This window comes from Siphateles boraxobius, unplaced genomic scaffold (assembly GCF_051911475.1).
Source record: "Siphateles boraxobius isolate OS27281-9 unplaced genomic scaffold, OSU_SipBor_1 6, whole genome shotgun sequence".
Classification (NCBI taxonomy): Eukaryota; Metazoa; Chordata; class Actinopteri; order Cypriniformes; family Leuciscidae; genus Siphateles; species Siphateles boraxobius.
This window is the reverse complement of record NW_027509186.1, coordinates 3,720,890-3,865,068: the sequence shown is the minus strand read 5'-3', so window position 1 is coordinate 3,865,068 and position 144,179 is coordinate 3,720,890. Positions and strand designations below refer to the sequence as shown.

At 43.4% G+C, this 144,179-nt stretch overlaps 1 protein-coding gene, 28 non-coding genes and 1 pseudogene across 29 annotated transcripts; 1 reads left to right on the top strand and 29 right to left on the bottom strand.

Moving 5' to 3' along the window:
* Nucleotides 1-9,133: 9,133 nt before the first annotated feature.
* On the bottom strand, nt 9,134-9,206 carry trnav-cac (transfer RNA valine (anticodon CAC)). The gene has a single exon. It is a non-coding gene; the product is annotated as a tRNA-Val (tRNA).
* A 744-nt stretch (nt 9,207-9,950) lies between these two features.
* Nucleotides 9,951-10,023, bottom strand: trnav-cac (transfer RNA valine (anticodon CAC)). Its single transcript has one exon. It is a non-coding gene; the product is annotated as a tRNA-Val (tRNA).
* Nucleotides 10,024-24,748: 14,725 nt separating this feature from the next.
* trnav-cac (transfer RNA valine (anticodon CAC)) lies at nt 24,749-24,821 on the bottom strand. The gene has a single exon. It is a non-coding gene; the product is annotated as a tRNA-Val (tRNA).
* A 474-nt stretch (nt 24,822-25,295) lies between these two features.
* Nucleotides 25,296-25,368, bottom strand: trnav-uac (transfer RNA valine (anticodon UAC)). Its single transcript has one exon. It is a non-coding gene; the product is annotated as a tRNA-Val (tRNA).
* Nucleotides 25,369-27,943: 2,575 nt separating this feature from the next.
* Nucleotides 27,944-28,016, bottom strand: trnav-aac (transfer RNA valine (anticodon AAC)). Its single transcript has one exon. It is a non-coding gene; the product is annotated as a tRNA-Val (tRNA).
* A 1,009-nt stretch (nt 28,017-29,025) lies between these two features.
* Nucleotides 29,026-29,098, bottom strand: trnav-cac (transfer RNA valine (anticodon CAC)). Its single transcript has one exon. It is a non-coding gene; the product is annotated as a tRNA-Val (tRNA).
* Nucleotides 29,099-30,299: 1,201 nt separating this feature from the next.
* On the bottom strand, nt 30,300-30,372 carry trnav-aac (transfer RNA valine (anticodon AAC)). The gene has a single exon. It is a non-coding gene; the product is annotated as a tRNA-Val (tRNA).
* Nucleotides 30,373-38,240: 7,868 nt separating this feature from the next.
* Nucleotides 38,241-39,548, top strand: LOC143716462 (uncharacterized protein F54H12.2-like). The gene has a single exon (XM_077209030.1). The coding sequence runs from the start codon at nt 38,241-38,243 to the stop codon at nt 39,546-39,548; it is 1,308 nt and encodes a 435-aa protein (XP_077065145.1).
* An 11,253-nt stretch (nt 39,549-50,801) lies between these two features.
* trnav-uac (transfer RNA valine (anticodon UAC)) lies at nt 50,802-50,874 on the bottom strand. The gene has a single exon. It is a non-coding gene; the product is annotated as a tRNA-Val (tRNA).
* A 669-nt stretch (nt 50,875-51,543) lies between these two features.
* trnav-aac (transfer RNA valine (anticodon AAC)) lies at nt 51,544-51,616 on the bottom strand. The gene has a single exon. It is a non-coding gene; the product is annotated as a tRNA-Val (tRNA).
* A 435-nt stretch (nt 51,617-52,051) lies between these two features.
* On the bottom strand, nt 52,052-52,124 carry trnav-uac (transfer RNA valine (anticodon UAC)). Its single transcript has one exon. It is a non-coding gene; the product is annotated as a tRNA-Val (tRNA).
* Nucleotides 52,125-52,794: 670 nt separating this feature from the next.
* trnav-aac (transfer RNA valine (anticodon AAC)) lies at nt 52,795-52,867 on the bottom strand. Its single transcript has one exon. It is a non-coding gene; the product is annotated as a tRNA-Val (tRNA).
* A 2,902-nt stretch (nt 52,868-55,769) lies between these two features.
* On the bottom strand, nt 55,770-55,842 carry trnav-uac (transfer RNA valine (anticodon UAC)). The gene has a single exon. It is a non-coding gene; the product is annotated as a tRNA-Val (tRNA).
* Nucleotides 55,843-56,512: 670 nt separating this feature from the next.
* Nucleotides 56,513-56,585, bottom strand: trnav-aac (transfer RNA valine (anticodon AAC)). The gene has a single exon. It is a non-coding gene; the product is annotated as a tRNA-Val (tRNA).
* A 435-nt stretch (nt 56,586-57,020) lies between these two features.
* Nucleotides 57,021-57,093, bottom strand: trnav-uac (transfer RNA valine (anticodon UAC)). The gene has a single exon. It is a non-coding gene; the product is annotated as a tRNA-Val (tRNA).
* A 337-nt stretch (nt 57,094-57,430) lies between these two features.
* On the bottom strand, nt 57,431-57,503 carry trnav-uac (transfer RNA valine (anticodon UAC)). Its single transcript has one exon. It is a non-coding gene; the product is annotated as a tRNA-Val (tRNA).
* Nucleotides 57,504-58,173: 670 nt separating this feature from the next.
* On the bottom strand, nt 58,174-58,246 carry trnav-aac (transfer RNA valine (anticodon AAC)). Its single transcript has one exon. It is a non-coding gene; the product is annotated as a tRNA-Val (tRNA).
* Nucleotides 58,247-63,344: 5,098 nt separating this feature from the next.
* Nucleotides 63,345-63,417, bottom strand: trnav-cac (transfer RNA valine (anticodon CAC)). Its single transcript has one exon. It is a non-coding gene; the product is annotated as a tRNA-Val (tRNA).
* A 123-nt stretch (nt 63,418-63,540) lies between these two features.
* Nucleotides 63,541-63,613, bottom strand: trnav-aac (transfer RNA valine (anticodon AAC)). Its single transcript has one exon. It is a non-coding gene; the product is annotated as a tRNA-Val (tRNA).
* A 214-nt stretch (nt 63,614-63,827) lies between these two features.
* Nucleotides 63,828-63,900, bottom strand: trnav-uac (transfer RNA valine (anticodon UAC)). The gene has a single exon. It is a non-coding gene; the product is annotated as a tRNA-Val (tRNA).
* Nucleotides 63,901-64,360: 460 nt separating this feature from the next.
* Nucleotides 64,361-64,433, bottom strand: trnav-aac (transfer RNA valine (anticodon AAC)). Its single transcript has one exon. It is a non-coding gene; the product is annotated as a tRNA-Val (tRNA).
* Nucleotides 64,434-66,099: 1,666 nt separating this feature from the next.
* trnav-uac (transfer RNA valine (anticodon UAC)) lies at nt 66,100-66,172 on the bottom strand. Its single transcript has one exon. It is a non-coding gene; the product is annotated as a tRNA-Val (tRNA).
* A 266-nt stretch (nt 66,173-66,438) lies between these two features.
* trnav-cac (transfer RNA valine (anticodon CAC)) lies at nt 66,439-66,511 on the bottom strand. The gene has a single exon. It is a non-coding gene; the product is annotated as a tRNA-Val (tRNA).
* A 948-nt stretch (nt 66,512-67,459) lies between these two features.
* On the bottom strand, nt 67,460-67,532 carry trnav-cac (transfer RNA valine (anticodon CAC)). Its single transcript has one exon. It is a non-coding gene; the product is annotated as a tRNA-Val (tRNA).
* Nucleotides 67,533-68,200: 668 nt separating this feature from the next.
* Nucleotides 68,201-68,273, bottom strand: trnav-uac (transfer RNA valine (anticodon UAC)). Its single transcript has one exon. It is a non-coding gene; the product is annotated as a tRNA-Val (tRNA).
* A 267-nt stretch (nt 68,274-68,540) lies between these two features.
* Nucleotides 68,541-68,613, bottom strand: trnav-cac (transfer RNA valine (anticodon CAC)). Its single transcript has one exon. It is a non-coding gene; the product is annotated as a tRNA-Val (tRNA).
* A 940-nt stretch (nt 68,614-69,553) lies between these two features.
* On the bottom strand, nt 69,554-69,626 carry trnav-uac (transfer RNA valine (anticodon UAC)). Its single transcript has one exon. It is a non-coding gene; the product is annotated as a tRNA-Val (tRNA).
* A 266-nt stretch (nt 69,627-69,892) lies between these two features.
* Nucleotides 69,893-69,965, bottom strand: trnav-cac (transfer RNA valine (anticodon CAC)). Its single transcript has one exon. It is a non-coding gene; the product is annotated as a tRNA-Val (tRNA).
* A 123-nt stretch (nt 69,966-70,088) lies between these two features.
* On the bottom strand, nt 70,089-70,161 carry trnav-aac (transfer RNA valine (anticodon AAC)). The gene has a single exon. It is a non-coding gene; the product is annotated as a tRNA-Val (tRNA).
* A 10,113-nt stretch (nt 70,162-80,274) lies between these two features.
* LOC143716461 (FGGY carbohydrate kinase domain-containing protein-like) lies at nt 80,275-128,972 on the bottom strand (annotated as a pseudogene).
* Nucleotides 128,973-144,179: the final 15,207 nt, after the last annotated feature.

Here is a 144,179-nt window from a genome sequence, read left to right as displayed (position 1 = left end):
GTCTTCAACAAAAATGGAAGGAGCTAAAAGAAGAAGAAGAAGAAGAAGAGTGAGAATAAGAGGGGGGGGCTCAAAGAGGAGATGAAGGAGGTAGAGGAAGAGGAGAAGGAGGTAGAGGAAGAGGTGAAGGAGGTAGATGAAGAGGAGAAGGAGGTAGAGGAAGAGGAGAAGGAGGTAGAGGAAGAGGTGAAGGAGGTAGAGGGACCATGGACTGACACCGATGGAAGCTGGACAAAGAGTTCAACCAAATCTCTGGTTGATACTGTAACTGAATAGTTACAGTATTCTTGTTGCTTTTACAGCAGTTTTTCTTCAGAGTCAAACTGTATGTACTTCATGCAGTAATTTTAATTTGTCTACAGATTTTATTTTTTTCATTGATTTCATTGTTGGTTGATTACTTTAACTGATTATGGTAAGAAATACTGTAAATAAATACTTGAAATATGAGTCTGCAGAAATCAGTGTTGTGCAGTGCTTGGTAAGTTTATAGTAGGCCTATTTGTGTACATTCTCCCTATATCTCAAACTAATCATGAAGAATGTTGTTTGTGTGTCACAATTTTTTTTTTCATCTAAATTATCCCTTACATAACAATGTCTGGCCAAAAATCTAGCACATGCTATTTCCTAAAAATAGTATTTTTACAAAACAGTTTTTTATTTATCACAACAGTGTGAAACTGGTTACAATAGTGTCTGATCATTGAGGACTGTGTTGGTTAAATGAAAACTAATAGCATTTTCACAAATATGTGTATATCTTTTGACTGAAGTGTGTATGTTTTGACAGAAGTGTGTCATTTTCCAAACAATCTAGAAATTATGCCAATTGAGTGTGGTGTTTGGATAATTGTGATTACATTTTGAAAAAAAGAACCCGGTTTTCAAAATTGCGTGTAAACAATTGAAAAAAACTGTAAATATATACTAACTCTTGTAAGGAACTCAGCTTTTTGGAAATATTAATAATCAATAATATCTTGTTATTATTAATTATAAATATTTGGGTCAGTTAATTGGATTAACTTGATGTGGCTGAATTAATATTACAATCAATTAATCAGTTCTTCCAACGAACTCTTTTGATTATTAATTTATTCTAATAAAGGGTATCTTCCATGGCCACCGAAGAATAATTATTTCTTCGCCTGTACTTGTACTTTGAGCCAGTAGCAAAAACCGTGATCGTAAAGTGACTTGTATTGCAAGCAAAACAGAACCAAATACATATTATGTACAAGTTTTATTAACTAAATATAGATATTTATATGAATATAAATAAACTAAACAACATACACACATGAATACATAAATAGGTTAGTGATAGGATGAAGTTGGAAACCGGAAGAGGGTCTATGAGAAGAACCATCAGAATTTCATTTTACACATTTCATTGAATTGAATACTTGCATTTGTAATGGGAACAATTCTTGAAGTTGTTGAAAATTGAAGTCGTTGATGGTTCCGGCAGTGTCAAGTGGAAGTTGGTTGAGCGTTCTCTTTCTCCAGGACCGCATGGCTGGTTTGGGCAAGGCCTGGGACTCTGTTGAGGCCACGCCGAGCACCCAGGAGAAGTGAGGAAGTCGGAAGGATGGGTGATTGGAGTCGTTGTTGGTTGGAGTCTTTGTTGGTTGGAGTCTTTGTTCCAAAACTCCTGAGATTGTCCTTGGTTCTTTGTGAGAGAGTCTTCTCTCTTTTCCATGAGGCCGGATCTGGTTGGAATCGAGGCCTGCTGGGCCCTGGGGCCCCCGTGGAGGGGGAGGGGGCTCCCCAGTCTCACCAGAACAGTGTTGCGGCTGGATGAAAAACTAAGAGAGGCAGGTCACATGTGGACTGTCTCTAATAAGGCCTGGAGAAGATCCTCCCCTAAGGGTTGAACTCGACCAATCAGAAAGGGGACATGTCTGAGAGGGAAAGTGGCTCTTAGTTGATTTATGGATCTTTGTCCCTAGGAAGATTATACCTTCATTAATGCTAAAATAGCTATAACACATCCACACTGCATTCTAGAAGAAGGTGATGTACATCAAAGTGTGAGTCATTAAATGAGGATTAGTTAGGTAGGAGGCACTATACAGGTGAGGTTACATTGATCGTTAGTTTGTTGTATACCAGGATACATACCATAATATATACCTAATAGTACACGAGACAGTAAACCATTTACACTGTTTCTTTCACAGTTTTATGCATGTTCATTTATAGATCAGTTAGTCTATGATTAATGCAGCAAAGTCTGTTTTAAAGAGGGTTTCTGTTTCATAGTCTCTCTCTTGAGTATGTGGCCACATTCCTCGGAGGTCGTAAAATCTCCTTGTCATGCCCTGTAACATGACACTGTTTCTGCCCTTGTGTTTGTTCATTTGGGCTGTGTGAGGAGTTTCATAAACCTTTGTATATAATGAATAATTAGTATGTGTCTGATTGGTCCATACCCTACAGATCCCCCCTCTCGATCGTTGTTGTCCCCCCTCAAGGACAACCACGAGCGAAGTTGGAAGTGCAGAGAGATCGGACACACACTTGTCATAGAAGGCTGGAAGGCCATGGTGGCCTCTGGTTGCTCGTGTCTTCTGGAGCGGTGGTCGTTCCACGGCTGGTGATGTGGACAGTAGCCAAGTCCAGGTCTCTGCAGCAGGTGTTGAGGCAGCAGGTGTTGGGACATTCTGAAGTTCATTAGTTTTGGGGCAGGTGTTTCCTTGTGGTTGCAGGAAGTGGTTAGGCCTCTATGTAGCATAGAGAGGTTTTCAAGCTGACATGGTGCTGGTGGCCGGAGGTCAGAAGGTGGTTGTTAGCCTCTCAGTCACGAGAGGTCTGAAGGATTGAAGTGTTGTTCTGTCCTTATGGTGGTTCCGACGCAAGCTTGCCTAAGCTGGGGTGGGCAAGGAGTCGGAAGCTTGTACCTTACAGGACTCCTCGGGTGAGTCCTGTGCAGGGAGCTATTTTGCGTGTGTCAGCGGCTCCAGTAACTCTGAGGCAGGTGCGTCCAGCTGTCCTTGCGGAGCCTCAGATTGACACCTGTGTGAAGGGTATGGAAGAGGATGCTGTCGTTGACAGCCGTGGTCTTCCTGTGGTGTTTGCAGGGTGCTGTCCTCCATGGCTTCTCCAAGGGGCTTGGCTGGTACCTGGGTTGTTGCCATGGTGACAGTTCTGTGCTGGTCCTGGGCATGCTCAGTCTAGCTGCATTGAATCTGGTTCGAACCTCAGTGTCTAGCTGGTCTGTAAGGCTTTGGGCACAGGTCCGCTCCTTGTGGGACGCTGTGATCTATTATGTGAGGTTGTTTACCTTCTGTTTTATACCCATAAGGTGGGGTAAGGAGATGAGAATCTTGATCACCCCGGTGTGGCTGTAACTCTGGCTTGGGGCATGGGTCGTTTGTCCTCTTCTCTCATGGTGCAGTTCCGTTGGCTCCGGTGCCGTCGGATGTCAGCAGCCATGGGTGGAACAGTGTTCCTCGCGATGGCTTGTCAGTCTTTTCGTTCTCCTAACCGGTTAAGGTCAGGTTAAGCAGAGGATCTGCAACATTTTGGCACACCTGTGGTGAGAGACTAATGCATGACCCTAGAAAGTTCAGAGCCACGGTTTAATGGGTTCGCTAGATATGTAGCATAAAGCTAGGTATTTCATGTGTAGCTAGCTAGTGAAGTGTGTATTGTATCCTTATCATCTTAGCTGTGAATGTTAGGAGGCTAAGACTTGTGTGGTTCCGAGAGTATTTCCTGGAAAGGGCATAGCCGAGATGAAATAAATGACTTAAGATGGTTCTTATGACTAAAATATTTCTCTGGACTTAACTGGTGGTTCACTACGGCTTGACGAAGTGAAGAATAGGAGGAAAAAGGACAGCTTTCCTATTCAAATTATGCTTATTATCAATCCTCGGGACTATAGTTATGCCCTAGTAATCGTTGAAGTTACTTGTGTTGCAGGGTCATAAAAATTAGTGCACTTGTTGAAAATAAACAAAATCACAAATAAAGGTGTCTCTGGTTCCTTTCTGGGCCCTATGGGAAATGGAACCACATTTGAACAAGAGAAGAAATGGAAATAAATCATATACATGACAGTATAGACAAGTGAATAGCTGACTGCTATTATTATCGAAGTAAAATAAAAATAAAAAGGACTTAAGTAAGTGATAAAAACAGCCGGAATGATCTGAAATTGAGAGTAATCAATAGCACTAGTGACTAACCTTTAGATTTGCCTGGACCAAAACTCCATAGTGGGTCACAGCTGTTGCGTGTTTAAGACCACACCGTGTGTGTCCCTCCAAAGGTTTAGTCAACATGCTGATGAAAATTCTCATAACTATAAGAATTCTTCTCTAGCTACACAGCTTACATGTAATTAAACTTGGGTTTAATTGACAGGGCATCTGCAAATTTAGCCTACAGCGCTCAGCAAGGACTATGCCTAAACTAGTGAAGGTGAAATTCAGCTGAGAAGAATTGAAAGTAAGGAAAGAGAAAAATTAGAAACCCTAAATGGGGTTAAAGAAAGTATTTTAGAATACTTTGCGCTGTATACATAAAAGCTGTAATTAAGGCTTCAAGTAAATGATGCTAACCGCTAACTGTAGAAGTTATTATGTAGCTTAGCCTAAGCTGGATGGATGCTAGGTTAGCTTAGCTTAGCCTAAACTGGATGGACACTAGGTTAAGTTAGCTTAGCCACCTAGGCTGGTTTGTTTACAAGATGACGTCACGAGTTAGCACTTCCTGTGACAAGTCGTTGTCATGGGAACCAGTGCATGTAAGAACAATTCAACAGTCCATGAAGAATGTCCGCACATTTTAAATGAGTTATGCATGTTTAAACGGGTTAAAAGGGGGCGCCTATACTTTAAATCTTTCAAGAACTTGATGTTAGATTCAGTAAAATGCAAATGTGGTTTGGCATTTGCAAATTTTACTCATGGAACTCTTCTCTTTACTGTACGCAACTTATTCTATTTGTTTACAGAGTAAGGAAATAGATTTGCTGTAAGTCAAAGCTTGTCTAAGCCTATATAGTTACGTCCATCTCGTGCATAAATACTGACTTTTCAGCGAGTAAACAGTTTTGATCGCTAGGTAGCTCTCTGCTTGTAGATGCAGCCAAAATTTAGGTGAATTTACCTAACAATAATTTGTAAGGTCTTTACTTTGTAGAAAGGGGAGCATCACCCAAGTCTACGTGTATATAACACTGTACTGAGATTCCTTCGTCAGAAACAGATTAAGCAATACTGCAATTTGGATTCCTTCAACCAAAGCAGACTAATAAATACCGGTACAGTTTGCATGCCGCTGAGATGAGATTCCTTTGTCAAACAGACTTACGCTTTAATGCTGAAATTACCGATACCAGTTAAGACCCCTTTTTTTTTATTTTTTATTATTATTATTTTAAGTAGAGATGTCAATTCCAGCTATCGTTTTATCTGCATTTAGACAAGCCAGCAGCTAGTGATCAAAATGTGTATCGCATATCATGTCCCGTTTGGATCGGAATGATCAAATAAGCACTTTTTTAGGATAACAGTAGTTACGAAGGGGCTATAGGTCATGCTAGTTTTCCTGTAACCCTTCATTGTCATGGAAACTAATGTGTAGCAGTGCCAATTCAACCAGCATGTAGCAAATGTTTGTTTCAAAAGAGTCGTGCATAGTCTGTTGGCAGGTGAGGCTTACACGTCCATTCAAGATTTCCTTTATATCAGTAAAATTCTACTTTTACTAATGCAGAGTCTTGCTGCTCTTTGAGCACACATTTTCATCTACTTTAAAAGTTTTATGTCCTATGTTGACCAGGGACTTTTTAGCAGAGTCTTGCATTGTTTTCATGCTGTGTGCCTTCTGGCTTTGCAGTTCAGAATCAATGGGGTCTTAGGAACCTTTTCTGGGGAGGCCTTCTGTGTTAGAGGCCTTCTGCATCAGGTCACGCATCGTTGAGTGGGCATTGCGTGGGGGCAGGTGAAAATATGGTGACTAACTGGTTTTGGAGGAAAAGTTTCTTGAAGCTGGTGTCCTCCTCCGTCACAGGTTCGTTGTAAGTTCCACAGAAAACTCGTTCGGAGTCGGTGGTGGTAGCACAGGCCCTTCTAGGTCTGTCCTGCTTGGTGTTTGGGCAGGGCCCAGCTGGGCTAGATGTGTCTAGATCAGATGGAGTCTGTCTCGGTGTGCCACACCGGCTGCAGGTGCAGACTGCAGGTGAAAATCAATGTCTCGTGGATTGGCAGGGATGTCTCTGACCTTTCACTTGAGATTGTTGAGTGTCACTTCATGTGCCATTTCAGGGATTGTCTGAGTTACCTTTTCCTCCTGCAGCTGCAGGGGCTCTCAGGACACTGTCTGGTGAAGTGTTAAGCCGAGGGCTTTGGCTCCTCCCCCCCTTTGTGCAGGGCTGGGGAAGCTTACGCTGCTAATGTGAAGGTCAGCAGGGTCCATCTTTCTTGTGTGGTCCATTTGCAGTGGGTTGGACTGTTGCAGCTCTCTTTGGACCACATGGAGTGCGTCAATAATGTTACAGCATCGCTAAGTCAGTGTTCGGACTTCCGCTGCACATTGATGGCTTTAGCTCTCTTTGAGTTCAACCATTTCTTTAAGTTCTTTGAGTGAAACAGTTCTTTACCCGTCGGTTTGCAGGTGCTCAGAGCTGTCGTCCGCCTGAAAACTGATGATCTCTTTCAGTTGCTCTGCTCTGTCAGGGTCCTTGCATCTGTCCTGTGCCTTCTCCCGTTGAGCAGGGTTCGTTCTCTGTGGAGTCCTGTGGCTGGCAGCGTTAGTTCATTTACCTCCTGTTTGAGGCCTGCGGGAGCATGGCCAAGGAGAAGATAATGCTGGTCAGCTCTTGGTGGCTCAGGCTGGGTGTCAGACGTCTGCTTTCATTGTTGCCTAACTGTTCCTTCCTCTGCCGTGGCAGGTCGTTGCCTGCTTCAGGCTGAAGGATGTCCATGACACTGCTCTGCCGGGTCTTCAGGTGGTCCTGGTGGCAGAGCTGGGTGTCTGAGGCCTACTGGAACACTTGTGGGAACACGAGAGAGAAATGGCAAAGGCAAATGCAAGTTTCTACAGAGGTGGTGAGCTATCTGTGTGGGAGAATGGCTATGTGGAGCAGCTAAAATTTAGTGTTGGTGAGCACACACAACAAAAAAAAAAAAGTTTTGAGTATCTTAGTTGACGTGCTTTAAGCAGCATCGACTGATGACTGGGCTCTTACATGTCATAACCTATTACTCAAAAATGCTGATGGTTCTTCTCACATGTTGTGCTACGAGAGTAACAGATAGAGCAAAACCAAAATAAAACAATGGGATGAAACCAGAAAAGAAGAGGAAGAAAGGAGTGTTTTACCTATTTAGGTTTAGCTAGGAGACATAGGTAAACAGGAGTCACTTATGGGTTATGCTGCTGTTAGACTAAGCTACCAGGGACACATCAGACATCTCAAGGTCCAAAAGAAGAAGAAGAAACAATGGGAAGTGTTTCCAGTTCTGTCTGGGGCCTACTGTGCGTTTGTGTTTAGCCGTACTTCATGTACTTAGCTTGGTGCTAAGGAGTGAGGATGGGTAAAACACAGACAGGAAGTAGGATATTAATGACGTGTGTAACTCGCTATGGAAACAACAGTCGCTAGATATTGTAATCCTATAGAGAGAGAGAAGATGAGGATAGTGACTAGTGATCTAAAATAAGGTAAAGGTAAAGTTAGAACGTCCTTATAGCTCTAAGAAAACTAAAAGGAAAGGGAAGCGTATCAAGTAATTTAATTAAATTTCAAATTTAGTTAAGCCCTTCTTTTTTTCTTTAGCTGAATATAAGAATTCAGGCTGAAACAAACGTAAATAACTAAATTGAAATAAAATAAAAATAAATAAAAAAAATGTATGTAAACATTGTGTGTTCTCATAGCTCTGGTAACTAGAGGGGAACTTGACTAAGCAAATTGATTTAATTAAATTCCCAATTTAATTAAATTCAATTTAACTGAATAGGACTATTCAGGCTCAACAGGTGTAAATACACAAAATAAAATAGGGGTAGATTTAAGTAAAAATAAAAGAAACACAAATAAAAACCCAAAGTATCTGGGTTTCAATCTGAAAGTGAAACCAAGAGGAAGGGGTCGAGAGAGAGAAAGAGAGAGAGAAGAGGGTGGTTTAACCCTCTTATGAGACGTGCTTCGTGAAGCTCTGACACCAGGGTGAATCATTCATCTCAAATCATTCGGAGTGTATCACTGCTAAGGTCACGTGATTTTATTAAACTGGGCTTCGTTACGCGTCATAGCTGTTTCGAAATTGTTTTAAATTTCAACGGTTCGTGAACCATTGTGTATCTGGTCTCTATGTGATCTCGTATCACTTTATAGATTCGTACACATTTAATGACGCATTTGATAAAGGGTCTGATTGACTTTCAAGTCAAGCTTTCATAAAACGAGCCCTACGGTTTACTAAGATATTATGCCTTGAAAGACACCTCATATTAAACGATATTAGGTAGCTCGCGGATTGCCATTACCTGATTACACCTTTTGATAAAACCTTTGCGATTGGTTTGTAAAAGGTGTTTCGTTGATTTGAGTTTCCGCTACGCTTTCACGTGTTGGGCGAATGTGATGACCACTACACTACAGAAACCTAATGTTGAGAGGGATGTGCTTTTTAGAAGATGGCTCCTTCCCATAATCTGCCCTGCAAGCAGTGTGACAGTCTGTAAATTCCACAACAACAGAACAGAGGTTATTCGGCATGGCAATCTGCCTACAGCTCCTTGGTACGATGGCCTTCACAAGGGTTATGTAGCGAATTGCAGCATTTATATTTAACATGCCTCCACTTGTTTCCACCCAGTTTTGAACTGAGGACCTGTCGCGTGTAAAGCGAACGTGATAACCACTACACTACGGAAACTTGATGTGGATGTCAGTCCCACCTCTTCTAGGGTACGCTTGTTCAAAAACGACTGAAACTATAGACTGCCCAGTGTTTTAAACATGGCAAAAAGCTGCTAATTTTGTTGGCAGACCAAACATTTTTTATTACTGTACAGGAAACCTCAACGGTCATTTGTTTTATTTTTGACAGAAAATGTGCCTGCATCCCTGCAAGTGTACTGACCTGATCAAGCGAAAACCACACACAGTTTCCGCCCAGTTTCGAACTGGGGACCTTTCGAGTGTGAGGCGAACGTGATAACCACTACACTACGGAAACACACCTTCAGGTTGCAGACATAAATCTTTAGGTGCACGCTTATTAAAAGGCATATAAAGGAAAGGAGCGCTGCTACTAGCGTGGCAAAAAGTTTAAATTTTCTGTCAGAATCCAACCACTGTTTCTGCTCGGTTTCGAACAGAGGACCTTTTGCGTGTTAGGCGAACGTGATGAACACTACACTACAGAAACCTATTGATGAGGTACATGTGCTTTTTAGAAGATGGCTCCTTCCCATAATCTACTCTGCAAGCAGTGTGACAGTCTGTGAATTCCACAAACAACAGAACAGAGGTCATTCGGCATGGCAGTCTGCCTACAGCTCCTGGGTACGATGGCCTTCACCTGTCTTAAAAGTAAGGGTTTTGTATCGAATTGCAGCATTTATATTTAACATGCCTCCACTTGTTTCCACCCAGTTTTGAACTGAAGACCTTTGCGTGTAAAGCGAACGTGATAACCACTGCACTACAGAAACTTGATTTGGACGTCAGTCCCACTGCTTCTAGCGTACGCTTGTTCAAAAGCGACTGAAACTATAGACTGCCCAGTGTTTTTAACATGGCAAAATGCTGCTAATTTTGTTGGCAGACCGAACATTTTATATTACTGTACAGGAAACCTCAATGGTCATTTGTTTTATTTTTGTCCTTTTCTAAAGAGATTAAACCACAAACATCCCTGCAAGTGTACTGACCTGCTCAACAGAAAATCGCATACGAAATTTTTGCAAAAACCACCCACAGTTTCCGCCCAGTTTCGAACTGGGGACCTTTCGCGTGTGAGGCGAACGTGATAACCACTTCACTACGGAAACACATCTTCAGGATGCAGACATAAATCTTTAGGTGCACGCTTATTAAAAAGCATATAAAGCAGTGGTCTCAAACTCAATTCCTGGAGGGCCAGAGCTCTGCACAGTTTTGCTCCAACCCTAATCAAGCACACCTGATTCAGCTAATCAAGGTCTTCAGGATTGCTAGAAACTTCCTTGCAGGTGTGAGTTTGAGCTGGTTGGAGCTAAACTGTGCAGAGCTGTGGCCCTCCAGGAATTGAGTTTGAGACCACTGATATAAAGGAAATGAGCGCTTCACCCACCTAGTGTGGCAAACAGTTTACATTTTCTGTCAGAATCCAACCACTGTTTCTGCTCGGTTTCGAACCTAGGACCTTTCGCCCTTTAGGCCACCGGGTTAGGGAAGGGGACCCCCGCGCGTCGCCCCCTAGGTGATTTTTCGGGGACCGGCCGACGGTGCCGACGAAATCCGGCCCCCTCGCCCGCGATCCGGGCATCGGCCACAGGGGGGCGACTCGCCGACCGCCCTCAGTCGATTCGACACGCGCCGAACAGGTTGCGGGCGGGCGTCCACGGAGCGCACGCGCGTCCCCCTGACCGCCCTTTCGCGAAATTCCCTGACCGCACCCACCGACCACGGAGCGCCCGTCCGTCCCACCTGTGACCTGCGAACAGCCCCCTGGCCACGCCCACTGACACGAACAGCCTATTCGTCCCACCGACCGCCTGTGTGACCACGAACGGCCTTTTCGCCCACGGCCAACCTGGGTGACGGCCCCTGGCCCCGCCCACTGACACGAACAGCCTATTCGTCCCCCTAACCGCCTGTGTGACCACGAACGGCCATTTCGCCCACGGCAAACCTAAGTGACGGCCCCTGGCCACGCCCACTGACACGAACAGCCTATTCGTCCCCCTAACCGCCTGTGTGACCACGAACAGCCTATTCATCCCACTGACCACCTATGTGACCACGAACGGCCTATTCATCCCACCGACCGCCCAGTGACCACGGACAGCCTATTCGTCCCACTGACAGCCTATGTGACCACGAACGGCCCGTCCGTCCACGGCCAATCTAAGTGACGGCCCGTCGCCCCGCCCAGTGACTACGGACAGCCTATTCGTCCCACTGACAGCCTGTTTGACCACGAACGGCCCGTCTGTCCACGGCTAATCTAAGTGACGGCCCGTGTCCCTGCCCAGTGACCACGGACAGCCTATTCGTCCCACTGACAGCCTATTTGACCACGAACGGCCCGTCTGTCCACGGCCAATCTAAGTGACGGCCCGTGGCCCCGCCCAGTGACCACGGACAGCCTATTCGTCCCACTGACAGCCTGTTTGACCACGAACGGCCCGTCTGTCCACGGCCAATTTAAGTGACGGCCCGTGGCCCCGCCCAGTGACCACGGACAGCCTATTCGTCCCACTGACCGCCTGTGTGGCCACGAATGGCCTATGTGTCCCATCAGAAGAACTATACATTATTAGACTTAAAATGGCATGTCCATGGACAGCCTATTTGAACTCTGTCAAATAAGTTACAGGTCGGCAAAGTAAGGGCCCACCTGTAACTTATTTGACAGGGTCCAAATAGTTGGATCATATTTCATAATTACAGTGGTTTTTTTTAGGTGAAACCTACTGTACACCACACAGGGGCCACAATACAACACACTGATGTACATTAAAGCTATCAATTATGCATAATTAGCCTAAAAATGGACTGTCCACGAACAGCCTATTTGGACCCTGTCAAATAAGTTGCAGGTGGGCAAAGTAAGGAACCACCTGTAACTTATTTGACGGGGTCCAAATAGGCTGAGCGTGGTCAATGCATTAATAGGTCATATTTCATAATTACAGTGGTTTTATTAGGTGAAACCTAATGTACACCACACAGGGGCCACAATACTACACACTGATGTACATTAAAGCTATCAATTATGCATAATTAGCCTAAAAATGGACTGTCCACGAACAGCCTATTTGGACCCTGTCAAATAAGTTGCAGGTGGGCAAAGTAAGGGCCCACCTGTAACTTATTTGACGGGGTCCAAATAGGCTGTCCGTGGTCAATGCATTAATAGGTCATATTTCATAATTACAGTGGTTTTATTAGGTGAAACCTACTGTACACCACACTGGGGACACAATACAACACACTGATGTACATTAAAGCTATTAATTATGCATAATTAGCCTAAATATGGACTGTCCACAGACAGCCTATTTGGACCCTGTCAAATAAGTTACAGGTGGGCAAATTAAGGGCCCACTGTAGCCTAAAAATGGACTGTCCACGAATAGCCTAATTGGACCCTGTCAAATAAGTTACAGGTGGGCAAATTAAGGGCCCACTGTAGCCTACAAATGGACTGTCCACAGACAGCCTATTTGGACCCTGTCAAATAAGTTACAGGTGGGCAAATTAAGGGCCCACTGTAGCCTAAAAATGGACGGTCCACAGACAGCCTATTTGGACCCTGTCAAATAAGTTACAAGTGGGCAAAGTATACCTGTAACTTATTTGACGGGGTCCAAATAGGCTGTACGTGGTCAATGCATTAATAGGTCATATTTCATAATTACAGTGGTTTTATTAGGTGAAACCTGCTGTACAACACACTGGGGACACAATACGACACACCTATGTACATTAAAGCTATTAATTATGCATAATTAGCCTAAATATGGACTGTCCACGAACAGCCTATTTGGACCCTGTCAAATAAGTTACAGGTGGGATCTTTTTTATATTTTGTTGTCATGATTGATAAAAATGCATAAAAATGATTAAATATCAATTTTAAGTTCATCTTTGGGCCCCCCTGAGCAATTAGCAGCCTTCAGAACCCCGAAATTCCACTGTCCACGAACAGCCTAAATTTTTGAATGGGATAAGTTGCAGGTGGGACGTCCAGATCTCAGCCTCTGGACACAATTTGGAGCTGAAACCTGCGCTCCTGTGCTGAAACCTGAAACAGGGCCCACCTGTAACTTATTTGACGGGGTCCAAATAGGCTGTCCGTGGTCAATGCATTAATAGGTCATATCTCATAATTACAATGGTTTTATGTCGTCAAACCTACTGTAAACCACACTGGGGACACAATACAGCACACTGATGTACATTAAAGCTATTAATTATGCATAATTAGCCTAAATATGGACTGTCCATGAACAGCCTATTTGGACCCTGTCGAATAAGCTACAGGTGGGATGCTGTTTTTAACTTAGACATTTTCAGCGGATGAATCCCCGTAATGATTAGGCGATTTTATCACATGTGGTGAAGTCCCACCTGCAACTTATTTGACGGGGTCCAAATAGGCTGTCCGTGGTCAATGCATTAACAGGTCATATTTCATAATTACAGTGGTTTTATGAGGTGAAACCTACTGTACACCACACAGGGGACACAATACAACACACTGATGTACATTAAAGCTAATAATTATGCATAATTAGCCTAAAAATGGACTGTCCACGGACAGCATTTAGGGCACCCGTCAAATAGGTTACAGATGGAATGCTGTTTTTAACTGTAACGAACTTAACGGGGTACTACGGACCCCAGTCTTTGCGGACCGTCTGAGGGGACCCTGAGGGGCCACAGATTTCAAATCGGAGCCATTCGGAGCTATTGGGACCGTTGCGTGGGGATGTCCACCAAACGCCTATGAAAATGAATGGGATAAGTTGCACGTGTCAGTGGCTCCCGCGCGGCCCCCGGGGTCCGAGGGGCCCCAAACTCTACAAAAAGTTGCGTCACGTGGCCCTCTGCGACAGACAGAGCGGGCTAGGTCGAGACATGCCAAGTTTATTTTTAGCTATTTTTTATGCACCTCTCTGTCTCCCATTGATCTCTATGGGAGCATGTGTCTGCAAGGGTTAATTCAGCAGTTAGGATTAGACGGCCTACTTGTTCCAACTTATGTGCAACTTATTCCATGGGGCTGTTGGTGGCCAATTAGCGTGAAAAAAGGTCAGAGGGACGCGGAACTCTAGAACCCGTCCCCGGGGCCCGTGACGAGACCCACGTGTCGGTTTCGGGCCGATCGGGCGTTTCCTTCGAACCGTTTTGCTGAAACACATACTTAGAACCCATCTAGAACCACCAAACTCGTGATCTAGACCCGGGGGCCCCCGGACTACCGCCGTGCCGAATTTGGGGCCGCTGCGACCTTTCGACCCCTTTTGGCCCCTGTTTATTTGACGTCCCACGTGCAACTTATTCCCTGGGGCTGTTGGTGGCCAATTAGCGCGAAAAAAGGTCAGAGGGACGCGGAACTCTAGAACCCGTCCCAGGGGCCCGTGACGGGACGCATACGTCAGTTTCGGGCCGATCGGACCTTTCTGAAACACGTCCACCAAACACCTGTGGAAATGAATGGGATAAGTCACACGTGTCAGTGGCCCCTGTACGGCCCCCGGAGGTCCCACGGGCCCCAAACACTGCGTGCCGGGGCCCCTCGGGCCCCCGAACGACATAGCAGGTGGACGAGTCTCTAGAGCTCAGGGCTAATTTTTTCTCCACATTTGTTCAAGTTTCTCTTCAAATGCCACTTGCACTCATAGTCAGCTCATAGACTGGCATTCCCTCTTGAAGGGTCAAACTGAAAACACACTCGGAACCGATCTAGAACCACCAAACCCGGGATCTACAACCGGGGGCCCCCGAACACCCACCGCGTCGAGTTTGGGGCCGCTGCGACCTTTCGACCCCTTTTGGCCCCTGTTTTTTTGACGTCCCACGTGCAACTTATTCCATGGGGCTGTTGGTGGCCAATTAGCGCGAAAAAAGGTCAGAGGGACGCGGAACTCTAGAACCCGTCCCAGGGGCCCGTGACGGGACGTACGTGTCAGTTTCGGGCCGATCGGACCTTTCTGTCCACCCTTCACCGAGCACATGGTCCAATTAATGGCAGCCCTCTTGCACACACAGAAAGAAATATGCTCAGTAGAACCAAAGCGAGGAGATTTTTGCACAAAAAAATTATACACTTGGAACCGATCTAGAACCCTGCGATCCGGGATCTAGAACCGGGGGCCCCTCGACTACCAGGGCGGCGAATTTGGAGGCGGTGCGACCTTTCGAGCCCTGTATTTCCGGCCGCCCACGTGCAACTTGTTCAGTTCAAACTTCACAGGCGCTTCCAGGTCAAGGGGTTTTTTTTGGCCAAACGAGCAGCTTTGGACGCGGAACTCTAGAACCCGTCCCAGGGGCCCGTGACGGGACGCATACGTCAGTTTCGGGCCGATCGGGCGTTTCCTTCGAACCGTTTTGCTGAAACACATACTTGGAACCGATCTAGAACCACCAAACCCGTGATCTAGAATCGGACCACCGTCCACCAAGTACCTGTGAAATCGCATTGAATAAGTTGCACGTGTCACTGAACCTCGTTCGGCCCCTGGAGGTGCTAGGGGCCCGAAACTTCTTGGAAAGCTGCGTCACTCGGCCCCGGAAAGCACACAGAGAGGGGAACGTCTAGTCACACAAAAAAAATACTTGTTGCCCAATGTCCACAGAACACCTATGAAAATCAATGGGATAAGTTGTACGTGGGACGCTTTGCCGTTTGGCCCCCGGGGGCCCTGGCGGCCCCAAACTTAATCTGCCTACTGTCACTGGGGCCCAGAAAGACCCTGGGGGATGTAGAAAGCTGAACCATGTGTGGATCAGGCCGAACCACCGAAACGCACACTTGGGAACCACGTAGAACCTTGAAACTAAGGATCTCGCCCCGGGGCCCGCTGGGCTACCCTCACGCCAAATTTCGAGGCCCTGTGACTTTTCGGCTCAGAGTTAGAGACACAGTGAATTGAGACAAAAAACAGGTGGTTAGGGGTCAAAATAGGCACTTTGTGGTACTGAGGATGACTATGGTGAAGTTTAGGTGGTTAGGGGACCCCACAGGCACTTCGTGGCAATGGAGAAGAAAGTAGGTGGTTAGGGGTCAAAATAGGCACTTCGTGGTACTGAGGAAGACTATGGTGAAGTTTAGGTGGTTAGGGGACCCCATAGGCACTTCGTGGCAATGAAGAAGAAAATAGGTGGTTAGGGGTCAAAATAGGCACTTCGTGGTACTGAGGAAGACTATGGAGAAGTTTAGGTGGTTAGGGGACCCCATAGGCACTTCGTGGCAATGAAGAAGAAAATAGGTGGTTAGGGGTCAAAATTGGCACTTCGTGGTACTGAGGAAGACTATGGTGAAGTTTAGGTGGTTAGGGGACCCCATAGGCACTTCGTGGCAATGAAGAAGAAAATAGGTGGTTAGGGGTCCAAATAGGCACTTCGTGGTACTGAGGAAGACTATGGTGAAGTTTAGGTGGTTAGGGGACCCCATAGGCACTTCGTGGCAATGAAGAAGAAAATAGGTGGTTAGGGGTCAAAATAGGCACTTTGTGGTACTGAGGAGGACTATGGTGAAGAGTAGGTAGTTGGTGTACCCCAAAAGCACTTGGTGGACTCCCACGTGGTGCAATGGCACCCCCAGAGGCGTCCACAGAGAGCCTATGGTAATATATGCTAATCTTGGCCTCTTTATATGCGATTTTGGAAAAGTGACACGGCACCACTGAATAAGCAGCTTGTGTCGTCCATTTCGAGCACGCGGACCTCGAAGTGTCGGTGCTGACAATGGCAACTTAAATGAATGGGGAAAAGCAAACGTGATAACCACTACACTACGGAAACTTGATTTGGACGGCACCCACCTAGTGTCATTCGGCATTGCAGTCTGCCTACAGCTCCTTGGTACGATGGCCTTCACCTGTCTCAAAAGTAAGGGTTTTGTAGCATTTATATTTAAAATGCATCCACTTGTTTCCGCCCAGTTTTGAACTGAGCACCTTTCGGGTGTAAAGCGAACGTGATAACCACTACACTACGGAAACTTGTTTTGGACGTCAGTCCCACCTCTTCTAGGGTACGCTTGTTCAAAAGCGACTGAAACTATAAACTGCCCAGTGTTTTTAACATGGCAAAAAGCTGCTAATAGGCGGCGAGCTACATAGGCCTACCGTGCACCCCCCCCCACCTCCCAACAAAACCATACTTTTCTGAAAGGTCTGGATGTGTAGAATATGAATCTGAATGTTAACATTGAAAATGTTGGGTTGCACTACCTGTTTTAGGCCTGTGAATAGGGAAACCCTAAAAAACGATTGTAAGCGATTTTAACACGTCGAGATTGTCCTAGTCAATCAGAACAGCTTTTAGGGGACCCAATACACACTCAAACTTAACATATGATGACTTAGGTCAAATATCTACCATGCTGCTTATTGGTAGGTGTCTAAAATGAACATAGGTAAGGCTTTATGTTGATATAATGAGCCCATTTCATGCATAGGCCACGACCTAGATTCGCCTATCATACACCCAACCCCCTCCCCTGACAAAATCATGCTTTTCTGAAAGGTCTGGATGTGTAGAATATGAATCTGAATGTTAACATTGACATTTTTGGGATACACTACCTGTTTTAGCCCTGAATATGGAAACCCTAAAAAACGATTTTAAGCTATTTTAACACGTCGAGATTGGCCTAGTCAATCAGAACAGCTTTTAGGTTACCCAATACTCTTACTACACTACATTGATAGTTACTTTAAATAGTTGTTTTTAATTATTTTTTATTTAATATAGTTAAGGCCTTGTATGGATATAATCGATCAAGGTCCATTTCCATAGTATCAGTTAATATGCTAACGTGCTAACATTCCAACCCTCATTACCCTTTCCATCAAAGGTGTGTGGCTCACAAGTCATTTCATTGACAAATCAGAAACCTGTCTGGGTTGTTCATCCAATGACAAAATAAGATATTTGTTGAATTTTCATTAATAGTTTCCTCTGTGTCAGACAGGTATATAAAGACCGTCCTGAAAGACTGTTCTTACTCACACAGACAGATTCTCCAAGTCTGCATCCTCTGCCTATACAGCAAGAAATTTGTTTCACTGAATTGCTCGATGTTTGATATTTTAGTTTACAATTTAATATAATTGACCCGTCTTACTACACTACATTGATGCTTACTTTAAATATTTGTTTTTAATTATTTTAAATGACATTTGATAGATTAATAGATATATACTTTATTCATCCCAAAGGGAAATTTTAGACGTCCAGTAGCTTATACATACACACACACACACACACACACACACACACACACACACACACACACACACACACACACACACACACACACACACACACACACACACACACACACACACACACACACATATCTCATACACATAGATAATCTAGTCGGTTATATAGTTGGTTTCTTCAACATAGCTGAACTGCTCAGTTATGTCTGAGTCAAGACATGAGTCAGTGGGCCAAGTGACTGCAGGTCCTTCAAGGCATAGGGGATGTCATGGGACAAAACCAAAGTCCAGATGCATTGTGCATGTCCCTGGTCTTGTATATGGACCACTCGTGCAATTATGGGCAAACGCAGATTCTGATGCAAGATTAGCCAGAATGAAAGAAATACGTGACAAGAGATTAGCTGAACCACTGGAATCTGCTCACAGAATGACTGTAACCTGTGAACTTACACCAGACACCCTTACAGAAGGTGATGGATATCACAGAGAATGCTACCAAAGATTCACCATGAATCTCAAAAGACTCGACCAGAAGCCTGAACTATTAGCAGCAAGTTCAAGGCAAAGTCAGAGGGCCTCAACTGGTGACAAGGTGCTCTTCACACCTGACTGTATATTCTGCAACTCAATTACACGGAAGAAGGTAAAAAATAAAGGGATATGGACGACTGAGGGGTTAAGAGAGTTTGAGTGTGATGGGTAGAGAACAGTCCTCAAAGTTGCAGAACAAAAATTTGATGAAAATTTGCTTCACAGAATTAGAGGAAAGGATCTATTTGCTACAGAAGCTAAATACCACAAATCCTGTAGAGTCCATTATACACAAAATTTAGAAAAATGGAGAAGTGCAAGCACAGAAAACAAGGCCAAACAAATCCAACTAGTAGAAGCTCACGGTGAGGCATTTGGTGCTGTATCTCGAGTAATTGACAAGGAAATCATCGGCAGCAACAAAATGATGAAATTGACTGATCTGACCAAAATCTACATAGCTCATCTGGAATGCACAAACTTCCCCAATCCCAAATTGCGTGGGGAAAAGCTCAAAGCTAAGCTAGAAACACATGGACAATACAAGGAAAATGTGGCATTCTGCAAGCTAAACAAAAAAGGCCGTTTCTCGACATACATTGTGTACAACTCACAAAGTGACATTACAAACCTAGTGCAGTGTGCATATGAACTTGGTTCCAAAGACATGATCCAGGAGACTGGCCATTATCTACATGAGGAGATTCTGGAAAGCTTTGCAAAAGCTGATGAGTTGAGATGGCCACCCTCTGCCCATGATCTTGTAAGCATGAACATTGTAATTCCATCTAATTTGGAGACATTTCTGTGTCATGTGATATGTGGCAAACCAAAATCACAAAGCTCCAAAATGAACAGGCTTGTAAATTCAATAGGGCAAGACATATGTCGCGCCACAACAAATGGAGAATGGAAACTTCCAAAGCATATGCTTATATGCATGACACTTAGACACCTTTTCAGGAGTGAAAAATGAATTACCCTATTTAATCGATTGGGCCATTCAGAGAATTATACATTCTCCCTTGAACTGGAAACTGCACTTGCTGAGGCTGTGGCTGAGACATCCAGTCTTTTGTCTACACAAATCATTAGATCACCAGGAGCCCCTTCCATTTTCCACTCAGAATTTGATAATTTTGATCAGTTGCTCAACAACTTAACTGGAATGGATTCAATTCACACTGCACATGGCATTATGTTACAGGACATAGAAGGCAAGCCGGAGAATCATGGCGGAGTCCGTATCGATATTCCATCCACTTCCAGGAAAACAAAACGACGTTCTTTTGAGCAGGGGTCAGCTGAAGCTCTTCCTGACTGCTATATTACACAACGGAAAAGTCCTCAAATAACCATACACCAAAGAGTAATTCCTGATGGTGAGAGGGCTCTTCAAGATGCTACCATGAAGCACTTTCTGTGGGTCTTGATCCGTACAGCATGCAGCAAATCAGATCAACAATTTCCAGGATGGACAGGTTTCATCACAATGTCAGGACGAACCCCTGAAAGTCTGACAACTATTGATTATTACCCTGTTATTCCAAGCCCAATTACAGACTACAAGACAGTAAAAGAATGCCTTCGATATGCTGAGGAGGCAACAGCAGAAATCCAACAACAGTATGTTGTTACAACATTCGACTTGGGGGTATGCATGAAAGCATATCCCCTGATTTGGAATGATCAATCTAGGTATGATAAACACATAATATTGATTGGTACATTTCATCTGGCTTGCGCATATCTGAAGATGGTGGGCAAGAAAATGGATGGATCGGGTCTCTCTGATATCTTGTTGGAAGCTGGGCTGATTGCATTAGGTTCTCTTCAAGGTGTCCTTACTGGTAAACATTATGACAGATCACTACACTGTCATAAGACAGTATTGGAATGTCTTGAAAGACTTCTCCTATCACAATACCTCACAAGTATTGGAGAGAAAGAAGTATTCTCTCAATTACCAGAGGGATCAAAGGGGATACTAGATGAACTGCTGAAAGCTCGTTCTAAAGAAGCCTTAGATGCAACAAGGAATGATGTTCCACTGCAGAAGTACATCGAAGGATATCAACAGTTTCGAGAGAGTGTAAAAGCTGGACATCTAGGGAAGACAGCACAGCTGTGGACATCTTACATGGACCACATCTGGTTGGTACTGTCTCTCATCCATGCAGTGAAACATAATGATTTTCCCCTTTATGCTCAGTGTTTGCACCTTATGGCAGACCTGTTTTTCAGCTTTGGAGGCCAGAATTATGCCAGATATCTCTCTTACTTCTCCATATTCATTGCGAACATTGAAGTGTCACATCCTGGAGCCACAGAGTTGTTGAAAAGAGGGGCTATTAGCGTTGCACGTTCCTTCATTCCAGGTAACCGCTGCGCCGTAGATAAAACTATGGAGGAGACCTTCATGCGACATGCTAAATCTCATGGGGGTGCTGGTGGAAATGCTTTTGGTGTGTCAGGAATTCTGACAAATTATGATGCCTACCAACGTTGGGTACGAACAACCCATGCTAGATCTCAGTATGTTAATGCAACCCTCAGTATGGCTGACATGCTGTCTGGAACAGCTGCAGAAACCAAGCATAATGAGCTTCGTCCAGCTGAGATGTTGAGGAGTGAAAAGTTGGTGAGAAAAACAATTGAGGCAGTGGAGAGCTTCCTTAACCCTTTTGAGTTGGGAAGCACTGACAACTTGTTTATTCTTTCTTCTGATGCTGCAGTATCTGCTGAGGTCCAAAGAGATGTTTTGAGAGCTGAACAAGCAGGCAAGGTTGCCAAGGATATTTTTATTGCGACACGCCTGGAAAAAGGTTGTGACTTCTTTGAGCCTATCAAGCGCCTTGGCCTCAAAACCTTCACGGACATGAACAAAAAGAGCAAAGTTACAACAACAACACACAAAGTAATACAGTATCAGCAGCAAGGGAACATTGCTTTCCAGTTGTTCATGAAGTCCCAACAGCAAGGTCTACAATTGGACATGAGGGAACTACTCACGTACCCCTTGACTCCTGTGCCGTACAGTATAGGCACTGCTGATGGTTTCTTGTCCAAAACAGATAAGTCAAAGTCATTTGCTTACCTGGTAAAAGACATCAATGATGCTGCCCTACCATCCACAGATCAAACTCTTGTAATTATTGATGGAAATGCCTACTTTTACTTCTTGAAGGAGGTACCAGGCAGCTTCAAACAGATATGCAGTAAGGTGTTTGACATGATGCCAAAGACAGGCAATGTTGTGTTCAGCACAGATAGTTACTTCCCCAATTCTGTGAAAACAATGGAAAGACAGAGGAGGGGTTGTGGTCAAAAGCTTATCATAAAAGGTGAAAATACCAAAAGGCCAGCAGATTGGAAACAGTTCCTCGCCAATGATGAAAACAAGCAACAATTTATTGCACTACTCATCCGCCTTTGGAGTGAAGACTCATATGCCAGGAAGCTACATGGGAGACAAGTGATCATAACCTGTGAAGGAACAGCATATCTGCTAACGTCTGAAGATGGCAGCTCAACATGCAGAACAGAAGTCCTGAGCCTTAAGTCTACCCAAGAAGAGACAGATTCTAGAGTCATTCTCTACTGTGACTTTGCCAGAGACAACAACTACAGCAATGTTGTCGTTAAGAGTCCTGATACTGACATATTTTTCATCTTGTTACACTATGCTCTGGCAATGTCAGACTTAAATATTATGTTTCACACTGGCACAGGAAACAAGAAAAGGCTCATTGATGTGAGTGAAATGTCTCGTAGTTACTCTCAGCAACATTTGACAGAACTAATGGCACTTCACGCCTTCAGTGGTTGTGATACCACTAGTGCATTCAAGGGGTTAGGCAAAGTCAGGCCATTGAAAACCCTCTCTAGGATGCCAAAGTTTGGAGAAACTCTTGCCAGGCTGGGAGACACATGGGATGTACCGAGGGATCTCTTTGATCTCCTCAATGAGTTCACCTGTGCTCTGTTTAGTAGACCACGAGTACGAAGTGTTGATGAGTTGCGTTTCTTGCGAACGAGTGAGCTGTGCTCCAAAGATGACAAGCATCTAGCCCACTCAAGAAATGTGGACCTGGCTACACTCCCCCCATGTGGGAGGAGTTTAGAGCAACACATCAGCAGGGTTAACTACCAGGTTGGAATATGGAAGGTGGCCCATATTGCCAACCCTGACATCCCTGATGCTTGCAATGGACACGGTTGGACACTGGTTGACCAAAAGATTGAGCGTCTGTGGTATGAGGGATGTGTTCTCCCACAGCAATTGGCAGATATCATTGAATCTGTGAGTGGCAGGGATGAGGAAGATGAATCAGATGATGATAGCGTAACAGATGAACAGTACTTATCTGATGATGACAACTCTGAGTCAGACCAGGATTGAAAAACAGTTTGAGTGTCATGTTACACCTGACATATGCATGAAATATACATGTATTTTATTGATTGGTAAAACATATTACCCTAATAGTAGGTCATTATACCTACTATTTGTTCAGTGTTTCTTTGGGAAAGGGAAGCTATGTATGCTGTAGTTCTCTTACAGCATGTGTGTGTGTGTGTGTGTGTGTGTGTGTGTGTGTGTGTGTGTGTGTGTGTGTGTGTGTGTGTGTGTGTGTGTGTGTGTGTGTGTGCGCATGATGTATATAGGTCTTGTGTGTTAATGTGTGTTCTTGTGCATTTGTGTGTGTGTGCGCATTCAGTATATAGTTATTTTCAATGCTGTATGTAGTTCTTGTATATAATTATTGTGCGTTTGTGTGTCTGTGTGCATGCTTGCATGCTGTATATAGTTCTTTTCCATGCTGATTTTAGCTTTTGTATATAGGCCTAGTTATTTTGTGTGTCTGTGTGCATGCTGTATATAGTTATTTTCCATGCTGATTGTAGTTTTTGTAAATAGTTATTTTGTGTGTCTGTGTGCATGCTGTATATAGTTCTTTTGAATTTGTGTGTGTGTGCATGCTGTATATAGTTAATTTCAATGCTATATGTAGTTCTTGTATATAGTTATTGTGCGTTTGTGTGTCTGTGTGCATGCTGTATATAGTTCTTTTCCATGCTGTATGTAGTTATTGCATATAGTTATTGTGTGTGTCTGTGTGCATGCTGTATACAGTTCTTGTGAATTTGTGTGTGTGTGTGCATGCTGTATATAGTTATTTTCCATGCTGTATGTAGTTCTAGTATATAGTTATTGTGCGTTTGTGTGTCTGGGTGCATGCTTGCATGCTGTATATAGTTCTTTTCCATGCTGTTTGTAGTTTTTGTATATAGTTAGTGTGTGTCTGTGTGCATGGGAAATCCGGAAATTACAAAGGTAAACAACAGCACGACACACGTAGATGGTGCACGTGTCAGCAACGTCTTTGTTATTAAACATTGTGAAGTGCTGTTCCAATCCCATCTATACCTATCTGAGCTCATGTGGTCTCACACACTCACTCACTTAGCACCTGAGATCAATTAAGTCTGTGAGTCTTTAGTCCTTAGTCCTCAGGGCTCACTTTGGGATTGGCCCTTCGTGTGTGTGTGCATGCTGTATATAGGAAATGGGCTCATTAAATCAACATAAGGCCTTAACTATATTAATTTTAGTCACTTACCAGGAAGATCACTTACCTTTGATCTAAGTCATCATATGTTAAGCTTGAGTGTGTAATGGGTCACCTAAAAGCAGTTCTGATTGACTAGGCCAATTTCGACTTGTTAAAATCGCTTAAAATCGTTTTTTAGGGTTTCCCTATTCACAGGCCTAAAACAGGTAGTGCAACCCAAAATTTTCAATGTTAACATTCAGATTCATATTCTACACATCCAGACCTTTCAGAAAAGTATGGTTTTGTTGGGAGGTGGGGGGGGTGCACGGTAGGCTTATGTAGCTCGCCGCCTATAATTTTGTTGGCAGACCGAACATTTTATATTACTGTACAGGAAACTTCAATGGTTATTTGTTTTATTTTTGTCCTTTTCTAAAGAGATTAAACCACAAACATCCCTGCAAGTGTACTGACCTGCTCAACAGAAAATCGCATACGAAAGTTTTGCAAAAATCACCCACAGTTTCCGCCCAGTTTCGAACTGGGGACCTTTCGCGTGTGAGGCGAACGTGATAACCACTACACTACAGAAATCTATTGATGAGGACATGTGCTTTTTAGAAGATGGCTCCTTCCCATAATCTGCTCTGCAAGCAGTGTGACAGTCTGTGAATTCCACAAACAACAGAACAGAGGTCATTCGGCATGGAAGTCTGCCTACAACTCCTTGGTACGATGGCCTTCACATGTCTCAAGAGTAAGGGTTTTGTAGCGAATTGCAGCATTTATATTTAAAATGCATCCACTTGTTTCCGCCCAGTTTAGAACTGAGGACCTTTCGCGTGTAAAGCAAACGTGATAACCACTACAGTACGGAAACTTGATTTGCACGTTAGTCCCACCTCTTCTATAATCTGCTCTGCAAGCAGTGTGACAGTCTGTAAATTCCACAAACAACAGAACAGAGGTCATTCTGCATGGCAGTCTGCCTACAGCTCCTTGGTACGATGGCCTTCACCTGTCTCAAAAGTAAGGGTTTTGTAGCATTATATTTAAAATGCATCCACTTGTTTCCGCCCAGTTTTGAACTGAGGACCTTTTGCGTGTAAAGCAAACGTGATAACCACTACACTACGGAAACTTGATTTGGACAGCACCCACCTAGTGTGATTCGTCATGGCAGTCTGCCTACAGCTCCTTGGTACGATGGCCTTCACCTGTCTCAAAAGCAAGGGTTTTGTAGCGAATTGGAGCATTACATTTAAAATGCCTCCACTTGTTTCCAACCAATTTTGAACTGAGGACCTTTCGCGTGTAAAGCAAACGAGATAACCACTACACTACGGAAACTTGGTTTGGACCTCATTCCCACCACTTCTAGTGTACGCTTGTTCAAAAGCGACTGAAACTAGACTGCCCAGTGTTTTTAACATGGCAAAAAGCTGCTAATTTTGTTGGCCGAACATTTTATATTACTGTACAGGAAACCTCAATGGTCATTTGTTTTATTTTTGTCCTTTTCTAAAGAGATTAAACAACAAACATCCCTGCAAGTGTACTGACCTGCTCAACAGAAAATCGCATACGAATTTTTTGCAAAAATCACCCACAGTTTCCGCCCAGTTTCAAACTGGGGACTTTTCGCGTGTGAGGCGAACGTGATAACCACTACACTACAAACACGTCTTCAGGTTGCAGACATAAATCTTTAGGTGCACGCTTATTAAAAAGCATATAAAGGAAATGAGCGCTGCACCCACCTAACGTGCCAAAGAGTTTAAATTTTCTGTCAGAATCCAACCACTGTTTCTAGTCGGTTTTGAACCGAGGACCTTTCGCGTGTTAGGCGAATGTGATGACCACTACACTACAGAAACCTATTGTTGAGAGGGATGTGCTTTTTAGAAGATGGCTCCTTCCCATTATCTGCCCTGCAAGCAGTGTGACAGTCTGTAAATTCCACAAACAACAGAACAAAGGTCATTCGGCACCCACCTAGTGTCATTCGGCATGGCAGTCTGCCTACAGCTCCTTGATACGATGGCCTTCACCTGTCTTAAAAGTAAGGGTTTTGTAGCGAATTGCAGCATTTGTATTTAACATGCCTCCACTTGTTTCCACCCAATTTTGTACTGAGGACCTTTCACGTGTAAAGCAAACGTGATAACCACTACACTACGGAAACTTGGTTTGGATCTCATTCCAACCTCTTCTAGCGTACGCTTGTTCAAAAGCGACTGAAACTATAGACTGCCCAGTGTTTTTAAGATGGCAAAAAGCTGCTAATTTTGTTGGCAGACCGAACATTTTATATTACTGTACAGGAAACCTCAATGGTCATTTGTTTTCTTTTTGTCCTTTTCTAAAGAGATTAAACCACAAACATCCCTGCAAGTATACTGACCTGCTCAACAGAAAATCGCATACGAAATTTTTGTAAAAACCACCCTTAGTTTCCGCCCAGTTTTGAACTGGGGACCTTTCGGGTGTGAGGCGAACGTGATAACCACTACACTATGGAAACAAGTCTTCAGGTTGCAGACATAAATCTTTAGGTGCACCCTTATTAAAAAGCATATAAAGGAAATGAGCGCTGCACCCACCTAGTGTGGCAAACAGTTAAAATATTCTGTCAGAATCCAACCACTGCTTCTGCTCGGTTTCGAACCGAGGACCTTTCGCGTGTTAGGCGAACGTGATGAACACTACACTACAGAAACCTATTGATGAGGTACATGTGCTTTTTAGAAGATGGCTCCTTCCCATAATCTACTCTGCAAGCAGTGTGACAGTCTGTGAATTCCACAAACAACAGAACAGAGGTCATTCGGCATGGCAGTCTGCCTACAGCTCCTGGGTACGATGGCGTTCACCTGTCTTAAATGTAAGGGTTTTGTATCGAATTGCAGGATTTATATTTAACATGCCTCCACTTGTTTCCGCCCAGTTTTGAACTGAAGACCTTTCGTGTGTAAAGCGAACGTGATATCATGGCATGTGCTTTTTAGAAGATGGCTCCATCCCATAATCTGCTCTGCAAGCAGTGTGACAGTCTGTGAATTCCACAAACAACAGAACAGAGGTCATTCGGCATGGCAGTCTGCCTACAGCTCCTTGGTACGATGGCCTTCACCTCTCTCAAAAGCAAGGGTTTTGTAGCGAATTGGAGCATTACATTTAAAATGCCTCCACTTGTTTCCGCCAAGTTTTGAACTGAGGACCTTTCGCGTGTAAAGCAAACGTGATAACCACTACACTACGGAAACTTGATTTAGACGTCAGTCCCACCACTTCTAGGGTACGCTTGTTCAAAAGCGACTGAAACTATAGACTGCCCGGTGTTTTTAACTTGGCAAAAAGCTGCTAATTTTGTTGGCAGACCGAACATTTTATATTACTTCACAGGAAACCTCAATGGTCATTTGTTTTATTTTTGTCCTTTTTTAAAGAGATTAAACTACAAACATCCCTGCAAGTGTACTGACCTGCTCAACAGAAAATCGCATACGAAATTTTTGCAAAAAACACCCACAGTTTCCACCGGGGACCTTTCGCGTGTGAGGCAAACGTGATAACCACTACACTATGGAAACAAGTCTTCAGGTTGCAGACATAAATCTTTAGGTGCACCCTTATTAAAAAGCATATAAAGGAAATGAGCGCTGCACCCACCTAGTGTGGCAAACAGTTAAAATTTTCTGTCAGAATCCAACCACTGTTTCTGCTCGGTTTCGAACCGAGGACCTTTCGCGTGTTAGGCGAACGTGATGAACACTACACTACAGAAACCTATTGATGAGGTGCATGTGATTTTTAGAAGATGGCTCCTTCCCATAATCTGCCCTGCAAGCAGTGTGACAGTCTGCCCAGTGTTTTTAACATGGCAAAAAGCTGCTAATTTTGTTGGCCGAACATTTTATATTACTGTACAGGAAACCTCAATGGTCATTTGTTTTATTTTTGTCCTTTTCTAAAGAGATTAAACAACAAACATCCAAGTCTTCAGGTTGCAGACATAAATCTTTAGGTGCACCCTTATTAAAAAGCATATAAAGGAAATGAGCGCTGCACCCACCTAGTGTGGCATAAAGTTAAAATTTTCTGTCAGAATCCAACCACTGTTTCTGCTCTGCAAGCAGTGTGACAGTCTGCCCAGTGTTTTTAACATGGCAAAAAGCTGCTAATTTTGTTAGGCGAATGTGATGACCACTACACTACAGAAACCTATTGTTGAGAGGGATGTGCTTTTTAGAAGATGGCTCCTTCCCATTATCTGCCCTGCAAGCAGTGTGACAGTCTGTAAATTCCACAAACAACAGAACAAAGGTCATTCGGCACCCACCTAGTGTCATTCGGCATGGCAGTCTGCCTACAGCTCCTTGATACGATGGCCTTCACCTGTCTTAAAAGTAAGGTTTTTGTAGCAAATTGCAGCATTTGTATTTAACATGCCTCCACTTGTTTCCACCCAATTTTGTACTGAGGACCTTTCACGTGTAAAGCAAACGTGATTACCACTACACTACGGAAACTTGGTTTGGATCTCATTCCAACCTCTTCTAGCGTACGCTTGTTCAAAAGCGACTGAAACTATAGACTGCCCAGTGTTTTTAAGATGGCAAAAAGCTGCTAATTTTGTTGGCAGACCGAACATTTTATATTACTGTACAGGAAACCTCAATGGTCATTTGTTTTCTTTTTGTCCTTTTCTAAAGAGATTAAACCACAAACATCCCTGCAAGTGTACTGACCTGCTCAACAGAAAATCGCATACGAAATTTTTGCAAAAACCACCCTTAGTTTCCGCCCAGTTTCGAACTGGGGACCTTTCGCGTGTGAGGCGAACGTGATAAGCACTACACTACGGAAACACGTCTTCATGTTGCAGACATAAATCTTTAGGTGCACGCTTATTAAAAAGCATATAAAGGAAATGAGCGCTGCTACCACCTAGCGTGGCAAACAGTTTAAATATTCTGTCAGAATCCAACCACTGTTTCTGCTCGGTTTCGAACAGAGGACCTTTCTCGTGTTAGGCAAACATGATGAACACTACACTACAGAAACCTATTGATGAGGCACATGTGCTTTTTAGAAGATGGGTCCTTCCCATAATCTACTCTGCAAGCAGTGTGACAGTCTGTGAATTCCACAAACAACAGAACAGAGGTCATTCGGCATGGCAGTCTGCCAACAGCTCCTGGGTACGATGGCCTTCACCTGTCTTAAAAGTAAGGGTTTTGTATCGAATTGCAGCATTTATATTTAACATGCCTCCACTTGTTTCCGCCCAGTTTTGAACTGAAGACCTTTGCGTGTAAAGCGAACGTGATATCATGGCATGTGCTTTTTAGAAGATGGCTCCTTCCCATAATCTGCTCTGCAAGCAGTGTGACAGTCTGTGAATTCCACAAACAACAGAACAGAGGTCATTCGGCATGGCAGTCTGCCTACAGCTCCTTGGTACGATGGCCTTCACCTGTCTCAAAAGTAAGGGTTTTGTAGCGAATTGCAGCATTTATATTTAAAATGCATCCACTTGTTTCCACCCAGTTTTGAACTGAGGACCTTTCACGTGTAAAGCAAACGTGGTAACCACTACACTTCAGAAACTTGATTTGGACGTCAGTCCCACCGCTTTTAGGGTACGCTTTTTCAAAAGCGACTGAAACTATAGACTGCCCAGTGTTTTTAACATGGCAAAAAGCTGCTAATTTTGTTGGCAGACCGAACATTTTATATTACTGTACAGGAAACCTCAATGGTCATTTGTTTTATTTTTGTCCTTTTCTAAGAGATTAAACCACAAACATCCCTGCAAGTGTACTGACCTGCTCAACAGAAAATCGCATACGAATTTTTTGCAAAAATCACCCACAGTTTCCGCCCAGTTTCGAACTGGGGACTTATCGCGTGTGAGGCAAACGTGATAACCACTACACTACAAACACGTCTTCAGGTTGCAGACATTAATCTTTAGGTGCACGCTTATTAAAAAGCATATAAAGGAAATGAGCGCTGCACACACCTAGCGTGGAAAAGAGTTAAAGTTTTCTGTCAGAATCCAACCACTGTTTCTGCTCGGTTTCGAACCGAGGACCTTTCGCGTGTTAGGCGAATGTGATGACCACTACACTACAGAAACCTATTGATGAGGTGCATGTGCTTTTTAGAAGATGGCTCCTTCCCATAATCTGCTCTGCAAGCAGTGTGACAGTCTGTGAATTCCACAAACAACAGAACAGAGGTCATTCGGCACCCACCTAGTGTCATTCGGCATGGCAGTCTGCCTACAGCTCCTTGGTACGATGGCCTTCACCTGTCTCAAAAGTAAGGGTTTTGTAGCGAATTGCAGCATTTATATTTAAAACGCATCCACTTGTTTCCGCCCAGTTTTGAACTGAGGACCTTTCGCGTGTAAAGCAAACGTGATAACCACTTAACTTCCGAAACTTGATTTGGACGTCAGTCCCACCGCTTCTGGGGTACGCTTGTTCAAAAGCGACTGAAACTATAGACTGCCCAGTGTTTTAAAAATGGCAAAAAGCTGCTAATTTTGTTTGCAGACCAAACATTTTTTATTACTGTACAGGAAACCTCAACGGTCATTTGTTTTATTTTTGTCCTTTTCTAAAGAGATTAAACCACAAACATCCCTTCAAGTGTACTGACCTGCTCAACAGAAAATCGCATACGAAATTTTTGCAAAAACCACCCACTGTTTCCACCCAGTTTCAAACTTGGGACCTTTTCGCGTGTGAGGCGAACGTGATAACCTCTGCACTACGGAAACACGTCTTCAGGTGGCAGACATAAATCTTTAGGTGCACGCTTGTTAACCCTCTGGGGTCCAAAGTGTTTTTGGGGTTCTGGAGGTGTTCTGACATGCTCTAACATTTGAGCTTTTTTCAGTTATTTATAAACATGTTAATGGCAAAGGTGTAAATTCACTCTATATAGCACAAACAGGGCTACCATAATATGTTAGCAAGATGTATGTACATGTTTGTATTTTTGAGAGAATATTGTTTATGCATGGTTATTGAAAAAACTAAAACTTAAAGTCTCTGAAATAAGGCCACAAAACACATACTAAATATGTGTCCACAAGACTTTTGACTAATTGATGTTCTCGCCTAGGATTTTTGCTTCAAAATGATCTGAAAATCATCCTTCCAAATCATTCACATAAAACAATACATTGATTTAAATTTAGTAAAACACTTTTTGTTTGGAAAGGCAATATGCGAAATGGGCGTGACTCATGTATAATGGTCTGATTCACACCTGTGAAGACAAAAGACCTGCTTAATGAGCCGCATAATGAGCTTTCCACAGGTGTGTCACTGAGCCACAAGAAAGAATATAAGGACACAAGAAAAGAAATGTGTATATATACTACAAAATTGGTTCACAGTTGGAAACATCTATAAAAAATAGTATTTTTCCACTTGTATTTTTGCTTGCAAATTGTATAATATCCAAGGTGAACATTTCTAGTAATTGTGTAGTTAATTCTCATACTGTATTTTCAGAAAGTTTTGAATATGTATCCTCTCCCCAAATTTGTCACTAATAAAACACAATACAAATAATTTGAAGAGAAGGCTTATATTGACCTTTTAAGATTTTGTTTACATCTACCTTGTAAATATATTATTTGCTATTTTATTAAAAAGGTTACAATTACAGCAACAATTAAAATAACAATATTTCAAGTGTAATATTTCTTTGTAAAAACTAAAGTGTACATTTTATCATACATATTTCAAATTTAAGGATTCATTAGTTTGAATAAAGCCTACATTGGAACAAACACTATAATAGCATCCTAGTTGATGACTTTATTTTTGACAAAACAAACATAGCCTAATATATTTAACATTTGAGCAGAAATTGGTGAACAAAAGCTTATTCAATGTGGCAGTAGTCTATAGTTTAGGCTACAGTAAACAGTTAATAATCTATTTAAAACTAGTCAACAAAATGTTGTCTTTCATATTTCTTCTGTAACATAGGCATATTGTTTGTTGTTTTTATGATAGCCTATATTAGGGCATATAAATATTAATTTGCAGTTTAATACGTTGCTAATACAAAGACATTTTAACGTTATTTCAACCTATTTCAGTCGATTTTCACTCATCTCAGTATAGCAATAGGGTTTGGTAAAAACTGTTCAGTTCATTCATTCACACACGCGATTCATATTTAAACAGTCTTTTTGCAGTTTACATACACTATGATATCGCGATTAGAACAATAATAAAAAAACTTACTTCTCAGATGGATATTTCATATTTCTTTGTAAAAACTAAATTATACATTTTATCATACATATTTCATAGTTAAGGATTCATTAGTTTGAATAAAGCCTACATTGGAACAAACACTATAATAGCATCCTACTTGATGACTTTATTTTTGACAAAACAAACATAGCGTAATATATAACATTTGAGCAGAAATTGGTGAACAAAAGCTTATTCAATGTGGCAGTAGCATATTTTACATTAAACAGTTAATAATCTATCCAAAACTAGTCAACAAAATGTTGTCTTTCATATTTCGTCTGTAACATAGGCATATCGTTTGTTGTTTTTATGAGCCTATATTAGGGCATAAATTTTAATTTGCAGTTTAATACGTTGCTAATACAAAGACATTTTAACGTTATTTCAACATATTTCAGTCGATTTTCACTCATCTAAGTATAGCAATAGGGTTTGGTAAAAACTGTTCAGTTCATTCATTCACACACAGACGCGATTAATATTTAAACAGTCTTTTTGCGGTTTACATACACTATGATATCGCGATTAGAACAATAATAATAAAGAACTTACTTATCAGATGTATCCGTTGCTCCTCGGAATGAAAAAAAAACAGCACATGTTCTGAGGTAAATGTCCCAGGATTACTCCTCACACAGCCTCGCAAGAAGAAATAGTAGGCTACATTAATCTGATGATTACATTTGTTGTGTTATCGCGTTTATGAGGGGCGTTGACACTTTGCATGTGTTGCTTCAGATCATTTGCGTTTGAATACCGCGCGCTCTCCGTGGGCGTGTCAGATTAGCAGAATAATGAGCTAAGAGAACGATAATGAGATCGGCTGACACCTCTCTCTTTTTTAATAGATTACATAAACAGAGAATATTTATTTTAGTTTTGAATTAGATATTTTAAAAGTACAAACTTAAATGATTATAAAGATATATTGCTCGTGCTTGTGTGAATAGTATTCGCTGAGCTTTGTTTAAGTTTAGAGACGTGCACCAGAAAAAAATTTAACGGAGACAGAGAGGCAGAAAGCACACCCTGTTTATTTTCTTCATTTTACAAAAGCACACGGTTTTGATGTTAATGTGAGTGTACACAAAAAAAGAAGACCCTCTATAGTTTATAATCATGTATTGATTTTATTTATATGACGTAAAATGACGGAGTATTTTAAGTCTATGTTGCTGCTATGTGGAAAAAAAACGACCCAAGAGAGTTAAAAAGCGTATAAAGGAAATGAGCGCTACACTCACCTAGCGTGGCAAACAGGATACATTTTCTGTCAGACCCCAACCACTGTTTCTGCTCGATTTCAAACCGAGGACCTTTCGCGAGTTAGGCGAATGTGATGAGCACTACACTACAGAAACCTATTGATGAGATGGATGTGCTTTTTAGAAGATGGCTCCTTCCCATAATCTGCCCTGCAAGCAGTGTGAGTAGTTATAACCATTCGGCTTATGTCAAAATGATTTATGACCCTATGATTGACAGGTGGGCAGGGCTAACCTTTGACCTTCCGGAGGGTGTTCCGGAGGTCCTTTGATGTAGGGATTAACCTTTGACCTTCCGGAGGGGTTGTTCCGGAGGTCGCTTAATTTAGGGATTAACCTTTGACCTATCGATCGATCAAGTTGACAGTTGTCTTTACCCTATTGACCTTTGTATGATATGTGAAGTGGCCAGTTGTCTTTGCCAGTTGTCTTTGCCCCATTGATTTTGACCTATTGACCCCGGGGGGAAATAACTTCTTGGTGTGGGAAATCCCCTCCGTGTCGGGGTGAGAAAATAATTTTTCTAATGTCGCATATAGATTAGAATAGATTAGAATTACAAAAGTAAAATCATCTTACCGTTTCACTATGGTGAAGAATTGGATTAAAGTTGACAGTCTCCGCACTGTGTGTGTGTGCGTCTGTCTGTGAGTGTGTGCGTGTCATCCGATATCCTGGCATTCCTGAGCACGCTATATAAATAGGGACTGTGTGTTGTAGCCAGACCAGAAAGAGAACCATGAGCTACATGAGCATGGATGGTTCATCCTCCCCTAAAACCCCAGAGATGGCGCTGACCAGCAAGATGATGGAAAGTCTGACTATGGCACCGAGAAAGGCCATTGGACACGTCCGTTTGACAAACTTTCTCCATGAAACTTCGGAATGGACTCAAGCTGAATATATGATGTGTAGTAACCGTGTATTCGGGTACAAATTTCATAAACCCTCACGAATTGTTATACTCTACACCGCCGACGGCGTGGGTGAGTTTCAGCCTGGGGAAGATCCGTGTGTTGTATTTCCTGAAAAAGACTGGACTCTATTTTACACGTTTGTCTGGAAGGATCTGCACGACATCGGCGAAGAGCCTTTGTACACTGCCGAGTGGGACGGTGTAAGCCCAAACACCCGGTACCGTGTGGTAGGTGACCATACTAAAAAGAAGCCGAATGATTCTGTCTACATATTCTGCTGTAAAGACAAGACAAAGCTAGACAGCACTCGATCAGGAGTTATCCGGCCTAACGAGCATCACGATCTGTACGAAATGCAATTTGTGTTCAATTGGTGCGATCTGAATCTCCTGACTAGTGTTTTTTCAGCCATCAACAAAATGTTCAAATGGTGTGACCTGCACGACGGATACAACAAAATCAAAGTGCTGCTGTTCCACCCCGAGAGATGCGCGCGCAGCAGTTCGTTTACTAAGCCATCCACGCCCATTCACTACAGTCATCCTAAAGCTCGACTGTCAGACCCTCCCAAGCGTCTTTATAAACCGTGGTTAAAATTCTAGAACGTTCCGCCCTCTTCTACAACCTCATAAATTCCAGCGACCAGACCCTCCCGAGCAAACACATATAAACCATGGCTGAAGACGGAGGTCCAGAACCCACACACGTGTGCAGCTGCGGTATCTCTTTCGGCAACATTCTCGACCCTGACGATAGCGTGACCGACCATATTCTGACCGACGACGCCGGACCATCGGGTCTCCACAAAGACTGGCCCCCGGCCAAAACTACCAGACGTCGCATAGCCTTGGCACCGTGCTTTGAAAACGACTGGGCTCAGACTAAAACTACCAAACGTCGCTTAGACTGGGATTTGGAGATCGAGTGCGACTGCGCTTGCACTAAACCTTCACCACCATCCAACAAAAAGCTTGGATCTCACAACCTGACTTACGAGTCCGACGGACGCAACGACCCCGATGCTAAACCCAATTTAGATGCTACAGACGGATGTTTCAGCGACGTTGGATTCAAAATCATAAAAGCAGCGGTCGTGGTGCTGTTGCAACATCTCATTGGTGATAAGCTCAAGGAGGAATGTGAGGGGTGTGCGATTGATCATCCTAGCCAGCTGCAGCATTCCTGCCTGTTTGACCCTCCCAACTACTTCTTCGACACACACTTTGATGAACTGTCAGGCAAGCTGTTTAAACCCAATTTTCATACCATCATTACTATTATCCTCAACCGGTGTGGGTTAAAATCTCGACCCCACCGTATTCAAGGAACAGTCGGGGGTATTCTGCATGAATTAAAAGACGAACCATTCATCACAGCCAAGCTAGAAGAAATCAGGGGGAGACTTCTGGACAAACCCTGCAAGGAGATCATCTACGACGTCGTTGATCTCTGGGAAGGTCTCTCCATCGTGAATGGGGAGTGACCAAACCTCCTCCGACATGGGCGTTGTGGGGAGTATAACACACTTTATAGCATCCATGTTTAAAGATCATTACAAAGACCAGATCATCGGTCTTATGAACAAGATTATTGAGGACGCATCCGATTCCCCGTTTGAAATTTTACGTGATGATGACGACAGTACACGTGAGACCAATCTCAAGAAAATGATGATAAATGTAAGAGGTCTGGGTCGTAACAATACATGGTGCTCTATGATCTCCGCATGTCTTGACGATGACGAACAAGTATTCTATGTGATAAAACAGGTTCTCGATTGGCTGTACGGTTCACAGTCTGACATCGGTGTCTATGATACGTTATCCATGTTCACGTTTGTAGTTGATGTATGTATCCATTTGGTCAAAAAGTCAAAGGGGTTAGACACTGATGATGAGGAGATGGTCGAACGTCGTCAATTGATTAACAACGTCGACCAAATTATTGAACTGTTTACCGATTATGTCCTAAACAGAAACATGTTTGTGTTCCGCGACTTTTTATTCTGGCTAGATTGTGATTAGACCGTTGTATTATATCCGTTTTACTTAGACTGTAACGTCATTATATCCATTTTTTTACTATGTTGTATTATATTCATTTTAACCTTGAGTGTGCATGTAGCATGATTATATCCATTTTTACTTAATGTTTGTTGTATTATATTCATTTTTTTTACCTAGCGTGTACAGACATGTCATTATAACCATTTTTACTTAGCCTGTATATTCTGTAACGTCATTATATCCATATTTTTTTAATAAAAGATTGATTCAAATCATCCGTACCTCTCATTCTTTCACAGCGGGTGAAACATCATCATCATCATGTCCGAGCTCATGAAAAAGGCTTATTATACACCGTCCAACCCAGGTTCTTTAGGGGGTAAAAAACGATTAAAAGATGCCGTCTTAAAAGATAGCGGAGTCCGCCTAAGCGATAAACAGGTTTCAGAATGGCTGGCTGGTGAGGATGCTTACACATTACACAAAACAGCGCCGATAAAATACAAACGAAATAGGGTGGTTGTATACGGAATCGATACTCAGTTCCAGGCTGATCTGGTCGACATGACCGCTTATGCCAAGGATAATGACGGTCATAAATATCTGCTGACCTGCGTGGACGTTTTCACCAAACACGCGTGGACCAGGGTGTTGAAGAATAAGAGCGGGGTTGAGGTTACCAAAGCGTTCGAGTCTATACTCGAAGAGGGGCGTGTCCCACAGAAATTGCAGACGGATAAGGGGAAGGAATTTTTTAACAAACATTTTCAAAATCTCATGAAAAAGCATGACATTAATCATTTCGCTACCGCTACCGATTTGAAAGCCAGCGTCGTTGAACGATTTAATAGAACGTTAAAAAGTCGCATGTGGAGATTTTTAACGGCTACCAATTCACGACGATACATAGATGTTTTACAGGACATTATTCAAGGGTACAATACCAGTTATCATCGCAGTATCAGAATGAGACCCGTGGACGTCAGCAGAGTCAATGAGGGTCAAGTGTTTCAAAACTTGTATGGGGATGTAAAGAAGAATAAGACCGAGAAACCCGTATTAAAGTTCAAAGTCGGCGACGTCGTCAGGATTTCTAAAGTGAGAGGTCCGTTTGCCAAAGGTTATGAGCAGAACTACACAGAAGTGTTTTTCACTGTATCCTCATGTATCCCGCGCCAACCCCCGGTCTACAGACTCAGCGATTATGACGGCGAAGTCCTTGAAGGGGTTTTTTATGAAAAAGAGCTGCAAAAAATAATTGTGAGTAAAAACAAATCTTTTAAGGTCTTCTCAAATGTATTGATGCGTTCCCACGACAATGATGCTAAAGCTCAAGGCGGATCTGGTCTGATGGTCATGGCACGTAAGAGAACGTCCAAACCTCCCGGTGTGAGAAGGCGTGGTCAATCGGGGGTGAAAAGGAAGAAAACAACACATGTATCAAACAAACGCTCACTCGTACGTAGAAAGCGTAAGAAGACTGTTAGGCGAAACGCGTCGGTCAAGAGAGGGGTAAAAACCATATTCTAACATGGCGTTACTGCATCGTATGTCGGGAGAGTGCATCAAGTCCGAGCTGGACTTATTTACGGTACCTCTGACACAGACCATCATCGAGAAAAACAGCTATTTAGAAGTAGCTCCGTTATCGGCCCTTTCGCCCTCTGCCCCGATAGAGTTTTTTATCGCGGGAAACGGGGATGATTATATGGATCTCAATAACACCATGCTCTATCTACGGGTGAAAATCACGCAGCCTGACGGAGACGATATCCCGCATCCGGCTAGGGTTGGACTCATTAACTACCCGGGCGCTACAATATTTTCGCAAGTCGACATAACCCTGGGTGATCGCCTGATATCTCAAAGCTCAAGCACCTATCCTTATCGCTGTATCATAGAGAGTCTGCTCAACTACGGTAAGGATACGTTGGAATCTCTGTTCTCCACATCGTTGTTTCACAAAGATTCGGCGGGTCAGATGGATGTGCATGACCCCCCTGGCAATAACGCGGGACTGACAAAGAGGGCGACCTATACCAGCCGGAGCAGGGAGGTGGAACTGTTTACCCCCATACACGCCGATATATTCTTCCAGGAGAAACTTTTACTGAATGGGGTGGATGTTAAGTTGCGATTTATTCGAGCAAAAGATGAATTCTGCCTGATGAGGGGCGACGACATTGCTTACAAATTAAATATAACGGCGGCATCCCTATTTGTCAAGAAAGTGTCTGTATCACCCCCGGTGAGACTGGCTCACGCACAGGCGTTACTGTCAACAACGGCCAAGTACGCCGTCGACAGGGTCTGTCTAAAAACGTTCTCAATCCCTACTGGGTCTCGTGTTCTGAATCAAGAAAATCTGTTTTTAGGAACATTGCCAAAGTCTATCATCATCACCATGGTCGACAACGATGCATTCACCGGATCCTACACAAAAAATCCATTTGCGTTCAAACATTACAATCTGGAGTTCTTAGCCGTCTACGTCGATTCTCAGCAATTCCCCGCTAAACCTCTACAACCTAATTTCGAAGCCGGTGTGGCGGCGCGTGAATTTGATCAGCTTTCGATGGCGACCGGTAGACACCTTAAAGACCGCGCACTCTGTATCGACAGTAACGATTTCATAAACGGATACACGCTTTATGCGTTTAACCTCACCCCGGATGAAGAGTGTGGCCAGCACATTTCGCTCATCAAGTCCGGAAATATCAGAGTCGAAGCTCGTTTCAGACAACCGCTGCCAAATACCGTTAACTTAATCATTTACGCCGTTTTTGATTCTCTCATTGAAGTGTCTAACCGCAGACAGGTGCTGATCGATTACTATTGAGAGATGAACCCGCTTCAACTCACAGCTATCGTGGATAAAATGACGTGCAGAACACATTTTCTTGGGGTTCTACCGAGCGATCAACTACCCAAAAAACCTGTGAGGACCTTACCTGCGATGGGGATCATTAACACCGACCCCGCTCGGCTACCCGGTGAGCATTGGATAGCCGTTTATTTACCCGAAGAGGGGCCCGCTTGTTTTTTCGACAGCTTTGGCAATCCACCCAACAGCACCCGCTTCCCAACCAGCATCGATCACTTTCTAGCGACCAACCACCCCCAAGTATTATATTCCGACAGACAAGTCCAGGATTATTCATCCAATACCTGTGGGGAGCACTGTTTGTTTTTTCTATATCATTTAACTAAAGGTTGTGACTATGACCGTGTGTTGAAACTATACACCGACGATTATATTAAAAATGATAAAATGGTATCCCTATTTGTGAAGAGATTAAGACCGCATGTGTGTAATGATAAAATGTCATCCTGTGTGCAAACGTGTTTGATCTATAAATAAAAAATCTTAAAACATTTTATTTTTTATCGTCTTTATTTAATCGTAAGATACATTCGTTAAAATTCCAACCATTGCCTCCGATCACCGGTCGATATTTTAAACACAGAGTCTTTCGGAGTCCTGTAGCATGAATATTTCCGTGCCTTTTTATAAGGTCTAACATCGGGTGTGGTGGCGGGGGTGGCGGGTTTACTCTTTAGAGACTTAATCACGCTCCTGACCTGTTGATTCGGCACTGTAGAAAAAGGAATGTTTAACTCGCCAAAAGCCTGTAGAAACTCCGTCCATCCCAGAGGTCTCCGGTCATCCCGAACCTTTTGGGGGGCCGTCACATTTTTTAACAAATCAACCATGTGTGAACCTGGTACGACTTTACCCTTGAACACAAACTCCCCCGATTCGTTCCACCCGCTTAGTCCTTTAGCTTTAGACATCTTGTTTAATATGTATCTACTGTTTTTCACGCTTCTCGAAGGGACATTCTTCAGCACTTCGTCCTCCACAGCCCCCTCAGCAACACCGTCTTCAACATTAGCAGTGCGGGGAGCGGCTGGCGTTTGCGCATCTTTAGGCTCAGGGTCACTATGGGGTAACGAGAGGGTTAAAACCCCGCTCTCACGATCCCCTTGTCTAACGATGGTCAAAAACCTGCTTAGGGTATTGGTGTAAAGTTTGGCTTTTTCGTACGGATTCAAATCGGTGCAATGTAAAATATTTCTTATGGCACCGTCCAAATCGTTTTCCACAGTCTGTTGAATGTTCTCGCGTACATTCTCAGTTTTCATCTTATCCAGCTGATGCTGCGGGACTAAATACATCTTCTCAGCGTACTCCATCCTATCGATTGGCTATCAAGCTTGTCAGGAACGGGACGGCGACGCTTAATAAAGGTAAAAGGAAGCCGCCCTTTTGGTTGATGACTCGTTTCTTGGCCGCTATGCCAATTTTTTTATCGGCCACAAATTTGATTTCCGCTTTTCTCTTTTTCAGTTTTTGGTACTGCTGGCGATTGACCGGGATCGTGCCGTAGAGGATGTTTAGCGCCAATTCGCACAGCGATAAAATGAATTCGTCGGACACCGATTGTAAAATAACACGTCGTTGTTTAGGAGACGCTTTATGTAGCAGTTTTAACACCGGCAGATGTTTACAAAGTCTTGCGGACATGACGATTTATCACGTTCTTCTTTTTTTCGGGATATAAACCACTTGACGGTCGGACAGCAATCCTGTTCTGAGACGGTACTGCTCCGGAGTTTTAGCTTTATAGTCTATCAATAGGTATCCGAAAGATCGGTTGACCGCGTCGTGATAACATTCCATAAAGTATTTTGTGTTTCCCGGGTACATTTGTCGTCCTAGCATCGCTACCTGATTGACGTCCCTGGGGTTTTTAAACAAAATCATGTAATTGGCGTTTAAGCTGATGGTTCGACTGGACTTACCCTGTGCAAATAAATTTTGCACTATATAGATGCTGCTGAGATTCCGATGGTGACAATATTGCGTAAATACGCGCTGGAGTTCCAGGTTGGCGCTAGCTTGCTGCATCAAATCATCCACGATGAGAAGATTTGTTTTATGAGTAAATCATCGTCATTCAGACTCTCGGGTATTCCATGCACAAATTTAATGTCGTACAATTTCAGTACATCGTCGTACAAAGGCTGCCAGCAATCATACAACCATACAATGTTTTCAATTTTCTTGGAGATTATAGTCAAACCCTTTTCCAACAAAAGTTTTACAAAATAAGACTTTCCAGAATTGGACGGCCCACTTATAACACAACTAAATGGATGTTGAAGTCTGAAATCAAAATCGGAAACAACCTGAGACCCTCTGTGCATCACCTGATCAGTAGCCATAAGGAAGAGTGGTGAAATCGGGCAAAAGTCTGCGTTTATTATACACCACCTTGAACTTTTTAACGACTGATTTGTTGTGCAATGTGAGAGTCTTTTTATTCCTCACAATATTTTCGGTGTGAGCCAGGATGTGTTTGGCGCTATCCTGCGACGTCACATAACCGTCAACCAGACCAATCAGGGACTCCAGACAGATGGCTCGGGAGTTTTTTGCATTCAATGTTATACCCTTAGCTTTCATGCACGTCTTACCTTTGGCCGTCTTGTACCCATAAGATTTAGGCCCGCTCGTGCAAAAACACGTTATGAAGTCGCCGTCGTCTAGCTCGCTCGTCAGCTCCCCCAAATGATCCCCTAGAGGCGGTTCCCAGTCCCCCTCCCTAGACACAAAGACGACGGAGTCCGTATCTGAGTAAAGAAGCCGGTCGCCGAGTCTGTCCATCAATTCGTACAATTCCAGTCGTGCATGAGCCGTTGTAAACGCTCCTAGAAACACGTTAACGTCGTGCGCCTTACAAACATCGTCTTTGTCAGGTTTATGCTGAACGAGAGCTACGTCGTCCGAGACGAATGTGAAATAGGACAGTGTGTCGGTATTACCAAAAACGATTCTGGTGAAATCTTCGGGGTCGTTCACCAGAGTCGTTTGAGGCAGGTTCTGTCTTAACGAGAACCAACCCCAAAGCGAATTGAGAATCAATTTCGTGATTGCCCTCTGGGCGGCGTTGTACTTGATCTTTTCGGGGTCGAGTTGAACCCCCTCTTTTTCAAAATACTCAGGGATGTAAGTCTCTTTCTCAGCCTCCGTGACCACATTCGACGGATACCCTGACGCTTGTTGTTTCAAACGCAGAAACGTTTTGACATAATCGCCAAACAATGCGTCTGACCGCTGAGGAAAATGCCAAACCTCGTCTATCTTGGCTACCACATAACCCTTCTCGACGGCTTTTAAAAGCTCGATGCTGACCCAACAGCCCGACAGCGATCTTTCCTGATCCGTGTGGGTACAGGTTGAGGTCTGGTTTTGCTCGTGAGCGCAAGTTCTACATAACGGGAACATGAGTTTTCCTTCGCATCTGTAAGGGAGAACCGGGTGCAGTAATTTGCGGGGAGGGTACACGGTCGCTTTGATAAGGCCGAAATAATTTTCAATCGGTTCAAAATCTTTGAAAATGATTTGTGGATGATCGATCGGATTGCTTTTCCTAGCCTGGCAAAAGGGGTAGAGGCTGGTGAAATCAAGATACCTTATTTTTTCATCTTCGGTCACCTTGTGATAGAGTTTATAAGCGTTAGTTCGACCACCAAACAGAGTGTCTCGCGGTTTCAATCTCTCGGGGGCCGAATAATTGTCCATAAATTCTATCACGGAGGGATCGGTCTTTTTCATTTTGCTCCATTCGCATTCCCAAAGAACCTCGATTTGCAAACCGTCTTCTGCAGAATTTCGACCTTATCGTCAAACTGTCTCCTGAGAACCCCGTAAGGTACTCGCGACAAGGGGTGTGTCTGATGGGGTTCAAAGCGACAGCAGTGTCCATGGTGTACACAACCATTGTATTCTAAGCCAAACCTCAACCCGTTCTGTTCGTAGTAACCGTCTAAAAAGTACTTACCGAAGGATACTTCGCCATGGTTCAAGGCGTGGTGTAGGTCGACGTTTCGAGTCTTTTTGACATACTCCAGCCATTCTATTGAACCAGATGAATAGCATTTGCTCTGTCGGATGTACGCTTTGTTATGCGTGAGAGCCAGCGTATTTTTCTTAAGGAAATGTGTTTTGAAGATCCCCATCGCACAACTAGCGATCGTCGTAAAACTGAAAGGGTCAAGTTTGGTGCATTCGATGAACGGCTGGCGATATTTCATACAACCTTCGCGTAATAACACAACGTCGTTAACGCCGTACTCGTACAGTTCTTTCTTAAAGTCAAAGAACTTACCCTCAACCGTGCTGTACCAGGCATCGAACTTTTGTTGGTCTTTATCCGACATGTTATCGTAGTTGCAAAACTTTTTGTCGGGGTAAGGTCCGAAATACTTCGCATTTTCCACTCTGTTGAAAAGATGTGGAAAGTAGCCTTTTTCAGTCGTCGTCAAGTCTAACGCAGCTGGCATTTTGGCTAGGGCAAACGGGGAAAAATGAATAACTGTCGAGGTATCGCTGCGCAAACGTTTCATCATACATAAGGATTAATTTACATCCCTGCATGATAACCTCGATGGCAATCCCAGCTTTGCAGAAATACTCCAGAATGAGAAAGGAGTCAAATCTGGAGGCGTAATGAGCAATGAAGCAGCAGCCTTCATATCGCGGCTGTCTGAAGCGCTTGATTAGCTTAGCTATACAGCCTGTACCGCGAGCTACAAATTTCTCCCCTTGGAACGTGATCGCGCAAACAAAATTAGCCACGTGCCTCCCATTTTCATAACGCGTTTCAAAATCGTAGAAAATGTATTTTTCGCAAAACTCCTTAGGCGCTAGGGGCTGTATGAAGCATTGGTGTTCTCCCTCGTCCACCAGAATTTCGCGACAATGGTCGCATTTGTCCGGAGCGCATACGTGTTTGGTTTTCTTGTTTCCCGGTTTAACCTGGTAGCGTCTGTTGCATAGTTTACAGTATTTTATAAGATCACAGGCGGGGTTTTCGTGACCCGGAGGTGGTTTTTTTTTATGCATTTCGAAGCAATAGCTCGATTTACAGTAACGCATGCAATCTAGACAGTGTATGGTCGTTTTAGGGTAGGTGTAACATTCTGAGTCGAAGCATACGTTACAGACGTGTTTGCATCGATGGTCTCTGCGACTGGTGTAACTTTTGTAACAAAATTCGCATACGTATTCCGAACCGATGAACCCTGTCAAACTCGTTATCATGTAGTAATGATCGTTATGGTGATAGAGGAACACCGTTTTCGGATGGGGTTCATCACAAGTTTTGTACGTTTCTAAGACAGCTGCGTTAGATCTGTGAAATACGACAATTTTAATGCCTAGAGCTCGTTCAAATGAGGCTATGTCGCTAAAAGCGATTGGATCTTGGATTGAGAAGCCTGCACTGTTTTGGATGGTGGTAGCCAGATTTTCTAACTCGGTCTCGGGTGTTGTGGGTTAAGAAAACGGGCGAGACAAATGGAGAAGCACAAATTATTCAAAATATTTGTGGGGCAAAATAAACTGGTTTTTTTTCTTTTGATCACCTCACCAATGGCCAGATCCATAAGTTTACGTCGTTGACCCCCACCTCCTTGCCTGTTCATAACAACGGTAGCTTCTATCTCAACGGCCTGGTCCGATAATAACTGATCGTTGCTCTGTAAAACTTTTTCAATTTGGTCGTAAAGCAAATTGGGGTCATAATTATTTCCATCGGTTAAAACAGCGCTGATGGGTATTTGTAGACTGGAGGCTGACACGGTCAAATTAATCACGGGTACATCCCCACCAAAATCTCTAGCAAAAGTAACAATCCCGCTCAGTGTGTCGTGTAAGTAACGATGATAATCGGCCAGATCTGCAGAGTTGATGACTCTCAGATTCATGCTCCTTCTCAACGATACGCTATTGAAACGAGGTCGTGGTAAAACGTGATATCCGTTAACGAACCCACCCCGGCGAATCAACGCATCAATGTCGAGGGGACTTAATCGCTCATGTGTAGGAGGATTACCTTCGCGGAAAGTATTATCATCGTCGGTAGGATGTTCTACACTATCGTCGTCAGGATCTGGGGGTGGTTCGGCGGTATTTAACCCTGCACCGTGTTGTATGGGTGGGTCATAGAGATTCATATTTGGATTTACGGCTAATTCAAAAAGATCCAAATCAGCAGATTGGTGTGACGATTCTACATTAAGATACTGTTCTAAAGAATCTGGAAGCATACTTATCGTTTCAAGCTCATCCGGAGACAGTTCTGTGTCAGATTGGTCTGATTGACGAGCGTCTGTAAAGAAGTATTTTGATCCATCCATTTTTGAAATTCAGACTAACATCACAGAGTATAAAACAATCACAGAGTATAAAACGTGAGATATTACAAAATCATAGAGCATAGATAAAATAGCATAGTGTATACATGTAATATAATAAGAGTATATAAAAGGAATATAAATCAAAGAGTATAAAATCAAAGAGTGTATATAACAATCAATACATGATCTAACGTGGTACAAAATGGATCGTGAGTAAACTATTAATTGTAGCAGACATCTCATCTATGAGGGTATGGAGAAGACGAAGCCTGAGCAGCATTTCACTATGGTGTTGCGTTGACATATGCTCGTTTATATCAGAATCCTCATCCATGATTAATCGGATAATATGGATGCGGTGAAATATTTCATCGCTCACATTCTGAAAAAAACGATCCTGAACATCGAATCTGCTATGTATCTCTGGCTGAAAGGATCGTAGCTCGTTACGTAAGGCATCTATTCTGCTATGGTTTTCTTCCTGCCTTGCAGAATTTGCATCAATTTTCCTGTTTATATCCGCATTCGCCTCACGAAACTCACTGCGAAATGCATCTATTGAATTAATGAGCTGGCGAATCAGAGGCTTATCGTTGGATGGTTCATCGACTGGTTGAGGGGTCAGCGCTACTTCTTCAACATCGATCTCTTCCGACGATTGGTGAAAATGAAATGGCGTCTGACCGGCGTTCGACGCTTCGCCACGCTCGCTCGTCCAAGAGCTCTGATCCCAAGCGTGGAGTTGAGCCACACCCCAGTCAGTCACATCGTCATCATCATCATCATGGATTCTATCCGAACCTGCTGTATGGAAATATAACAATCAATCATAATGGTATGACAAATTTGAGTTTAAATTTTAATACATGTAGATAGCCTCACCATTAAATAGCTCAGGACTAAATGGGGGTACAGAATAATTCGTTTTTCTAGTCTTTTTCTTTGGTTGGTCTAAAGCTGTGGGGGTAGGAACTATTTGATCTCCGACTATGTCTCGCCTATCTGTTACGACGATGGTGTCTTGTTCATTCTCGTCTTCAGTAAGGTCGACCACCGGGAATCCAGGCTGTGTGACGAATTGGATGAAATCTATAAAATAAATAAAACGTTAGATTTCCTTAAACGTAAAACATTACGTTGAAGGTGGATCTTGTTCTTACCATTGGCAGTGCTGTCTCCATCAAACCCATGCGTAGCCACTACGAATTAAAAATAAGTAAAACTTAAAATAAATTAAAATTAATAAATAAAGACGCATAAAAATTGGTACATTTAATTTATAAAGAATAGAAAATAAGTTCTCACATGAATTAATGGCATCAAAGGCGTTCCGCTCGACGTTTGAATCTGAGGGGGAAAAACATATTATGATTTGAAGCCGCCTGGTGGGGCCGTTTTATATGGTTGATGACGCGCACACACACACACACACACACACACACACACACACACACACACACACACCTATAATTTATGAATCATACAACTTGGAAAATTTAAATACATCACATCAGCATTTAAATAGCTAGATTAAAACAATTTGCTCTAAACAAAATCATCTCCAACCATAGGATGACCTATCACAGTAAGGAGTGCATTGTATATCATTTCAGGGCACTAGGGGGGGCTATTTGCCTGTGAACTGGATGTTGTTTGAACTCCGGGACTGGTGGGGGCGCTATTTGCCTGTGAACTGGATGTTGTTTGAACTCCGGGACTGGTGGGGGCGCTATTTGCCTGTGAACTGGATGTTGTTTGAACTCCGGGACTGGTGGGGGCGCTATTTGCCTGTGAACTGGATGTTGTTTGAACTCCGGGCCTGTGGGGGCGCTATTTGTCTGTGAACTGGATGTTGTTTGAACTCCGGGCCTGTGGGGGCGCTATTTGTCTGTGAACTGGATGTTGTTTGAACTCATGGGCAACCATATCCATTCCATACCTGAATGTGACGCTTCAGAAAGTGTTTAAAACGATGATTATTTGGTAAAATATATACCAGTATACCGTCAGAAGCATCAGCAATGTTTTTCTGAAACATATACAGACAAAAGCAAAATGATATAGCGCCCATAACAATGTGTGAGATCCGTTAGCAGCGTAGCACGAGATGCTAACCAACACACATGTTCTATCACCATGCCGCATGGTTAGCTATCCGAAAGATCGGTTTACTAAATTATAACGCTGTATATATCACCGTCTTTTCACATTAAAAGATAGCGCTGCATTATAACACACAAATAGCATTCGTAGAAGAGTGAAGTATGTTGCGGTAAGCCGACGGCTGATCCATGATTTTCATAATAAAAGCTTTTTCACATAAAAAGTTTCACATAAGCAGTACATCCGATGATAATCCATATTAATACACATAAGCATGGATATGCAGACTGATTTGGTTTAAAATCACCAATGGTCCATATTTTAAAAATCAAACTTTATGATAAATGAATGTGATGTTGCATATTATTAAAAATCATATCTACTGTTTTTCACCCTAGGTGAAAACAATATTTAAATCACCGTAGCATAACCCCATAAGCATGGGTATGCAGACTGGTGTGATTTAAAAAACAAAACAAAAAAAACACCAATGTTCCATATTTTTAAATTTCAAACTTTTATGAATATAATCTTACTTATTTAAAAATCATATCTACTATTTTTCACCATGTGAAAACAATATTTAAATCACCGTAGCATAACCCCATAAGCATGGAAATAAAGACTGATGAGATTTTTTAAAATGTACATATGCAGACTGATATTTTTAAAATCATAGTTTATGATACTTAATATCTGTACCCAGATATTTTTAAAAATCATACTTTATTAATATAATTTTACATATTTAAAAATTCACATCTATTGTTTCACACCCTATGTGAAAAAACAATCTTTAAAACACCATAGCATAAAAGAATTACAAAGAGAAAATACTCACTGTTTTGCATGTTGATGAGTTGAGCTGTGCAGTCTTGAAGTTTGGACAAGATATGGTTTGCCAGGGTTCGAGCCGTCATCTATATATATATATATATACATTCTGAGATGCAGTGAAAATGTATGGGAAAGATATAACTATGTGTGTCCGCTAGATGGCGCGTGTGTTCTATGAATGGTACAGGCGAGTTCACAGAGAGGTCGTTCTCAGAGATCTATCCAACATTTGTCGCCGTATTTCACGGATAGAAGGTCAAAACTGTCACAAAAGAGACACTCCTCTCTTGAGATACGATTTTTTTTAATTGGAAAGCGTATCGGTAGGGTGAAGTGGCACGTACAGCGGTACCGGCTCCTTTGAGTCTTTTCTATACAGTTGTTGTTTTTCAGGATATGCTCGCGACCATAAATTAGTATGAATCGTGAAAACAACAGGTGCTAAAGACGGTCCATGGATACATCTCCCAGTGTTGCAAGCACACACACACTTAGCGCTTTGAGTGTCAACTTTAATCCAATTCTTCAGTACTCTGAAACGGTAAGCTGATTTTTATTTTTGTCATCGGTTCGTAAACTGCATGAAATACGTTATGATTTTATTTCTGATCATCCGTTCATACTGTATAGCTTCTTCAACAGTCTAAATGGAAGATGATTTTTATTTTTGGACTGCTATAATTGGAATATTATTTATTTACAATGAATGATGCAAGCATTTTATTTATATACTTTTAAATGAACAATGTTGTTCAACTTTAGTTACTGGGAGATATTTTCTCACTTTCACCCCCCAGCAGGGGGTGCAGGAATAGGGTGGTGTCTCACTCACAGACAGACGCACACACTTAGCGCGGAGACCATTGCTGTCATGCGCTGGTGTTTGAGAGACTGAGGGGAGGGAGGGTGTCATGAAACACACACGCACACACACACACACACACACACACACACACACACATTCCTCCACCACTCTGAATCACAGAGTGTCAAAACACAGAGTTTTTAAAAACTTTAAACTTATTTAATCTGAAATGACTGCTTCAGTAGATTTTTAGTAAGATATTTATTTTTGTTTTGAAAAGATTTTTTATAATCATTTATATACTTTTTAAAAGATCAATGTGTTCAACTTTAGTTAGTGTGAAAATTGTAAATGACTAAATGTAAATTTTATAAATATTTCATTCATATACTTTCAAAGGAGCAGCATGCTTTTCAACTTTAGTGTGAGAGTATTAGAAAAACCTTTTCTCACTATCCCCATTTATATAGCGTGCTCAGGAATGCCAGGATATCGGATGACACGCACACACTCACAGACAGACGCACACACACACAGTGCGGAGACTGTCAACTTTAATCCAATTCTTCACCATAGTGAAACGGTAAGATGATTTTACATTTGTAATTCTAATCTATTCTAATCTATATGCGACATTAGAAAAATAATTTTCTCACCCCGACACGGAGGGGATTTCCCACACCAAGAAGTTATTTCCCCCCGGGGTCAATAGGTCAAAATCAATGGGGCAAAGACAACTGGCAAAGACAACTGGCAACTTCATATATCATACAAAGGTCAATAGGGTAAAGACAACTGTCAACTTGATCGATCGATAGGTCAAAGGTTAATCCCTAAATTAAGCGACCTCCGGAACAACCCCTCCGGAAGGTCAAAGGTTAATCCCTACATCAAAGGACCTCCGGAACACCCTCCGGAAGGTCAAAGGTTAGCCCCGCCCACCTGTCAATCATAGGGTCATAAATCATTTTGACATAAGCCGAATGGTTATAACTACTAGTGTGACAGTCTGTAAATTCCACAAACAACAGAACAGAGGTCATTCGGCATGGCAGTCTGCCTACAGCTCCTTGGTACGATGGCCTTCACCTGTCTCAAAAGTAAGGGTTTTGTAGCATTTATATTTAAAATGCATCCACTTGTTTCCGCCCAGTTTTGAACTGAGGACATTTTGCGTGTAAAGCAAACGTGATAACCACTACACTACGGAAACTTGATTTGGACGGTACCCACCTAGTGTCATTCGGCATGGCAGTCTGCCTACAGCTCCTTGGTACGATGGCCTTCACCTGTCTTAAAAGTAAGGGTTTTGTAGCGAATTGCAGCATTTATATTTAACATGCCTCCACTTGTTTCCACCCAATTTTGAACTGAGGACCTTTCGCGTGTAAAGCGAACGTGATAACCACTACACTACGGAAACTTGGTTTGGATCTCATTCCCACCTCTTCTAGCGTACGCTTGTTAAAAGCGACTGAAACTATAGACTGCCCAGTGTTTTTAACATGGCAAAAAGCTGCTAATTTTGTTGGCAGACCGAACATTTTATATTACTGTACAGGAAACCTCAATGTTCATTTGTTTTATTTTTGTCCTTTTCTAAAGAGATTAAACAACAAACATCCCTTCAAGTGTACTGACCTGGTCAACAGAAAATCGCATACGAAATATTTGCAAAAATCACCCACAGTTTCCACCCAGTTTCGAACTGGGGACTTTTCGCGTGTGAGGCGAACGTGATAACCACTACATTACAAACACGTCTTCAGGTTGCAGACATAAATCTTTAGGTGCACGCTTATTAAAAAGCATATAAAGGAAATAAGCGCTGCACCCACCTCGCGTGCCAAAGGGTTTACATTTTATGTCAGAATCCAACCACTGTTTCTGCTCGGTTTCGAACCGAGGACCTTTCGCGTGTTAGGCGAATGTGATGACCACTACACTACAGAAACCTATTGTTGAGAGGGATGTGCTTTTTAAAAGATGGCTCCTTCCCATAATCTGCCCTGCAAGCAGTGTGAAAGTCTGTAAATTCCACAAACAACAGAACAGAGGTCATTTGGCACCCACCCAGTGTCATTCGGCATGGCAGTCTGCCTACAGCTCCTTGATACGATGGCCTTCACCTGTCTTAAAAGTAAGGGTTTTGTAACGAATTGCAGCATTTATATTTAACATGCCTCCACTTGTTTCCACCCAATTTTGAACTGAGGACCTTTCGCGTGTAAAGCGAACGTGATAACCACTACACTACGGAAACTTGATTTGGACGGCACCCACCTAGTGTCTTTCGGCATGGCAGTCTGCCTACAGCTCCTTGGTACGATGGCCTTCACCTGTCTCAAAAGTAAGGGTTTTGTAGCATTTATATTTAAAATGAATCCACTTGTTTCCGCCCAGTTTTGAACTGAGGACCTTTTGCGTGTAAAGCAAACGTGATAACCACTACACTACGGAAACTTGATTTGGACGGCACCCACCTAGTGTCATTCGGCATGGCAGTCTGCCTACAGCTCCTTGGTACGATGGCCTTCACCTGTCTTAAAAGTAAGGGTTTTGTAGCGAATTGCAGCATTTATATTTAACATGCCTCCACTTGTTTCCACCCAATTTTGAACTGAGGACTTTTCGCGTGTAAAGCGAACGTGATAACCACTACACTACGGAAACTTGGTTTGGATCTCATTCCCACCTCTTCTAGCGTACGCTTGTTCAAAAGCGACTGAAACTATAGACTGCCCAGTGTTTTTAACATGGCAAAAAGCTGCTAATTTTGTTGGCAGACCGAACATTTTATATTACTGTACAGGAAACCTCAATGGTCATTTGTTTTATTTTTGTCCTTTTCTAAAGAGATTAAACAACAAACATCCCTGCAAGTGTACTGACCTGCTCAACAGAAAATCGCATACGAAATTTTTGCAAAAATCACCCACAGTTTCCGCCCAATTATGAACTGGGGACTTTTCGCGTGTGAGGCGAACGTGATAACCACTACACTACAAACACGTCTTCAGGTTGCAGACATAAATCTTTAGGTGCACGCTTATTAAAAAGCATATAAAGGAAATGAGCGATGCACCCACCTAGCGTGCCAAAGAGTTTACATTTTCTGTCAGAATCCAACCACTGTTTCTGCTCGGTTTCGAACCGAAGACCTTTCGCGTGTTAGGCGAATGTGATGACCACTACACTACAGAAACCTATTATTGAGACGGATGTGCTTTTTAGAAGATGGCTCCTTCCCATAATCTGCCCTGCAGGCAGTGTGACAGTCTATAAATTCCACAAACAACAGAACAGAGGTCATTCGGCACCCACCTAGTGTCATTCGGCATGGCAGTCTGCCTACAGCTCCTTGGTACGATGGCCTTCACCTGTCTCAAAAGTAAGGGTTTTGTAGCGAATTGCAGCATTTATATTTAAAATGCATCCACTTGTTTCCGCCCAGTTTTGAACTGAGGACCTTTCGCGTGTAAAGCAAACGTGATAACCACTACACTTCCGAAACTTGATTTGGACGTCAGTCCCACCGCTTCTAGGGTACGCTTGTTCAAAAGCGACTGAAACTATAGACTGCCCAGTGTTTTTAACATGGCAAAAAGCTGCTAATTTTGTTGGCAGACCGAACATTTTATATTACTGTACAGGAAACCTCAATGGTCATTTGTTTTATATTTTTAAAATCATAGTTTATGATACTTAATATCTGTACCCAGATATTTTTAAAAATCATACTTTATTAATATAATTTTACATATTTAAAAATTCACATCTATTGTTTCACACCCTATGTGAAAAAACAATCTTTAAAACACCATAGCATAAAAGAATTACAAAGAGAAAATACTCACTGTTTTGCATGTTGATGAGTTGAGCTGTGCAGTCTTGAAGTTTGGACAAGATATGGTTTGCCAGGGTTCGAGCCGTCATCTATATATATATATATATACATTCTGAGATACAGTGAAAATGTATGGGAAAGATATAACTATGTGTGTCCGCTAGATGGCGCGTGTGTTCTATGAATGGTACAGGCGAGTTCACAGAGAGGTCGTTCTCAGAGATCTATCCAACATTTGTCGCCGTATTTCACGGATAGAAGGTCAAAACTGTCACAAAAGAGACACTCCTCTCTTGAGATACGATTTTTTTTAATTGGAAAGCGTATCGGTAGGGTGAAGTGGCACGTACAGCGGTACCGGCTCCTTTGAGTCTTTTCTATACAGTTGTTGTTTTTCAGGATATGCTCGCGACCATAAATTAGTATGAATCGTGAAAACAACAGGTGCTAAAGACGGTCCATGGATACATCTCCCAGTGTTGCAACACACACACACTTAGCGCTTTGAGTGTCAACTTTAATCCAATTCTTCAGTACTCTGAAACGGTAAGCTGATTTTTATTTTTGTCATCGGTTCGTAAACTGCATGAAACACGTTATGATTTTATTTCTGATCATCCGTTCATACTGTATAGCTTCTTCAACAGTCTAAATGGAAGATGATTTTTATTTTTGGACTGCTATAATTGGAATATTATTTATTTACAATGAATGATGCAAGCATTTTATTTATATACTTTTAAATGAACAATGTTGTTCAACTTTAGTTACTGGGAGATATTTTCTCACTTTCACCCCCCAGCAGGGGGTGCAGGAATAGGGTGGTGTCTCACTCACAGACAGACGCACACACTTAGCGCGGAGACCATTGCTGTCATGCGCTGGTGTTTGAGAGACTGAGGGGAGGGAGGGTGTCATGAAACACACACGCACACACACACACACACACACACACACACACACACACACACACACACACACACACACACACACACACACACACACACACACACACACATTCCTCCACCACTCTGAATCACAGAGTGTCAAAACACAGAGTGTTTAAAAACTTTAAACTTATTTAATCTGAAATGACTGCTTCAGTAGATTTTTAGTAAGATATTTATTTTTGTTTTGAAAAGATTTTTTATAATCATTTATATACTTTTTAAAAGATCAATGTGTTCAACTTTAGTTAGTGTGAAAATTGTAAATGACTAAATGTAAATTTTATAAATATTTCATTCATATACTTTTAAAGGAGCAGCATGCTTTTCAACTTTAGTGTGAGAGTATTAGAAAAACCTTTTCTCACTATCCCCATTTATATAGCGTGCTCAGGAATGCCAGGATATCGGATGACACGCACACACTCACAGACAGACGCACACACACACAGTGCGGAGACTGTCAACTTTAATCCAATTCTTCACCATAGTGAAACGGTAAGATGATTTTACTTTTGTAATTCTAATCTATTCTAATCTATATGCGACATTAGAAAAATTATTTTCTCACCCCGACACGGAGGGGATTTCCCACACCAAGAAGTTATTTCCCCCCGGGGTCAATAGGTCAAAATCAATGGGGCAAAGACAACTGGCAAAGACAACTGGCAACTCCATATATCATACAAAGGTCAATAGGGTAAAGACAACTGTCAACTTGATCGATCGATAGGTCAAAGGTTAATCCCTAAATTAAGCGACCTCCGGAACAACCCCTCCGGAAGGTCAAAGGTTAATCCCTACATCAAAGGACCTCCGGAACACCCTCCGGAAGGTCAAAGGTTAGCCCCGCCCACCTGTCAATCATAGGGTCATAAATCATTTTGACATAAGCGGAATGGTTATAACTACTAGTGTGACAGTCTGTAAATTCCACAAACAACAGAACAGAGGTCATTCGGCATGGCAGTCTGCCTACAGCTCCTTGGTACGATGGCCTTCACCTGTCTCAAAAGTAAGGGTTTTGTATCGAATTGCAGCATTTATATTTAACATGCCTCCACTTGTTTCCACCCAGTTTTGAACTGAAGACCTTTGCGTGTAAAGCGAACGTGATATCATGGCATGTGCTTTTTAGAAGATGGCTCCTTCCCATAATCTGCTCTGCAAGCAGTGTGACAGTCTGTGAATTCCACAAACAACAGAACAGAGGTCATTCGGCATGGCAGTCTGCCTACAGCTCCTTGGTACGATGGCCTTCACCTGTCTCAAAAGTAAGGGTTTTGTAGCATTTATATTTAAAATGCATCCACTTGTTTCCGCCCAGTTTTGAACTGAGGACATTTTGCGTGTAAAGCAAACGTGATAACCACTACACTACGGAAACTTGATTTGGACGGTACCCACCTAGTGTCATTCGGCATGGAAGTCTGCCTACAGCTCCTTGGTACGATTGCCTTCACCTGTCTTAAAAGTAAGGGTTTTGTAGCGAATTGCAGCATTTATATTTAACATGCCTCCACTTGTTTCCACCCAATTTTGAACTGAGGACCTTTCGCGTGTAAAGCGAACGTGATAACCACTACACTACTGAAACTTGGTTTGGATCTCATTCCCACCTCTTCTAGCGTACGCTTGTTCAAAAGCGACTGAAACTATAGACTGCCCAGTGTTTTTAACATGGCAAAAAGCTGCTAATTTTGTTGGCAGACCGAACATTTTATATTACTGTACAGGAAACCTCAATGTTCATTTGTTTTATTTTTGTCCTTTTCTAAAGAGATTAAACAACAAACATCCCTTCAAGTGTACTGACCTGCTCAACAGAAAATCGCATACGAAATATTTGCAAAAATCACCCACAGTTTCCGCCCAGTTTCGAACTGGGGACTTTTCGCGTGTGAGGCGAACGTGATAACCACTACATAACAAACACGTCTTCAGGTTGCAGACATAAATCTTTAGGTGCACGCTTATTAAAAAGCATATAAAGGAAATAAGCGCTGCACCCACCTAGCGTGCCAAAGAGTTTACATTTTATGTCAGAATCCAACCACTGTTTCTGCTCGGTTTCGAACCGAGGACCTTTCGCGTGTTAGGCGAATGTGATGACCACTACACTACAGAAACCTATTGTTGCGAGGGATGTGCTTTTTAGAAGATGGCTCCTTCCCATAATCTGCCCTGCAAGCAGTGTGAAAGTCTGTAAATTCCACAAACAACAGAACAGAGGTCATTCGGCACCCACCTAGTGTCATTCGGCATGGCAGTCTGCCTACAGCTCCTTGATACGATGGCCTTCACCTGTCTTAAAAGTAAGGGTTTTGTAACGAATTGCAGCATTTATATTTAACATGCCTCCACTTGTTTCCACCCAATTTTGAACTGAGGACCTTTCGCGTGTAAAGCGAACGTGATAACCACTACACTACGGAAACTTGATTTGGACGGCACCCACCTAGTGTCTTTCGGCATGGCAGTCTGCCTACAGCTCCTTGGTACGATGGCCTTCACCTGTCTCAAAAGTAAGGGTTTTGTAGCATTTATATTTAAAATGCATCCACTTGTTTCCGCCCAGTTTTGAACTGAGGACCTTTTGCATGTAAAGCAAACGTGATAACCACTACACTACGGAAACTTGATTTGGACGGCACCCACCTAGTGTCATTCGGCATGGCAGTCTGCCTACAGCTCCTTGGTACGATGGCCTTCACCTGTCTTAAATGTAAGGGTTTTGAAGCGAATTGCAGCATTTATATTTAACATGCCTCCACTTGTTTCCACCCAATTTTGAACTGAGGACCTTTCGCGTGTAAAGCGAACGTGATAACCACTACACTACGGAAACTTGATTTGGACGGCACCCACCTAGTGTCTTTCGGCATGGCAGTCTGCCTACAGCTCCTTGGTACGATGGCCTTCACCTGTCTCAAAAGTAAGGGTTTTGTAGCATTTATATTTAAAATGAATCCACTTGTTTCCGCCCAGTTTTGAACTGAGGACCTTTTGCGTGTAAAGCAAACGTGATAACCACTACACTACGGAAACTTGATTTGGACGGCACCCACCTAGTGTCATTCGGCATGGCAGTCTGCCTACAGCTCCTTGGTACGATGGCCTTCACCTGTCTTAAAAGTAAGGGTTTTGTAGCGAATTGCAGCATTTATATTTAACATGCCTCCACTTGTTTCCACCCAATTTTGAACTGAGGACTTTTCGCGTGTAAAGCGAACGTGATAACCACTACACTACGGAAACTTGGTTTGGATCTCATTCCCACCTCTTCTAGCGTACGCTTGTTCAAAAGCGACTGAAACTATAGACTGCCCAGTGTTTTTAACATGGCAAAAAGCTGCTAATTTTGTTGGCAGACCGAACATTTTATATTACTGTACAGGAAACCTCAATGGTCATTTGTTTTATTTTTGTCCTTTTCTAAAGAGATTAAACAACAAACATCCCTGCAAGTGTACTGACCTGCTCAACAGAAAATCGCATACGAAATTTTTGCAAAAATCACCCACAGTTTCCGCCCAGTTATGAACTGGGGACTTTTCGCGTGTGAGGCGAACGTGATAACCACTACACTACAAACACGTCTTCAGGTTGCAGACATAAATCTTTAGGTGCACGCTTATTAAAAAGCATATAAAGGAAATGAGCGCTGCACCCACCTAGCGTGCCAAAGAGTTTACATTTTCTGTCAGAATCCAACCACTGTTTCTGCTCGGTTTCGAACCGAAGACCTTTCGCGTGTTAGGCGAATGTGATGACCACTACACTACAGAAACCTATTATTGAGACGGATGTGCTTTTTAGAAGATGGCTCCTTCCCATAATCTGCCCTGCAGGCAGTGTGACAGTCTGTAAATTCCACAAACAACAGAACAGAGGTCATTCGGCACCCACCTAGTGTCATTCGGCATGGCAGTCTGCCTACAGCTCCTTGGTACGATGGCCTTCACCTGTCTCAAAAGTAAGGGTTTTGTAGCGAATTGCAGCATTTATATTTAAAATGCATCCACTTGTTTCCGCCCAGTTTTGAACTGAGGACCTTTCGCGTGTAAAGCAAACGTGATAACCACTACACTTCCGAAACTTGATTTGGACGTCAGTCCCACCGCTTCTAGGGTACACTTGTTCAAAAGCGACTGAAACTATAGACTGCCCAGCAGTGTTGTATAAAGTACTAGAAAGCAATACTTGAGTAAAAGTACAAGTATCGTACTAGAAAAAGACTTTGGTAGAAGTGAAAGTTCCCTTTTAGAATATTACTTAATTAAAAGTCTTAAAGTATCTGATATATACTGTACTTAAGTATCAAAAGTAATTTTCTGATATTTAATGTACTTAAGTATTTGAAGTAAAAGTAAATTTTTTTTTTTTGATATATATATAAAAAAAAGCAAGCGGTTAGAACTTTGATTGTGACATTTATTGTGGCTTTCTTACAGTAAAGCATATTCAGGGTTCCCATATCTTCTTAATCTCACTTATCAAATCAAAATCAGTCTTTTCCAGGACTTTTCAGGCACAATCTCTTAAGTTCAAAGAACAAACAGCATATTTTTAGAGCTGACAAAGAAAAAAACAAACATGAACTTGTATGAACTTCAGGTAAAAATGAAAAATAAATAACTTATTTCTTTCAACAACAAAAAAAACCTGCTGGTAGGGAGAACATTTTGGTCATGTGGTATTGGCATTTGTAGGGCTCCATCACACGCTCGCTCACTCACTCACTCACTCACACACACACAACCTATGTCCAGCAGCTACTAATACGCCAGTCATTAGTTGAAACTGAAAAGGTGTCTGTTCATCTTCAAAAGAAGCTGGTTTTCAAAGTTGCCAGAATTCAGTCTTACTCTTCTTGGACTGAAGACAAGTCCTGCGATGCTAAATAGCCTTTCACAGGCCGCTGAGGCAGGTAGAGGAGTGTTCAGCTTCACAGAAAGCTTGCACACTGCTGGGAAGGACTTCAGCAAGGCCATGTGATCTGCTGAACAGGCCATGTACCCATCCAGCTGTTTGGTGCCATCTTGTATTTGAGACGACTGCAGGGCAGAGAAAAAGTCATCCTCATCAGACGAAGTGGACCTGCTGGCATCGCCTATCTGCAGTGAGGGCTCTTCCAGATGCTGCCTGATGTAGTCAATTCCTGAAATAGTGTGGATAAAAATATAAATTATACAACTAATGCAACTGTCTAATCTGCCATGGCATGACCCCAACACAAACTTTTAATTTAAGGTTTGCTATTTTAGTTTCATGTACCATCCATGCACCTATAATTCAAGGTTTCTTTATTAGTACCAAGGGTAAATTTGTTGTGCAGCAATCAGAATCTTGATTTGTGAATTGCCAGTATGACAAATTGTGAAAATATACACCTAATGTTGCTCTATCCCCATGATATCTTACCCGTTTTGATTGTGGCTTCATCCTTTGTCCACATCGTTCGGAATTTCGGAAGCAGAATCGCAGCAGCGATCAACTCTGGTTCTCCTGACATGTGGCCAAAACGGTTCATGATTCCCACCTGCAAGGCAGGTTATTTATAGCAGATTTCAGCAACAAGGCAATTCAAAATGTACTTTACATAAAACATTTAAGCATTGAGACAAAGTGGCAAAGAAACTTAAATTAATAAAAATGAATCATTGAAGAGATAAGACAATAGAAAATAAATACAATAGTAAAAGTTACCTGTAGAGCATCCACCAGAGGCTTGCAGTACTTCAGTGGCAACTTGACTCTGTCAAGTTTGACAGTGAGCAGGTTGATGGTTGGAAGTAGCCACCCCATCATGACATTTGCTTCTGCTTGCAAGATGTTGGTAGCCTGGGCGACAGGGCTCATGGCAGCGGCATACTCTGCGAGAAAGGCAAGTTCAGCTGGATTAAACCTGTTGAAAACAAAACACAACAACATTGTTTTTATAACACTGTAACCATTTCATTGGATTCATCAAAATAACTGCTGGAAGAGTAATTCAGTAAAATTGAAGTGGAAGTTGGGATAGAATGTGATGTAAAGTTTTTAGTGTCCACGAAAGAATGGGACAAAGAAAGACATTCCAGATGTTCGATTATGATGAAATAAAACACATAATTCCTACTTACATTGGAAGCTTTAAGTCAGTGCAGATGACTCTGATGGTCCCCTCTCCCTTTTCTTTAATTATTCTCAGCAGTCTTTCCACTGCCAGGAACAGGGAGTTCCACCTGGTGGAATTCGGACGCAGCAGCTGGAGGGAGCAAGCATCTTCAACAGTTTCGGCTGCAAGGGTGGATTTTCCACATTTGTTCCAAAGTGCACTACACTTGCCAAATGTTGAACGGTACAGTTTCTTGTATGCCTCATTGGATGTTGTTGCTTTCATGGCATCAACAGTAGCTATTAGGTTGAGGAGGTGACAAGCACAGCGCTGGTGCTTTGGGAGCTGGAATTCTAAACCATCATCTTCAGTCAGAAGTGCTGACACATCAACACACTCCACTTCTTCATCCCCTTCTTGATCTTCTTCTTCCTCTCCTGGTTGAGATGCACTGCCATGATCACCATCACTTCCAATGGCATTATTGTTCTCATCTTCACCAAAAATGTTGAACGCTTTTATGAAGTTAGAGGCATTGTCTGTTGTTGTTCGCACAATCTTCCCTCGAATTTCAAATTCAGAGTGGATGTCATTAAGGGCACTTGCCAACACATCAAATGTGTGCGAACCTCTCAGCTGTTTACAGGCTAGAGCTGCTGAGCATCTTTTGAGACTGTCGGGGTCAATCCAATGGGCAGTAACACCAATGAAGCTCCGCCTTCTGACAGACCAGCAGTCGGTGGTGGTGGCGATATGGTCAACTCCTCTCATGGCCTCAGTCACAGCCCTCTTCATTCCCCTGAAGGCATCATCAATCATGGAGCGCAGAGTCAGCCGTGACATAATTTTTGCATTAGGCTGCAGTTCCTTCACAAAATCTTTAAATGGTTGTTCTTCAACAACATGGAATGGCCGGAGTCCTTGGACCACATAAGTCACTATAGCTTTGTCAATGGACATCTGAGACACAGTCCTGGTGTTCACCAATGTGCTCTGCTTGATGCTGGAGGTGGTGGTGGGAGACTCAGGAGCCCTTTTTCTCTTTGTTGATGTAAGCTCTTCATACTTTTTGAGGTGGTGTACATGCTTTCTCTGTTTCAGAGGAAGAGACATTTAATGAGCAACTTTAGCTACAAGATTTAAAAGTCACACAACACAAACAATTGTCATTTGACTGTTAAACATTATCTAACTGCAAGTAAGTTAATGAAACTATTTCCATCAGTGATGCAAATTACTAGGAACTAGATCTAATTTGCATCACTGATGGGAATATGGTTTCATTTATAAAAACGTGTTAACTTAAATGTCACCATATTATCTGTTTTACTAAATTAGAATTATAAACACTCAGACTGCCACCCTTACTAGGCAATAACACTATTAACTGGTACAACCTGCCGTTGTTTGTGTTTTGTAGCCTATACTGTACTTGTGTTATCGTTTAGCTCCCACTGCATGTACCTTAAGTTAGCTGCTTTACTAAGAAAGAAAAAAGCACTGTGACTTTGATCAACAATGCAAGCCTACATTCACAATTTATAACATTAGCCCAACATTATGCAATAACCACTGAGTTTTGAGTTCATTAACATAAAAGGAAATCTCAAGTTTGACTAAACATATTATGCTTTTGAAGACGTGAATAGCCTTTAACACTTTCTAACCTCCCACTGATTAACGTAGCAGTTTTCAAAAAATATTTCTCAATCTAACATTAGCCTACCTGAGGAAATATTCGGCCCGGCAGTTAACGTTATGATATACCAGTTAAGTGTGTTTCAGTATTATGGACATATCTTTGAGAGTTCTCTGTTGAATTAAATTCAGGGGAAAATCAGTGGTGTAACGTTGACGTTAGTTAAACATGTGCGCCATATCAGCTAATTAGCAACGTTAACAAGCAGACGTTAGCCTGGCCATCACGTTAGCCAGATATCTCTGATACGGCTTATGATAACTAATGTTGAATCACATTGACATTGTGTCTTTACTGTATAACTATTAATTTAACCTACCTCGATGTGCTTCTTCAGGTTGGACGGGGAGTTTTTGAATGCCAAAATTTCAGTTTTCTTCGGTAGGCATAAGAGGCACTTCATCCGGTAGGAAGAATCTTTCGTTCCAATGTACAAAAACATTTCTTGCAAATACGGCCACGGGTGTATAACGTTATCTTCACCACTATCGTCGGGGTGGTCGTCTACGATAAGAACGGCAGGTCCTTCAGGTGCTTCCATGGCGGTATACACAGTTGTGCTTCCTCCTCTTTTGGAAATGGCAACAAACAAGCATTTCGCGCTGAAAAACAGCGTGCGTAGCGTGCGTGATGCAATCTAGCTCAGTGATTCGCCAAACCTCCCTTATTGCAGTCGCACACATTTCTTCTGATTTTATTTTGTAGTAACGAGTAACGAAGATGCATTGTGGAAATATATCGGAGTAAAAGTATACATTTTATCTAGGAAATGTAGTGGAGTAAAAGTGAAAGTTGACATAAATTTAAATAGCGAAGTAAAGTACAGATACGTGAAATTTCTACTTAAGTATAGTAACGAAGTATTTGTACTCCGTTACATTACAACACTGCTGCCCAGTGTTTTTAACATGGCAAAAAGCTGCTAATTTTGTTGGCAGACCGAACATTTTATATTACTGTACAGGAAACCTCAATGGTCATTTGTTTTATTTTTGTCATTTTCTAAGAGATTAAACCACAAACATCCCTGCAAGTGTACTGACCTGCTCAACAGAAAATCGCATACGAAATTTTTGCAAAAATCACCCATAGTTTCCGCCCAGTTTCGAACTGGGGACCTTTCGCGTGTGAGGCAAACGTGATAACCACTACACTACGGAAACAAGTCTTTAAGTTGCAGACATAAATCTTTAGGTGCACGCTTATTAAAAAACATATAAAGGAAATGAGCGCTGCACCCTCCTAGTGTGGCAAACAGTTTAAATTTTCTGTCAGAATCCAACCACTGTTTCTGCTCGGTTTCGAACCGAGGACCTTTCGCGTGTTAGGCGAACGTGATGACCACTAAACTACAGAAACCTATTGATGAGGTGCATGTGCTTTTTAGAAGATGGCTCCTTCCCATAATCTGCTCTGCAAGCAGTGTGACAGTCTGTAAATTCCACAAACAACAGAACAGAGGTCATTCGGCATTGCAGTCTGCCTACAGCTCCTTGGTACGATGGCCTTCACCTGTCTCAAAAGTAAGGGTTTTGTAGCGAATTGCAGCATTTATATTTAACATGCATCCACTTGTTTCCGCCCAGTTTTGAACTGAGGACCTTTCGCGTGTAAAGCGAACGTGATAACCACTACACTACGGAAACTTGGTTTGGATCTCATTCCTACCTCTTCTAGCGTACGCTTGTTCAAAAGCGACTGAAACTATAGTCTGCCCAGTGTTTTTAACATGGCAAAAAGCTGCTAATTTCGTTGGCAGACCGAACATTTTATATTACTGTACAGGAAACCTCAATGGTCATTTGTTTTATTTTTGTCCTTTTCTAAAGAGATTAAACAACAAACATCCCTGCAAGTGCACTGACCTGCTCAACAGAAAATCGCATACGAAATTTTTGCAAAAATCACCCACAGTTTCCGCCCAGTTTCGAACTGGGGACTTTTCGCGTGTGAGGCGAACGTGATAACCACTACATAACAAACACGTCTTCAGGTTGCAGACATAAATCTTTAGGTGCACGCTTATTAAAAAGCATATAAAGGAAATAAGCGCTGCACCCACCTAGCGTGCCAAAGAGTTTACATTTTCTGTCAGAATCCAACCACTGTTTCTGCTCGGTTTCGAACCGAGGACCTTTCGCGTGTTAGGCGAATGTGATGACCACTACACTACAGAAACCTATTGTTGAGAGGGATGTGCTTTTTAGAAGATGGCTCCTTCCCATAATCTGCCCTGCAAGCAGTGTGACAGTCTGTAAATTCCACAAACAACAGAACAGAGGTCATTCGGCACCCACCTAGTGGGTGCTTCTCATTTCTTATTTGTGCATCCTCGTTTCCTTTCCTCGCTTCCTTTCCTAGCGTCTCAGCTCCACCCCCTGTAGGTTTTGAGGGAAGTACGCAAGGAAAGAAAATGAGGACGGAGGAATCGAATGAAAGCTTTTTTTATTCATTGGAATACTTGATCACTCGCGCGTCACTTCATAGCGTCATCAGCAGCGCTCAAAGGATCTGCCCTTATGTTGTTGAAGTTTGTTTATTTAAGAAATTCATAATAAATGATAATAAAGCAAGATACCCTGTTGAAATATGTGTAATGTGTGGTTTATATAAACTGCAAAGGTAAAGTATACATTAAAACAGATTGTGATCGATGTGAAGGGGGAGGAGAATGTATACGCGCGTCACGTTTAGTCGATAAATCTCTTCCGCATAGGATACACCTGTGTATCCTCGCTCATGACTCCTCTGGAAGCCTCCTCACTCCTCGATCCTCGCCTCCTCGCGGTGCAATTAGAGAACTGAGATGTCCTTCAAGATGGCTGCGCTCGATCGGTTTCCGGGTCATAGGATGGAGGACAGAGGAACGAGGAGACGAGGAGGGATATTGCGAAGCACCCAGTGTCATTCGGCATGGCAGTCTGCCTACAGCTCCTTGATACGATGGCCTTCACCTGTCTTAAAAGTAAGGGTTTTGTAGCGAATTGCAGCATTTATATTTAACATGCCTCCACTTGTTTCCACCCAATTTTGAACTGAGGACCTTTCGCGTGTAAAGCGAACGTGATAACCACTACACTACGGAAACTTGGTCTGGATCTCATTCCCACCTCTTCTAGCGTACGCTTGTTCAAAAGCGACTGAAACTATAGACTGCCCAGTGTTTTTAACATGGCAAAAAGCTGCTAATTTTGTTGGCAGACCGAACATTTTACATTACTGTACAGGAAACCTCAATGGTCATTTGTTTTATTTTTGTCCTTTTCTAAAGAGATTAAACCACAAACATCCCTGCAAGTGTACTGACCTGCTCAACAGAAAATCGCATACGAAATTTTTGCAAAAATTACCCACAGTTTCCGCCCAGTTTCAAACTGGGGACGTTTCGCGTGGGAGGGGAACGTGATAACCACTACACTACAAACACGTCTTCAGGTTGCAGACCTAAATCTTTAGGCGCACGCTTATTAAAAAGCATATAAAGGAAATGAGCGCTGCACCCACCTAGTGTGGCAAAGAGTTTACATTTTCTGTCAGAATCCAACCACTGTTTCTGCTCGGTTTCGAACAGAGGACCTTTCGCGTGTTAGGAGAATTTGATGACCACTAAACTACAGAAACCTATTTGTGCTTTTTAGAAGATGGCTCGTTCCCATAATCTGCCCTGCAAGCAGTGTGACAGTCTGTAAATTCCACAAACAACAGAACAGAGGTCATTCGGCACCCACCTAGTGTCATTCGGCATGGCAGTCTGCCTACAGCTCCTTGTTACGATGGCCTTCACCTGTCTTAAAAGTAAGGGTTTTGAAGTGAATTGCAGCATTTATATTTAACATGCCTCCACTTGTTTCCACCCAATTTTGAACTGAGGACCTTTCGCTTGTAAAGCGAACGTGATAACCACTACACTACGGAAACTTGGTTTGGATCTCATTCCCACCTCTTCTAGCGCACGCTTGTTCAAAAGCGACTGAAACTATAGACTGCCCAGTGTTTTTAACATGGCAAAAAGCTGCTAATTTTGTTGGCAGACCGAACATTTTATATTACTTCACAGGAAACCTCAATGGTCATTTGTTTTATTTTTGTCCTTTTCTAAAGAGATTAAACCACAAACATCCCTGCAAGTGTACTGACCTGCTCAACAGAAAATCGCATACGAAATTTTTGCAAAAAACACCCACAGTTTCCGCCCAGTTTCGAACTGGGGACCTTTCGCGTGTGAGGCAAACGTGATAACCACTACACTACAAAAACAAGTCCTCAGTTTGCAGACATAAATCTTTAGTTGCACGCTTATTAAAAAGCATATAATGGAAATGAGCGCTGCTACCACCTAGTGTGGCAAACAGTTTAAATTTTCTGTCAGAATCCAACCACTGTTTCTACTCGGTTTCGAACCGAGGACCTTTCGCGTGTTAGGCGAACGTGATGACCACTACACTACAAAACCTATTGATTCGGTGCATATGCTTTTTAGAAGATGGCTCCTTCCCATAATCTGCTCTGCAAGCAGTGTGACAGTCTGTAAATTCCACAAACAACAGAACAGAGGTCATTCTGCATGGCAGTCTGCCTACAGCTCCTTGGTACGATGGCCTTCACCTGTCTCAAAAGTAAGGGTTTTGTAGCATTTATATTTAAAATGCATCCACTTGTTTAAGCCCAGTTTTGAACTGAGGACCTTTTGCGTGTAAAGCAAACGTGATAACCACTACACTACGGAAACTTGATTTGGACGGCACCCACCTAGTGTCATTCGGCATGGCAGTCTGCCTACAGCTCCTTGGTACGATGGCCTTCACCTGTCTTAAAAGTAAGGGTTTTGTAGCGAATTGCAGCATTTATATTTAACATGCCTCCACTTGTTTCCACCCAATTTTGAACTGAGGACCTTTCGCGTGTAAAGCGAACGTGATAACCACTACACTACAGAAAATTGGTTTGGATCTCATTCCCACCTCTTCTAGCGTACGCTTGTTCAAAAGCGACTGAAACTATAGACTGCCCAGTGTTTTTAACATGGCAAAAAGCTGCTAATTTTGTTGGCAGAACGAACATTTTATATTACTGTACAGGAAAGCTCAATGGTCATTTGTTTTATTTTTGTCCTTTTCTAAAGAGATTAAACAACAAACATCCCTGCAAGTGTACTGACCTGCTCAACAGAAAATCGCATACGAAATTTTTGCGAAAACCACACACAGTTTCCGCCCAGTTTCGAACTGGGGACCTTTCGCGTGTGAGGCGAACGTGATAACCACTACACTACGGAAACACATCTTCAGGTTGCAGACATAAATCTTTAGGTGCACGCTTATTAAAAAGCATATAAAGGAAAGGAGCGCTGCTACCACCTAGCGTGGCAAAAAGTTTAAATTTTCTGTCAGAATCCAACCACTGTTTCTGCTCGGTTTCGAACAGAGGACCTTTTGCGTGTTAGGCGAACGTGATGAACACTACACTACAGAAACCTATTGATGAGGTACATGTGCTTTTTAGAAGATGGCTCCTTCCCATAATCTACTCTGCAAGCAGTGTGACAGTCTGTGAATTCCACAAACAACAGAACAGAGGTCATTCGGCATGGCAGTCTGCCTACAGCTCCTGGGTACGATGGCCTTCACCTGTCTTAAAAGTAAGGGTTTTGTATCGAATTGCAGCATTTATATTTAACATGCCTCCACTTGTTTCCGCCCAGTTTTGAACTGAAGACCTTTGCGTGTAAAGCGAACGTGATATCATGGCATATGCTTTTTAGAAGATGGCTCCTTCCCATAATCTGCTCATCAAGCAGTGTGACAGTCTGTGAATTCCACAAACAACAGAACAGAGGTCATTCGGCATGGCAGTCTGCCTACAGCTCCTTGGTACGATGGCCTTCACCTGTCTCAAAAGCAAGGGTTTTGTAGCGAATTGGAGCATTACATTTAAAATGCCTCCACTTGTTTCCACCCAGTTTTGAACTGAGGACCTTTCGCGTGTAAAGCAAACGTGATAACCACTACACTACGGAAACTTGATTTGGTCTTCAGTCCCACCACTTCTAGGGTACGCTTGTTCAAAAGCCACTGAAACTATAGACTGCCCAGTGTTTTTAACATGGCAAAATGCTGCTAATTTTGTTGGCAGACCGAACATTTTATATTACTGTACAGGAAACCTCAAATTGTCATTTGTTTTATTTTTGTCCTTTTCTAAAGAGATTAAACCATAAACATCCCTGCAAGTGTACTGACCTGCTCAACAGAAAATCGCATACGAAATTTTTGCAAAAACCACCCACAGTTTCCACCCAGTTTCGAACTGGGGACCTTTCGCGTGTGAGGCGAACGTGATGACCACTACACTACAGAAACCTATTAATGGAGCATGTGCTTTTTAGAACATCCCTCCTTCCCATAATCTGCTCTGCAAGCAGTGTGACAGTTTGTAAATTCCACAAACAACAGAACAGAGGTTATTCGGCATGGCAATCTGCCTACAGCTCCTTGGTACGATGGCCTTCACAAGGGTTTTGTAGCGATTTGCAGCATTTATATTTAACATGCCTCCACTTGTTTCCACCCAGTTTTGAACTGAGGACCTGTCGCGTGTAAAGCGAACGTGATAACCACTACACTACGGAAACACGTCTTCAGGTGGCAGACATAATTCTTTAGCTGCACGCTTATTAAAAAGCATATAAAGGAAATGAGCGCTGCTACCACCTAGCGTGGCAAACAGTTTAAATTTTCTGTCAGAATCCAACCACTGTTTCTGCTCGGTTTCGAACAGAGGACCTTTCGCGTGTTAGGCGAACGTGATGAACACTACACTACAGAAACCTATTGATGACGCACATGTGCTTTTTAGAAGATGGCTCCTTCCCATAATCTACTCTGCAAGCAGTGTGACAGTCTGTGAATTCCACAAACAACAGAACAGAGGTCATTCGGCATGGCAGTCTGCCTACAGCTCCTGGGTACGATGGCCTTCACCTGTCTTAAAAGTAAGGGTTTTGTATCGAATTGCAGCATTTATATTTAACATGCCTCCACTTGTTTCCACCCAGTTTTGAACTGAAGACCTTTGCGTGTAAAGCGAATGTGATATCATGGCATGTGCTTTTTAGAAGATGGCTCCTTCCCATAATCTACTCTGCAAGCAGTGTGACAGTCTGTGAATTCCACAAACAACAGAACAGAGGTCATTCGGCATGGCAGTCTGCCTACAGCTCCTTGGTACGATGGCCTTCACCTGTCTCAAAAGCAAGGGTTTTATAGCGAATTGGAGCATTACATTTAAAATGCCTCCACTTGTTTCAGCCCAGTTTTGAACTGAGGGCCTTTCGCTTGTAAAGCAAACGTGATAACCACTACACTACGGAAACTTGATTTGGACGTCAGTCCCACCGCTTCTAGGGTACGCTTGTTCAAAAGCGACTGAAACTATAGATTGCCCAGTGTTTTTAACATGGCAAAATGCTGCTAATTTTGTTGGCAGACCAAACATTTTATATTACTGTACAGGAAACCTCAATGGTCATTTGTTTTATTTTTGTCCTTTTCTAAAGAGATTAAACCACAAACATCCCTGCAAGTGTACTGACCTGCTCAACAGAAAATCGCATACGAAATTTTTGCAAAAACCACCCACAGTTTCCGCCCAGTTTCGAACTGGGGACCTTTCGCGTGTGAGGCGAACGTGATAACCACTACACTACGGAAACACGTCTTCAGGTTGCAGACATAAATATTTAGGTGCACGCTTATTAAAAAGCATATAAAAGAAATGAGTGCTGCACCCACCTAGCGTGGCAAACAGTTTAAATTTTCTGTCAGAATCCAACCACTGTTTCTGCTCGGTTTCGAACCGAGGACCTTTCGCGTGTTAGGCGAACGTGATGACCACTACACTACAGAAACCTATTGATGAGAGACATGTGCTTTTTAGAAGATGGCTCCTTCCCATAATCTGCTCTGCAGGCAGTGTGACAGTCTGTAAATTCCACAAACAACAGAACAGAGGTCATTCTGCATGGCAGTCTGCCTACAGCTCCTTGGTACGATGGCCTTCACCTGTCTCAAAAGTCATACCGATCTTTATGGGAGCTCCCTGGGCACAGCGCTATGGAGGGCCAGGATCGGAGTTGGGCTTGCACGATTGGAAGGCGCAGACGGAATATCTGGCCGGATTACAGGGACTGAGTGCATCATAGAAAGTACAGTTTGTGTTGGGGTCTTTGGAAGCAGAAGCCAAAAGAGAAGTTCTTGCTGCATCAGAAGCCACACGGGCTACCGCGAAAACTATCTTCGATTTCCTGTCCGGATTATATGGAGACTCTAACCCGGTGGCCACTCTTCGTGCCCAGTTCTTTAACTATCAACAGGGGCCTAAGCAGACTCTTCGGGCATACTCCTTGAAATTGTGGGAGCAGTTTGGCCGGCTGTTGGGTGAACTTCGTCGGGGTCGAGTCGAGGGCGGATCGATGGTGAGAGAGAGGTCGTATTCGGAGAAGGGGCGAGCTCCTGTGCGCCGCCCCCTACGTCCTGTGGGCCCCCGGTTCCAGTGGGATGACCAGGGAAGGCCCATCTGTATTAATTGTGGAGACCCGGGACACATCAGTCGTCAGTGTGGGCTCCGTCGGGGTTCTCAAGGGGGTTTTTAGTCCCACCGGCTACTGTGGGTCAAGTGGCCGGGACCCCTTTGTGTGACCCTCCTTCTGTTCCTGTTTTACGAGACGACAGGGTTGGGCGCTGTCCCACCGTGGAGGTTCAAGCTAACGGAGTCACTATAGATTGTCTGGTCGATACAGGTTCTCAAGTTACGTTATTTTCGGAGAGCCTGGCCCAGGAGTTGGTTGCAGATCATCGGCTCCAAGCAGTGGACGCTTCTAGTCTGACTTTACGGGGGCAAATGGTCTGGACATCCCTTACACTGGGTACATCGTGGTAGACTTTCTGGTCCAAGGGGTTCCCGTCCAACAGAAAGGGGTCGTTATCGTCCGAGATCATTACTTGGGCATTCATCGAGCACTCCTAGGGATGAACGTTATACTGGATTGCTCGGAGGAATTGTTTCTGGGACGGCCAGCTCGGACTTCTCTGTCATCGGCGAAGCAGGACAGGGACCGGATTCTGGCCGATTGCCGAAGAGTGCACGTGGCTAGTCAAGTGAAGGAGAGAGAAGGCATCGGTCGAGTAGCCTGTCGGTACGCTTTGTCTGTCCCAGCCCAGAGCGAGACCGTGCTTTGGGTCCGAGTACCTGCAGGACCCTGTGGGACGGGTACCTGTGTCCTGGTAGAGCCCCATGAGGACTGTCAACCCATTGAAGTGGCTCACGGGCTGACGGCCATCCACCGTGGGCGAGTCTCAGTAAAGGTGCGGAATGCCAATCCCTACTCCGTGCTCCTTCGTCGACACCAACGTCTGGTTCGAGTTTCCTCGGTACGCTCTGCCCAGGTTCACAAGCATCAGTACGTCTGCTTCAGGCAGGTGAGCTCTGCGGTGGTGGAAGTCGCCGTCCGCCCAGTTGAGGCAGAACCAGGCTCTGTGGGAGGAGGGGTGCCGACCCATTTGATGGGAGAGTCCCTGAAGGGTGAAAATCTGGAGGAGGAACAGGTGTTACAGCTCCAGGAGCTCTTGAGAAAATGGCAACATGTGTTCTCGACCCACGAAGAAGACTATGGCTGCACAGGGGTAGTGAGGCATCAAATACCTACCGGTGAGGCGATGCCTAGCCAAGAGCGGTATCGTCCGGTGCCACCCACCCTCTATGCCGAGGTCCGCGCCCTGTTGAAAGGGATGCTGGAGGGAGGAATTGTTCGAGAGAGCAGTAGTCCCAGGGCGGCGCCAATTGTTCTGGTTCAGAAGAAAACGGGAGCTTGGAGGTTCTGCGTTGACTACCGCAAACTCAACAGTGTAACGAAGAAAGATACATTCCCGTTGCCACGGATTGAAGACTCACTCACCTGTCTCACACAAGCGGCGTGGTACTCCACATTGGACCTGGCGAGTGGATACTGGCAGGTGCAGGTAGACGACCGAGATAGAGAGAAGACAGCCTTCACCACCCCGTTTGGGTTATTTGAATGGGACCAGATGCGGTTCGGCCTGTGCAATGCTCCTGCGACCTTTCAGCGCTTGATGCAGCACTGTCTAGGGGGACAACTGGTCGACTCAACGCCGGTATACCTGGACGATGCGATCGTGTTCTCCCCTGACTTCCGCACTCACCTGCACCATCTAGGTGGGAGGAGGACCACCTAGGGAGGAGGAGGAACACAGGAAGTGTTCAGGGCCATGGAGAAATATGGGCTAAAGCTTAGGCCAGACAAATGCCAGTTATTGCGGAAGAAGGTACAGTTCTTGGGACATTGTGTCAGTGCTGCAGGGATATCCCCCGACCCGGAGAAGGTGGCGGCTGTCCAAGGGTGGGAGCCACCCCGGGCAGTGAGACAGGTGCGGTCGTTCCTGGGGTTCGTGGGATTTTGTCGACGCTTTATAAAAGGATTATCTGGGCTTGCTTGGCCATTGAACCAACTCCTTGCTGGTTCCGGACGTGCCCGTGGCAAAGGCTCCCCGTCAGTGCATTGGGATTCCACCTGTGAGACCACCTTCCAGAACCTCAAGCAGGAACTTCTGAGGGCCCCTATCTTGGCCTACGCAGACTTCACCCAGCCGTTCCTTCTGTACACTGACGCCAGCAATGCAGGTTTGGGAGCCGTGTTGGCCCAAGAGCACCAAGGAGTGGAGAGAGTGATTGCATACGCAAGTCAAAGTTTACATCCCGCAGAGCGGAACGCGGCAAATTACAGTTCCTTCAAAATCGAACTACTGGCAATGAAGTGGGCCATGACGGAGAAGTTCAAAGATTACCTGTTGGGAGCCAAGGTGACGGTGATTACGGATAATAATCCATTAGTACACTTGCAGACCGCCAAGTTGGGGGCAGTAGAACAGCGTTGGGTGGCACAACTAGCAAATTATGATTAACAGCTTAAATACCGACCCGGCAGAGAACACGTAAATGCGGACGCCCTGTCCAGACTCCCAGTCATCCGGAGGGACAACCAAACACCCCTTTGTACCCCTGGCCCTGAAGACGAGTTGCTGATGGCAATGGTGGAAGCTCCCGGGACCCTGAGGGCTGTTCCGTCTAGTTGGGGGTGGGACCCCGGGCGGTGGAGAAGGCTGCAGCTGGGAGATGCAGACCTGTGTCAGGTTACGTTGTACCTTAGACAGGGATACATGCCGAGAGCAGAGGAAAGCGGGCTCAGACGGTGGGAGTACAACATCTCCTAAGGCAGTGGAAGAGGCTGCGACTTAGAGAAGGGGTAATCTGCCGTTCGATGCAAGATCCCCGAACACAGGAGACAGTACACCAGGTGGTGGTACCGGAGGGCCAAGTCTCGAGCTATTGACTGCATTCCACACCCATACTGGCCATCAGGGCCAAGAGAAGACGCTGTCTCTGCTGAGGAGGTATTTCTACTGGCCTAGGATGGAAAAGAAAGTTGAGGAGTTCGTTCAGAGTTGTCCACTGTGTACGTTGTTCAAACGCAGGAAGGAAGTCCGAGCCCCATTGGTCCCCCTGTGGCCCAAAGCACCTCTGCACATCATAGGAATCGATTTCCTGACTTTAGGTCGGCCGACGGATCGATTTCAAAATATCCTGGTGATGACTGACCTATTAACTAAATACGCCTAGGCCATCCCCACTGTAGATCAGACGACAGTTACCACAGCCAGCGCCCTTTGGAGGGCAGTGATACAACCTTTTGGCTCCCCAGAGACCCTACACTCAGACCAAGGTTCAAATTTTGAGTCTCGAGTGATCCAAGAGCTGAGCCACCTTTATGGGTGCCGGAAGACCCATACGACCTCATACCATCCTCAGGGTAACGGGGGTGCGAAAGGTTGAACCAGACCCTGTTGGGGTTATTGGGGACCCTAGAGAGTGAACAACAGGGCCAATGGGCCGAGAGTCTCCCCTCTCTGTTGCAAGCCTATAACAATAGTGTGCACAGTATCACCGGGTATGCTCCTTCCTACCTTATGTTTGGGCGCCATCTCCGCTTACCTGTGGACTTGCTCCTGGGGACCGAGGCTGCAGAAAGAGGGTATAGTACCACTGACTGGGTGAATCGGCACCACCACCAACTGCTCGATGCCTACCGACGAGTCTGTAGCATTTATAGAGTCATCTGAGTGCAGCAGCCGCCAAGAACAAGCGGCTATACGACGGACTGCCCGAGAGGCCCCTTTGTTACCAGGGGAGCGAGTGCTGGTAAGGGACAACCGGCGCTCAGGGAAGGGGAAGCTCCGCGATCGCTGGGAGTCGACGCCATATGTGGTGGAACGACGACAAGGGCCTGATGCTCCAGTTTACTCGGTACGACCCGAGGGGAAACCAGGACCGATACGGGTGCTCCATCGAAACTTGCTCCGTCCATGTCCGAACTATTCGCAGCTAGCGGCCGAGGCCCCAAGTGCGCCACCCGCCCCAGAGGTACTCATGGTAGGGTGGTCTGTGGTCCCGAGGGACCCTGAAGTTGAAGCAAGAGTGGCTCCGCCCTCGCCACTCCGACGGTCTCAGCGGGACACCCGAGGACAGCCTCCTGAGAGGTATGGCGAATGGAATTGAAGAACACCGGTTCTCGGGACTAGAACCGATTGGCGGGGGGGATGTCACGGGTGACAAAAACGCGTAGTGAGCGGAACCCTCTTGGTGAGTCACGAGTTTCTCGAGGGAACGATTTGTTTGCGACACATCCCACTCCAGTTCCAGGTGTGGCAGAAACATTGCCCGGCCTGATTAGCGCTAATGCACTGCAGGTGCAAGAGAGAGAGGAGCGGCGTTCACACAGGTGTCCGGCTTCACAAGCCAAAGATAAAAGGGCTATCCAGAGAGGTTTCGGGGAACGGGACGTGGATGAGGTCTGTTTTGTTTTTGGAGCAGTTTGGGGCTCAAGCTTTACTCGGGGAAGTTGTCTGGATGTGGGGAAGAGAGAAAGATAAGTGAATTGATTTCATCTTATGAACATTCGAAAAGCTTGAAGAGGATGCAGTGAATGTAAATCTGACTGTTGGGGAAGCTATGTGTTTCAGAGTGTGTTGAGGAGGAACTGAGGATTAAATATCCCCCACGGGAGTGTAACGAATGGATTGAGGCCTCTGATCAGCCCTATCGTGTGAGTGAATTGCAGTGTTTTTGCCTTATTTATATACATTGATTCATGGCTGTGGATTTGAAGTGAACACGAGTGTGGTGTGCTTTTACTGAGAAGCGGCCCCAACCCCTGCTTACACGTTTGTGAAAAGTTATTATATCTGCTCTCCATCAGAAGCCCAGAGTGATACAGCTGAGTTTGGAAGTATGCAGTATCGCTGGTGAAGTAAGCTTTTAAATCACTGTCTCACTACTTTGCACTGACGAACAGTATCCTATGTTGAGAAGAATCCTTTACCTTCCTACTTACCATCTGAGTCTGGAAGTATGCAGTATCGCTCGTGAAGTAATTTTTTTAAATCATTGTTTCACTACTGTGTACTGACGAAAGTATTCTATACTGAGAAGAATCCTTACCTTCCTACTTAACGTCTGAGTCTGGAAGTATGCAGCATCGCTGGTGAAGTAAGCTTTTAAACCACTGTCTCACTACTGTGCACCGACGAAAGTGTTCTATACTTTGAAAAATCCTTATCTTCCTACTTACGGTCTGAGTCTAGAAGTATGCAGCATCGCTGGTGAAGAAAGCTTTTAAGTCACTGTTTCACTACTGTGCACTGCTGAAAGTATCTTATACTGAGAAGAATCCTTACCTTCCTACTTACTGTCTGAGTCTAGAAGTATGCAGCATGGCTGGTGAAGTAAGCTTTTAAACCACCGTCTCCCACCACTGTGCACTGACGAAAGTTTCATGTACTGAGAAGAATTCTTATCTTCCTACTTACCGTCTGAGTCTAGAAGTATGCAGCATTGCTGGTGAAGTAAGCTTTTAAATCACTGTCTCACTACTGTGCACTGACGACAGTATCCTATACTGAGAAGAATCCTTACCTTCCTACTTACCGCCTGAGTCTAGAAGTATGCAGCATCGCTGGTGAAGTAAGCTTTTAAAATCATTGTTTCACTACTGTGCACTGACGAAAGTATTCTATACTGAGAAAAATCCTTATCTTCCTACTTACTGTCTGAGTCTAGAAGTATGCAGCATTGCTGGTGAAGTAAGCTTTTAAACCACCGTCTCCCACTACTGTGCACTGACGAAAGTATCTTGTACTGAGAAGAATTCTTACCTTCCTACTTACCGTCTGAGTCTAGAAGTATGCAGTATTGCTGGTGAAGTAAGCTTTTAAATCACTGTCTCACTACTGTGCACTGACAAAAGTATCCTATACTGAGAAGAATTCTTACCTTCCTACTTACCGCCTGAGTCTAGAAGTATGCAGCATCGCTGGTGAAGTAAGCTTTTCAATCACTGTCTCACTACTGTGCACTGACGAAAGTATCCTATACTGAGAAGAATCCTTACCTTCCTACTTACCGTCTGAGTCTGGAAGTATGCAGCATCGCTGGTGAAGTAAGCCTTTGAATCATTGTCCCACTACTGTGCACTGACGAAAGGATTCTGTATTGAGAAGAACTCTTACCTTCTTACTTACCGTTTGAGTCCTGAAGTGAGCCGTATCCTTGGTGAAGTTGTCACAAGGTGACGAACTAGAGACGGAACTACACAGCCCACGGGGGGATGTTTCCGCCCGGAGCGGTTTCAACTGAACACCAAGCCGGCCTCAGATGCGTCGCTACCATAGGAACAGCAGCCGCTGATGGCAAAGTGACAGAAGGTGCGGCGCATTAAGTGACTGTGTGACGATTGGGACATGTCGCTTTTAGGAACAGACAAAAGCAAAACTTTGAGAGACTGAGTGGGTTGGGTGGGATTGCTGCGGCGTTCAAACTTTTCTTCTTGCTGAGAGAGAGTGAGAGATTTCTGTGGGACAAACCGGCTGGCGAGATCGATCCGTGGGAAGGGAATCCGCTACGAAGAACTGGGTGACGGAGAACAGAGAGGCAGAGGGCGAAGTCATCTATGAAGTATTATCGAGTCCACTTACTGGGGTGAAGATAAGTACCAACCTTCTACTGGCTGTATTATATGTGGGTTATACACGAAAAGATTATATATGAGGAGAAATGACATAAAGTCCAGATGTCTGAATGAGAAGACAGCTGTTAGGATTTGTGATTGCAGTCGCTGAATTCTTCCGTCTAATTACCCCCGCTGTCCAGAGCGAGGAGGTTGGCCGTGACCTTAAATTTCACGGAGTGGATGAGAGTGACGTGAGTTAATGCTGTGTCCCACTGTGTGTGGTTGAAGTGGAGTTATTGAATGCTTACTGTACAGAATTCTGTCACATGTCCATCGGTCTTGCCTTGTGTTACAGTCGGGAGTTTTCTGAGGAAGAGATTAAGTGAAAACGGACTTTAAGCCTGCTGTATTCTGATTCATCATTGATGCTGTTCTGGAGAACGGGGAAAATCCAGTTACCTGCTGTTCTGAGTGTTGAATATCCAAAGCCTGTTGTATTCTGATTCATCATTGATGCTGTTCTGGAGAACGGGGAAAATCCAGTTACCTGCTGTTCTGAGTGTTGAATATCCAAAGCCTGTTGTATTCTGATTCATCATTGATGCTGTTCTGGAGGACGGGGAAAATCCAGTTACCTGCTGTTCTGAGTGCGTCCCATCTGAAGCCCGCTGCATTTGTCTCATCGTTGCTGTTGTGGAGAACGGAGGAAACCTCAGGTACCCGTTGTTCTGAGTGTTGTGTATCTAAATCCTGTTGTACTCTGCTTCATTATTGATGCTGTTCTGGGGGACGGAGAAAATCCAGTTACCTGCTGTTCGGAGTGTGTTCCATCTGAGGCCGGTGCATTCTCGTCTCATCCTCGCTGTTCTTGGGAGTGGGAATAAACCCAGTTACCTGCTGCCCAGTCGACGCCCTTCACAGCCCCAAGCCTTCTGCACCGACATATTGGGAAGACCAAACGTACGTGGAGTACCTACTTGCTGTCCAGTCGATGCTCCTTCACAGCCGTAAGCTTTCTGCACCTGTTGAACTAAGAAGAACCAACTGTATTGAGAGGATTTACCTGCTGCCAGTCGACGCTCCTTCACAGCCCTAAGCCTACTGCACCGACGTATTGGGAAGACCAAACGTACGTGGAGTACCTACTTGCTGTCCAGTCGACGCTCCTTCACAGCCGTAAGCTTCCTACACCTGTTGTACTGAGAAGAACCAACCGTACTGAGAGTAAGCCTTTGGCACCTGAGAGACTGAGAAGAGTCAACCGTACTGAGAGTAAGCCTTTGGCACCTGAGAGACTGAGAAGAGTCAACCGTACTGAGAGTAAGCCTTTGGCACCTGAGAGAATCAGAAGAGTCAACCGTACTGAGAGTAAGCCTTTGGCACCTGAGAGACTGAGAAGAGTTCACCGTACGGAGAATAAGCCTTTGGCACCTGAGAGACTGAGAAGAGTCAACCGTACTGAGAGTAAGCCTTTGGCACCTGAGAAACTGAGAAGAGTCAACCGTACTGAGAGTAAGCCTTTGGCACCTGAGAAACTGAGAAGAGTCAACCGTACTGAGAGTAAGCCTTTGGCACCTGAGAGACTGAGAAGAGTCAACCGTACTGAGAGTAAGCCTTTGGCACCTGAGAGACTGAGAAGAGTCAACCGTACTGAGAGTAAGCCTTTGGCACCTGAATGTATCGAATAGAATCGAATGTAGTTCTTTAATGAGAACTAGTAATGTAGCTAGTTTTATTTAAGTTACTTATAAGCCATAAGCAATCGTCGATTAAAAGAGTATTTGGGGATTGCAGTTTGCTGTTTGACTTATCAATTTGTGTCGATAAAGTATAATAGGGTGAATCATGTATATAGTGCTTGCATAGTGCATATACTTGTAGCTGTTATGTATCTTTGGAAGTCCTTGAAATTAATAGGTTTCAAAGCGCAGCGCAGCGTTCCGCGTCCTGTCTAAAAGGTGCTTCAGTCCTAGGCGCGCGCAAGTACACGAACCCCAACCCCCCCTGTTTGTAGATAGATAGATAGCCTATATATACACACACACAAACATATACACAAAAAAAGTGTACATGCAGACCCGCTAACAACATGTCTATAATTAACTAAGAATGTGAATTATAAAAAACATGAATTATAGAAAGCATGAAAGGCCCAGTTCCTCATTAAGGCCATTTGGTTCTACTGTGTTAAGAGTAAAAATCCAGAAAGCGTCCCATTGTAGTAGGGACTTCACTATGTCACCTCCTCGCTGGGAGGGTAGAATTTTTTCAATACCCAAAAATTGTAAGGACGCACTGGAACCATGATTAGCTTGTACATAATGCCTCGCAATTTCATAGTCCATATTTCTGTTACGAATTGCTGCTTTGTGTTCTGCAGCCAGTAGCACCTCAAAGCAGTACATGAGATCCACGGGGAGGAGTCGGATCAAGATCCAAGGGGTGGAGATGGGTAGGATTAGGGTTGGGTTTAGGGATTAGGGGTGTGTTTAGGGATCAGGGGGCGGAGTTGGCTAGGTTTAGGTGTATGTAAGGTGGGAGGAGTGGATCCGACTCCTCCCCGTGGATTTCATGTTCCGCAGTGAGAACCATCTCCCGGCAGCCCTGAAACACACACACACATCCCTCAGAGCACTGACCCGTGGTGTTGGTCATGTCATGTCAGATACCTGAGTGTAGAGACCTGCACTTCTGCGAGACTACCCCGGGACCCAGCGCAACCGAGTGCGGCGCGGGACAATATTTGATGGGTGAATGCGGGTGCGGGCGGCAAGATATTATTGTGTGCGGGTTGCGGGAAAATAAAATTATTTGTGGGAAATATAGAACAAAATAAAATAACTAGAAACAAATAAACCGTTATTTATCTAATGCACAACCAACAAGGATAACTAAAATAAAAACGATTTACAGGCACATGGTCGGAAGCTAACTCTCGCGTGGTTCATAGGCGCAGAACAGCCAAGCCTACCACACAGAGGCAAAATGTCTGCACCGCATGACACACGCCATGTACTTTGCATTCCAGCTTCCAGCGCACCATCGGAGAGGGCTTTCAGTATTTGCGGTCGCATACTGGAGCAGAGACGGATTAATCTGAAGCCCTCATCAGTGAACGACATGCTATTCCTGCATGGGCACATTAAGTAGTCATACAGTTTTTTTTTTATTGTTTTAGTTAATTCAGTTTTTTTTTTTATTTAGCTAAATATTTAAAATTGGTATATTTTGTTATTGAGGAATAAGGATAGTTTTTGTTTAATGTTTTGAAGCAATTGCTAAAAGCAAAGGCGGCATTCTTAAGCAGTATTAGGCCCTATATATAGGCTACTTTTGAACATGAAAGAAATCCAGGTTTATTATTATAATATAATTTATTAGGCTATACTATAATCATTATGGTATATTTTTATTTATGTACATTTCTTACTTTTTTACTGTATTTATTTGTTCTAAGTTCCTTGTTCATGTTCATCCATTGAATTAAACGCAAATAAAACGAAACATTTGTTTATTTTCCGTTTATTTTTTATTTTATTTTTTATATTCAACAGGGGAGCAAGTGAAAAAAATCACAGAGTAGCAGGCAGTACTTATACGTTTACCCGCGGGATTTTGCGGGCGGGAGCGGGACGAAACTTGATTGTTGGGGTCAGCAGCGGGAGAAAACAACATATATTTTTGCAGGAACGGGATAAAATCCGTCCCGCGCAGGTCTCTACCATGTCAGATAAATGAGTGAGTGTGTGTGTGAGTGAGCATTGACCCGTGGTGTTGGTCATGTCATGTCAGATATATGAGCGTGTGTGTGAGTGAGCACTGACCCGTGGTGTTGGCGTGTGTCTGTACGAACAGCGCGTTCTTGCTCAGCCCCCCGCACAGGAAGAGGGTTGTGATGTCATATCCTGCCTCTTTCATGGCATCTAGGATGTGTCTGGTGCCAAGCTTCATACAACAGAGACACACAATCACATTAACACTGTAATACTGAACACTTAGTTAGTGTGTGAGTGAGAGTGTGTTTGTGTGTGTGTATGTGAGAGAGAGTGTGTGTGTGTGTGGTGTGTGTCTTACAGCGATGGCCTGAAGAGTTGCTAGATACAGCAGAGCTAAATCATCCAGTGTCTGTGATAAAGTGAGTCCCACAACCTGCACACACCAGCAGTGACATCATCAATCAACTCTCCACCACTGCAAACATTAGTTATAAAAGCTAAAACTATCTGATGTGTCTTTTTTCTTAATGGTTAAAAATAAGAAATTATATTAAACGTAAAGAAAATCTTTCTTTCTAGAACGTAAAGAAAAAAGTACTTTCTAGGGCTATTAACATTATTTTCATGACATTAAGCAAATGTCCCTGTTAAATCCACATTTATGTCCTCTGAAATAAAGGAAAAAAGCCCAAAAATATAATTAAAAAAAAAGATTGTCATTACTATAAATGTTAATTTGGAGTTCATTCTCAATATTCTCATTCTAGCAGCACCATAGCAACTGCCTACCAACTACACTAACAACCCTAGCAACCACCCACAACATCCGAACAACTGCCTGGTGCCAAATTTTGCCGCAGTAAGCACCACTCACATATTCTGCAGAAAATGTACGTCCAGTTATCAGTTTTATTAATAAATAATAAAAAATTAAATTAAATTAAAGGCAGTACAATGAAAACTATTATATTTTTTCATCAGCACTGTAACAAGCACAGCGTTCCTCACCGATCCCCGTGATGTCTAGTCGGCCAGAGGAGAGCGGTTGCCGTGGAAATCAGGCCAGATGTGCAGGCCGGCCGTCAGCTGCTCCAGCTGTGCTGCGTCTCCAGACATGTGCTCCAGATGGAGGTTCAGGCAGGAGTAAACGTGTTTCCCACTGCAGAGAAAAGCTCAGCGATCAGACTGAGTGAGAACAGAAACGCATCAGAGCGACTGATGCTCACCTCTTCTCCGCCTGCTCTTTCAGCTGCCTGGAAGCGGCGTGTCCGTTCACCACATGGTCCACCTGAAAGCACATGACATCGCTCTAATTAAGATATTCATATATTTTCATGTAAACCATCTGTATATATAGCGTATTATGTGTTTATTGTAACGTTTGTCACAATGTCCTGTAGTACAGTGATGACTGTCTGGAACCAAGCAGCCAAACTACCAACCAACCAATAAACTAAAAAAACAACAGCCAACCAATCAACTACACCAATCAATCAGACCAAACAACCAATTTAAAATATCAACCAAACAACCAACCTAACGACCAACAAAACCAACCAATCAATCAAACTACCAAGGAAACAACCAACCAAGAACCAAGAAAATAACCAAACAAACAACCAACCAACCAAGAAACCAACTAATAAACCAAACAACCAAGAAAACCACCAACCAAGTAAAAAAACGACCAATCAACCAACAAACCAATAAAGACAACAACCAATCAACCAACCACCCACCAACCAAGAAAACAACCAACCAACTAATAAACCAAACCAAGAAAATAACCACCCAACTAATCAACCAATCAACTAAACCAACCAATAAAAACAATCCATCAATCAACCAAACCAAGTAGAAAACTAACCAATCATCCAAGAACAATACAACCAATCAACCAAAAAAACAATCGAATCAATCAACCGATCAATAAACCGAGAAAAAAAAACAACCAACCAAATCAACCAACCAACCCAAGAAAAACAACAAAAACCAAACAACCACTCCTTTCAAGAACAAAACAACCAATCAATCAACCAATAAACCAAGAAAAAAACCCAACCAACCAATCAAATTAATCAACCAACCCAAGAAAAAACCAACAACCAATCGAATCAATAAACCAAGAAAAAACAACAACCAACCAATCAAATCAATCAACCAACCAACAAACCCAAGAAAAAAACTCACGAATCAATCAACCAAACAAACAATCAACCAAGAAAAAAACCCAACCAACTAATCAAAATCTACCAACCAACCAATAAACCAAGAAAATAACAAAACAACCAACCAATCGAATCAATTAACCAACCAATAAAAAAACAACCAACTACCCAACCAATCAAATCAATTAACTAATCAACCCAAGAAAAAAACAACCAACCAAGTAGAAAAAACAAACAAACCACCAATCATCCAAGAAAAATCAACCAATAAAACAAACAACCAACCAATCAAAACAATCATAAATCAATCAAGAAAAAAACCCAACCAAGTTACCAATCAAATCGATCAATCAACCAACCAATCAATCAATTAATCAACCAAGACATCATGGCTCTGTTTCAAACCCAAATAAACTGTCTTTCTGTCAACATTCTCAAGCAGCGTCTTAACACAAAGCACAACCTCATAAATGACTGAAGCTCTGAGCATCAAACAAACACAGATCGCACAGGAGACTCGACTCACAAAGGAGTCGAACAAGGATAAAAACACAGTGAACGCACAACTATTCATAGTTTTCACTGGAGTTGGCTATCGTTTTTTTTTTTTTTCGGTGCCAAATCAATACTTTTAAAACGGTACCGCTGCCTAAACGGTGCCTGAACCGATACTTTAAAAAAAGAGCCTCAAAACGATGGTGAATGACATTAAAGAACGGCTTTTTTATTGAAAAATAAATAAATAAATAATCTTAAAAATTAACAATATATAGATTTTTTTAAAGTATACTGAAACATTTAAAAAGTACTAAATACAAAACACAACAAATTTTCATAATAAATTCACAATAAAACCCAAGCCACCTAACCCAACTACAATAATTTAACACTAAATAGCAGTTACATTTCTAATAACAGCAAAGTAGTGTGTATTCTTGGTGTGCCACAAACTAGCTTCTCTTTTGCAGAAATATTAACACATTTCTTGTCTTCTCTGGCCAAATATGACACCTCTCCTGACTCCTGACTAATTTATTAGATGTATGTAGGTCTGTTATTGTAGGGACATCAACTTTACATTTTCACACTAAACATGTTGCGGAACAAAACGTGATAGTGATTGGTTGCGTGACGGGCGAGTCAGTCCTTGGCTGATATTTTTTATTCTTAAATACATGTAAGTGAATGTGTTTTGTCTTTTAAGAAACCTTTATAATGGTCATGACTCATGTTAGTTGATCTAACGCATAATGTTCGCCATGTTAGTACGCACCGCAGTTCAGAGAATTGCATCTGTCAGATTTAGGCCTATAGCGCGTCAATTCATCCACTTCTCCCAAAATACATGAAAGTGGCCAATGAAGTGTGAGAAGAATAGAGTAAATTTTATAGTTACCTACACAATATGCATCTAAACACGTCTTCAATTTATAATTGAAAGGATTGTTATTGCTGCTTCCATGGACATCGTTGTGTATTTTACAAACAATAAATGTATTGTTTGCTAGTAGGTAGTCTATTTATGTGTCTAATCACACCGGCGTGAACGATCGTACGTGTTAAAGGGTTAACTAGCGATCACGTGCGGTGATGATGCTTCTTACGTCCGTTTCGGAGAACCAGAGGGAAGTATTTCAACCGACAGCTGAGGCATAAATCCGAGTACATGTCGGTTACTTATGGCTCGTTTCCGAGCGGTGCGGTACGGTACAGTACAGTATGGTACGCAACTATTTCCGTTTCCACTGCCAAAAGCCATACCACTTTTTCAGTACCCTTCCGTTGGGGTACTTAGCACAGTGGTACGGTACCTAAAGGGTGGAGCTAGACTCACTGCAGAATGTTGATTGGTTGACAGAGAATAGTCACTTGCACGTGCTAAAAGGGGAATGACAACATAAGAAGCACCATTTTTTAATATACAGTTGAAATATATTACTGTCATTGTGTCTCAAAATGTCATTTTAAGAGTTTTTCAGGTGAGAATGTAGTTGTTTAAAGCTGAAATCTGTGGTTTATTTATAAAGATTTATGAAAATTTGATCTAGGTTGTGAGATCCATTCCAGGCGATCACAGGGCGTTCGGCGCTCATGTACCCTGCCTGGAACAGCCTTTCCTCGGCTAGTCGTTCTGATGTTTGCCGCTGACGTCTCTGTAGTGGTTTAATATGAGATATAATTCGTCTTGTGTAGACCTAACGGGCGATCTTTGGTCTCGTGAATCTATCATTTGTTCCCTGGCCAATGGTTGAGGGCTAAGTGAAGTTCCAAAACTTTATATATTTAGGCTATTTAACTTTACTGTTGTAACGTTAGACTAGAGCGCTGACTTTTGACTGAATGGTTTGCTTTATTTCTTATTGTATAGCTTCTTGTACCTTTTACTTATACTTTTATAATGGCTATTATTGATAAAACTGAAGTTTAACAAAAAGAGACAGAGTTGAGTTTTGTCATTTTTAATTTTATTACAGTGAAGATGAGCACTGTAATGTTGTTTAATGCAACATTTGTTGTTTAGTACAAATGCACATATTGCCTGGACCATATTAATAATTGTAATATTTTTAGAATTTAAATGAAAAGAGGCAGGGTTGTTTTATATTTCGTTTTGTTATGAATAGGCTAACGTTATGCATGCAGTGAATATAACCAATACGCATTGCCTGAACCCCATTTGTGTGGCTATGATGTTTAAGATTTCTTTAACCCTCTGGGGTCGACAAACGCGCCGGCACGTTTTGCTCGATTTTTTTCACATACAGTAGCAGGAAAATAGACTTAAAATACTCTGTCATTTTTGGTCATACACACTTAAGAAATATAAAAAAATAAACTGTTGAATGTCTATTTTTTTATGTGTCCACTTACAATCGAAATAAAACATTGTGCTTTTGTAAAATAAAGAAAATAAACAGGGTGTGCTTTCTGTCTCTCCATCTCGGTTAACCTTTTTTCTGGAGCACGTCTCTAAACTTAAACAAAACTCAGCGAATACTATTCACCCAAGCATGAGCAATATATCTTTATAATCATTTAAGTTTGTACTTTTAAAATATCTAATTCAAAACTAAAATAAATATTCTCTGTTTATGTAATCTATAAAAAAGAGAGGGGTGTCAGCCGATCTCATTATCGTTCTCTCAGCTCATTAGTCTGCTAATCTGACACGCCCACGGAGAGCGCGCGGTATTCAAACGCAAATGATCTGAAGCGACACATGCAAACGTGTCAACGTCCCTCATAAACGCGATAACACAACAAATTTAATCATCAGATTAATGTACCTTTTCGGCTTGTGAGGCTGTGACTGTGAGGAGTAATCCTGGGACATTTACCTCAGAACATGTACTGGTTTATTTTCATTTTAAAGAGCGACCGATCTAGCCGAGAATTGTGAGTAGCTACCCTAAGTTTTTTATTCTTGTGCTTTGTTCTAATGTCTGTAAATGCAAAAAGACTTTAAATTTGAATCACGTTTCTGTGTGTGAATGAATTAACGGCACAGATGGGCGCTGTTGTTTATGTTTAGCCTACTATGTTACAGATGAAATATGAAAGATAACTATGGGATCAAATTCCCGCCAAATATATTGCGGCCACGGATCAAAATATAATAAGCGTGAATCAAAAATGGGATCAAATTCCCGCCAAATGTATTGCGGCCACGGATCAAAATATAATAAGCGTGATTCAAAAAATAACAAGCATGAATAAAAACTTTAAACACATTAAAAAATATTTTTCACAAAAAGTTTATTTTAAACTTTACAAGGACTTTTAAGCAGTAAAGCTATCTGAACTCTGGACATATACAAATAATTAAATTCCTCCTTTTTTGAGGTAGCCTACATTTTAATGCGCACACTGGTAATTGGTGTTAGACAATGGCTCATGATTATCCTAAAGCAGCTCTAAAACATCATGCAGTTTTGAAACACTACATTTCTTTGCTAAAATTAAGTTAAAAACGACCATTTTACCCGTCTGAAGAATTTAGGACTTTGACCTTTCAATGCTACACACAGCCTTTATATTATTTAGTTCCATTACAGACAAGGCATACAGTGCAAAAAGTACAAGACGAATACAAAGGCATTTGTGGTACAGTTCAGAGTATGTAAAACAAAGAACAATAACTAAAATTTAAAATAAACCTGTAGCCTTTGTAAAAGGAAAAAAGATGCACAGCCTACCTGGTGATCCGTTACAGTTAAATACGCCGTCCTGAAATATTTTCTTAATTGTTGTTGTTAAGCGATCATATAGCCTAGGTAGCCTGGTAAATTAATTCTAGACTAGATAGATGTACCATTTGACTAAAGATTAATTAAAATGATAGTGTACAGAGGAGATTACAGAAACCAGGTGGATTTGATATGCAGTGATTTATTATAGTTATTGTGTTCATTTGCATAGCTACATAATTGCATATTACTCTAGGATTAATGTTTTAAATATAGCTTAAATTTTTAATACAGCAACATGAAAATTATTGAAAAGATCAGGGATAGGTAACGTTTCTGGAGTGCCGCTGTCCTGCAGAATTTAGCATCAACTCCGATAAAAACCTAGCTAGCAGTATTAATAATCCTAAAGATGATGATTAGCTGGTTCAGGTGTGTTTGATTAGGGTTGGAGGAGCTAAACTCTGCATCCAGGAGGACCGACATTGCCCTTCCATGTCATAGATTAAATATGAAAGTAAAGCGGCCAGTAGGTGGTGGCAAGTTACTGTCTTTATAAGTGAGTCATTCATTCAAACTTCTCGTTCAAATCAGGTATTCTTTAATGAAACACTGTTGTGTGGCTCGCAGGTGATCGACGCTCACAGTGCAAGGTCCAGAAGTAAGGCCAGGGCTTTAAAGATGAACTGAACTGAAATTTGAAAAAATGTGATATAACAGATGTATTTTATTTATTCTCATTGGTACAATTATTTAAATGGCAGAATTTGTTGAAAGGGATAAAAGGGTATTTTGAAAATGTTGTTGTTGTTACACGGGCGCGCCATGTTGGATTTCAACATTCAACTACGTCACTGGAATGGTAGGCTACTCCGATGCTAACCAACACTATCAGAGCTAGCTTCTCTCTACCCCATGCCTTGTCAACAAAATTATTCTAGTCGTGATTTCTAGTGTTTAATCCTAGGTACGAGAGACAGATGTGTTGAAAACATCAATGAGTACATGAAGCGTCTGACATCAAATGTTTTATTTAGCTACAAGTCCAACGCATACTAGAATCCTTGATGTTCAGCTGAGGGGAAAAGATGTAACGTTAACGTTAGTTCACTGCACAGGATGGGAACGGAATCTTATTCATCCTTCCCAAATGCCCCCTCGCCCAAAGAGTGAACTGCCGGTACACTGTTAAGCTTAACAGTCTGAGAAAAGGATATAAGTTAGCCTAGCCTAGCGCAGTCGCCAATTCGTAAAATACACTGTTACATACCAGCTACTTATGGGGCGCTCCAGCGTCTCAGCTCGGATATCCCTTAGAGATAGCATAGCCTCCTCCAACATGTCTCTCTCACCGCACAGCATCCGAAATGAACGGTGCATGGTGATGCATTTTCGCCGATCAATAAATGTTCCAGGTTGACCTCTCTTCAACAGATCGACTCCGGTGCAGTGTCCATGCTCCGGCAGCGCCCGCGCCCACACACTTCCCCCCAAACGATCCTGTACTGTATGTGGAGCCTGAAACTGGTCGTTCTCCATGTGGTGGTAGTCAGATACAACTGGCATGTCCCTCACATACTCAAATGCGTAACTCATGCCATTAAAATTACTCATTTTCGTGTGTGTATATAGGACTTGCAGCTGTTGCCTATATACCTTCGCGGGTCCTACCATGCCAGTGACGTCATCGAAATTGCCAGCGTAACAAACGCAATTTTTGTGCTGCTTAAAAAAAGCTATATTGATATTTTTAGTTACAATTTTTAATGTAAATTACTTTTAATTGTCATAAACAACATGTTATCAACGTTGATTTTTTTCAGTTCAGTTCATCTTTAAAGGTTAATATGATGGATCGTCAGACAGGCACAACTGTCAACTAACGACACAACAGGTCGTCGTCGTTAAAGTGACGAATTTAACGATAACGGATCGCCAGGTAGACGTAACAGGTCGAGTTCCAGGCACACATACAGTTTAACGGTGTCCTGCCACGGAAAGATTTTTGCCAGCTGAGCTGATGGTTATCTTCACCTGTAGCTACGAGAGAACATCAGTACAGTAGCGCGAGTCGCATTGGAGTGACGTCAACTCCCCTCTTCGTTTGATTGGCTAGAGGAGGAGCTGTCAATCTAGAACCAGTGGACCAATGGTGACGCTTAAGCCCGCCCTAATTTACATTAAACTCGAACTGCAACATTTGGAAGAGCAAGCCCAGAACATGGAAAGATGAGCGAAGAGGAAAACAGCACAAGCGTACCAAAAAATAAATTATGAGCAGAAAATGAAAGAGAGCGCAAAGTACAGAGTTATAAAACCAAGGAAAACATCATTTTAAAGAAAGCATGAAAAATATTTTTTAATGTGTTTAAATTTTTTTTTTCCATGCTTGTTATTTTTTGATTCACGCTTAATATATTTTGATCCGTGGCCGCAATACATTTGGCGGTAATTTGATCCCATAGATAACATTTCGTAGTTTTGGATAGATTATAAAGATTTTATTCTAAAATATCAAATAAGCTTTTGTCATCCAGTTTCTGCTCATATTTTAAATATATAGTAGGCTATGTTCTGTCAAAAATAAACTCATCAACTAAGTTGTTATTATAGTGTTTGTTCCAATGTAAGCTATATAAAAACTAATGAATCCTTAACTTTAAAATATGTATTATAATACTGTAGGATAATACTGAGGAATACTGTAGTAAGTTTTTTTCATTCTCAAGTGAATCGCGTTTCTGTGTGTGAATGAATGAACAGCAGAGATGCGCTGTTTACCACAACTCGCAAAAAGACAGTTTAAATTTGAATCGCGTTTCTGTGTGTGAATGAATGATCCGCTTTTAGCAAACTATATTGCTATACTGAGATGAGTAAAAATCGACTGAAATATGTTGAAATAAAATGTATTTGTATAAGCAACGTATTAAACTGCAAATTAACATTTATATTTCTAATATAAACGAAAGACCTATGTTACAGACATATGAAAGACAACATTTCGTTGACTAGTTTTGGATAGATTATACATTTTTACTGTAAAATCTTTGCCATCTCAAATAAGCTTTTGTTTGCCAATTTTGCTCATATGTTAAATAGCCTATAGCAGGGGTTCTTAACCTTTTTGATGTCGGGGCCCAAATTTTACAGTACAAAGTGGCCCAGGGCCCATTCAAATATTAGCACTGTATTGGTTTATTGATCTCACCATTGGTTTGATTTGTATTCAATAACTAAATGAAATCCACTTGCAGTTTAACAGGTTATTGTGTATGTAAACCTGCACATAGGCTACAACAAGATGCAAAACACACAACAATTCATGGAACAAATCAATCTGCATCAAGAACAAATTTAAAGGCTCAAGTCAGGCATATTAGCCTAACTAGTGCTGCACGATTAATCGTATCGCAATCGCGATGTCAAGCCAATGCGATTATATGAAGCAAAATGCTGCTATTTTATATGAAATAAACAAATAGGGCTATTAACGCAATTAACGCAGCATCTGTTATTTTTGTCATCCTTTGGCTAGTGTGTCACGCCCGGCTTTGCCGTGTGGGGTGTGCTCACTCCACCATGGATAGTATTATGTTTGGGCCGTTTCTCTCCTCCCAGTCTGAAGGGGGAGCTGTTTGTTTTAGGTCCATCCGACAACAGCTGATTGGAGGGACTATTTAAAAACATCTCCTGTCGGTTGTTTGGTCTGCTCTGTGCTGCGCGGCTCGGCATTGCTCGGGTCTCCATGCTGGTGGCAGCAGCATCATCCCACTTCTTTTTGCTTTGTATGCATTACACATAGTCTACACTTTACTGATCTGCAACACACTTTTGATTAGTTTTATTTCGTTTCTCATTTACTGACTTGTTACATTTATTGATCTAAATTATGATTTCATCGTATAAATTAATGTTTAATAAATTATGTTTGCTTTAACTTAACAAACGGTGTGGTCTCCCCTATGTCATTGCTACTGTGAGCCAGGTAGTCGTGACATATGGGGGCTCGTCTAGCCATTTGGATCCCGAATTGTAAGTAGACTACTATAATTCGCAATATTGTGTAGGCTGGGTTGCGTGGGTAGTGCTACGTCATTGGTTCACATTTTGTGAATGACACGTACCGGTGATCAGCTGATAGTAGTCTAATCAGCTGGCACGCGTGCGTTGTGATTGTTTGTTGGGGAGTTCCGCATCGGGTGTTCAGTTAATGAATTTAATGTTACTTTATTAGGTTGATCGCTAAAAGTTAGTTCTTTGGTTGTGAAAAAAGTTGGGAGTAGGTTATTTGCGCAGTTTAGAGCAATTTTTGCCAACCATAGTTTGTTTGTTGAGTTTGAGTGGCGAAGTGTGTTTGTATGTCTACTTGTGTTGCAGGATGACAGTTTACGGAGCCTGTTTTATCCCCAATTAGTGCGCTTATGCGTTGTGGGTTTAGGTTGCTGGTCACTGAAGTCTGAACGAGGGCACCGCCGTGGAGCACCGGCTGAATTGACTTTTGTCGGGACAGTACGATTCCATCGGTATTGGTGAGTAAATGAGCCTTGTTCTTGGACTTAGTGTGAAGATAGGTTAGAATAGTAGGGGGGAAAATGTTTAGGGGGAAACTCCGTTGTTGTCCTGTAACATGAGCTGCATTCCGCTTCACCCGATGTAATTTGTGTGGTTGGAATTGTTTAGTAACCCGAAAGACGTTGAGGTTTAGTTTTGATTATTTGACTGGATTTATTGCTGTTGGCTGTTTATAGACCATAGCCTGGTTTGATTGTGATGGGTGACTCGTAATTTAAGTTGTAATAATGAGTACACTTGAGGCGTTTTTGGTTGCTCCTTCAGTGGTCTTGCTTGCGGCGTTGAAAATGAAACAATTGCATAGTGTGGCTAAGCACTATAAAATTGATGTAACATTGCCGAGGGGAGCTAAGAAGCATGAGCTGTTTGACTTTATTCGTGCGTGTTTGATTGACAATAACGTGTTACCTGACGAGAAATTGCCGGAGCGCTATGGTCAGGGAGAGTCGAGTTCAGATAGTGAGCCCACTCCGAGTTTGTTTGTGGACCCACAGCCAAAATCCAGTATATTAACATTTGAACAGCAAGTCGAAATGTTAAAACTACAACATGATTTGCAAGAAGAAAAAAAAATATTGGAATTGGAACAAGAATTAGCAAGGAAAAAATTAGATGATGAGTTGTCTCAAAGAAGGCTTGATAACGAAATGGACCTTAAAAGGTTAGAAGCTGCACAGAAAGACAAGGATCGTGAGTTGGAATGGGAAAGGGTTAAAAATTTAGAGCAGGAACGTGAGATTGAGCGTACTAGGCTGCAATTAGTAGCTGAAGGTAAACTTGGCAAATCGCAGCAATCTGGTCTGGCCGGTATGATCAAGTTCCTGCCTAAATTTAATGAGCACGATCCAGATGTGTTTTTTTCGTTATTTGAGAATATTGCTACTGAGCAAAAATGGAGTGATGAGGATAAAATTGTATTGTTACAAACTACGTTAATTGGCCGTGCTCAGAAGGCATTTGTGGCATTACCGTCTTCTGAAAAGAGGGTCTATCGATCCGTTAAGACAGCTGTCTTAAAGTGTTATGAGTTAATTCCCGAGGCTTATAGACAGCGTTTTCGATCATGGAAAAAGTAAGACAAGCAGACTTACGCTGAATGGGCTGGTGAATTAACCAGTTTTTTTCATCGTTGGCTTACAGCTGAAGAGGTTGATTCTTTTGATGAGTTGTGTGATATTATAATATTGGAACAGCTTAAGAACACATTGCCTGATCGCATAGCTACTTATATTAGCGAACATCACGTGAAAACAGCAGCAGATGCTGCTGTTCTTGCTGATAATTTTTCTCTCATAGACAAGACTCCAGCTCGTGATTTTTGTCCGCGTCCTAACATTAATTACAGAGAACGTCGCTATAGTCGTGTTAATACGGACACATCTGTGTTTTCAAATTCAAGTGCACGTGGTAAACCATCAGATTTCGATATTAAAACCGACTGTAATTACTGTTTTGGGAAAAATCATTGGAAAAAAAATTGCCCAGTGTTATTGGAGCGAAATCGGGGGAAGGTTGATGGAGGAAAAATTGGTCTCTGTACCTCATCTGTTCCCGGTGTGCGCTCAGGGAGTAAAGATAAGAAAATTCCAGAAAAGACATTGGATCGTGCACAATGTACTGCGTCAGTTGATAAAGGTAATGTACAGAGTGATGAGTTTGAATTTTCTGCATCTATGATAACGGATTATGCACCGTTTGTTACGGAGGGTTTTGTGGCATTGGTTGGAGACGCACGTCGCGTTCCAGTGAAAATTCTGCGTGATACGGGTGCATCAGAAAGTTTCATTTGTCAATCTGTCTTGCCTTTCTCGTCTGAATCTGATACAGGAAATTGTGTTTTAATACAGGGAATTGGTCTTCAGTCATTTCCAGTGCCGCTGCACAAAATTCAATTGTTTTCTGGTTTTGTGAATGGGGATGTAACCATTGCGGTGCGTCCTTCTTTACCTATAGAGGGAGTTGATCTGATTGTGGGTAATAATTTTGCTCATGATCGTGTTTTTCCTGATCAGGTCTCACCACCTCCTGTGGTTAAGATTGGAGCTTCTTTATTGGATGAGTCAGATAGTTGTCAAAAAGATTTTCCAGATGTTTTTACAGCGTGCGCTGTGACGCGCGCTATGGCGAATAAGCAGGATGTAAACTCGTCTGATGTATCCAAGTACACGTCTGCTCAGGTATTTATTCCGCAGTTACCAGTACCTTTGTCTCGTTTTGACTTTGCTGAGGCTCAAAAGAGTGATCCAAGCTTAAAGAAATACTTTGAGTTGGCTGTAGATGACAATTTAGATCGCTGTTATCTTGTGAAGGATGGTTTGTTGCTAAGAAGGTGGTCACCTACTGTGGGAAATGATGTGAGAGATCAAATTTTGCAGGTGGTGATGCCTGAAAAGTTTCGTGATGTGGCACTAAAAACAGCTCATGGGGAAACAGCGGGTCATTTTGGGGTAAGGAAAACATATAATCAACTGTTACAACATTGCTACTGGCCACGGATAAAGAAGGACGTTTCACGGTTTGTTCAAACTTGCCATGTCTGTCAGGTGGCAGGTAAGCAAAATGCTGTCATTAAGCCTGCGCCTTTACAGCCCATTCCATCTGTTGGTAAGCCTTTCGAGCATGTGATCATTGATTGTGTGGGCCCCTTACCCCAGTCAAAATCAGGCTGTGTTTATTTGTTTACCATCATGTGCCAAACGACTCGCTATCCTGCTGCGTATGCTCTGAGGACCATTACGACAAGGTCTGTGGTGAAATCATTGTCGCAGTTTATTTCAATATTTGGACTTCCTAAAGTCATTCAAAGTGATCGTGGTTCAAATTTTACATCAAAAACGTTCGCAGCAGCCTTGAAACAGCTGCGTATCCAGCATAACTTGAGTAGCGCGTACCATGCGCAAAGTCAGGGGGTTTTGGAGCGATTCCACGCCACTCTTAAGTCTCTTTTGCGTGCATATTGCATAGAGATGAAACGGGAGTGGGAGGATGGATTACCATGGCTTTTGTTGGCGGCTAGAGCTGTTGTGCAAGAAAGCACAGGTTTTAGTCCCAATGAACTGGTATTTGGTCACAAGGTTCGTACCCCATTGTCTGTGTTGTCAAGTGATCTGGATTCAGATGAACCACCAAAGAGTTTGCCCAGTTATGTGTATGGTTTCCGCCGCAGGTTACTTTTGGCATGTAAAATGGCAACCGAAAATTTGACTGATGCCCAAAGAAAAATGAAGCAAAATTATGACCGTAAAGCAGAAGCTCGTGTCTTTAGTCCAGGGGATCAGGTTGTGGCATTGTTGCCTATACCTGGTTCTCCTTTTGGGGCAAAGTATTCAGGGCCTTACAGTGTGGTTCGTCAAGTGTCAGAGACTAATTATGTGGTTGCTACGCCTGACCGTAGGCGGGCGACACAGTTATGTCATATCAATTTACTTAAGCCATATTATGTATCGTCACGGTCACCTAGTTGTAAGGGTGAATCGTCTGTCTTAGTTGTGGCAAGCACGTCGGTAGCCTCTCCAGAGTTAGAGGATGATGTGCAGGGCCCTGACGATTCCATGCTGCATGCTCGTCTAAATAATTCAGAGACGTTGGGCAAGTTAGAGGGAGTTTTAGATCATTTGGATTTGCAACAGCGGGAAGAATTGAAAGCTCTAATTTTTGAATTTCCATGTCTGTTTTCAGATACTCCGACCTGCACAACTTTAATCGAGCATGACATAGAAGTCGGTGATGCAAAGCCAATACGTCAGAGGTTTTACCGCACTGGTCCTGATAAGCGTAAAAGTCTGGATGATAGTGTCCAATATCTTTTGGAAAATGGTCTTGCCGTACAGTCATACTCTAGCTGGGCTTCGCCCTGTTTGTTAGTCAAAAAACCTGATCATACGTACAGATTTTGTACGGATTACAGAAAAGTGAATAGTGTAACAAAACCAGACTCGTATCCATTGCCTAGGATAGAAGATTGTGTTGATCAAGTCGGTGCGGCTCGTTATGTGAGCAAATTTGACTTGCTTAAAGGTTATTACCAGGTTCCTCTTACTCCTAGGGCACAAGAGATCTCTGCTTTTATTACGCCGTCGGGTCTCTACTCTTATACGAGAATGGCTTTTGGGTTGCGAAATGAATCGAGTCGTTGTGGGACTGGAGGGGTGCGCTGTGTATATTGATGATGTGGTCTGTTATTCAGACACTTGGACGATCCACCTGGCTCGCATACGTTCATTATTTGAACGTTTTGCGGCTGCAAATCTCACTGTTAACTTAGCAAAGTGTGAGTTTGCTCAGGCTACAGTGGTGTATCTGGGAAAGGTGGTCGGACAAGGGAACGTTCGGCCTGTGAGAGTGAAAGTCCTGGCCATTGACAAATTCCCACGTCCTGTCACTAAGAAAGAATTGATGCGCTTCCTTGGAATGATAGGTTATTACAGGAATTTTTGCTGTAATTTTTCATCTGTCGTTGCCCCACTAACTAACCTGTTGAAGGGTTCAGTTAAATTCAATTGGACTGCTGATTGCCAACACGCATTTGAAAACGCCAAGTCTCTCCTGAGTTCTGCACCTGTCTTGGCTGCTCCTAGGTTGGAGGAGCCCTTCCAGCTGCAAGTAGATGCCAGCCAGGTAGGGGCAGGTGCCGTTCTCCTTCAAAAGGATGAAAATGGGATAGATAGACCAGTTTCCTATTTTTCTCGGAAATTTAATTGTCACCAATTTAACTATTCAACCATCGAAAAAGAGGCCCTGGCCCTTATTTGGGCACTCCAACATTTTGATGTGTATGTTGGTGGTGGGTTACACCCTGTGGTGGTCTTTTCTGATCACAATCCTCTGACTTTCCTCTCTTCTCTTCAAAATACTAACCAGCGCCTTATGCGCTGGGCTCTTTTTCTACAGCCTTATAATCTATCTATTAGACACATCAAGGGGTCTGAGAACGTCATGGCTGATGCTTTGTCACGGGCTCTTGATGACTGTTAAGGGGTGCCTATCTCTTCTCCAGTCTCTAGTTCTTCTCTCTTGCCTCCGGTCTTTCCATTCTTAAATTGCTATCCAGGCGCCAGGATTTGCTGGGTGGGAAGGAGGGGGGGGGGGGGGGGGGGGGGGGGGGATTATGGGAGGTGAGTATGGGTTAATTTTTTGTAGTGGCTGTTGTATTAAAGGGGTGGATGAATGGGGTCGAGAGTTTGGTTTAATCTAACCTTAGTCTTTCGGGATACTGGTTAAAAGGGGTAATGGGTTTAGACATTTTATTGTTTTTTGGGTATAGTTTTTGTTTTTAGTATTGTTTATGGGAAATGGTAGTGAGTAGAATGTAGTTTTACAGAGTCCCACATGGGTCTCTGTTTTGTGGGGGGAGTGATGTCACGCCCGGCTTTGCCGTGTGGGGTGTGCTCACTCCACCATGGATAGTATTATGTTTGGGCCGTTTCTCTCCTGCCAGTCTGAAGGGGGAGCTGTTTGTTTTAGGTCCATCCGACAACAGCTGATTGGAGGGACTATTTAAAAACATCTCCTGTCGGTTGTTTGGTCTGCTCTGTGCTGCGCGGCTCGGCATTGCTCGGGTCTCCATGCTGGTGGCAGCAGCATCATCCGACTTCTTTTTGCTTTGTATGCATTACACATAGTCTACACTTTACTGATCTGCAACACACTTTTGATTAGTTTTATTTCGTTTCTCATTTACTGACTTGTTACATTTATTGATCTAAATTATGATTTCATCGTATAAATTAATGTTTAATAAATTATGTTTGCTTTAACTTAACAAACGGTGTGGTCTCCCCTATGTCATTGCTACTGTGAGCCAGGTAGTCGTGACAAGTGTTACATGATCCCGCTCTTATTCGTGCGAATGCTTTTGAACCATTCATTCGCGACAAGACAAAAGAGAATTTGCTGCATCACTTGAATCACTGCCTGTGAATGTCACTGCCTGTGAAAATGTATATAAATAAAAATAAAAACAATAAAATGTGTTGCTTAAATAAATAAATGCATAATAATATTTTTCAAAATAAATAAGTTGTAAATTAAAATTTAAATAAAGTGCAAATTAAAAAGTATAGCTTTATAATCTGCAAAATAATTTGATAATTGTTTCAGCAGTCTACATTTTTGCATGGTAGAACCTGAAGTTGCTCTTCATATCTGTTATAAATGAACAATAACAATAGTCCAATTTGAACAAGCTACAACTCCCTATTTATGTTCCCCTCTTAATGAGACACTTGGGCCTGCTTCACAGATAGTGGTGGGATGGTGCATTGTAACGGCTGTTTCACACCGCAAGCGTGAGCGGGGCTTGAGCAGTGCGTCAGCGTAACTACATCGTCACTGCAGCTGCAGACACGCGAGAGTATTCACACTGGAAGCGTTTGTACAGTGTCACAGTAGCGGCTCCAAAGCTACATATAAGCGAACAATTATTTACAAAGACAACTATACATTTGATTTTAGAAGTTGGTAAACCATATAAATGTCAGTAAACAACAAAACAACCAAGAAAACAGCTCCAATCTTGTCGTTTCAGTCATAGCATATTTTCAATAGGTTTACAAGAATGCAAACTCCGCAGATAAAGCACACACACACACACAAAACCGCACACTCGGGTTTGATTTGGGTTTGCTAGCCTATGTAGCTGTCTGTGTATTTCATAAACTAAAAGAAAGTTTTTATATAATATTTTCTGGCTATTTTACTTTAGGTTTTTTAGTTTTTTATAATACACCATACTTTCACCCAAACTGAATTTGCCTATATTCCTTGCCTTTTTTGCCTACTCTAGTTCTTGTTAAAACTCACTAGACATGCTTATTCTGTGCATTTTGGGCACTTTTTGTGTGAAATAAAATTTATTTTGTCCATCTAAAGTGTGCTTTCACTTTAATGGAGCGTGAGCATCGCAGCAAAAATAGACTCGGCGCCGAATCCCCCGCTTCACTGCTGCTCACGCGACGCTCCGGCTTGACGCTCACGCGCTGCTCCTGCTCGCAGTGTGAATGCACTCATTGATTAACATGCAAGAAAAAAATATGCGCTGCTCACGTGCCGCTGACGCTTGCGGTGTGAAGCGGCCGTAACTGTCTCATGGATAACAGTGGTCATTCTGGTGTCTTCAATTGATAACTAGTTTGGTCCCGCGGCCCTCGCGGCCCACAGGTGAAAAACGTAAAGTTTTCGCGGCCCTCCAGGTGGCGCTCGGGCCGCGGCCCTATGGTTAAGAATAGGTGGCCTATAGTATGTTTTGTCAAAAATAAAGTAATCAAATAATATGTTATTATGTGTTTGTTCCAATGTAGCCTAGGCTATATCCAAAGTAATGAATCCTTAACTTTGAAATATGTATGATAAAATGTATACTTTAGTTTTTACAAAGAAAGATTGCACTTGAATTGTTGTTGTAATTGTAACATTTTTAATAAAAAAATATATTTACAAGGTAGATGTAAACAAACTATTAAAAGGTAAATATAAGCCTTTTCTTTAAATATTTTTTATTGAGTTTTATTAGTGACAAATTTGGGGAGAGGATACTGTTGTAAACCTTGTTCTTCTTAAGTGTAGAAAAACTCAGAAGCGAAGACCAGGAAACTTGGCTTATCTTTTAAGCAGGATTCTTTATTTGCTTTAGTCTGCTTCGTCCAAAATCTTACCCAAGTCTAACTAAGGCAGTATACATTTTAGTTCATATACCCTTTCAGGGGGAGGAATTACATAAAGGTGGAGACACTCTGAAACAAAAGCATGTAAATGAGGCATACAAGTTTAGGAACTTGCCCTAGACTGAGAGTGTTACCCATCCTAATCCAATCAGCATAACAGTGTAATGTAAATATCCTAATCCAATCAGCCTGACTCTTCACCGATACCTTCACATTATCATAGAGCTTAATGGCCAGGCAGTGCATAAAGACAAAAGGTGATAGTCTCAGTGCTCTAATCAATTTAACTTACAATAGAGAGAGCAGGACAGACAGGAACAGGCAGGTCTGTGACATCAGATGAGAAGTAACAAAACGGTTAATGTCCTATGCCTCAAAATGGTAACTTCATCAGTTAAAATACTGTTGAACCTAAATTGAAACATTTTAATAAATTTGTAACACTACAACGCCTATCAAGTAAGGGTACTGTTGGCGGTGGAAATGCAAGCCAGATCAGGGTTTACCATCCCAAATCGTACTGTACTGTACCGTACCGTAACGTACCGCTCCGTGGAAACGAGCCATTAGGTACCGGTTCCATATTGGTACCAGGTTTCGGTACACAACCCTTGTTTTCACTATGAAAATCTTCACACCCTGTTAGAAATATATTTTCTCCCTCAGCATAAATCTATAACATAAGAAGGATTCTTTGTTCAGCCTAAAACTGACACGTTTGCACATTCTTTTCTATGTATGTAAAGTTAAACATCTGGTATTCATTAATGAGGAAGGGAGCCCCCTCCCTTCTCCTTTCTCTTCCTTTTCTTTCTTTGTGTTTCTATGTTACACATTGAAGAGCTTCCTCTGAGCTCCAGGATTGCAAGGAGATTCTAGCGCATACTGCCCATATAAAGAAGTTGTAATATAAAGTCTATATGATATGCCAATGATGTAATGTTTGGTTCTATTGGTTAGACTTATACTCCTCCCTGTAATACTTTGCCTATATAATGTATAATTTAGACATTATGAGCTGAGTGTTTTGTCTCCCTCCGGCGCTGGAGTTGTGAATTGTTTATTCATAATAAAAAAACAAGAATTTTGGCACTTCTCGTTTGGACCATTTCATTTCGATTCTAACACTTGGGGGCGTCGTCAGGGATTTCTCCAGACAGGTAAGAATTTTTTTTTTTTTACAAAAGAGAAAGTTGATTCTTACTGTCTGCTGAGAAAACGTATTTGTAGTGCCGTGATTTTTACCATATTTGGTGAAATCAGCCTCGTGTTTTAATTAATGCGGGAAGAGCAGAAAAAAGGGAACTGATCTCTCTCTCTCTTTTTGTTATTTGTCCTTGTATAAAACGATACAGGACGGTAGCCTCGTATTTTTAATAAAAAATGTGAGAAGAACAAGCAAAAGAGATTTGAGCTCCCTCTTTCGATGTTATTTGTCTTTGTTTAAAACGATACGGGACCGGTTATTCTCGTGTTTTCGATAAATGCGGGAAGAACGTAAGGAAAATTGATCACTTTCCTCCGTTTTTTGCAAGAAAAAAATAGATTTGCTACACAGATAATTTGTTTTCTTTTGCAAAGTCTATTTTAATTTCCCTTTGGTCTAGGGCTATGAATAAATAAATCACTATTTTTTTTCTTTTAACTTTCTCTTTTCTTTTCTTCTCTCTTATTTCTCTCTCTATTTGCCAATTTACTAACACAATTAATTTGAAATTGTATACTTTTCTTTGAGTTCTGTAAGGAACCTAGCTATATGAAATATGAATAATCAATAATAACTTGTTATGATTAATTTTGAATATTTGGGTCAGTTAATTGGATTAACTTGACATGGCTAAATTAATATTACAATCAATTAATCAGTTCGTCCAACGAACTCTTTTGATTATTCATTTATTCTAAGAAAAGGGTATCTTCCCTGGCCACAGAAGAATAATTATTTCTTAATATGTACAGCGTTTTGAGCATGTAGCAAGAACAAAAACCATAAAGGGACTTCGTATTGCAAGCAAATCAGAACCAAATACATAAAGTGCATAAGTTTTATTAACTAAATCATAAACATGAATAAACTAAACACACACATATACAGAAATAGGTAAGTGATAGGATTAAATTGGCAACCGGAGAAAGGGTCTATGACAGGGGTCGGCAACACGGCTGAGCCAGAGACAGACGCGCTCAGTGCTGTCATATATCACAACTATTCAGTGTTTTCAACCACATAATGTTTATTTTAGGTTTCAGACATTTAAATACACATAAGTACTAGCAAAAAATATATATTTTGAGTTTGTAAAATACACACTGATGTCTATGGAAGCGGCAATAATGGTCCTTTCCATTATAAAAAGACAACACGTTTTATTCATATCAGATACACATTGTGTAAGTAGCTTTATATTTTACCCTATTCCTCTCCCAGTTCACCGGCCACTTTCACGTATTTCGTGAGAAGTTGAGGAATTGACGTGTTGTAAAATAGCATCGCGCAGCCCATATCGCACAAGACGCACATACAGCTCAACTAACGTGCACGTTATAATACATTGTTTTTTCCTCATAAATGCGAACACGAAAAACAATTTTTTTAAAGATGTGGTAGCATTGCATCTGGACGGGTTAGTGATAATCCGTGTCGTGATTATCTATTGTCTGCTATATTTAGGCCTACTTCTTATTTGTTAAATAGGTAATTAAAAACCTACAGGTAATTGGTCGATGAAACATTTATTAAAATTAAGATACAATTAATACAAAACGAAATTCACTTTAAAGAAAGGCTTTGTGCTTTCTGTTTGAGGTCTTTGTGGAAGTTTTAGTGCCGCTTTCAGAGAACTGTCACATATTTGACAGTCGGAATATAGGTGTTTCTTGTTATAGCTAATACATTAGTGAATATTTTGAATAAAGGAAAAATGACAATGTGGTTGCGCACGTGACAAGCAATGACGCGTCACCATGGAAACATTAAAGTGACAGGTTCTAAATAACGGTCGCCTAGATTAGAAACACTCACAATATTTTAACTTTACGTGTGTGAAAGGTTTAAAATGTAATTCTAAATTTGAAGATTATGGTGATCTTGTAACATCTCATTTGTAACACAAAAACGTATTAAAATCTTTTGTCGCTCTTAATATGCGTCACAACCGCCAATGTGCGACACCCACCAGCGCGCGATTTTTTGAACTTGTCCAATGGAAAATATTTCATGTCTATGAGCCAACTATGGAGAATTCTAAGAAAAGAAAAGTGTCGGAAGAAAACAGAACGTTCAATGCTACATGGGCTCATTTATATGCTTTCACTGCTGACGAGACTGGTTTACCAGTATGCTTAATATGTACTGAAAAACTAGCAAACAATAAAAAGTCAAATGTCTCAAGACATTTCCAGAATAAACACGCAGCCTTTGCTCAAAAATATCCGGATGGAGATGAGAGAAAAAAGGTAATTTCGGAACTGCTGCGGAAGGTTGATCTGAGCAAAAATCACTTCAAGAAGTGGATGAAGTCTGCAAATTCAAGTACATATGCTAGTTTTGTAGCCGCTCAGGAAATAGTCAGGCACGGGAAGCCGTTCACAGATGGAGAATACTTAAAAGAATCTTTCATTAAGATTTCAGAACATCTATTTACAGACTTTAAAAACAAGAGTGAAATTGTGCAGAAAATCAGGGATATGCCCCTCTCTGCAAAGACTGTCAAAGACAGAACCATAAAAATGGCAGAAGACATCACCAGACAGCAAATTAAAGACATTAATTCAGCTGTGGCATACTCAATTGCCTGCGATGAATCTAAAGACAAAGGTGATATTGAACAAATAGCGCTGTTCTGCCGTTATGTAAACTCTGCTGGGCCACAGGAAGAAATGATTGAGTTGATACCACTAAAAGGCCAAACACGGGGGGAGGACATCTGTGAGGCTGTCTTGAATTGTTTAAGAACCAAAGGAATAAACACCACCCACCTGATGTCAGTGGCTACTGATGGGGCACCAAGTATGGTAGGAACGCATAAGGGCTTTGTGGCTTTACTGCAGAAGTCGCTGGACAGAAAGCTGCTGACTTTTCACTGCATCCTGCACCAAGAGGCACTGTGTGCTCAAACATTTCCTCCGGAATGCACAGAAGTAATGAATGTTGTCATTCAAATTGTCAATAAAATAATGGCAAAAGGTTTAAATCACCGTCAGTTCCGTTCGTTACTGGACGAGATGGAAAGCACATATTCTGATCTCCTGCTGCACAACAAAGTCCGGTGGCTGTCCAGAGGGGAGGTGCTGAAACGCTTTGCCGCGTGTCTGGAAGAAGTGAAAACTTTCCTGGGCAGCAAAGGGCTCACGTTTCCTGAGCTGGAACAGCCAGAGTGGCTGGAAAAGCTACACTTCATGGTAGACATGACAGCGCATTTGAACACGCTGAACACAGCTCTTCAGGGGAAAGGACGCACAGCCCTGCACATGTTGGAGGAGGTTTTGGCATTCGAGCGCAAGTTGACAGTGCTCGCCAGAGATTTACAGAAAGGTACACTATCACACTTCCCCAATTTGAGAGAGTTCAAAGAAGCTCACATGATAAATTCGGAGTATTTACAATCTGCAATCATCGCAATGCAAACATCGTTTGGGAAACGATTCTGTGAGTTCAGAGAGGAAAAAAACACATTATCCTTCCCTGTCACTCCTCTAAGCATCGATCCATCCCTGCTGAATACGACTGCATTGGCAGGTGTGAGTCAACCTGATCTTGAGATGGAACTGGCCGACATAGCCGACAAAGACATATGGGTGTCCAAGTTTAAACGCTTGACAGCAGACCTTGAAGATGTTGCCCGTCAGAAGGCCGTTCTTGCTCAGAATCACAAATGGCGTGATATTGAAAACCTCCCCAAACCTGACAAACTTGTGTTCGAAACTTGGAATGCTATCCCCGACGTTTATGTGAACATGAAAAAGTATGCACTTGGAGTCCTGTCGATCTTTGGATCCACATACGTATGTGAGCAGGTGTTCTCCAACATGAACTATATTAAAACCAAACATCGCGCACGCCTCACAGATGACAGCTTACGATCCTGCGTAAAGATGAAGGTGACGGCATACAGCCCTGATGTGCAGACGCTGTGCGCTGAGGTTCAGGAGCAGAAATCACATTAACCAAGTATGATAAATATTTTAATTGCCTATTATTTTGTATACCGTATATTCATATTTTTTTTAATTATTGTTCATTAAAGTAGTCCTTTTATTATTCAGGTTGACAGCTGACTGCACGCGCCAGTAGCTAAAATGATGACGGCACACAGAGAGAGGACGGCATTTTTGGTTTGCTGCCGGTGGATAATTTAAGTTCGGCGTTTTTTCATAAATTTAGTCATTGAGTATTTTAATTTATTTTACTTGAAAGTAACCTTCAAGCCAACGTCTTTTTTTCGGAGTTCAAAATGTTTTTGTTGCATGCAGAAATGTAATTTCGTTTTCTCTGCAGTCATTCATTGATTTAATAAATGCAACACATTATAGTTTGTTTATACATAATAAAGACAATACATAAATAAATAAACTTATATGCAGTGTTATTTCATTGGGTTTTGTGGCTCCCAGCGTTTTCGTTACTGTGGGAAACGGGTCCGAATGGCTCATTGCGTGGTAAAGGTTGCCGACCCCTGGTCTATGAGAAGAACCATCAGAATTTCATTTTCACATTTCATTGAATTGAATACTTGCATTTGTAGTGGGAACAATTCTTGAAGTTGTTGAAAATTTAAGTCGTTGATGGTTCCGGCAGTGTGAAGTGGAAGTTGGTTGAGAGTTCTCTTTCTCCAGGAACGCATGGCTGGTTTGGTCAGGGCCTGGGGCCCTGTTGAGGCCACGCTGAGCACCCAGGAGAAGTGAGGAAGTCGGAAGAGTGAGTGATTGGAGTCGTTGTTGGTTGGAGTCTTTGTTCCAAAACTCCTGAGATTGTCCTTGGTTCTTTGTGAGAGTCTTCTCTCTCCTGCCTGTGCCCATATCTGGTTGGATCGAGGCCTGCTGGGCCCTGGGGCCCCTGTGGAGGGGGAGGGGGTTCCCCAGGATCACCAGAACAGTGTTGTGGCTGGATGAAAGAACTAAGAGAGGGAGGTCACATGTGGGCTGTCTCTAATAAAGCCTGGAAAAGATCCTCCCCTAAGGGTTGAACTCGACCAATCAGAAAGGTGACATGTCTGAGAGGGAAAGTGGCTCTTAGTTGATTTACGGGTCTTTGTCCCTAGCGTGGTTATACCTTCATTAATGCTCAGATAGCTATAACACATCCACACTGCATTCTAGAAGAAGGTGATGAACATCAAAGTGTGAGTCATTAAATGAGGATTAATTAGGTAGGAGGCATGATACAGGTGAGGTTACATTGATCGTTAGTTGGTTGTATACCAGGATACATACCATAATATATACCTAATAGTACACGAGACAGTCAACCATTTACACTGTTTCTTTCACAGTTTTATGCATGTTCATTTATAGATCAGTTAGTCTATGATTAATGCAGCAAAGTCTGTTTTAAAGAGGGTTTCTGTTTCATAGTCTCTCTCTTGTGCATGTGGCCACATTCCTCGGAGGTCGTAAAATCTCCTCATCATGCCCTGTAACATGACACTGTTTCTGCCCCTTGTGTTCGTTCATTTGGGCTGTTAGTTTTGGAGTTTCATAAACCTTTGTATATAATGAATAATTAGTGTCTGATTGGTCCATACCCTACAGTTCCATTTGGCTATATTGCAATTTATTTAAGTTGCATGAAGGAGAAATTTTTGTGTGTGTACAATGGGGAATAAAATTAGTCCACCGTTAGAAAATGAATCTCCGAAAGATTTTATGATTAGAAATAATCAAGCATTTTTTACGGAGCCATATGTGTCAAATTTAGCTGGCTGGTCAACTGGCAAAACACAATTAGATGCGTTTCCTCGTGACGGCTCATTTAAAGACACATATATGCGTGAAGCAAAATACATGATTTTTGGAAATTGGGGCGATCCTGATTGGGATTATTCGTATATGAAACGTACCTATAAGATCTGGAAAGACATGCAATCTTATTGGAATCGTGGTCCAAAAGTGGATAACAACAAAAATCTTTCTCCCCCTCAAGCTGAACAGCCTGAGAAGGAGAAAGTTATTTCACATCCTGCTGAAGTCAGAGCGCCCCTCCCTCCCAGATATGAGAGCATTCAAACTTCTCCTGTCTCGGAACCTATAAAAAATAAATCCTACCCTGTTGATGAAAATTATTTACTATTTGTGAACACATTTTTGAATAACATGCACAACGAGACTGCACAAATGATTCGAATAACTATAACCAACATTAGTAACATTTCTGTTGATGAATTGGGTAGACGCTTGCGTGAACTGTCGTCTGCTGGGGCATTTGAAAACTCCAGAGGAAAAGTTCCCGCAATGTTCCAAGTAAATTCCACTGTCCAAAATCGCCCGCCACCCAATGTTAGGAATGACATAAAGTGTTTTTTTATGTCACACACAGCGGACACACACAGCGATTTTGCAGAAAAAAAGCTGAGAGATTTCAGCAAACTAATGAGAAACCGATGTTTAGGCGCTCTGATGGCCTCCCTTTCTTTCTCCCTCTGAAAGACAGAGACCTGTGTATCCGACTGAATGGGGAAAGGAATGACGGACATTAAATTCTATAGGAATAGATAATATTCCAGTGGTTTGTAATTTGACACCACCTTTATTTGTTACTTCTAATGATATACCATCATTGTTCAAAATGCATGATTTTTTGCAATTATACCTGATTCTTTATTCTGCTTGTTAGGTAGAGATTTAATGCATAAGTTGGGTGTTAAATTAGGATTTGACTCTGACTCTTTGCAACTCATGTTTCCAGCAGCCTTTTCTCTTACGACCGACACAGGAAGTGCTCTCTTCGAGGATGTATCTGCAACTGAGCTCGGACAGGAAGTAGCTGATGTAAACCCGAAATTGTGGGCGGCCCATAAGGATGACGTGGGACTTCTTGATATCCAACCTTATGTGGCCAATTTGACAATGAATAGGCCTGTTTTTTTTTTTAAAACAACATTCGCTTTCAAAGGAAAAAGAGGAGGGAATTCGACCCCTCATTGATCAGTTTCTGGCTCAAGGCATTCTGGTTCGCACTCATTCACCTTACAACACACCAATTAATCCAATCAAGAAAGCAAATGGTTCTTGGCGCTTAATGCAAGACTTGAGAAAAATTAATGATTTGATAAAACCACATGCTCCTATTGTGCCAGATGTACAAACTATTATTAATTCTATTCCTTTAGAACATGCATTTTATTCTGTCATTGATTTATGCTCCGCCTTCTTCAGCATTCCTGTTGACCAACAAACTCAGCCACTTTTTGGTTTCTGTTTTCAGAATTGCCAGTACATATGGACAAGACTCCCTCAAGGGTTCAGAGATTCTCCGGCTGTTTTCTCCGCTGTAGTGCACGCAAGGCTGAAGGATGTCAGACTCCCTCCTGACACCTGCCTGCTCCAATACGCTGATGGCATTCTCGTCACTGGTGCCTCTGCGGACATGTGTGCTGCTGCCACTACAATTGTCTGCAACGTTTTAGCAGAGGCTGGTTCCAAGGCATCTAAAGAGAAACTTCAGTGGGTGCAGAGGAAAGTCAATTACATCGGCAATGAACTGTCACAAGGCCAAGTTCGCCTGTCTGCGGACAGAGTCAAAGCCATCGCTTTGTTCAAGCACCCTTCAACACGGAAGCAAATGCAAAGCTTTCTGGGACTGGTCAATTACTGTCGATTATGGGTGCCAAATTGCTCCATGTATGACAAAATCCTGCGAGACGCTACGCTGGATGATAAAGAGGACATTACATGGACAAGTGAGATGGACCAAGCGTTAAGACATTTGAAATCCTCTCTGTTAAGGCCTCCCGCCCTCGGCCTTCCTTGCTACAAGCGAGATTTCCACCTGTACGTGCACGAAGGTGGGGGCACAGCCGCAGGAATCCTGGCCCAAGAGCATGGGGGCACTTTTGGTCCAGTAGCTTATTTGTCTAAAACTCTTGATTCAGTGGCTCGGGGACTCCCGGCCTGTTTACGTGCAGTGGCTGCTGCAGCGATCATGGTACAGGATGCTGAAAGGGTTGTTTTATCATATCCACTCACAGTTCACACATCACATCAGGTAGGAGCAATTATGCATAACATTTCTACTCAACACATGACTGCTCAACGTCGTTCAGGCTATGAGGCTATATTATTAGCAACTGCTAATTTAACGTTGAAAGTAACTTCTGTTATTCATGGTCCTACTGTACATCTGCACAGGTTGTTGACAGATGGTGAATTTGAGAGTGACGACCACGACTGCCTTACCAGAATCCAAACTTCGACTGCCTGCAGGCCAGATGTGTCGACATCTTTCCTGGAGGAGGGAGATAATTGGTATATAGACGGATCCTGTTTCAAGCCAAATGACAATTTATACTTGTGTGGATATGCTATTGTCAAATTACCTGATCGTGTAATTGAGGCATATTCATTGCCATATAAATCAGCTCAAGTAGCAGAATTAATTGCTCTAACAAGAGCTTGTCAGTTGGCAAAAGTTCAGTGCATCAATATATACATTGATTCCAAATGCGCGTACGCCGTTGTCCATGATTTTGCTAAATTGTGGGAAGAAAGAAATTTCAAAACCTCCGACGGAAAAACAATTTTGACCATCGAAACCATCGAAACTTGCTGTTATTAAAGTAGCTGGTCATAAAACAGGTTAATCGGATGAGGCTAAGGGAAACAGGTTTGCAGATGAAGTCGCGAAATGGGCTGCTAAAGAAGTAATACTTAGTCCATACGTAAATGAAAAGAGCAACGATGTACCTATGATGAATTTGTCGCTGATTAATGATTTGGACATTAAAGTACTGCAAGCTAACCCTACGCAAGTTGACTTGATTCATTGGGCTGCGAACGAAGTAAAACCAGATCAAGCTGGTATTCTGAGAGACAAGCAGGGTAGAATCGCTCTACCAGCATCCACCGTTGTAATGCTGTGCAGGCATTATCATGGTGTATCACACGTGTCAAAAGAAAAAGTGATACAAAATTTGAATCAATCATACTGCATAGCAAATGTTCGAAAGAATACTTTGTTGATATTGGATGCTTGCCTGGTGTGTGCACGAACAAACAGACACAAGGCAACCCGCAGGAAGCTTTACCGCATCCTGAGGTTCCTTTTTAATATTTACAGATCAATTTTACACACATGCCTCCATGTGGAAATCACAAATATTTGCTCATGATTGTTGATCGATTTTCTAAGTGGCCTGAAGCTTTTACGTGTGGTAAAGAAAACGCTCAGACGGTTGTAAAGGTTCTTGCAAAAGAAATTATACCGCGTTTCAGTATTCCAACCGTTATAGCGAGTGATAAAAGAACTCCGTTTGCTTCAAAAGTCACACAATTGTTAGCCAAAGAGTTTAATATTAATTGGCACTTCCACATTCCCTATTCGCCGCAATTATAAGCTAACGTAGAACAGACAAATAAGACGATAAAAGAACGTCTCAATAATGCGTGTCTAGATACAGGCAGAAATTGGGTTGATTTGCTGCCTGCCGTATTGACGGAAATGAGAATGTCCCCATCAGCAACCACAAAAATGTCTCCATTTGAAATTCTGATGGGTAGACCTTTCCCTTGGGTCAGAGGTCGCGCTGGCAATCTCTCCACAGGTGACACGGAGGTGATCATCTCGGATTACGTGGATTCCTTAGTTAGAACGTTAAAAGGCATAAATGGTGATGTTTCTCTCTCTCTCCCTCTTCCTTCAGAAAAGCCGACTCATCCTTTCGTTCCAGGACAACAGGTGCTGATAAGGTGTCTGAAGCCCACGTAACTCGGTGAGCCGAACTATTCAGGACCATCCACTGTTATCGCTGTGACGAGGACCGGTGTTCTGACTGACCACCAGCCGCAGTGGGTCCATGCTAGCCGGGTTAAGGCAGCTCCATCCCAGGGGAACGCACAAGCCTATGTGGAAGCACTGATCGAAAGGAGAACGAGGAAGAGAAGTAGACGAAGAACGAGATTGCTGATTGATATTAGCAATAATTATAACTGAATCTATTAAGATTCATCGTGCTATGAATACTTTTGAATTTTTTGTATATGCTTTGATGAAAAGAACTGTCAAATATTAATGATTTTGAAGGAAATGTTTGATTGAAGAATATTGCATGTATTATTGTACTAGAATGAATATGCTGAGAATGATGTGATATGATAATTCTATTATGTGATAATTATCTTATCAATGGGGCCATTGTTAGAAATATATTTTCTCCCTCAGCATAAATCTATAACATAAGAAGGATTCTTTGTTCAGCCGAAAACTGACACGTTTGCACATTCTTTTCTATGAATTTATACTAACTGGACTTATACTCCTCCCCGTAAGACTTTAATTTAGACATTATGAGCTGAGCGTTTTGTCTCCCTCCGGCGCTGGGGTTGTGAATTGTTTATTCATAATAAAAGACCAATAATTGGGGCACTTCTCGTTTGGACCATTTCATTTCGATTCTAACACACCCTTATAGGCACACCCACCTTGAGGGCAAGGCTTTCCTATGTACTAATGTAGCAAAACAGAGATATTAAAAGATCACATTCAATACACACCTTATTGATGATGCATACTGTGTACAGGCGAGCAGATGAAACGTTCCTCAAGTGTTGTCCCATATAAAACATCTCGGTTACTAACATAACCTCGGTTCCCTGAGATAACGGGAACGAGTATTGTGTCTTTGCTAGATGCTATGGGGGAAAATTCCTTTTTGTCCGATTTGTTGAAGCCTTTTATTCAATAATGCAGTATTACTGCACGGCCATAATAATGCGGAGATGCACGCACGCTATTGGCTGGGCAGTGGGAACGGCACATGTCTATGGCGAAGTGGCACATCTGCGCGAGCCAATCAGGCTGCGTCCCGCCGAACCGAGCGCAGAGCCGGCCAAAGAGGGCGGGGCATCTGCCTATAGCACAGCTGTCTACGCAATACTCGTTCCCGTAATCTCAGGCCCACTTGCTTGACCGATGCTAAGGCTAGCAAGTGTGCGGTCTTGAGCAAAGTGCCCTTAATTCGGCCGACTGTAGCGGCTCAAACGGGGGCCCCTTGAGGGCCCTGAAGACTGTAACAGGACTGATAGGTCTCAGGAAGGTGTTGTGAGGGGGCGAGGCAGGTTGAGCATCCTTGCCCACTTCTGGAAGCGAACAATCAAATTGCTTCTACCCAACATCTGGCCGGCCACAGGAGCATCTAACTTTGCTATGGCCGCCACATAGTCGGAGCGTGGAGGGGTACGACACGCGTTCAGCAGCACTTGTAGGAAGGAAAATAGGAGCGGTATATCACATGAAGTAGGGTCTTGGCTCCATGCTGAGCACCATTTGGAGAAGACAGAACACTTAAGTACGTGGACGAGTCTCGTGGATGGGGCTCTGGTCTCAGATATAGTGTTTAGGACAACCTCGTGGATAGCCCACATGGATAGCCCATGGCATTGGCCATGGGGCTGCTGCTAGCAGCTGAATCATCTCGGGAAACCAAGGCTGGGTCCACCAAAGGGGGGCCACCAGACAGACTGTGCATCTCTCCTCTCTGATCCTGTTGATGACCTGAGGGAAGAGCACGACTGAGGGAAAAGCATAAAGGGGAAGACTGGGCTATTTGTGGGCCATGGAATATTGGGCAGTGAGAGTTGTCTTTGGAGGCGAAGAGGTCAACCTCTGCCCTGCCGAAGACACTCCAAATTGTTTGAACCTGGGGCTGGAGGGCCCATTCTCCCGGGGACACATTGAATCAGGGAGCAGACATGCTGTCGCGAGACAATCTGCCAGACACGTGCATCGCTCTCAGCAAGCGCAGGCTGTGTTGTGCCCAAAAGAGCAGACGTCTGGCTACCCTGTACAGAGGCTTCTACCTGAGTCCAACCCTGGTGGTTTATGTAGGATACTATCGCCATGTTGTCCGACCGGATTAAGACGCGATGTCCATTTAGGTCTGGTAGGTAGGTTTTGAGGGCGTGCGCCGAACGATCAGGCTCTTGGTCGCCGGAGAGTGCCGAAGCTTCACTCATGTGGAATAAATGAAGGGCAGTTGATCATTACTGAAGTAGAAAAATTTCTGAAATCCCATGGCAAAATGAGCAGCTGTATAGGCAGAAGCCCCGCCTCTTTGGCGGGCTCTGCGCACGGTTCGGCGGGACACCCCCCCCCCAGCCCCGGATGGGCTCGCGCAGACATGCCAGTTGGCCATAGGTTTGTGCAGTTCCCACTTGCCTAGCCAAAAGCATGCGTGCATCTCCGCACTATTATGGCTGTGCAGTAGCACTGCGTTATTGAAAAAAGGCTTCAATAAATCATTTAAGTTTTCAAAACTAAGTTTTCCCCCATAGCGTCTAGCAAAGACGCAATACGAGTAAACGTTTAGGAAGGAAACCAATATAGATATTGTGTATTGTGTTAACATTCTGTGCTCATCTGCATCATCAATAAGCTGTACACTAAATTACACTTTTAATGTCACTGTTTTAGTATGTTAAGGGGCTTGAAGTGTTTTGAGTGTGTTTTTCCATTCCACTGCGCTACATCTTGCATTTTTAACCACAAAAATGTGTTCTGTGTGAATGGTCTCTTAGACTGGTTTGTTTTACAATTATGCTTTCAGTATTGAATAAAATCTAAATGTATTTTGTCCAGTGCATTCTGGGATTTACTTCCATATTAAAGATAGATGTGATTGACTCACCAGTCGTCCCGTGGCGCTCTGACCTCCCCCATTAAGCCACAGTCCCGGCAGCATGGCGGACAGATATGGGCCCCAGACCCCAGGGACGAACAGCGGCTGTGTGCTCACCTGAGAGATACAGACACACGCTGACATCAACAGTCACATGCTTTGAACACAAACAAGTACAGGAACTGAAGCTCACAGCCATGTGACATGAGGACGTCCCACATATGACAGCCAAACGGGATGTGACTGGTTGCTCTTCACAGGGCAGCTGGTGTCCCCTCACATCGGCCCCGATGACCTCTACAACAAGACAATAAAATTACAGAAAATATAACTGACACTGCTACATAAATTTAAACTCACAGATCTTACGATAATTACCCAGCTAATTAGTCACAGTACAGTAACACAATTGTTTTTGCATTGCAATATGCAAATGAGTCACTATCTAATTAAATATGCACTCATATGCATATATTTCCTGTCCAGAAACCAGATTCATCATTTTTATTTGATTTTGTTGACATATTACTGTTTTTTTCCAGCAGGGATTTTTGATTTTTCTTTTTATCACTCTATAAATCAGAAAAGACTGTCAACAGACAGAAACAAATACATTTTCATCATGTTTTTAGCAGTTGTATAAAAATGTTGCATAAATGTGGTGAATGATATATGAACAAACTTTCATATAGATATAGATTTCATATAAACTAAAATTTTGGCGTGTGTGAAGCTGCTGAATTGGAGATTTCGGACTCAAGTTCACCGTCTTTAAGGATTAAAATTTACAGACACTAATAGATAAAGTGAAATAAAATAAGCACTTGTTTTCTTTCCACTAGTTTGAAAGAAGACAAGCTATGGAAGCAGTCAGAGCTCAAAACTGACAAGTGGATGAAAAAACCCTGGTTTTGCCTGTAAAATCTTGCACTAGTTTACATGTTTTGCCTGTTTATTTATTGCTATATATCATCTGAAGGTTTAGATTAAGCAGGTCAGGACAGTTATTACAGGAACACTGTGATGAAACCAAGAAGAGGCTGACTAAACATCAGGGCCATATTAGGAGCACACAAACACTGCAATGCTCCTCCTGTGTCAACAGGATTTAAAAAGCCCCAATTATGCTTTTTAGTGTATTTCCTTTAATGTAGTGTGTAATAAATATGTTTGCGAATGTGAAAGATCTGCAGTTCTCTTACAAGAGGTTCTCTCGTATTGCGTAAGCTAGCTTACGCTACGGGGAAAGTCATCTTTGCTCGAGATATTGAAGCCAAAAATTATCCTTAATTTTGTATTTATTGTCAACGTAGTGCAGCAGCCAGCAGACTTAGAGCAGGCCATCTTGCGTGCTCATTGGCTGCCCTGCGGCAACTGCTGCAGCCTACCACTGAGCCTCGCGCGTGACGTCACGTCCAATGAGGGCGCTTTGCGCCCTTATGCGTCATAGCCCGCCAAAATGGGGGTGGCTTAGCGTATAAAAGCCAGGCTCGTTTGCTGCGTCACTGATTTCATCATCTTCAGCGAAGCTCTCCGCATCGCGGAGTCAGTCAGAGATAGAACTGTTATCTCACAGAGCTGTGCTTCTCAGCCATCTGGAAAGCTTGGGTCTCATGGTCAACTGGACCAAGAGGTCATTACTGCCCACTAGTCAGTCAGGTTTCCTTCCTAGGAATAGAACTGGACTCTGTGGCTATGACGGCCCGCTTATCGACACAGCACGCCCGCCGTGTTCGACAGCTAGCCGCGTCTTTCCAGGAGGGCAGCATTACACCTCTGAAGACATTCCAGAAGATGCTAGGCTGTATGGCATCAGCTGCGGCTGTGCTTAAGCTGGGCCTCCTGCGCATCCGCCCGCTAAAACGCTGGCTGAACACCCAAGTGATAGTTCATACAGGACCACCATGTACTGGTCCGCTCGGACAACATGTCTGTGGTGTCCTACATAAACCGTCAGGGCGGCGTCAGATCCAGAAACCACTGCCATCTGACGGAACGCCTTCTTATATGGTCTCAGGGCCGCCTGCGCTCGCTGAGAGCCACGCATGTGCCAAGCCACTTGAACGACGATCCAGACAAACTGTCCAGGAACTACGTTCCCCAAGGGGAATGGTCCCTGCATCCCCAAACAGTCCAGTTACTGTGGCGCCTCTTCGACAAAGCGAAAGTCGACCTGTTTGGGTCAAAAGACAACACTCATTGCCCGCTGTTCTTTTCAAAGAACGAGGATGCGTTGGCCTAAATCTGGCCCAGCCTCCCACTTTATGCTTTTCCTCCGGTCTCTCTGTTACCACAGGTAATCAAGAGAATCAGGGAAACGCGCCACTCGGTGCTCCTTATAGCCCAGAATCAAACCTGGTTCCCGGAGCTTATGCGGCTGCCCCAAACAGCCCGTTGGCCGATTCCGGTGAGGAGAGATCTCCTCTCTCAAGCCCGCGGCTCAATCTGGCATCCCCATCCAGAGCGCTGGTCTCTGCACGTATGGTTAATCAACGGATACCCGTTGTACTGCCAGAAGGAGTGATGAACACGATTACGCAAGCCAGAGCTCCCTCTACGAGGCGACTTTACGCGTCTAAATGGTCGTGTTCTCCAAATGGTGTGCTGATAGAGATCTAGACCCACGAATGTGTGGGGTCACGGGGTTGCTTAGCTTCCTTCAAGAGAAGTTGGATAAGGGCAGGTCCCCACCCACGCTTAAAGTCTATGTGGCGGCCGTCGCAGCGTTCACTGAGTCGACGCGTGGCCAGTCAATAGGAAGGAACGAGCTCGTCATTCGCTTCCTTATAGGAGCTAGACGGATGAATCCCCCGCGACCCTCGTCGGTTCCCATGTGGGATCTTTCACTGGTCCTAGAGGCCCTGAAAGCTTTCCCCTTAGAACCATTAAACTCCGTGGACCTAAAGTACCTCTCGCTCAAACCCGTTTTTCTGACAGCTCTGTCATCAGTTAAACGTGTGGGGGATTTACACGCGCTATCTGTTAGCGCAGCGTGTCTTGAGTTCAGGCCAAATGACTCTAAAGTCATCCTCAAGCCATGACATGGTTATGTCCTTAAAGTGTTGGGCACCGCCTTCAGAGCGCAGGTCATTTCTCTTTCGGCTCTGCCAGCATCCGATAGTGAGGGTGATGTGGATCTCCTCTGCCCCGTCAGGGCACTGAGGGTTTACATTACGCGCTCCGCCTCTTTCAGGCGTTCGGAACAGCTCTTTGTCTCGTTCGGTGGGCGCACCAGGGGTCTCGCCGCCGCTAAACAGAGCCTGTCCAGATGGATAGTGGAAGCTATCACATCTGCTTATAAGTCTAAAGGTCTGCAATGCCCCTTGGGCATCAGGGCGCATTCCACCAGAGGCGTGGCCTCGTCGTGGGCTTGGTCCAGCGGAATTTCCATTCATGACATTTGTGAGGCGGCAGGCTGGGCCTCTCCCTCCACATTTGTTAGGTTTTATAACCTGGAAGTTCCCGCCTTGCAGGCTAAACTTCTGTCAGTGTGAGCAGTGTGTTTGTCCTGCCCAGATGATCATGCGCAGACTTCTCTCACGCGACGTTCGCCTTCCTGGTTGAGCTGCACTATATAGTGAAAAGTTATATGGACCGGCGACGACGCTCTGTATACCCTGTATGTGCTTATAACATGTGCTGGCCCGCATTGCTGGCCACCTGTTTCCCACTTATCTATGTTCCCCGGGAATCCCTGGGACTCATGAAGTGGAGGCTGGGCGCACGGCCTTGACAATGGGTTCCCGTAGTGTAAGCTAGCTTACGCAATACGAGAGAACCTCTCGTAAGAGAACGATACTCGGTTACTAACGTAACCTCGGTTCTCTCTAGAAGAGGGAACGAGTATTGCGTAACCTGACTGTGCAGGCGCCACGAGCGTTTTTCGCTTCAGCTGCTGAAACCAGGACACAGCCAACGAGCCTGGCTTTTATACGCTAAGCCACCCCCATTTTGGCGGGCTATGACACGTAAGGGCGCGAAGCGCCCTCATTGGACGTGACGTCACACGCGAGGTTCAGTGGTAGGCTGCAGCAGTTGCCGCAGGGCAGGCAATGAGCACACAAGATGGCCTGCTCTAAGTCTGCTGGCTGCTGTACTGCGTTGACAATAAATACAATATTAAGGATAATTTTTGGCTTCAATATCTCGAGCAAAGATGACTTTAGCTTAGCTTACGCTAGCTTACGCAATACTCGTTCCCTCTTCTAGAGAGAACCGAGGTAACGTTAGTAACCGAGTATCGTTTCAATGATCAAAGTTCCGATAAATAGATTTTTTGTCTCCAAAAAGAAAGCGATTCTGAACTGAAATGAGTCAACCTGTAATTCCAGTCTCACTTCCTGATATGGTAAAACCCACGGTATTGTTAATGTTCGCATCCCAGTGTATATCAAGAGCTGAGATTCAGATATGATAATGAGGGTTTGGTTTCAGACCAATCACAGCAGACTGGGCCATCTGACCAATCAGAGCAGAGCAGCTCTCAGAGAGGCGGGGTTTCGAGAGACTGAATCCTTGATCGAAGCATTTCAGACACAGAGAGAAAAAAGCTGATGCTGCAGTGGATATTATGAGGAAATTAAAGTGTTCCTGCTTGTTCTTGTTGTTTACAGTAGAGGTCGACCGATAGTGGATTTTACAGATACAGATATTTAGGTTTGACCGTACATGCCGATAACCGATTATTCAACCAATATTTTTTTAAATGGATACTGGATTAAAAACAAACATAACACTCCAGTAAAACAGTGCTGAACTGAAATGTGCTAAATTAAATAAATATATAAATATGAATATATTAAAATGAGAAGTTCTACATAACTAACTATACAGAAATAAATTTAGACATTAAAATATTGCAGATATGTGTTTCTTTAGCTATTACCTAGAAACATAGCCTATATAAATTTCATAGGTAACACTTTGGAAGTCCCATTTGTTAACAAGGATGTATTAGCTAGCTTTCATGAACTATATGCATTATGCAATATATGTTTTACTGCATGTATTAATATTTGAGCAATACAATTGTACCTTGATCATTCATATTAGTTCATAGTACATTAACTAAGGTAATAACAGATAAAATAAAAATTAAAACTCAATTTAAAATGTATTAGTAAATGTTGAAATTAACAAACTAACAATGAATAATACTTATACAACATTTATTAACCTAAGTTAATGCTAAAAAATGTAATCTTATTGTAAAGTGTTACCATTTCATATAAATCCAAAGAGTCATGCTTAAAGATGGCCATATTTTAAATATCTGCAAAGGCCAGAGCATTAAAATTACATAAATGTAAACCTATATTACATGTATAGTCTCTTTGCTTCTATTTTAGAACACATGATGATTGTTTAATCAAAATAACAATATGTGTTGTAGTGATAAAAATATAAAGACCTGATCTATTTAGGAGTGAAGCGGGTTGTCGAAGGTCACACACTCAAACAGAAGTGGAGTGACACCATATTTAACGCAGTGTAAATGCATTCATTATGGCCTTGGTTACACTGTCAGTGAAATGAGACCAAATTCAGATTTTTTGCTCATATGTGACACAGATCGGATGTGTTATATGACTGTGTAAACAGGGAAAAAACGCATGCATTCGGATATTTCGAGATCTGTTTCAGGCCTCGTTCATATGTGGAAATAAATCAGATATAAATGATATATGTGCCAATGCGACTGTCATGTAAAAGGCAGGATTTTCTGAGGCATTACGTCTCCGCGGTTTAATGACGAGAGACAACCCCGACACGCATCTGCGAAGGGACGGATGGTGTCGTCATAGGAGAGGAATGTGGACACACGATGACACAACATATCAAAAGTTGGCTAGCTCATCCTAACATTTCGGACCCACTGCTTCTCGTTAAAGCCCGCCACAATCTCATGAAAGTGCATATCTATACCACTAATTTTATTTCTCGTGCCATTTACACCAAAAATAGTTTTTGAGTGCATATGATATAAATGAATGAGGCATTTATATAGCGCTTCCAAACAATGGTAATTTCAATAATATGTTCTTTATGGTGTGTAATACGCACGCACTCCACACCCCTAATCCTACCCAAGGGGTTTACAGTGCGTATTATGCACGCAAAACTATTTTTGGCGTATAAATGGCGCGAGAAATAAAATTAGTTACGCACTTTCATGAGATCGTGTTGTATGTTCCCAGCAGTCCCGAGATCTCTCGCACACAATAACTGAAGCACATGCGCTGCTGCGATGATGGCCCTTTTCGTCGTCCTCCGCCTCACAATCATGCTGATGTTTGGCGAACTTCGCATATATCGCAGAGCTAGCATCAAGCATATTTCGCATTCGTCCATCTGTGCAAGAACCAACTTTAAGCATGCGCGATGTTTCAGATAGTATGTCAAATCGGAAATGGGTCACAATTGAAAAAGACGTGTAAACGGACAGTCAAATAAATTGGATATAGGCAACAAATCAGAATTGGGCATCAAGACCTGCAGTGTAAACGAGGCCATGACACAGTTTTCTCTTCATTTCAAAGAGCCGTGGATGAGCGAGCGCTGCATTAGCACTCAGCTGGTGTGGCGTATCATACCTAACCCTCCTGCGTGTGCGTCTATGAGTGAAGCGGCCACAGCCGTTCCCGGTCTCAGGCCCAGATCTGCAGCCGCCTCTGCGGTCAGTCATCGTCCTACAGGAGTCCCAGGAATACAAGTCTGCTCACCTGCACACACACACACACACACACACACACACACACACACACACACATATCAGTCAACACGACCGGCTGAACACAGACAGACACCTGAGCTTTACTCTCTCCCACCGATTTTACAGTAGCTGTTTTCCATCAGGTCCTCCAAGCCGATGGCGCTCCAGAAGGTGTCGTCCCAGCCTTCAGACGGAGAATACGTCCACTTACAGACAAGAGTACAGAGAGACCTGCATCAGGAGAGCAAGACATGCTGTGTGGATCACTGCTTGAGCACCTGGCCCTTTGCCCCTTGGTGCCCAAAGAGCCCTTTTGTCAAGGCAAAATTTCCTATCCTTTTTTTGTAATTAAAGGCCCTTTTGTGGATGCCTGCCCAATCTAACTATTAGTAAAATTAATGAATAATTTAGCCGTAAATAAAATGACCCACATGATGACCTTTCACCTGACGAACTCACCCGAATGACACGCCGCACGCGCATTTTTTAATATCGCGCGCACTACCAGAGGATATCTTCAACACCTCGGCTGCTGGTGTATCATTCTCAGCAAAGTGATTTTGAGGTTTGTTTACTTATTATTGTTATTATTTTACAAGAACGACGTGAAGAGATGTTGTTTATATTGCTGTGTGTAGCCTGCATAAGTAACGTTAGCTTGCTGTTTGAGGGAGAAAAGTTTTAAGAGTGTCGAGGGGCCTGGTCTTTTTATGTCATTTGACTAAAAACTATTCATACTTTGAACTACTATTATTATTATTACAGTATTTATTTAAAAAATGTCGAGAACCTTAAAAATAATTATCACATTACTAGTAAGGCTTACCATATTTATATTTAAGGCTTTCCTTATTTTTTTCTACCTGCAGGTCTTGGTGTGCAGCAGCTTCTGTGAGCATCTCCCTCACAGCAAAGGCAGCAAACTCACTTAAGGACTTCAGTAAGAATTTACCAGAACAGGCATATCTATATATTTATATCGCTGTGGGCCTCTAGTCAGTCAACGTAGTGTGATTGCTTAGATCTACGTCACACATAGGCTCACTATTGGCCGACGCTGGTCATGTGGGTGATGCGTGTGACATACAACAACAGAAGCATACGCTGTTACACTAGTTAACTGACTCGAGGCCCACAGAGAAGGAAATTAATAGTTGAAATAAAGTCGTTATTTTTGTTTGTTTTTGCGCACTAAAAGTATTCTCATCGTTTGATAAACTTAAGATTGAGCCACTGTATTCACTTGGACTATTTTAACGATGTCTTTAATAACTTTTCGAGGAACAAGTTTCAATCCCTTAGAAGCCTATGGAGGAGTGATCCAGCTCTCAGATTTCATCAAAAATATCTTAATTCGTGTTCTGAAAATGAACGAATGTCTTACGGGGTTGGAACGAGGGAGAGTAAATCCTGACAGAATTTACATTTTTGGGTGAACTATCCCTTTAAACAAGTTTTAGTGTTTTCTTCTTCCCTCATATTTGAAATATATAAAATATTTGTGACATAACTGTATATTTGTTTGTGTTCTTTGTGCAAAAAAGCTAAGTGAACCTCAAGGAACATGTTAAAATCTTTTGTAAAAATCTGCTTTAAAGATTTGACTTGGCTAAAGTGGTTGAAGTGATGGATCTGATTTAAAGAAGTAATTTCATATACATTACTGTAGTCAATTACATATATTGAGCTGCATCAGCAGTTTTGTAGATCTACAACCCTAAAGTTGTTTTTATCACAGAATGAATGTCGTCTATGAAACAGTTGTGCGGATCCTGCATCTCACCTGCATAAGGACCCTGTAGCTTTCCAGGATAGAAAGTCTGGAAGGTCAAAGAAATGTGCCGCGTCTTTCCAACAGGTTTCCTGCAGATTCTAACCGCAAAAGAAGAAACAAGCGTCTGAAACACAAGTGTTTATAGTTCTCTCGCTCTTCCTCAGGATCCCAGCGCTCCTCACCTCTTTGAGCCACAGTAGTTTGGGCGGCTGCATTTCGGGCGACATCACCCCGCCGACCCCCTGAAGCACTCTGTGTTTGGTGTGTGTGATCCGAGCGGCTTGTTCTGCGGCCCGGTGGTCCATCCACATCACCACGTTCCTCTCTCGGACGCCTGCAAGTAACACTGGGTCAGAGCGCTGGCTCACGCTCTCCGCACGAGTGATGAACACGCCTCACCTGTGTGATTGACAGCCACGGGCTGGAAGTGCCGATCCAGAGCCACCAGTGAACAGGTGGCATCAAACCCGAGCCCTCGAACACACGTCACGTCAATGTCCTGAGTCACTCCCTGAAAATAAACGCAAACAGCCGTTTGACCAACACAACTCCAACAGAGTCCTAGACAATGATGATGCACAGTTTATGTGCCTGCCGGACAGATGGTCGACCCACCTTCACGGCCCGGCAGCACTTGCTCCAGATATCAGCTGACGACTGCTCATAATGCTCCGCACGCGGCTCCCAGATGACAACGGGCTCCTCTGCTGTGTGCTTGACCTGACCGTCTGGAGTGACCAGAGCCGCTCGAAACACTGGCAGTGCCCACATCCACCGCCACATAATACCTGCTCATCTCACTGGACACCTGCGGAAACACACACACACACACGTGTGCTAAGCACCCTCAAACACAAGCAAGAGCACCCTCAGTTGATACTGTAATAATACATTGTATTTGGATAACAGATTTTGGCCCGAACCCAGAGTAATCCCAGGTTTGGGATAGGACAACTAAGTGAGGAGATGGGGTGGTGGATGGACGCTGGAAAACTGTCATATAACAGCGGTAAAATCTACTGTATGTATACCTCCTTATGTTAATTGAGTTGCCTGGATGACTCCCATGACAATTACTAGGTTAATTATCTGAAAGTGCTTCTCCCGAACTCTGTTAATAAAACATCATTTCACGAGTTCACACTTACATATAGGGGTGTGACAGTTATTATATAACCGTGAGACCGACGCTTATAGTTAAACACCGTCATTAGAGCTCTATAACCGCCAAAACCGTGTTATTTAAATTATTTTTACAAACATGTTTTGTTTGTAATGTAATGTTTGTAATTCAGAATGTTTAAATACTAATATCAGCTTACGAGGGAAACGGAGGCGGAGTTAAGTGATGCTTGGCCGGAGACTGCTGCAGGAGATGATTCGAGAGAAGTCTGTGCCACTTTACCGATCAGAGCGCGCGCTGACACGGAGTAAAGCCTTGTTTATACTCGACGCGTCCGCACAAGCGCGAAGATGCGCGCGGCAAAAATGACGCGACGGGTGTGCAAGATCGGTAAAGCCTTGTTTATACTCGACGCGTCCGCACGAGCGCGAGTCTCGGCTGACTGCGTGCGCACCTCTCCAAACAGACGAGGCGTTTATACTTGACGCGCTCGCCGTTGTGCTATTCTGTGAAACGACAGGGGGCGACTTGGAGTAATTCTCCTCTAAACCACCAGGAATCAGCAGTGAAGAAGTAGCTTGCCGGTTATTAATTGCTGAAATTCATATGAAAAGAGTAATAAATGCAGTAGGTTTATTGTACTTTCACTGCATGTAAACTAGTTAAACAACTGAAGCCTTATTGAAGAGTGTTTAAACCTTAATTTCATCAGCAGGGCTTACTTCTGCTATTGTAGGCTTATTTTGTAAATGTAAGCAGTTACTTTAGACAAGTGCAAACTGGGTGCTTAATGCAAATGTATTCCTATTCACAAAATGCAAATGTCTCTGTGTATAGAAGGATCATAAACATGCTGGTACAGACGTACCAGTTCGGCCAGATTCGGCTCAAAGTCGTTCATCTTCGGATGCGGCGCCGAGCAAGATTTTACAAAAAGTGCCGTGCACACCGCCAGGCGAAATGGGGTCTTGCGCACCCAAACGCACACGACCGCCCACACCGCAATAACGTCATTTTTGCCGCGCGCACCTTCGCGCTCTAGCGGACGCGTCGGGTATAAACAAGGCTTTATGTGTTTGGTTATTACTTCGCTCGACCGGAAGGGGTCGCGCTGCATCCGACGGGAGCCTGCAGCTCACAACATCGGAAGAGCGATAATTATAGGGTAAAGAAACAACCAACCAAATTAAAAAGTCATTTTTTTATTCCATTTCCACTTATCATAGTCCTCAAGTATCTCTGGTTATTTTAACGTCTATTTTTAATCAGTAATTATGTTCAGGATAGGGTACACATTTTCTAAGAGCTATTTCCTTGTTGTGGATTAAAGTCCTTGTCTCTTCACACGTGTGTGTGTGTGTGTGTGTGTGTGTGTGTGTGTGTGTGTGTGTATTTATGTATTATGCACATTTTATTATTGTTCTTCTGTCTTTTACAACTGTTTTAACTATTGTTCTAGTGTAGCGATGTTTCAGACAGTTGTAATTGTATAACTGGAGTGACAAACAACTTGAATGTGAGGCTACATGGTAAATTCAAACTATCCAAGCATGACTTAGGCCCCATCCACACTACTACGTTTTAGTTTAGAAACGGAGACCTTTTGCTACGTTTGCACCTCCCGTCCACACTAAAACGGCAAAAATGAAGACCTACAACAGAGAAGTTTAGAAACGCTGCCGACCCCGTTTTGCGTTTTGAATCTCCGGAGGGCGTTTTAGTGAAGACGGGTCAAAACGGAGGACTTTAGAAACGATGACGCAGAGGCTCACGCTCGGCTCTCTGATTGGATGTCATACAACGGAATAAAACGCACAACAACAGCCTGGACTACCAGTTACGTTAGAGCAAGTAAATTCTGCATTTCACAATGCTATAACTGCCTACATGCACCGGAGGCAAGCTATTATTCCAGCGACCTGTGACAGTTCCCGTGTGCAGCGGCGGTATCGACCATACATGGAGCGTCGGTCATGGGTTAAGCCGGGACGAACCAGCACATGGTGGGATAATTTTATCAATGAAGTTGTGGTTCCTGAGGAATGGTGCGAAAACTCTTGAATGTCCAGATCGGCACTTAACAACCTCAGAGAAATCTGAGGAATAATCAATCCGTTTCCTGTTTACACCGGCACGCGCATGCCCAGTGTAGGTGAATGGTCACGTGATCCGCGTTTTCAGTCGTTTTAATGTGGAAGGAGATCAGTTCTAATACGCAGCTCAAACGCTGGTGTGGACGGAGATCGTCTTCGTTTTAATTCTCCGTTTCTAAACTAAAACGCAGTAGTGTGGATGGGGCCTTAGCCTACCAACCTGTGCAGGAGGAGCTGACTGCTCTTCATCAATACTGCTGTACCTATACTGAGCCGTTTCACTGCTGCTGTAGAAGCTGTGGCTGCCTCTGACTCTTTTCTTTTTTGAAGAAGCTCTGAATATCTCTGCTTCTCTTCATAACTATTCTCTTAACCCTAACCCTGGGGGAAATGTAATTCAATCACTCAATCAATCAGTTAGTCAATTCACTTTGAAGTAATAGCTATAACTACAAACATAAAGCAGGATCATTGTCAAATTGGGTTAGAATCAGTGTGCAAAATACAGGTGTTCGTGGGGCTCTGGAACCCCTTAAATAACAGCTTTGACTCCATTAAAATGTCAAAAAGAAAGGTGTCAGCAATGTGCCTAATTATAGGATCTACAAAGGTTTATTTTTACATAACTAAACTGTTTTTATAACGTACTCGGTTACTAACGTAACCTCGGTTCTCTCTAGAGAGGGAACGAGTACTGCGTAATATCTTACGCTATGGGGAAAACCTCTTTTCCACGAGATATTGAAGCCAAAAATTATCCTTAATTTTGAATTAATGTAAAACGCTGTGCAGCAGCATGCAGACATAGGTTAAGACGGCTTGCGCGCCTATTGGCTGCCCTGCGCCAACAGCAGCAGCCTATCGAGAGTGGCTCTGCGTGACACATATCCAATGGGGGCATTTCACGCCCATTTCATCACGTCCCGCCAGAAAGGGCGTGGTCACGCCCTATAAACATAGCTCGATTAGGCTGGTACAACTGGTTTTCATCTCTTCAGCGAAGCATCACCGCATCGCTGGATCCGGAGTGAGAAGCCACTATGGCGTTATTTTTTAGTCAAAAGTTATGAGCGTGTAAGACATGCTCACGAGCACATTATGTTATTTCACACGCGCAAAAATGAACCTTCAGGTGGCATGATAAAAGTACTCGCGCACAAATTCAACAACCGAGAGGTGTAGAGGTAGCTGCGAGCGAGCGCCTGGCATACTCTCATAGGTTAACTCTGCTTGTACAGTGGAATCCTGCTCGCGCGCAGCGGGCTTCTGCTCGCGGAGTGCTGTTTTGCTCGCGCAGTGGATTTCTGCTCGCTCAGCTGATTTCTGCTCCCTCGAGTCTACATGACTTTTGACAATTTGGGGGCGGAACCAAGGAGGGCACTGACCCTCTTATGATTGGTCACTTTAATCGTAATCACAACCACAGGGACATCTTTGTACCTTGATTGACAGCTCTCATTACAGGAAGTCAGAGTCAAAGGATCTGACGGAGTTTTTTTTTTTTTTTTAATGAATTTAAACTGTATATAAAATCCTTAAAAACTTTGAAAGGTCCTAAAGCACAAAAAATATATGATACCCTAAAACACTTCCCAACTAAGATAAATGGATGAACAAAGACTGAATTCTCCCCTTATGTCATGTTATATTATAATTCCTTACCGTTTATTTATTAAAATGTTTATTTTGCTTACAAATATCCTTATTTTTGTACTAAGACTACATTTATATTCTTGTTGTATTAAGAGCTGCTCCCTCTGACTATATTGTCCTTGTATCCTATTCTAAAGAAAAGGAAGTTATGCAGCCATGTTTGTCTGTAAATCTTGATATTTCAATAAAAATAAAAAAACTCCGTCAGATACTTTGACTCCGTTCTTCCTGTAATGAGAGCTGTCAATCAAAGTACAAAGATGTCCCTGTGGTTGTGATTACGATTAAAGTGACCAATCATAAGAGGGTCAGTGCCCTCCTTGGTTCCGCCCCCAAATTGTCAAAAGTCATGTAGACTCGAGGGAGCAGAAATCAGCTGAGCGAGCAGAAATCCACTGCGCGAGCAAAACAGCACTCCGCGAGCAGAAGCCCGCTGCACGCGAGCAGGATTCCACTGTACAAGCAGAGTTAACCTATGAGAGTATGCCAGGCGCTCGCTCGCAGCTACCTCTACACCTCTCGGTTGTTGAATTTGTGCGCGAGTACTTTTATCATGCCAGCTGAAGGTTCATTTTTGCGCGTGTGAAATAACATAATGTGCTCGTGAGCATGTCTTACACGCTCATAACTTTTGACTAAAAAATAACGCCATAAGCCACGCCGTCTGAGAAAAAGCACACAGCGGGACGAGCCTTGAGTCTGAAGTCGCTGGGGTCGCCGCGTAGCCTTAGAGATTTATTGTGCATTGTTGGCGGCTTCATTGCACTTTGTGAGATCGTGATGAAATGACAGAGCGACAGCATTAGTGATTGTAAAGGGAGCAGTCTTGACTCGCATTCGAGGCTTCAGCCTATATAATCCATTGAATAACACTATTATTTTTCATGCTGCTAAGAGAACCGACGCCAATTGCATACTGTAAAGTTTCAGAAGTGACCTGGATTCACGCAGCACGGGATAGAAATATGACGCTAAAATAGTAACGCATTGAAGCAATGTAAAGGCACACTAAATTAATAGAAAAATATTTGTAGTATATATATATTTTAAATTCTATTCCAAATATTGGCAAAAGTTATGACTTGTAAATAATAGGAATGTAACGACCAAATCTCACGATACGATAATACCTTGGTGTAAAGACCACTGTACGATCATTATTGCGATATTTAAAAAAAAGAACGAAAGAGTGACAAATGAAGACTTGGAAAAAGGTGCCATATATGTTTATTAAACAATGATTAAACATTACAATGATGTACAAATTAACCATGTAATTTCCTGACTCTTTTTTTTATCCTCATAACTTCTGCTTAGAAGGTATATACACACACATACAGAGAGAGAGAGAGAGAGAGAGAGAGAGAGAGAGAGAGAGGGGGGGGGAGAGGGGAGAGAGAGAGGGGGGGGGGGAGAGAGAGAGAGGGGGGGGAGAGAGAGAGGGGGGGAGAGAGAGAGAGAGAGAGAGAGGGGGGGGGGAGAGGGGAGAGAGAGAGAGAGAGAGGGGGGAGAGAGGGGAGAGTGAGAGCTAGAGAGAGGAGAGAGAGAGAGAGAGAGAGAGAGAGAGAGGGGGGGGGGGAGGAGAGAGAGGGGGGGGGGAGAGAGAGAGGGGGGAGAGAGAGAGAGAGAGGGGGGGGGAGAGAGGGAGAGTGAGAGAGAGGGGGGGAGAGAGGTGAAGAGAGAGAGAGGAGAGAGAGAGAGAGAGAGGGAGAGAGAGAGAGAGAGAGAGAGAGAGAGAGGGGGAGAGTGAGAAGAGAGAGAGAGAGAGAGAGAGAGAGAGAGCGAGAGACAGACAAACAAACACACACACACACACAGCGACAGACAGACGGACACACACATGGGTTAATATTTGGGTGAACTCCCCTCATTACTGTCATTACGTTAGTTAATTCACTCTCACTACTGCAAAAAGATAAAACTGAATACAGCGCGCTATTTCCTTCATGCAAATTTCATATCCGTTTGCAACTGCTTTGTTAGTTTACATCGGTAGAATGACTGTAACATTAAGTCTCTCACAGTGAAACTCCTACCTGCTTCGCGCGCGTCTGGAGTAAACGCGTTTACTCTCGTTCACTTCTGCAGGACTTCAGTCAGAGTTTCAGCGACTGAAGAGAAAAACATTCACAATGTACTTTGGATTTTCGCTTACGGTGCTCGAGCGCGACCAAAAAGTACGACCGCGCGAGACTCAATAGCATTCATGCCGAGGTCATTATGGGATAGTTACTATGGGATAGTTAGAATAAAACCCTTTCAAACCCTGCACTCACTGTGCGGGGTTAATGCAGGAATCCTGCAAGACAGAATGAAAATCCTACAGAACAGGATATTGCTGAGCAGGGGCGTTGCTAGGGTCTTGATACATTGGGGGCTTAGCCCAGTCCGCACCACCCGTCCCCGCTTTTGGTAACTACTACTTCTACTCAGAGGCACATAATAATAAGCAATAATATCATCAATGGAGGGTCTGGGGGACCTCCCCCAGGGAACGTTGGGCATTAAACACTTCATTTCCTGCATTCAGGTGCATTTTTTGTAGCATTTTAAATGATAGGTAAAAAGATAGAATGCTTTATTTGTAGAACTGTAACAGCTATTCACAGAAACACAAATAAATAATACATGAATATGAAATAATATTTTAAAAAATGAATATAAAACTATGTATATATACTGTGTATTTAGATATTTATCTATCTATATTTATCTACATCTATTTATACACACACACACACAAACACACACACACACACACACACACACACACACACACACACACACACACACACACACACACACACACACACACACACACACACACATCACTCCAACAGTCTGCTTGTATAAGTCTGGAAAAGGAACTAAAGCAGGCATGAAAGCGGGCCAGGGGTGAAAAAGGTGAGAAGGATATTACCCCTCTAGGGGGGGTTCGGGGGCACGCTCCCCCTGTAAGAAAAATTTAAATATTCCATATTTGAAACCATCAATCTGATGCATTTTGAGATGCATTTTTGCCAACCTGGGGAGAGCTGGAGAAACTTAACTTCAGCCATGAGTCAAAAATATTATGGCCTCCGTAGCGTTAGCTAATAATTTTTCACTGGAGCTTTAGCTAGCTGGCTAACGTTGCGTTCTCTCCTGCTGTGTTCAATGACTCGATTCATCAAGCTAAGCCTATGTGAACAAAGCTCCTGGGTAACTTAGATATAGCCTACCAGAAATTATTAGGGATGTCCCGATACCATTTTTTCTGAACCGATCCGATCCGATACCAACAATTTTGAGTATCGACCGATACCGATCGGATACCAGCGCAGTTTTTTTTTTAAATCAAGTACAATTTCTATAACTCTACCCTTTAACCAATGGCTCTTTCAGGCTCTCTCTCTCTCTCTCTCTCCTCTGGTGTGCACTCTAAATGCAAGCATATTATTGTAACCACAGTAACTTTGATCTGCTTGAACACATTTTAATCGTCTTTAATACATGATTCCGAAGGATAGATTAAAAGACCTGTTCATTTTTTAAATAAATACAAATTTATTAAATAATAATAATAATTATCAATAAATTACATTTTTTGAGATCCGGGGCTATAAAAAAAACATCCGGGACTGAAGCCCCGAATGCCCATGTCTAAGACGCGCCTGTTGCTGAGTCCTGTAGGTTTGTCCACATACTGTCCTGTAGGATTGATAACATCCCACAGAAATTATAAGCCCTGCAAGATTCAGAATGTAGATTGATTTATTGATTGGTTGATTAAATAAATAAACTAATCACAAACTTAAGGATATAAAACATTTATTACCTAACTACCCTAACTTACTAGCTAGCTATCATATATCCCAGCTAACACAGTTACGTTGTGAAGACGTAACAGGACCGGCCCATATTCGTCGTAACGACGTGCCAAATAACGTTCCAGCACGTAACTTTGTGATTCCTGTATTCGTCGTGGCAACGTTATTGTGGTACGTCAGCAAGAACGTGATGAGTAGGCCCTACGTCTCAATGACCTAACTGGTATGTTCTGAGGAGGTAACATCAAAGGACCGTTTTAGTAGTAACAACGACCAAAATACCACGTAAAAACAACAACAAAAAACACTGCATACATTTAATCAGCATTTATTCAGTGTTACCTGTACTATTGTGTGTATGCACCGCATGCATCAATGTGTCACACACATGTGTGCCTCAAGAATCAATCACCTAGAAAACATTTATATCATTTAATAATCAGCAGTTAGTTAATGACATTCTCCACCTCAAGATAATAAATAATTAACATATAATTTTTAACATATATATATATTAAAAGTTAACAAGTTATTGAGAAGTGAAAATTTGGCATATACATTCATTTTAATTAATTTGATCTTACTTTAAGGAAAAAAATACGAAAATTTCAACAACAAAAAAATCAAAAAGTCTTATTTGTTTTCCAAAAGTAGGAGTGTTTCATCATCTTCATCTTGCTGCTGCACACATTTTCTCTGGTCTTGCTGCTGCAAAATGAAAAGTAGCTGGTCAATATAATTTATTTAAAATATGATGGTTTCATTGTATTAATCATGTAAGATAACTATAAATATACTATAAATCCAGTAATTGTATTTACTAAATGGTTAAAATGCAGGAAACAAATAAATGCAATAGTGAGTTTATTAGGATTAGTGGATTACAAAATCGGATATAGGGATTACGTGAGAACCGGTTCTCTTCACACTTCATGACAGTAGGTGGCGACATGCACCTATTGATGTTGGTTCGCAACCCGCCATTACACCAAATGAAGAAGGACGGTTGTTCAGCAGTTGTTGAACGATATAAGAAAAAACTCCAGCTGCGCTCTATGTGAGTAACCATGAATTATATTTTTCATTTTGATATTTTATTTGTTGTTAGGATTGTCAGATGTCAACTATATGTAAATTATGACGAGGTGAGATGCGCTAATCATGTTAGCTTATAGCACGAGATCCAAACTTTTGTTTTACCTAAATTACCGTTAATTAGATTCGGATGAGCGGAATTGGAATAATTAAAATTCAAACCTACCCCAAGCCTAACTGACCTAAACGACATGACCTAAACGACAGACTGTGAAATGCTCCACTCACATGTACAGTCAGATGTTCTTTGTTTGTGCAACTTTAAGTAAATCAAACCAGTGACTAAACGGTCAACTTCACATTGTTTCTACTTTTAGTAAAAGAAAAGTACTAAGTGAACTGAACATTGTCAGGATACAGGCAAGGAGACAGAGGTAAGTGAATCCAAACACAGCTTTATTGAACGTGACACAAGTGCATAGGTGAGTATTCTCAGAGTTCAGGTGCAGATGCGGTGAGGGTCTCTACGTGCGGGGCAGATAACAGGTGAGCAGGTCCTCTTCAGGTTAATTGGATGTCAAGCGGTCACAGATCATTCATACTTGTCTTTTCTCTTTCAGGTGTCGTCGTGGATGAGACAACTCGGCGTGAACACAGGGACTCAGGAAAATACAGGATTCTAGGGAACAGGGATACAGACAGGAAATGCAGGAAACCAGGACTCGGGTAGGATGTCTGAAGACAGTGGAACAGGAATGCAGAGGTCAGTAATACACAGGTGAGTATACGTTACTTGGTCGGCGATGACGAGGAGATAGACTTTGGGGCAAGCGGGAAATGGTCTGTTCCTGTTGGAGGCTTGACGGTGAATGAAGCTGTGGTGAGTGTTTTTATTCAGAGGCTATTGATTGTGAACAGGTGCAGGTGATTAGAATTCTGGTGAGAGTGATCATTGTGTTGTGAAGGATGTGGTGTCTGATTGGTTCCTGACAAACATGTAATCTCCCTTTTTTTTTTAATTATGTAATTAGAATATAATAACTATTTTATAGAAAACTGCACCAAAGGAGCTTACATTCTGACAGCTTGCTGGAGCTTAAGTGTGTCTGCCACAATGTCCTCCACTGTTGCTTGCTGGATTCTAGGATTGGACATCATCACTGCCTCTGTAATATTAAATTCCTTAACTATGCAGCAATGGTTAAAAAAGTACTGGTAATACAGGTTTTTTGTGTCACTAACATATAGGACTTGCTCTTCCCTTTCTTCCCCTTCAGACTAAACTCCTTCCACACACTGTAGGAGGCCAGTGCCCGCATCACCCGCCGGGTGTTTTCCCCAGGGTTTGGACCTCCAACAAGACTTAAATGGTGTGTCTACAAGATGGAATACATTTTCAAAATGGTAATAACTTTTGTTATTTAACTTAATTCTAACACTTTTTTGGCATTTCACGGATAGTTCACTATTAACATACCACACTATTCCGAAATGTCTCCTCTTCATTTTTTCTTCGAGAGAGAGAGGAGTTCCTCCATAGTGCCACACACATCAAGGCTCATCTCCTCCACTCGCTGACTAGTCCCATCACCCAGGGCACGAGCACAGTTCATACAGGGCTGCTGTTGAGCTCCTCATCGCCTTCATCTCACTCTCAATGCTGATGATTCTCTGAGTGAGTAACTCAGGAGTTGATCTGGGAGAATCAAGATTGATTCATTCAAATAAAGGTAAAAACTAAGTTTCAAATTATGTTTTGCATTTACCATTCTTCTGGATGTCTCTAGGAGGCACTGGTCTTAATGATGCATCAAGAATGGTATAATCTTCAGGTCTTGCTGGTGTTAGTGTGGTTTGTTTGTTGGGTTTAAATGCTCGGGGAAATGGCAGCTGAGGTTCCTGTTGTAATGTCTGTCTGTGTTCCCCCGGTCTTTGTGCTTTTGGTTCAGTCCTGTTCAGTTTTCCCGCTCCTCGTTTGTGTTCATGTATACCACGCCCCCTTGTTATCTTGTTTAGCTTGTTTGGCCTTGTATTTAAGCCCTGTGTTTCAGTCCAGTCTTTGTGAGTTCTTAATAATGTTGTTGTTGTACCTTGATGTTGGTGGTTCTGTTCCTTAGTCTTGTGCCCTAGCCAGTGTCTTTATGTAGTTTGAGTTTATTAAATAAAGTGTGCTGCAATTGGATCCTGCTTCCTCCTTGCTTCCACCTCATCGTGACAGAAGAACTCACCGCCAATGGATCCAGCAGTTGTTAGCAACCAGGTACTAAGAAGATTTCTAGCCTCTATGTTTCAGGATGGCCAGCGGATCGAGAAGTATGTGAGGGACTTTTTGAACTGCTGCCATCTGGGATCGCTGAATGACATTGAGCTCATGGACCTGTTCTGGAGCGGGCTGGATGCGGATATCGCGCAACTGATGCCGGATGATTATACCGGTTGGACCCTAGAGGGATATATTGACCTGGCCCTTTACTTGGGGGGTTCGGCATCTACGGTGGGCTTGGCTGATGAAGCACCCTGCCAGTTCACAGTATCCCTGGAGCCTATCCACGTCCCGCCTGTCCAGCCAGAGACCGTCCAGCCAGAGACCGTCCAGCCAGAGACCGTCCAGCCAGAGACCGTCCAGCCAGAGACCGTCCAGCCAGAGACCGTCCAGCCAGAGACCGTCCAGCCAGAGACCGTCCAGCCAGAGACCGTCCAGCCAGAGACCGTCCAGCCAGAGACCGTCCAGCCAGAGACCGTCCAGCCAGAGACCGTTCTCGTCACGTCTTCCCAGTCAGAGACTGATCACGCCACGCATGCGCCGCCTGAGCCCTCAGTGACCGCAACACTGGCCATTATGGCCACAGCCATGTGGTGTGTGTGGGCTACGCACACACTTGAACCGGTGTCCGCTGATCCTGCGCCAGAGCCCGCTGATCCTGCGCCAGAGCCCGCTGATCCTGCGCCAGAGCCCGCTGATCCTGCGCCAGAGCCCGCTGATCCTGCGCCAGAGCCCGCTGATCCTGCGCCAGAGCCCGCTGATCCTGCGCCAGAGCCCGCTGATCCTGCACCAGAGCCCGCTGATCCTGCGCCAGTCCTGTTCAGCCCAGAGTTTCCTTCACCGCTGGTCCTGCCCAGCCTAAAGCCCTCTTCACCGCTGGTTCTGCCTCTTTCTCCTGTGCCGGTGCCTTCTCCAGGCTACGACCCCGTAGCTACCCCCAAGAATTTTTGGGGGGGGGGCAGTAGGCCACCACCATGGCCACCCGAAGGGTCCTCTCCAGCATGGCCGCCCGAAGGGTCTTCACCGCCGTGGCCGCCCGAAGGGTCTTCACCGCCGTGGCCGCCCGAAAGGTCTTTACCGCCGTGGCCGCCCGAAGGGTCTTCACCGCCGTGGCCGCCCGAAGGGTCTTCACCGCCGTGGCCGCCCGAAGGGTCTTCACCGCCGTGGCCGCCCGAAAGGTCTTCACCGCCGTGGCCGCCCGAGGGGTCTTCACCGCCGTGGCCGCCCGAGGGGTCTTCACCGCCGTGGCCGCCCGAAGGGTCTTCACCGCCGTGGCCGCCCGAGGGGTCTTCACCGCCGTGGCCGCCCGAAGGGTCTTCACCGCCCTGGACGCCCGAGGGTCCGACAGCTCCGCCCTGGACGCCCGAAGGGTCTGCTCCGCCCAGGACGCCCGAGGGTCCGACAGCTCCGCCCTGGACGCCCGAGGGTCCGACAGCTCCGCCCTGGACGCCCGAGGGTCCGACAGCTCCGCCCTGGACGCCCGAGGGTCCGACAGCTTCGCCCTGGATGCCCGAGGGTCCACAGCCTGCTCCGCCCTGGTCACGCCCTCAGCCTGCTCCGCCGTGGCCTCGCCCTCAGCCTGCTCCGTCGTGGACACGCCCACAGCCTGCTCCGCCCTGGCAGTCTGTTCGTCCAGCTCCGCCCATGTTCCATGGCCCAGGTCCGCCATCGCAAGACCCCGGTCCCGTTCCCTGCACGGACCTGGCCCGCCATCCCTCCCCCGGGACCGCCTCCGCTCCACCACCCTCCCGAACTATGTCTCTAGTTTTGATGGGCGTCGGGAGCCGCCCATAGAGGGGGGGCTATGTTGTAATGTCTGTCTGTGTTCCCCCGGTCTTTGTGCTTTTGGTTCAGTCCTGTTCAGTTTTCCCGCTCCTCGTTTGTGTTCATGTATACCACGCCCCCTTGTTATCTTGTTTAGCTTGTTTGGCCTTGTATTTAAGCCCTGTGTTTCAGTCCAGTCTTTGTGAGTTCTTAATAATGTTGTTGTTGTACCTTGATGTTGGTGGTTCTGTTCCTTAGTCTTGTGCCCTAGCCAGTGTCTTTATGTAGTTTGAGTTTATTAAATAAAGTGTGCTGCAATTGGATCCTGCTTCCTCCTTGCTTCCACCTCATCGTGACAGTTCCACTGTAAATTAGAAGGTAATTACTAAAAAATAGGAACAAACGAAAAACGATGAAATGTACTGGTATTGGTATCAATCAACTAATGAAATTTTGGTATTCTGAAAACCCCCAAACACTTTTTAATATGAAATTGTGCACAAGTGGTAAAGTAAAATAATTAAAACTAAGAAAGGCCTACCAGTTGATGTACAGTTCACCCGGCTCTTCTTTTTGGGGTGAGGTACTGAAGAAGTATCTTTTAAAAAAATGAATAAAAATGATTTTAGAATGACTTTAATTGTTTACTTGTAAACTTATTTCACATGCTCAGGTTCATACCTTCATCAGAGCTGCTGAGACACACTGGTCGTTTTTTTCTCTTGGGAACGTCATCAGAGCTCTCCACAGAAGACTGCACAGCTGCTCTTTTGGACCACTTCTTTGCAGTTTCATAGTCACCTGAAGTAAAAATACAGTGAGTATAATTTAGCATTCCTTAACAGAGTTGCACTAACATTTTGTTTGAATGATCCTTTAAAGTAAAATGAAATACCTGTTTTTGCAAACACTCGGACCCTGTGCCTGGTCCAATTTTTTTTATCAGGTTGTTATTAATTTTTAATTAAAAACCTTTTAATTTTTAATTAAATTATGAAATAAATATTGTAGAAAATGAATTCAAACTATAATATGAAAGCAAGAGTAACTAAAAATCTGAACCAGTTTCAGGCTCCACATACAGTACAGGATCGTTTGGGGGAAGTGTGTGGGCGCGGGCGCTGCCGGAGCATGGACACTGCACCGGAGTCGAACTGTTGCAGAGAGGTCAACCTGGAACATTTATTGATCGGCGAAAATGCATCACCATGCACCGTTCATTTCGGATGCTGTGCGGTGAGAGAGACATGTTGGAGGAGGCTATGCTATCTCTAAGGGATGTCCGAGCTGAGACGCTGGAGCGCCCCATAAGTAGCTGGTATGTAACAGTGTATTTTACGAATTGGTAACTGGGCTAGGCTAGGCTAACTTATATCCTCTTCTCAGACTGTTAAGGTTAACAGCGTACCGGCAGTTCACTATTTGGGCGAGGGGGCATTTGGGAAGGAGGAATAGGATTCCATTCCCATCCTGTGCAGTGAACTAACGTTACATCTTTTCCCCTGAGCTGAACATCAAGGATTCTAGTATGCGTTGGACTTGTAGCTAAATAAAACATTTGATGTCAGACGCTTCATGTACTCATTGATGTTTTCAACACATCTGTCTCTCGTACCTAGGATTAAACACTAGAAATCACGACTAGAATAATTTTGTTGACAAGGCATGGGGTAGAGAGAAGCTAGCTCTGCTAGTGTTGGTTGGCAACGGAGTACCCACTAAACAACATGATGTCCAAAAGACGTCTTTTCAACGTCTTTGTCACAAAAGTCGGACGTTGAAAAGACGTCCACTGAGGAGCCAGAATGAACGTTTTTATGACGTCTTTTTTTTACGTGTTCTGCACGTGCGATATAGACGTCCATCGAACCTTCGTACCAGTTTAAAAACTAGTTCAAATGTGGCCATTGTGGACATATTTTCAACATCATGTTTTATTTTAAGTAACCATTGTGGTGATGAGTGTTTGCTTTAGTTGGGCTCTTGGTCCCAGTTCTTCTTACTTTAACTTTACCGTGGCTGTTGTAACTGTGTGTTTGTATAACACCATTGTTGTGGCAGAGAAAGCCAAGAAAAAGTAAGATCGACTGTCATCAGCTCCTCGTTGATGATGATAAAATCATCACAAAGTGAGCATTTAATGTTGTGTTTAGACTTTTGTCTTTATATCAGGCATTTATAACCACCAATCTTGTGGAACTGCATTATTTGGTCCAGTACCATTAGATTGATCACTTATTTGAAGGTGGATAAAAGAAAAGCATGTTTACACAATGTTATGAGAAAATGCATCATACAGTCAAACACAGAGATCAAGATTTTGCGTATGATTCACAACAATGGTGACAATAAAAAAAAGCTTCATGCTGCAATGCATGATGGGTAGCTTTCAAAGTACAAAACATCCTTGATTCCCAAGCTTTTTTGTTTTGGTTGTCACCGTTGTTGTGAATCATATGCAAAATCTTGACGTCTGTGTGTGACTATGTGATACATTTGCTCAAAACATTTTGTACACATGTTTTTATCCACCTTAAAATAAGTGATCATTTTAATGTTACTGGTCCAAATAACGCAGTTCCACAAGATAGGTGGTTATAAATGCCAGATATAAAGACAATAGTCTAAACACAACATTAAATGCTCACTTTGTGTTGATTCTGTCACCATCCGCTAAGCACTTTCCGTTTTTCTGCCAACTCGGTTTTTTCTCGAAAACCTGGAGGACACAGCCCATTCAGAGCTTGTATTTTGGTACCATCCATAAGTCTGCCCAACCCATTCTTTCAGTAGATGCTCTCATACATCATGGTGGAATTGGCCATTTATGAACCCTAAAGCTCTAAGGTGTCCTATTCCTAAACTGATTGAGCTTTTGCATCAATCATTGTGTCAAGCAAAGGTATGCAGAGGCGAGATGGCTCGCTGGGCCCTACCACCTTGGTGATAGCTCGCTGGAACCCGAGGTGTAGATATGCCTTGAGCTGGGCACCAAACTTGTGCTTGCTAAGGCAGCATATATACTAAAATTGGATCGATACAGAGCAGATTAACATGGCCCCTGGGAAAAGCTCAGCCATCGTTCTTCTCTGTTGTCGCGCATGCGCATTAGTGCCTTCGCGCATGCCCAGTCGCACAAACGCGGTACAAACGAGACACCATCAAAACGCAGGATCGAATCCCGACCGAAGCACAAATATTAAACATTACATTACACACTATTATATTCATATTATGCCTATTTCATGTGTATACATAAAAGTAACATGCTGTGTATTATTTGTTTCACCTTTTATTCAAATCTGTTGTGTTAAACATTATATTGTATTTATATTGTGTCACCTTATTAAAATGTATGTTAAATAATATATTGTATTCATATTGTTTCCCCTTTTTATATTGTTTCACCCTTTTCTGCATAGATATATTGTATTTATATTGTTTTACCTTTTTCTGCATATATATTACAATTTGTTATGTTAAACATTATATTACATTTATATTATGTCAATAATTTTATTTCGATGTATAAATAAAAGTTACATGCCGTGTATTATTCGTTTCACCTTTTTCTTCAGTAAAAAAAATATCAATTAAATATTTGTTGTTGTTGATGTTGTTGTTGTTGATGATGATGATGATGATGATGATGATGATGTATAGATGCAGAAAACACCAAACACAGCAGCAGTAGACTACAGTGTGAAATAGATTATTTATTTCAAACTACAATACAATAAAACATGATGATGATGATTTTGATGATGATGATGATGATGATGATAGTAATAATAATAATAAAAATAGAGCATCAGAGCAGACACATGGCATAAATATTCTGGGGCGAGATGCAGAACAGTGGTAGTGATGCAGAACAGTGGCACAAGGCTTCATTCCTCTTATTTTAAACCACATAAATCACAGCAGACAGACGCATAGTATAAGGGCTCATTACACACATGCATGGATACATAAAGCAGCAGCATACAGTGTGAAGTACCAACGCGGCGGCAACAGAGCCAGTGGCAACTGGACGTAACTCCAAAGACAGTGACCACATTATTGAACATACCCACATGTCCAAAAGGCCTATGTAACTTGTCAACGCATAAAATCACAACAGCACAAATGCATGACAATGTGTTATACAGGTGTGAATGTGTTATACAGGTGTAAATGGGACAGACAATGTTTTCTTTTCTTTTTCTTAAGCCATATGATAGGCAGCATACACACACAGTATAGGCCCGTATAACTTGTCAGTGCAAAGAATCAGAATAGTACAAAGGAATGGCAATGTTGTACAGGTGTGAATGGGATACACAATGTTTTTTTTGCTGTAAAAAAGTTGTGGCAGGTGTGGACCGGTGTTTGTAGGAAGCCTCCACACCGCGCCAAGGTCCCGGTCCTTGTGGAGGGTAAAGTCAATGTCTTTAAAAAACAAATAAACACTGAAACAACTATATACACCTGCCCCAGCGAGAATGCGAAATCAGTCCGGGGCTCGACCCTGGTCCTTCATCTCCCTCAGTCAGTCCTCCACACTCTTACCCGCCGCGGCGGCAGAGCAAAAATGTACATTGCCGTAGCGGGTGTGTCCGGTCTCCCTCCGCTTTGGCTGGCCGCATCTCCTGCACTTTTGTTCTTGTGGCACGCCGGCCCGGGCAGCGACGACTGCTCCTGCCGCTGCCCTCTGCTCAGCCCTCTTCCTCCTCAGCCATTCAGTTTTGTACGAAGAGCGAGGCTGAGGAGGGGGAGCAGGAGGTGGTGCAGGCAGCCGAGGGCCGGCGTGATGTGCGGCGGCCAGCGGCAGAGAGAGGACGTGTGGGGCTGGCGTTGTCCGAGGGAGCGTTGGGATGGGGAGCACCCTCACACTCTGCTGGGGCAGTGAGAGGTCCAGAAAGAGAGGCTGTGTTGCCGGAAAAGGTCCTGTTGCAGCTGCAGCAGCCGGTGGTATGGCCAGGACAACAGCTGAGGGGGCATGCGGTAAAGGCGCCATTGGGCGCACTGGCGCTGGCAGAACTGGCACCGGTGCTGCCACAGCCGGTGCTGCTGCCAGAGGTCCCGCCGCCCTTGGCGCTGCCGTCCTCGCCTGGCCTGTTGCTGCTGCCGGAGAACGATCCACCGCTGTTGCTGGGCACGGCGCCGAACCCGCTGCCGCTGGTGGTCGTCCCTCTGCTGCAACGCCTGAAGCTAGCACAGTCCTCTCCTTCTCCCGCTGCATCCTGGTGAACCTGAAAACGGATTTCAACGTAGTGTTTTAGTTACATGTTCAATTTTGAGAGCATGCCATTCAAGCATGTCATTACCATAACATCAAAAGCATCAAACATACAATAGCGAGAGGGTCCTGGCGTTCAGCTCAAAGAGCTGTATGGGCGCCCGAGCCATCAGCCTCTGGTGGCCCAGCACAAGGTCCCGGATGTGCTGGTACCGAAGCAGTATGCTGTCCCACCGCGACCTCCGGGCACCGCGCGCACGGCTGCCCGAGGGGATCAAGCGGCAGAGCTGGGTGCATACTGCCTCTACCAGCCGGCTTGCGCTGGGACTGCTGGCAGGTCCAGAGGTCTCTCCGACCAGGCAGCTGTGGACAATGGACAAAAACAATGACAGATATGAGCATGATAATGGGCAACATTACATAAAGCAGCTTGTTTGTACACCAGGGAAATGTATGATGGTAGCGTAGCTTTACCGTCTCAAGCTTTCCACACCAGGTATACTGGTAGGGCTTGGCTTGGCTGCCATGAAGCGCCCCTGAGCTGGCCTGTCCCTGTAGCGGGGAGGGTAAACTACTCGGGCCCTGTCGTACGGTGACAGGGCCTCGTAGAGCCTGATAAGCTCGTCTACCCTCCCCTCGGACAAGGCCGGGTCGTGACGCAACCCCACCAAGGCCGTGGCCAACTGGACCACGGCCAGGTACCCCGGCTGGTCATCCGGTCCTCTGTAGTCCTGCAGACACACAAGAAGAGATGGAAAACAATAAGTCAGTTGGATGGAACAGAGCGAGCGCAGTTTTTGGTGATGCGAGATGCACTGCAGTCGCAGACCACAAAGAGGTGGCGTGCTTACCTCAGCAGCCTGCTGAGGCTCTGGCGAGGACCGGCCGGGGGAGTGGGGTGCGGGCTCGTGGGCACCGGTCGGACTGGATGGCTCGGGCGCGGGTGCGTCAGCCGGTCGCCCTGACCGCGGGTCCGTCTGAGGAGCTGGGAACTCGCCAGGCACGTGCAGGGTGAGGTCCTCCACCTCCTGCGGGCCGTCGGTGAGCTCGTCATCCTCGACAAGTTGGGGAACGTCCCCCCCCCGCGTCCGGAATGTCAAGGTCCAAGCTGACGTCCTGCAGCACTCTGCCCGTCTGGGAGTACAGGTACTCGATGCCGATGAGTTCCCCTGAAGTACAACAACACAAATCGCATCAGTCAGTCTGGTACAAATATCATTCAGTGTGGACAGGTGTAAGCGCGGTGGCTTGAGTGTTCTTACCCGTGTACCCCCTGGGCTTGGTGTAATCCTTGACCACATTCGTGCCAAGCACCCTTTGGCTGAGCTGGTCAAGGGAGTGCTGCAGGGGGCCATTGTAGGAGCGGAGCAGCGGCCGTCCCTCCTGTGCCACGGACGCCGCCCTGTCGGCGTTCCACCGCGTCAACCCCTCCAGGAGAAATGCCTGGAAGTGCCAGGGATTGGCACTTTCTCCTGAGGAGGAACACAGATCTGTTTAGCAGTTTATTCAGTGCACACAATGTGAATGACAGCGAGTCGATGACAGTGAAAGATTGACATGACAGTGAAGCATGTGAAACATACCTGGAATGAAGCGGTTGAGATGCAGGTGGAACGACTCCAGGGACGTGGAGCCTCGTGCACAACGGTACACCGGCAGGCTGATCCCCCCTTGGTCATCCTGCCGGTCTCAGTGTACAGCTCCACGCCCGGCGGGTCCTGGATGCAATGGAGGTGGCGCCGCTGCTCCGTCCAGATCTTCTGGATGCGGTCTTGGTCCAGCAGGGAAATTTCCATGGTGTCTCGTCCGTTGGCACCGCCGAAGGTTTCCAGGAGGTCACCGATCAGCCGCTCCGTCTCCTCCGCTCCACGCGTGCAGCGACGGCAATGGAGAGCCATATTCTTGCGGCTGACGTGCCTCCACACTCCGGCGTCGGACGAGAAGGTCATCCCCTGCGCCTCAAGCATCCTCTTCTTCGCCTTGAGCAACCGGGCTGCGTCCCCTGGGTCCCACAAGAAGATGCACGAAGACAGCTGCTGCAGGAAGGGTTTATACAGCTGGTGGCTCTCGGTGGTGACACCTGTTATGGAAAAATGCATGTTATATCAAGTTATGGAACCATGATGTCTCTTACTGTGATGCTGTTTGTTTAATTATTGTTTTTGCCACAACGCACCTGACGCGAACCGCCGCATCAGGTGCCAGATGTCCAGCCGGACCACCAGCTTGTCCCACTTCCCGAACATGTCAGCTGTCTTGGATCCCCGTGGGACGAACAACAGTCCCGGTCGACGTAGAGGAGCTGAGGCGGCTCCACCCCAGCGTCCCGATACTGCCGTATTAACCCAGCAGCCATGGGCAACAGGCCGGCACCCTCGGCGTCCGTGAGCACGGACATGAGCACCTGTCCTTGCTCGTTGCCGACGTTCGTTGCCCACGCTGCGGTCTGGGCAGCAGCACCGGCGAGCTTCCGGGTCACCTGTTTGAAAGAATAAAGCATCTCAGTAAGGCTGCACGCACATAGCTAGAGCGTGATACTCCGCACCACATTTATATACATATATATTTATACATACATAGCACCACATTTACCTTCTTGGTCGAATCCATCTTCAAAACCGTTCCAAAGACGGAGGTGACCCGGGCCTTCACGTCCTCCAGGCGGGAGAGGATGTCGTGGCAGTACACCATTAACAGCCATGCGTACTGGGGCACGGCTGGCGGTTTTGGTGGTGGGGTGCACATGCGCACGACACCTCGCGACGTGAAGGGCTCCATGACGCTGAGGTAGTGTATGGACCGCCGCATCCAGGCCTTTGTGTGTGCCTCACAGAGTTTTTTGTACAGCTGTGTGGCGCTGTTCCCCCGAGGACGCTCACGCAGCTGGATGATTACCCGCCGGTCGCAGGCAAGCCTACAGAGAGGAGCACATCATGTGTTACAGAAGAGCCACACACAGACACACTGTGACAGTGTTCAGACAGGTACTTACTTGTAGGTGAGGATTGCCGGCAAGAGGACGCCACACACAGACACACTGTGACAGTGTTCAGACAGCTACTTACTTGTAGGTGAGGATTGCCGGGAAGAGGGCGCCACAAACAGACATACTGTGACAGTGTTCAGACAGCTACTTACTTGTAGGTGAGGATTGCCGGGAAGAGGGCGCGATACCCCTCTCCCAGCTGACCCACGACCTCCTGCGACCAGGCAGCTACCTTCCTCTTACACCGACGGCACTCCAGGTACTCGGTGGCCATCAAGTA

What these genes read in the sequence shown, in the direction of transcription:
- LOC143716462 (XM_077209030.1), top strand. Translation starts at nt 38,241, where the DNA reads ATGGCGTTACTGCATCGTATGTCGGGAGAGTGCATCAAGTCCGAGCTG.